The following is a 144179-nucleotide window of genomic DNA, read 5'->3' on the forward strand; positions in this document are numbered from 1 at the left end:
AGCACCTCATCTTTCAATTAGTCACTTTACAGCCTTCTGGACTCCAGATTGCCTCCAAAACTTTCAGAACAAAACCTCTGGTCCTAATTTGTTTCCTCTTTCTTTTGCAGGTTTTGTTCTTACTCTCCTTTGCCTCTTGTTTTTTTTGCTATTCATCATGCACACCTCCTCTAGACACATCTTTTATTCCTTTACTTGTCCCATTGTCACTCTCTCTGGCCCTTTACCACCAACACTTTGGTCACTTAATCTCTCTTGTCTTTCACCCTGTAACAGAGTTTTCTTTTCTTCTTTTTCCAAATTATTAAATCTCTAACCTCCTAGTTCTGCTAAAGGATCATTGACTGGAAATGTTAACTTGATTTTGCTCTCTACAGGTACTGCCTGGCCTTTTGAGTATTTGCAGGACTTTCATTTTTTTGTTGCAGTATAACTTCTGTTATTGGTGGTTAGTTTGATCGATGCAAATGTAGGGCTGTATAAGACCCAAGGCATCCTGTTAGTCGGAGGTTAGTGACCAGAAAAGGTTAATGTTTGATGAATTCTTCCACAATTTTGCAATATATAGAAACTTTTATTGCCTGTTACTTAACACTTATCCAACCACCAGTGATTGCATCACAATAATTAACTTTCCAGACTAGATACCATCATATATCAACCACATGATGTCCGCTGGCTGCCACCTCACCTGTTAGCAGTAAAATAGGTTAAATAGGAAATAAAATGCAAGTGTCCTCTCAAACATCACAACATGGGCTCTAAAAGAATCACAGTTTTTCCGTGGTAACTACAAGACAGAACAAATTGCTTGTCTCAGTTGGTGCCTATAACCTATTTGATTTTTGATTTCATAGATTATGCCCTTTCAATTTCCAATTAAGATTGAAGCTTCAAAACCACTTATTTCTTTTTCTTTTTCTAATCAGATATGAGGCATGTTTTGATATCAAAATGATCATGTGATTCATAAAAATGTATTGTAAAGCTGTTTCATTACACAATATATTGGGTTAATGGTACTCATTTTATACAACTATAGGGAGTGCACAATAAATGGGAATATACTAAGAGGCATAGGTGAAGCAAGAGATCTTGGCGTACACAAGTCCCTAAAGGCAGCAATTCAAATGGACAAGGATGTAAAGAAGGCATAAGGAATTCTCTCCTTCATTGGCAGAGGTATAGAATATAAAAGTAAGGACATAATGTTATAATTGTATAAACACTGGTGAGGCAACAACTAGAGTATTGTGTGCAGTTATGGTCACCACGTTACAGGAAGAATGTAATTGCTCTGGAGAGAGTGCAGAGAGGGTTTATAAGAATGTTGCTCGGGCTAGAAAAGTGTAGTTACAAAGAGAGATTGGATAGGTTGGGGTTATTTGCCTTAGACCAAAAAAGGCTGAGGGGTGGCTTGATAGAGGTATACAAAATCATGAGGGGAAGAGATAGAGTGGATGGGATAAAATTGTTTTCTTTGGTGGAGAATTTTAGAACCAGGGGACATAGATTCAAGATGTGGCAGAAGAGGTATGGGGGACATGAGGAAGAACTTTTAATGCAGAGGGTGGTGGGTGTCTGAAATTCACTGCCCGAGTTGGTGGTGGAGGCAAAGACCCTAAACTCCTTTAAAAAATACCTGGATCTGCACCTGAAGTGATATTATCTACGGGGCTATAGACTGGGTGCAGGAAGGTGGGATTAGAAAGGGCACCTGGGTATTCTTGGGCTGAGAGGAACAAGATAGACCAAATGGCCTCCTTCAATGCTGTAATTTTTCTACGGTTCTAACTAATAATTGAAATTTTAGTAGTTAATGGCTTCTACACAATGTATACAATGTAGGCTAACATAATTATTTGTCATTCAACATTTATGCGGAATCTTTCAGTAATGAAACACTTCACGGTACTTTTGAGGGGAACCGAAGAAGGAATAGGGGGAAAATAGGGGAGCTCACTGAAATCTAGTCCTTCATCTAAGGACTTTTGCTTTTACAACTTCAACCGATTAATCCCATTGAAGGATATACCCAGTGTGAAAAGCATCTTCCCACACAGATGAAAAACATTTAATCTGACTCAATTTGTTTCTCATTTTGAAACTTTTTAGGTATGTATTATTCACGAATAAGGGTGGCCACATTAGTCAATGCATGGGCTTTCATCATAAAAGCACAAAGTGTTAATTTATGGTTCTGCATACATAATAAAAGAATGACTAAAAGTTTTTTCCACACAAGTAGCAGTGGTAAACATACTTCAAAATCATAACTGTTTCCAGTTTGAAAGGAGGGGGTGAGGGGAAGGGTTCTCTACTCTGGTCAAAGAATGAGCAGTTTCAGTAGAGTGCCCACAAAGCGAATCCCCTCACATGGATACTGTGTAAAAATCCAATTCAAAATATTTTAATTTCTTCACAAAGGAAAAACATCACTCAGTCTCCTTGAGGCTGATTTCCAGTAGGTCCCACGTGTATAGATGCACATTTCTCGAACCATGAGTCAATGTATGGAATTCTATACCACAATTTCAGTAAGGCATTTGACAAAGTCCCTCATGGTAGGTTGGTTGAAAAGGTTAAGGCTCATGGAATACAAGGACAGGTATCTAGATGGATTGATAACTGGCTTGGTTAAAGGAGACAGAGAGTAGTAGTGGAAGGGTCTTTTTCGAGCTGGAAGTCTGTCACTAGTGGTGTGCCGCAGGGTTCAGTACTGGGACCTCTTCTATTTGTAATATATATAAATGACTTGGAAGAGGGAGTACGTGGTGTGATCAGCAAGTTTGCAGATGACACAAAGATGGCTGGACTTGCAGACAGTGAGGAGCAGTGTCAGGCAATACAGTAGGATATAGATAGGCTGGTATATTGGGCAGATAAATGGCAGATGGAATTTAATCCTGATAAATACGAGGTGATGCATTTTGAAAGAAATAATTTAAGGTGAGTTATATGATAACGGGTAGACCTATTAAGAGCATAGAAACGCAGAGGGACCTAGGGGTGCAAGTGCACAAGTCTTTGAAGGTGGTAGTACAGGTGGAGAAGATTGCGAAGGAAGCTTATGGTATGCTAGCCTTTATAGGAAGGGGTATAGAGTACAAGAGCTGGTGGCTAATGTTGCAGTTGTATAGAACGTTGGTTAGACCACGTTTGGAGTACTGCGTCCAGTTCTGGTCGCCTTACTACCGGAAGGACCCTGGAGAGAGTGCAGAGGAGGTTTACCAGGATGCTGCCTGGTATGGAAGGACTGGATTATGAGGAAAGATTGGGCAAATTGGGGCTGTTTTCCTTAGAAAGACGGAGAATGAGGGGAGATCTAATAGAGGTGTATAAGATTATGAAGGGTATAGATAGAGTAAACAGTGGTAAGCTTTTTCCTAGATTGGGAACAATTATTACGAGGGGCCACGGGCTTAGGGTGGGGGGGGGCGAGGTATAATTCGGATGTTAAAGGGAGGTTTTTCACACAGAGGGTAGTGGGGGTATGGAATGCACTGCCAAATAAGGTGGTGGAGACAGGGATACTTAGATAGGCACATGAGTGGAATAGAGATGGAGGGATATAGGAGACTGTTTTAAATAAGGATCAAGAGCCGTGGGATGTTCCTGGGAATCTATCGATTCCTATGGACCTTCCAACATATTTTCTGGCTCACTTGTTTTACTTTTGAGCTTCTGGGGATTCCCTTGAATGTTTGCATAAGAAGTGCATGTTATTGATGTTTTTCTCTTTTAATCCACAGGTGCTTCGGTCTGCCTTGTTGTCTAACAAGGGGCATATACACGGTGGGTCGTGCGAGGGCTGCTCTTGGATGTTTTAAGAGTAGCCTAGTGCTTCCGGTCGTTAGTGTACGCTTAAACTGGACCAGATGCTGGGCAACATGACAGCTCAGTGACTATCACTGTTTGCTGTGCAAATATATGGATTTAGGCCGGTGTCTGTGGGCGTTTGCGCATTCTCCCCATGCTTGCGTGGGTTTTCGCTGGGGGTCCCGTTTCCTCCCACACCCCAAAGATGTGCTCTCAGGCTGATAGGCGTAAAAAATTGTCTCTAAATTAGTCTCCCCTCAATCTGGTTTCCAATTTGGAATAAGCGCAGACAAGGGTCATGGGTGGAAGAGGGGACTCACAATGTTGAAATGGCGACACGGGCTCGTTGGGCTTAAGGGCCTGTTTCCCATGCTGTGTTGTTCTTTGTTCTTTGTTCTAATGAGTAATCGGATAGGGAAATTTAGCTCATAATCTGTACCTCTTTCAAGGAGAAAACTAGGAAAGTAAGAATTGTAAATTGATAACTGAGAGGAATATGATAGGTTTACATTGAACATTAAAATATTTTGGTGATTTACATAAGGTAAGACTTAGGAGCAGGAATATACCATGTGGTTTCTCAAGCCTGTTCCACTACTCAATACAATTATGGCTGATCTTCTATCTCATCTCCACTCTGTTTTTCCCTCTGCTTCCATGAGAGATCAAACGTCCATCCATCACAACATTGAATATACTCAATGATGGAGCATCCACAACCATCTGGGGTAAATAAGCAGGATTTTCCATTTTTGCGACTCAGTACCGTGGCAGGTAAGTTCCATTAGGTGGTGTGTTGGGAAATCACACCCAATTTTGTGCTCGGAAACTTATTAATTATGCATCGGTGCATTTCTCTTCAATTCATGTGACGGGTCAGGAACTGTTTCATTCACCCCACTGTCATGGGCTCTATAAATGCCACCCTCACTGTCTTCAGTCCAGCTTTGAGAAGACGATGTTCCCATGTCAGAGAAGTGAGCTCCCAATAGTTCAATTATGAATCTGTAGAGGCCTTCAACATAGGGATCTCCACTAACCCAGTTCAAAAAGCCAACCAACCTCACCTCTCCAGCCTGAGAGGCCATTGTAAGGGCAGTCAGCACATTAGGCTTCTGATCTTAAAATGCATTCCACTGCAGGAAGAAGAAGAATGGTCTCATCTGCTCCTTCAGGTAAGTCAACCTTCAACTCTCTCCAATCACACACACTTGTAATGGCATTAGCTCTTAAAGAGTTACACTGTTCAGTGATCTTACACAATATTAGCAGAAAACACATCACCACTGATTGTCTCAAAGGCACTTTAACAACCCCAGCATCTCATCTATCATGCTGCACAAACTCCATCCTCACTGCTTAGACACAGTTGGCGTGTATGCTTCCCAATCTCTACGCCATCTCGTCTCATCGCATTCCATCCATTTCTCTTCACCCAGGACAAGAGGGAGAGATCCCAGACTGGAGCTGGCAGGGCCGACATCATGTAGCTAACCAAATTTGAGGAGGACGCTGTTTGGGTTGGCGAGCGAGGCCAGGGACCATTCATGTGGGGAAGGTGAGATAACCAAGCTGGGAGAGATGAGGAGATGAGCCCTCCGAAGTCCATCACAGTCTGACATTCTCAGTGGATGGACTTGCAATGGTTGTATTGAGTCTGTTCATGAAGTTAGTTTGTCTACTCTCTTACAGATAGCAGCAGATTCCAGACACACCTCTCAACCCAACATAAATCCCAGGCCATCACAGAGGTGCAAGCTGAGGAGCTCTTACCAGAAGACCCGTTACTGAATTCACCTGCACTCTTCACCAGGAGGAAGTGGTAGACAATCAAAGTGTGGTAGAAAGCAGGATGTTGAGGCTGCACCAAGATGTACAGGCAAGCTTAGAAAGTTAAGAAGCTCTAGTTGCACAGCATGGATATAGGTTCTAAGCATAATGTTCACTTCAGTAAATAAACTCTCAATTGTTCAAGGTTGTCAGGATATTAGTTGTGTCCCTCACAGTGATGAAGCACATCAGTCATGCTTTTTTTCTCATAAGGAATGACTATATCCCCACAATGTACAGAGCTAGCGTCACTCATTCGAGTCATTGTCCATGCGTGCTCTCTGCTGGCATAATACCTGACATAAGAGTTAGGAGGCAGTGGCCAAAGCTGTGGCCACTCATTCAAAAGGTGTGGGGCAAGGGTGGTGTGGGGCCTTGCCAATGCAGAATGCAAACTAAGGACTAGGCAGCAATGTGGTGACAAGAGCATGAATCAATGAGCTTTGAGAGGTAGCTTCTAACAATGAAGGGGCAAAGAGTGGTCCTAAGGAGGCAAATGATAACCGGCCAACTTCTCTCTCTGATACTGCAGTGTGGAGAATGTGCAAACCATGAAGCCTGGTGATGTCATTGTCATTCTACTTACTCATAGGCAGGAGAGGAGAAGAAGATGGCAACAGAGGCATTTGGTTCACCAAAAGCAGGAGCAGAAACGTGAAGTGGAAGGAGTAACAGGACCTACCCCACGCACACAGGATGGACCATTGATAGCCATCGCTTTGGGGGTTCATCTCTGAGAGCAGCTCAGAAGTTGGGCACACTGTCTGGGAATCAGGCACACACCAGGGAGAAGCATTTGGTGTCATCACAGATGAGCTGAACATTCAGTGAGTCGGTGCCCTTGTGGTTCGTATAGTTCAGTGCGTGATGCTCCAAAGATTGGAGTGCCACACGAGTGCAATCAATGGCACCCTCCATCTGGGGAGAGTCAGAGATTTGCACATGGCTGGATTGCCTTTGCATCCTGACATGTCCAATCCTGGTCAAAATTGATGAAATTGTGTGCCCTCGCGAAGATTGCATCCATCACTTCCTGGATGCAGTTGTGTGACGAGGCTTGTGAAATCCTGCAGAGGTCATCTGTAGCACCCAGAAAGGAGCCACTGGTGTAAAAATTGAACGCTACTGTCCTCCAAGTTCTCATGTATCAAAACCTGTGGAGAATGGGAGATGTATCCAACCAGTCTTCGGGAATGCATATTCTTGGTGACATTGGTCCTTGGACATCTTAGGGTATGTTAGGCACTACTTGCAAACCATGGGTCTGGTGAGGCACCTCTGAGCGATGGCTATCAATGGTCCATCCTGTGTGCATGGGGTAGGTCCTGCTACTCCTTCCACTTCACGTTTCTGCTCCTGCCTTTGGTGAGTCAAATGCCTCTGTTGCCATCTTCTTCTCCTCTCCTGCCTATGAGTAAGTAGAATGACAATGACATCACCAGGCTTCATGGTTTGCACATTCTCCACACTACAGTATCAGAGAGAGAAGTTGGCCGGTTATCATTTGCCCCCTAAGGACCACTCTTTGCCCCTTCATTGTTAGAAGCTACCTCTCAAAGCTCATTGATTCATGTTCTTATCACCGCATTGCTGCCTAGTCCTTAGTTTGCATTCTGCATTGGCAAGGCCCCACACCACCCTTGCCCCATACCTTTTGAATGAGTGGCCACAGCTTTGGCCACTGCCTCCTAACTCTTATGTCAGGTATAGACATTATCCAAAACTTACTCCAAGGCCTTGCACTCAACCTGGAGGCACTTGTATAATTGCAGGTCTGCACACAGCCAAGGATTAGGAGTGCTTTCCTCAAGCAGTGTGCCATTTCCAACTCTCTAAGGGGATGTAATAGCTTACCCAATCAGTCAAGGCATCACATGGCAGACAATAGGTTTGGAAGTCAATGTGCCAAAGGTTAATGCTGAGCAGCAATCAGTGACTCTCACACACAAAACAGTGGGCATAATTGTGTGATGAGTTTGACTCCAGGTGTATCAATTGATTTACAGCTGAACAGTCTCAGCTACAAGGGGGCACTGATCTCCGACATGTCTTTCTATTTGTCTTGCCCTTGTCAAGATCCCATCTCCAGAAGCCCCCCGTCCCTAGATTTTAGTGGAACTACCAGTCTGGGATAACTCCCCAACCACCCTCTGCATTGCCCCATACTTCCCTTCCCTCTGTGAGGCCCTTCCAAGAAGCTCATACCCTTCAGGGTTCACTTCCCTCTGTGGAGCCCATGGCTCAGTAGCAGAAGGCATCCTCAGAAAGGATGCTTTTCACTTGACAATCTTGCTTCACTTGACAATCTTGACAAAGCTAGTCACCCCGAGTCAAGTCTGGTCACCCACCCCAAGTCACAACTGAATCAAAGACTGATCACCTAACTCAGAGCAGGTACCCCTGAGTCTGCCCCCTGGCCACATCCCTTAGAGGGGTTTTCACTAGGTACATGCCTTTGCACTGTTCTGACATCACATCACTACCGATAAAAAAGTCTATCAGTGAGATATGATTTTGGTGTATGGGCCTGATAATGAGATTACAAATGCATTATAACGATGCTTCTAATATTAAACAGTGGGAAAGCTGACCCACACCTGATGGGTTTTTTCTACTCTCCTCACCAAACCCACCCAACACTAACGAGAGTGGAAAATCCCAGCCTCTATCCCTAAGACATTATTTACGTTAGCACTCTCCTTCTTACAGACCTGTAAAACCTCTTACAATTTATTTTTATATGCCTGGCTAATGTATTCTTCTGTTTTTTAATTGTTTTGGTTGCCTTTTGTTGGTTTCTAAAACTCTCCCAACTGTTCCAGGCTTGATATTACTCTTTGCAATATTGTAACACTCTTCTATTAGTGTAAGCCACAAGTGGATCATGTTTTCTAATGGGACACATTTTAATTCAACATTTGGAATAATTTCCAACTGTTTATTTTGTGCTCTAACCAGCTAGCCTATTTACTAAATCAAACTTAGTCAACAATCTCCTCTATATAATTGGCATGGTTTAAGTTTATGATTCTTGATTTGCACTCAAAGCTGTCCCTCAAACTTAATATGGAATCCAATTGTATTAAGATCACTCTTTCCCAAAGGATATTTTACTATGAAATTTCTGATTAACCCTGTATTATTATACAATAATAGATCTAGAATAACTGTGTCCCAAGTTGATTTCACAGAGTTTTGTTCTGAGAAGTTGTCGTGAAAGCATGCCACAGATTCATCTACATTAAAATTCCTCCATAAATATTACATTTGCTACAAGTTCCAGTCATTTCTTGCCGAATGATCTATCCAATGTTATAACTATTGTTGGGAAGCTTATCAGCTATGCCCACCAGCATTTTCTCACCCTTGTTATACCCAATGTCCACCCATCATCCATGCACGGATTCTACTTCCTCATCATCTAAACAAAGATTCTTTCTTACTACTGTGATAATGTCATCCTTTATTATCAAGGATACATAAGAACATAAGAACATAAGAAATAGGAGCAGGAGTAGGCCATCTAGCCCTTCGAGCCTGCCCTGCCATTCAATAAGATCATGGCTGATCTGTCGTGGCTCAGTTCCACCTTCCCGCCCTCTCCCCATAACCCTTAATCCCCTCTCTTATCAAAAACCCATCAACCCGCGTCTTAAAAATATTTAGCGAGGCAGCCTCCACCACTTCAACGGGCAGAGAATTCCAGAGATTCACCACCCTTTGAGTGAAGAAGTTCCTCCTCAACTCCGTTCTAAACCGCCCCCCCTTTATCTTGAGGCTGTGCCCCCTAGTCCTACTGTCTTTTTTGAGCGGGAAGAGTCTCTCCACCTCTATCCTATCCATCCCATTCATCATCTTATACATCTCAATGAGATCTCCCCTCATTCTTCTAAACTCCAACGAGTACAAGCCTAGTTTATTCAGCCTCTCCTCATAGCTCAACCCCCTCAACTCAGGTATCAGCCGAGTAAACCTCCTCTGCACTCCCTCCAAGGCCAAAATATCTTTGCGCAGGTGCGGCGCCCAAAACTGCACACAGTACTCCAGCTGCGGCCTCACCAATGCCCTATACAGCTGCAGCAAGACCTCCCTACTTTTATATTCAATCCCCCTCGCTATGAAGGCCAGCATCCCATTCGCCTTCCTGACCACCTGCTACACCTGCAAGCTGGGTTTTTGCGACTCATGCACAAGGACCCCGAGGTCCCTCTGCACCGTCGCCTGCTGCAGTTTTTTGCCACGTAAGTAATAATCCTTCCTACCATTATTCCTACCACAGTGGACCACCTCGCACTTGCCAACATTAAATTCCATTTGCCATTTCCTGGCCCATTCGCCCAGCCTATCTAGATCCTTCTGCAGACTCTCCACACCCTCCGCACAATTTGCCGTTCCCCCAATCTTGGTGTCATCAGCAAATTTTGACACCCTACACTCGGTTCCCTCCTCCAGATCATCTATATAAATGGTAAATAGCTGAGGCCCCAGCACCGACCCCTGGGGCACTCCACTAGTCACCATCCGCCAATCCAAATAGCACCCGTTGACCCCCACTCTCTGCCTCCTATTTGACAACCAATCCTCTATCCACGCTAACACCCTACCCCCAACTCCATGTCCCTCGACCTTCTGCAATAACCTCTTGTGAGGTACTTTGTCAAATGCCTTCTGAAAATCCAGAAAGACCACATCCACCGGCTGTCCTCTATCCACCGCCCCAGACACATCCTCATAGATATATCTATGATGTGTCATAGACCCTCATACTTCTCCTCCTTCTCCATTCTGACTTGTCAAAATATTGTGTATTCTGCAATATATATTTATTTACTACCTTGATTACCTTATAATCATGTTTCTATAATAATGATAATATCAAATCTATGTTTCTCTAAACGTGTCGGTAGTTTGTCTATCATGTTAATAATGCCTTGTGCATTTAGAAAAGGATCCTTTAACTTTTTTTATGACTAACATACAAACAAGCACACAAAATAAGAACAGGAGTAAGCCATTCAGTTTGTCAAGCCTGCTCCGCCATTCAATAAGATCATGGCAGACCTGCTTCAGTTCCACATTCCCATCCACCCTGTTAACCTTTAATTCTGTTACCTAACAAGATCTCTGCCTTAAAATATTCAATGACCCCAGCTCCACTGCCTTCTGAGGCAGTGAGTTCCAAAGACCCACAACCCTCTGAGAAAAAAAATTCTCCTCATCTCTATCCTAAAAGGGCAGCCTCTAATTTTAAAACAGTGTCGTCCAGTTCTGGACTCTCTCACCAGATGAAACATTCTTTCCATATCCATTTTGACAAGACCATTCAGGATCTTATGTACTTCAATCAAGTCACTCCTTACTTTTCTCAATTGCACTGAAAACAGGCCCAATCTGTCCAACCTTTCCTCATAAGCTCTCTGCTCATTCCTGGTACCAATCTAGTAAACCTGTCCTGAACCCTCCAACACGTTTACATCCTTCCTTAATTAAAGAGACCAAAGCTGTACATAGGGTTTGAGATGTGGTCTCGCTAATGCTTTGTACAACTGAAGCATAACAGCCTTCCTTTTTTTGTTCAATTTCTCTCATAATAAAGTGTAGCATTCTATTAGCCTTCTTAATTATTTGCTGTACCTTTATACTAACCTTTTGTGATTCATACACTAGAACACTGAGATCCCCAAGTACCTTGGAATTATACAATCATTCTCTGTTTAAGTAATGCTCTGCTTTTTCATTCTTCCTGCCAAAATGATTAGCTTCACAATCTCCCACATTGTACTCCATCTGAAATTTTTGCCCACTTAACCAACATATCTACAGCTGTCTGAAAACTTACGTTTCACAATGTGCTTTCCTACCTCTTTGTGTCACCCACAAATTTAACTACCATGCCTTCACTCCCCTCATCTCAGTCGATTATGTTACTATGCATGGATCTCATTGATCGATGCATTATAAAGGTTAAGCTCAGTCCCTTTCTTCCAACTGTTTGTCCTTACTCAAATTGTTAATTTTTCTATTACCTCACTTTTCTGTTTAAATTTCTAAATCTCCCTTCATCTGATGCCTCACCTGATCTCAAGCAATAGTTCTACAAATCACCATTACTGTGTGTGCATAATAGACCTCAATCCAAAACACAACTTAAAACTAACCAAACTGGAGGGAAAAAATTGACATTTTGTCATTTTACAGACTTTTATGTAAGCAATATCAGATAATTATACTACACTCATGAAAGTACCTCTGTCCTAAAAATAAGATATACTTGGTGTAAAATCAGATCAGTAATGAGACCAGGCAAACATCTACAACTCTCATTACTCATAAGACTGAGCTTTCATGAAAGTGACTCCATTAGTTACTAGTCACCTGGTTTCTTACAGAAGAGTGTTTCTGCATGAGCTGGCTACATAGTCTGTAGGTTTACAGAGGGGAAAGTTTCACCTAATGACAGTATCTGGGGGAGCCCACAGGTGGAAGCAGTTTTAAGCTTTGCTGTTAGTATTTTATGAAGATGTTTTGGTTTGCTGCAGGTGCAGCTCTGATGCTCCTAATGTAACCATTGAGATCTAAATTAAAAGCTAGCACTTTTAATGATGTTACAGTCTTACCCTTACCTTAACCATTTGTCTACTTGGCACAGGAGAACGCCAAATCCAGAAAGAAGTTGTTTGCTCTGTGGACTACCAATCTAGGTTACAAGGTTCAATCAGTGCAGTTGCAGATTTTGTGGAACTGCTAACAGTAAGTACTGTAGAGTTGTACCAGCTTGAGGATTATCTGTTTTTCCACTCATTTTCTCCAGTCTGTTTGTCTCACCATAGATCAAGTAATTCACAAATCAGAGTTTCATATTAGTAAGAGTTATTTTGTGGCGTAGAGGAATGTATGGCCAATCCTTGAACAAATTTGCAGATTTGTTTTCCTTATGTGAAAATAAGTTTAATTATTATTATCAGTGTCACAAGTAGGTTTATATTAACACTACAATGAAGTTACTATGTAAATACCCTAGTCGCCACTCTCTGGCACCTGTGCAGATATACCAAGGGAGAATTTAGCATTGCCAATGTACCTAACACATCTTTTGGACTCTGGGACTGAACCGGAGCACCTGGAGGAAACCCATGCAGACATGGGGAGAATGTGCAAACTCCACACAGACAGTGATCCAAGCCGGAAATCAAACCTGGATCCCTGACGCGGTGAAGCAGCAGTGCTAACCATTGTGCCACCATACCATCCCATCTCCTGCCCAATTGTGTCTGTAGCATAGCACCAATGTTCATCGTTCAAAGGGGAGTTATCCACTTGGCTACAAATAGCAAAGGGAATGACATTAGTTTCAATAAAATGCAGCAGGTCACTATTAAAATAAGAAACCAAACGCAACAAGGCACATTTGTTCTTAGTCAAGGTTTTCAATGACCTATTTATTTATAAATGGTGGTAGATTTATGTCTGCATGGAAGTAATTTGGCAGAGCAGATCAGTCGTCTGATTTTCATCCCATTGAAATAAACAGGATGAAAACTGGGCAGTTCTATCATAGACAGGTGACATACTCCACCAGATTATGACACAGGCACTGAAGAGGAAAATCCACCTCATTGTGCACAATTCCACATACAAAAGGCTTCCATTTATAACACATCACATCCTAAGAAATGCCTCAGTGTTTCACACACAATGAATTACTGAGGTGCAGTGACTCGTCAGCAAAAGTACACAGACTGAATTGAAACATTTTCTGCCAAGATCTAATTAAAAAAATGTAGAATTCTTCATGTTTATAAGCTGCAAGTAAAATTTGTGGGCAAATCCTAAAGCGTTTATCATGTCATTGCTTACCTCTAGTACATTTTGTAGGAAGCTGCTGAATGTTAAAAGGTTGTTTTGCAGATCTGACTTTTTACAGCTTTAATGTGCAATCTGCCTAGGCCAGCGCAAGCCATACTGTTGCTTTCTCACATTTAGTATGCAGTGACATAGCTGTACATATTGAAGTTAGAAGCATAACTTGAGAAGGGAAAATTAAGCAGCTTGCAAGTCAATTAATCATCAAATTGTCAGCATTAATGATCAGAACAAATGCAAATACTTCAAAATAATTCACTATTTTTAGTTTATTTGTGCCACTGATTCAACCCAGAACTAGATTTATTAAAATAAAATATGCATTTAAAAAAACATCAAATTTCACCTGCGAATACTTTTGGAAATGTTATCACGGGTGTTAGCGTGAAAGCTTAGACTTCACATGGAGGTGTTATTTAAGTGTAAATTTATCACTCAGAACAGACTGAACACTCCATGCAGCTGCCATAGATTGCAAAATTACTGTTGGGCTTTTAAGTCATCCCCAGTTCTACCAGATATGTGGCTTTGTAGCTTTTACACATATTGGACATGTCAACTTTAAATTTGATGCACTTTGTATTTGATTGCAAAACCCTCTTTTAAAATGTGATTTTGGTGGCAAAAACAAATTGTCTTTTTGTGGTCTGTGACCTTCCTCACCCCTAAGCCTAAACTCAGATCAACTTCAGAAGAAAAGTAGCTTTCCCATGGGTACACCATTTAATGCCTTCAGGATGGAGGAGGCGCTGCAGCAGCATGTGTTAAAGCTATGTCCTACATTCCTATGCTAGGAAGAATCAGCCATTTGGGGAGAGTACAGCTAACAAGTAGGTATGACACCACAGCAAGCTTCATTTGTTCAATAGGCCCTCTTCATGGAGCATCGGCCAAGTTAAATAAGTGCTCCCTTTCCTGAAAGTCTATTATGAGCATGTGAAACAATGCACAAGACAGTTGAACAGTGCATTTCAAACAAATCATTTTTTATTTAAAAATCAAAAAAAAATGACTTTCTACATTTTCTTAAAAGGACTTCCCCCTCATGTGTAAGTCTGCCTTCAAAACCCTAATGCTAGGTTCTATCGAAGTGTTCTGAGTCCTGGTGATGTAAAAGGTAGAGGCTGCTCAGGTTGTACGAAGGATGGGACTGAGGTGGGCCTCAGCTCAGGACAACTGACTTTATTAAGGGATTTGCTGCAGGAGATCCTATGTAGCCACCTTCCAATCCCATATGCCAATGGGCATTTTGAGTGGGACAGCCCATGTTCTAATATGTACTTGAGCTGTTGCCATTCCACTGAATCCTTGATGCACCACCGTTACTCTATACCTCACCCCAAAGCAATATTGGAAAGACGGAGCAAGTAATACCAATCATAATCTTGGGTTGTAAATAGTTTTGGGGCATAGGTGAATTACAAGCCATTGGTTCTATGGCCCAGTTGTTGTTCCTCATCCCTTATTTCCATTTCATCCTCTATTAGAGGTATGCCCACAAGACCTCCTCCTTTGTGTCCTCAATGTGGTATCACCTCATTGGAGGCTTCTGTTCCAGTAATGGGTCTGCAGGGTAGGATTGCTGAAGATAGAAAAAAGCTAAAAGGGTGGAAGGTTAAAAGTTGAGGTGCATATGGTAATTGTCATGGGAGAGGTGCAGTGAGCTCGTGGGGGTGAGGATGTTACAATGGAGGAAAGTGGCACATGTTAGGAGAGTTGCAGATGCCCTGTGTGGAAAAGTAGATTGTGTCATCTTAAGAGGGCAAAACAGCAAATTAGTGTCTAGTGTCACTGTCTTCCACCTTCACCCATTGGGAAAAAGTCTGAGGACACATGCCAACCAACTCAAAAACACCTTCTTCCCTGTTGCCATCAGATTTTTAAATCAACCTACCTCACATTAAGCAGATCTTTCTCTACACTCTAGCTATGACTGTGACACTATATTCTCCACTCTTTCCTTTCCTTCTCTGTGAATGGTATGCTTTGTCTATATAGTGTGCACGAAACAATACTTTTGAGTGTACACTAATACATACGACAATAAATCAAATCAGGGAGGAAAAGTTGGTGATGTGATACCATCACATGTCATGAACTGTGATGGAGTTAAATTGCATATAATGAAGTTAATGCCAACCTTTCTTCTGTTAACACAATTGATGGCAAGGTCCAATTTGATAAAAGGAAAATCCAGGAATATGACATACCTGTTTTGTACCTCTTGTACTGCTATCTGATAGTTGCCGTTGTTCCCAGTGGGCATTGCTTTCACCTAACCATGCATGATGGTGCCAGTCTGGACTGATGCTGTGGGTGAGAGGTACCTTCAAATGATTTGGTGGAAGTTATCATCAAAACAACATATCCACCGCTCACTTTGTTGAACAGTGTATAACTGCTGGGTGTCTGTAGAAGTTTTTTTTAAAAAAAACACGTCTTTGTGTGGACATTTCCAGGAGGGGCCTGCCAACAACTGACAGTATCTAATTCAAGTTGCACCAGAACTGCAACCACATTACTTAACTTACCTCAGGAATAATGTGTACACTTCTCTATGATAGTAGATAATATAACTTTATGGCTCAACTACAGTGCATTCGCACTCAAGAAATTCCAGGGCCAAATAATACACTGTGTTCCCCCCGCCCTCCAGAATAAGATCAAACTCTTAACTCAAAAGTATAACAAAAAAATAAAGTATCGATGGCACAACAGGATCATGATGTGGAGATGCCGGCGTTGGACGGGAGTAAACACAGTAAAAAGTCTGACAACAGCAGGTTTAAGTCCAACCGATTTATTTGATAGTAAAACAGGATCAGCCAGTATCAATGACCCTTTATCAGAAAAGGAGTAGGCAGCTTTAAATCCAATTTAATGGTTTACTTCTCTCTCAGGTGCTGCTTGGAGCGTTCATGGACATTAAAGTTAGCTGGCTGAGCAGATGTTGTACCAACATTGAGTATTATGAAGTCAGCTTGCTATGGCTCTCAATGTGGCAAAATCTCAATTTCAAAAACAACTGAAGGAAGTATTCCCACAAGAAAGATAAACATCAGGGGAAAAGTGAATGAGACACTCATATGAGCAACAGTAACATGGCAGTATGGACAAAGCTTTGGTAAAGAAAAGGCATCCAATAGCTGGCTGCATTTTTGCTTATATCACTGTTTAAAAATTAAGGTGTTTGCTTGTGCGTTCATAAAACTATATAAACACCCCACATTTTGCCTTGGAGCTTATGGTATTAGTATTACTGACTGGATTGCATTGCTCCAATCTTTTATTTTTGTGTGGCAGTTTGAGATCTGAGACAGTAATCCAAGCTGCCATACACAGTAGTAACATTTCATTCTCATCCAAACCCCATTAGATTTTTAAAGCAAATATATTTCAACAGACTGGGCTATCTGGTCAAAGTCATATTTACGTCAGAAAAGACGTTTGTAATAATTTTCAAAACAAATTTTAGCCCTAGCAACACTGTGTTAAAAAGCACATTCAACTGGACTTTGATAATGATGTGATGCAAGTACATTTACAACCTAACTTCCATGTGAATTGTGACCAATGTTTGGTTAATTCAGGGAATCACAAAATTGCCATTTTGTGGACAAAATTGAAAACTGCACTGCCAAGAGCACTTTTCCAAAGAACAGCAATCAATTCAGTAGTTGTAGCCAGAGGATTCTCATGTACCTTCTGTTCACAATGCTGCCACGCTATCAATTCCCAACTTGATTCAAGGTTTAAAAAATTCACTAACTAAAAACAACCAGTCCAGAAGTTAAAAGTGTTTTTCATTGATTGGATCAATAAAGATATATTTTATTCTGCAGCATAATTGAATAATCCATTGAATAACAGATTCAGATATTTAACTAGAAGAATCACATGCCTAAGTGTATAATCAGGGGATCCTGCATGTAAGAATCAAAATGAAATTAGTGTGAGACTTCCACTGTATAAAATCTGAAAAAGCACTGATATTTTAAACAGTAACAGGTTCTATTCCACAATTTACAATATGTACAAAAAAATCAATCTGGTTTAAAGTAGCAATTAAATGAGATTGTAAATTGTGTTCTTCAAACATGATGAATCACTCTTCATGAATATCAGGTTTCATGTACATGTTCCCCCTGTCAGTTCTCATTTCTTGAACTGGCACTAGGCTACATGCTGCTGGATATTTTCTGCTGTCTTTTCTTAGAAGGAATGCCAGTTTGACGGAATTCTTCCCTCTCCTTCAAGTATTCCTGTTTACATTCTTCATATAATGCTGAATCTTTATAACTTAAAAGAAAAGGCAAACAACAGTAATTTAGTGCCAGTCTAATTTATAGTCAAATATAATAGAAAATTAAACATTTGAAACACATTATGAACAAGAATTACCCTTTTAAAAGCATTTCATATTCTCCATTTTATCTATTTTATTGAAAATAACATTTTCCAGACATTTTGGAAATTGCCACACAACTAAAAACACCAGCAATCTGAAAAGCGGATAAGACTGCTGCGTCAGAATTCAGTGGTCAAAATTTTAGGAAACATCTTTTCCTTTTAACAGCTTACATGTCGTGTATGTTAATAATTAAAATCAAACGATTATAACACTCATAGATGCATGCTTGTATATGCCACTACACGGTATTGTGCTTTACCCTGAATGGATGCTATGGATGGGATTTTACGGCCTCGCTCGGGCGAGACCGAAAGTTCTTGCCTGAAGTCAAGAGATTTCCGTAGTCAGACCCATGCACGCACCAATTCTGTGGCGGGCGAAGTGAAAGAGATCTGGCCAATGGCAATAAATGGTTATTTTAAATATCAGGGCATATTACTTCTGAATTTCTGCAAATTAGTCATAAACATTCATGATTAACAACTGTATTTTGACTCAATGTTGCATGCACCAATAATGGCCAGGATTTTGATTTAAAATAGAATGAAGCCAATGGCACTTGCTGTTATTTATGAGTAAACGGTTATGAGCTATTTTGGATGACCATAAAGAAATAGGAACAGGAGTAGGCCATTTGGCCTCTCAAACCTGTTCCACTGTTCAATAGGATCATGGCTGATCCAACATTCTACATATCCACTTTCCTGCCCTTTCCCCATAATCCTACCTACCTCAGCCTTAAATATACAGAAGGACTCTGCCCCCATAGCTCTCTGTAGCAAGCAGTTCCAAAGATTCACCCTCAGAAGAAATTTCTCATCTCAATCTCAGATTGGCGCATCTTTATTTTGAGTCTATGCCCTCTGTTTTTAGTCTTTCCCATGAGGGCCAAACATCTTCTCAGCATTTACACTGTCAAGCCCCTTAAGAATCCTTTACGTTTCAATGAGATCAGCTCTCATTCTAAATTCCAATGAGTAGAGTCCCAACCCTGTTTAACCTTTCTTCATAAGACGATCTTTCCATACCTGGGATCATCTTAGTGAACCTTCTCTGAACTGCCTCCAACAAAATAGCTTTCTTTAAATAAGAGGACCAAAACTGCTCCTGGTACTCCAGATCTGATCTCACCAGTACCTTGTACAGTTGCAGCAAGGCTTCCCTACTCTTCTACTCCAACTCCCAATATTCCATTAGACTTCCTGATTACCTCCTGAACCTGTGTGTTAGCTTGTGCGCACAAGTATCCCTAAAGTCCCTTTATATTGCAGCTTTCTGAACTTTTTCTCCTTTTAAATAATACTGTTCTTTTGAGCTCCTACCAACATGAACAACTTCAAATTTTCACACATTATACTCCATTTGCCAACTTTTTGCCCACTTACTTAACCTATCAATATCTGTGTAAATTGTTTGTACCCCTCTCACAACTTGCCTTTCCTCCTATTTTCGTGTTGTCTGCAAATATGGATACAGTACATTTGCTTTCTTTCTCCAAGTCATTTATATTGCAAACAGTTATGGTCCCAGCACTGATCCCTATAATGTCAACTTGTTAAAAAACCCCTTATCTTCACTTATTGTTTCCTGCCCATTGTCAATTTTCTATCCAAGCCAACATACTAAAGGTGTCTTGTCGAATGCCTTGAAGTCCAAATACAACACATCTACTGGTTTCCCTCTATCTACTGGTATGGGGGTATGGAATGCTCTGCCAAGCAAGGTGGTGGAGGCAGGCACGCTGGAGTTGTTTAAGAGTTACTTAGTTAGGCACATGAGCGGGATGGAAATGGAGGGATATAGGAGACTGTTTTAAATAAGGTTCAGGAGCCTTGGGACGTCCCTGGGAATCAACTGATTCTTATGGACCTTCCAACATATTTTCTGGCTCACTTGTTTTACTTTTGAGCTTCTGGAGATTCCCTTGAATGTTTGTATAAGGATGTGCATAGTATTGATGTTTTTCTCTTTTAATCCACAGGTGCTTTGGTCCGCCTTGTTGTCCAACAAGGGGCATACACACGATGGGTCGTACGAGGGCTGTTCTTGGATGTTTTGAGAGTAGCCTAGTACTTCACGTCGTTAGTGTACACTTAGACTGGACCAGATCCTGGGCAGCACGACAGCTCAGTGACCATCACTGTTTGCTGTGCAGATACATGGATTTGGGCCAGTGTCTGCGGGAGTTTGCGCATTCTCCCCGTGCTTGCATGGGTTTTCTCCGGGTGCTCCGGTTTCCTCCCACACCCCAAAGATGTGCTGTTAGGCTGACTGGTGTAACAAATTGTCCCTAAATTATCTTCCCTCAATGTGGAATGCCATAAGCATAGACAAGGGTCATGGGTGGAGAGAGGACTCAATGTTAAAATGGCAGTGTGGGCTCGTTGGGCCGAAGGGCCTGTTTCCTGTGCTGTGTTGTTCTTTGTCCTTTACTCTGGTTGAGACTTCCTCAAAAAACTCCAATAAATTAGTCAGACATGATTTCCCTTTCATGAAGCCATGCTGGCTCTGCTTGATTAAATTATAATTATGAGGTTACTTTGAATGAGGATGTAATTAAACCAGATATCAAATAGTCATTGTCTGAGTTGCACTGTTACATTGTTAGCCTCTGAAAACAGCATCTTGCTTTCTGCCTCGACATCAACATGCACTGAGTGGCATCGAGTGGCCACGGTAGAGCAACAGGTGCAAACTAAACTCGCCACAGTAAATTAACTCTTGTCATTTCAAGTGCAAGCACCATTTTAATTGCACTGGAAGTGTTAACTCCAGCCAATTAACCTCCAAGGCATTGAAAATTAACTATTATAGGAATTCTCATCCATTTATGTTTAATTGTTAGAGAAAAATATTCATTTTTAATTTTTAAAATTTTCTCCCGTCTTTCTTTCCTCCTATTTTTCTTGATTTAACATTGTATTCACCTATTCTAATTTACACACCTTTCTCATTCATTGCATTCCTCCTTGCTCTAATTGGTTAAGGAGATGCACAGTTATGTTCATCTGGGTCCCAGGTGCTTTAACTGCCATTATTAGCTCACACTTCCAACATTCCATGGGAAATTATTTAAGACCTAAACGTCCATGGGAACGTAGAACTGATGGATGGCACCATTACATATCCTGTAGCAGCAAAATGTAGTCCTTACATTACACCTCCTTATTCACATATCCATATTTATAATGTGCAATGCATCACATATTTAATACCTATTATTGAAGTATTAAATATGTTATTGAACTGTCAAGAACTTACACTTTTAGCATGGTGGGGGCTAGGCCGTAAAATGCAGTGAGACATTCAAAAGTCTGACTTAGGTGGGACTGGAAAATTCTGCTAGTGGGAGGCGCTGTAAAATTCCACAATTAGTCTGATTGCATACACCATTAAAAATGAAAACAAATTACTACAAATGCTGGAATCTGAAACCAAACGAGAAAATGCTGTAAAATTTCAGCCGATCTGGCAGCATCTGTAAGGAGGGAAAAGAGCTATGTTTTGAGTCCCGATGACCTAGATGATCAAAGCTTTGACAAAGGATCATCTAGACTCGAAACGTCAATTCTTTTCTCTCCTTACAGATGCTATCAGACCTGCTGAGATTTTCCAGCATTTAGATTAAAAATTTAAACCTTGTTTAATGAGGTGTAAGGTGATTATTAATGGAATACTAAGTTCATAATTACTGCCAAACAGCTTCATTACACCTGAAAAATTATATATTTAATGAATGTCAATTACCTCCATTAATTTTTAAAATGTGGATTTTCTTATAAAAAGTTATTTTACTTTGCATCTTAATCCCACGTGCATGCACTAAATTATTTATTTCACTATCAGTATAATTTAAAAAGTGAAAGTAAGGGATTTAGTGTTTTTCAGTTCCTGGTTGGATCTTAGTGTGGATGCTTTAATGCATTTGACTGTTTACCTTGCATGATGAGATCGCTGCTGCTGGATGCTTGGTGGATACCTTGGCACCCAGGTTCAAACTGACGTCGGGAAAGGAGAAGTGTGTGTCAGAGATTGTTAGATCCTTATGGGCAGCCCTCTTCAAGGTCAGCAGCAAGCACCATTGCTTCACCACTGAATGCAAAATCCAATCCTGTCTTTATGGCTTTTGAACGAGACTTGAATTTTGTCCAGATGCTCCACCTCATTGTAAAGGTCCAATTTACCATGATCCTAATCAGATTATAGGTAGGAGAAGGGGGAAACAAGACTAGAGGACAAAATAGCTGCTGTGCACTTGGTGTGTGTGAACAAGAAAAATTCTCTGATGTAATTTGCCACACAGAAGAGAGAGCATTGTTCCGCATTTTGCTATATTTCAATTTGGACACTGAGTCCTTAATGTGTAAGATGCACTTTTCAATCCCAATTTTGCTGTCCTTCACTTAAAATGCATCCAAGCCTTCAGGATTGGAGAGAACAAAGCCAATATTCAAAAGGTTTATATTGAAAACCAGTAATAAATATGTAATTATATATTAATAATGAAAATATTCTTCTCAAAAACAAAGATTGATTGTAAGTATGAAAATCTTGATTTTGATAGAAACAGAGGTTTGACCAGACTAAGAAAAAACACACGTCTGGTTTCACACCATATCAAAGTTGCATCACACTCTTGACATTTTTTTGACACTGGCAATACTGCTTTACTAGGCTTTGTACTCGAAGCGAAAGTTATTCTTTTCCGGCCATTTGCAGACAATAGAAATTTCATACATTTTCTATTTAATGTCTCACACCTGGTTAACCTTTTTACAAGCCTTTGCCGTTCTCATCATTAAAAGCAGTTACATTTCTCACACCTTTTTCTTTAAAAAATCTTCACATAAAATTTTGGAACAACCCAGGATTTACAAGTTCAATATTTTTAACTGTTAGGCTGCTGGATTGAATACACAGAAATATGTATTTAGCTGATTGTACATTATGTGAATTTGTAATCCTTTCAGTGAAATAGCAGAATAGAAATCAGGCACAAAGTGAATGTGGAAACAAAAAGTTCAAATAATTTTGGGCAGTGAAGACAAGAATCCTAATGAGGAACATCATCTCTCTGTGCTTCAAATTTTTTTTAAAACTATAATACTCGCTGTCTCAATCATTCTCTTTGGCAAAGCATCCCATACTCCAATAGTGAATCTCCCATTCTTGCTTGCTCTTGGTGATAATTTTAAATCGCTGATTCTAATATCAGATGAAATATTCTTTCTGTGCTCACTCCATCAAACTCAAGCATAATTTTAGAAACGGCTAATAAATCTGTTAAATTTTCCAATAGAAATAGCCCCAGTATTCTCATTTATTCTGTGGAAATGAAAAGAGTCTCCTCAGCTTTTATTAAAAAAAAAACACCTGCTTGTATTTTTCAGACAATGGTGAATGAATGGTGCTCACTCTTCATTATGCTCACAATTCACAGAATTTCAGGACTTTTGCACTTCAATGTATAGTCATCAGCAGCTTCAAAGGTTTGGAACCTTCTACAGGGTTCCTTGGAGCCAAGTGGGCAGGGCAAGCAATGGTGTGTCTCATCAATTAATCAGATTGAAGAATCTTTACAACAGTACTTACAGTCAGGAAACGAAAGTTAGAATATTTCATGCAAAGTCACGTACATAAAGCAAAAAGAGGTAAACAAAAGTTGGGATTAGAGATAATAAGAGAAAAAGCAAAAAGAAATGTTTTACATCTCTCAACAACAATTAATATTTGAAAGAATGAGACACTACAGATTATAAAAGCTAATTTTCAGTGCTGAAACAGTTTTGTTTTGGCTATAGAATTGGCACATGGTTACTCCTTCGAAATACTTGAATCATGAATGCCAACATTAGAAATGTGAAATACACTTCACCATCAAAAAAAATTAATTTTGTTTTGGCAATAATTAAGATTATTCACACTGTTAAAAAATCATTTACACTTGAATAAACAAGTTCTAACTTTCTTTGGCATGTTTCGTGTGGACAACTTCATGGCTTTGTGTATTTCAATGATGAGTCCCTTGGTAAAATACTGTTATAACATAGTCTATGGTGGAATCAGAGCATCTGGGGCAGCTTCTTCCCGATTTCCACATTTAACTGCATTTGTGGGTACTAGAAATTGTTGTCTAATTTGCTGCCTATTAATGGTGAGCACTGATGGCCTCACCATTGTCCTCATGACAAAATCTAGGCCAATTTGTTCACTCTTATCACTGCTAATTTGTACTGTTACATTTGAAATAAACTTCTTAGTTGACTGTGACTAAATCCTCAGTGAACAGCTCTCATGGTAGTAGCAGTATGCGGACATGGCCAGATTCTGGGAATTAATTTTGGTGCAGTTAACCAGAACTGAAATTTTTAATTGCTGAGATTGTCAAATCAGAACACTTACTGTCAATATCAAGAAAATTTCCACACTCCACAGCCAAGTAAATACAGAAGCATTACAATTTTCATTTGTCAGAATTTTAAATGAATATTTCAATGATAAGCATGCTCATGTTAGTCAATATTTAGAAATACCACAGCTCGCTTGGGTTGGCAGCATTGGAATCCCAGTAATGGACATCATCTATCTTAATCAGGTTGGATGAGAAGCATGGGGAGACGGAGTTATTTCTCACACTTAGGGAATTGCCTGAGTAGCCCTGTACAGGTCTTTGTTGAGCATGTGAGAGAAACAATGGAATAATACCCCCTGAATATTATATTTCTTATTTCAGATTCTTGATGTAAAATAAAATTTATTTTCTAATTGGCATTTGAAGAAAGGTTGATATTATTTAAATCCATCCTTCATGAGGACTGGGCGTATCCCTCAAAAAGAACAGTCCCTTTACCTGTGGGACATGAATATGAGTCAATTAAAATCTTCATAGATTGCCTACCTGGAAAGTCTATCTTTGATGCAACATGTTTGCAGGTAGGGAGCTCCAGAGCTCTGCCATCCCCTGCGCAACTTGCACTTGGGTACCTGGGTGCTCCTTACCCACCTGGTCTATGCACCCAACTTTCTTGTCCTAACCTGCACCCCACTCCTAGTCCCAAGCTACCTGTTTCCTGGCTTTTCTTTGTCAGAGACTGGATTCAGTCCCAACAGCAGCCATATATGCGTGTGGGACTGAAAGGTTGCCAATAATTTGGCCAGTAGCTCTCAAAAGGCAGGATTCCCTCCCTAAATGGGGCAGGACACTCGCCCCTAACCAATCAATGCTCCACAGACCATTAATTAGTTGCCTGTCACAATCATTTTTTTGGTGATAGGGCAGGAAATTCTAATACCTTAAAAATTCTGCCGTGAGGTTCACCAAAGAACTAACAGCTTCTGACTTGCCCTCGTGGTGTGCGGTTGGTCCAAATAAATTTTGAGTCAATATGTGGATAATGTGAAATTCATTAATGACAATGCTATTGTGTCTCAGTGGAATTTAGGTAGATTGTCCCTTGTTAGAATTGGTGTGGCACACATTATTTGCCACTTATCTCTCCCCAGTTGGAAGATCTGAATTTACTGGGTCTGGGATATCCTTTAGCTTTGGACATGTTTCTTACTTTGGAAGTTGCAAGCGCTTCTGCATTCTATTCCAGCAGAACCAAGAGATGCAACAATCCAGATCTTAGGACTCCTGGACTATCAATCCAGAAATCAAATTATTTTGCAAGATTCTAACTAGATAACAATGTAATTTCTAACTAAAGTTCTGTTTGGCCAAATTCCCCTTCAACTCAATTTTCAAGTTTGCTGACAACACCACCATAGCGGGTCAGATCTCAAACAACGGTGAGACAGAATACAGGAATGAGATAGAGAATCTGGTGAACTGGAGCAGTGACAATAATCTCTCCCTCAATGTCAACAAAATGAAGGAGATTTGTCATCAACTTCAGGAAGTGTAGTGGAGAACATGCCATTGTCTACATCAATGGGGGCAAAATATAAACAGTTGAAAGCTTCAAGTTTCTAGGTGTCCACATCACCAACAACCTGTCCTGGTTGCCCCATGGTGACATTATAGTCAAGAAAGCCCACCAATGCCTCTACTTCCTCAGAAGATTAAGGAAATTTGGCAGGTCTCTCACCAACTTTTAAAGATGCACCATAGAAAACATTCTTTCTGATCGTATCACAGCTTGTTACGGCTCCTGCTCTGCCCAAGACTGCATGGAACTACAAAAGGTCATGAATGTAGTCCAATCCATCATGCAAACCAGCTTCCCATCCATTGGCTCTGTCTAAACTTCCCGCTGCCTCGGCAAAGCAGCTAATATAATTAAGGACCCCATATACCCCAGGCATTCACTCTTCCGTCAGGAAAAAGATACAAAAGTCTGAGGTCACGCACCAACCGACTCAAGAACAGATTCTTCCCTGCTGCCATCAGACTTTTGAATGGACCTACTTTGCATTAAATTGATCTTTATCTACACTCTAGCTATAAGCGTAACACTATATTCTGCACTCTCTTGTTTCCTTCTCTAGTAACAGTATGCTTTGTCTGTACAGCATGCAAGAAACTATTTTCACCGAACGCTAATACATGTGACAATAATAAATCAAATCAAATGTTCTGCAACATTGTTTTGAAAAAAGCTTATTTTTGAAAAAATAAATTTCCTGATAGCATTACAAGCAGAGTGACTTCTGGAGCGGGATGTGTTCAGCAACATAATTCCTGAGGAATTTGGTGCAGTCACTGCACCAAAAACTCTCAACTCCAGGAATGATTTGGTATACATCCAGTTAGTGATACTCCAGACCATATTGTACTCTACAGGTTAGAACATAATATCAACTTCAGAATACAGGATATCTGGATTTATTTCAACTTGACATAAAATCCTTCCGGAGGAATGGTTTCTCAAGCTAATGAGACATGCATCAGTGTGCTATCCTATCTTTCACTGAATTATTTCATGGTCTGAAATTGAACTTCTATGGCAAAAAGTCAAATTTAAACTCTTCTAGTGGAACTGTCCCACTGGGAGCTGGTAAGTATTGCGCAGCTCTGCTTAATCCACCACACCATTGGTAGAAGTGCAATTTTAGCTATCAGTGCCATATTTGATGCTTTTGAGATGCTCATCTCCCTTCCAACCTTCAATCAAAATATAGCAGCTGGTTAAAATTTACTATCACCAGATGTAGTTAAGATGAACATGTTTGGAAATTTTGATATTTAGATCAACTCCACTGTATACTATACTATAAAACTGCACTATATTGTCTTGTCTGTTCTCATGATATGGAGATGCAGGCGTTGGGCTGGGGTAAACACAGTAAGGAGTCTCACAACACCAGGTTGAAGTCCAACAGGTTTATTTGGGAGCAAAAGCCACTAGTTTTCGGAGCGTTGTTCATTGTTCAGATATGCGGGAATTCTGCTTACAAACAGGGCATATAAAGACTCAAACTCAATTTACAAAATAATGGTTGGAATGCGAGTCTTTACAGGTAATCAAGTCTTAAAGGTACAGACAATATGAATGGAGAGAGGGCTAAGCACAGGTTAAAGAGATGTGAATTGTCTCATGTGAGAACACCATCCACCAGGTACACGGTACATACTCTTGCGATTCAGCCAACGTTGTCTACCTAATACGCTGCAGAAAAGGATGTCCTGAGGCATGGTACATTGGGGAGACCATGCAAACGCTACGACCATGGATGAATGAACACCGATCGACAATCACCAGGCAAGGGTGTTCTCTTGCTGTTGGGGAACGTTTCAGTGGTCTCAGGCATTTGGCCTCTGATCTTCGGGTAAGCGTTCACCAAGGTGGTTTTCATGACACACGACTACGCAGAGTCACTGAGCAGAGACTGATAGCCAAGTTCTGCACATGAGGATGGCCTCAACTGGGATCTTGGGTTCAAATTACACTATCTGTAACCCTCATAACTTGCCTGGGCTTGCAAAATCTCACTAACTGTCCAGGCTGGAGACAATATACATCTCTTTAACCTGTGTTTAACCCTCTCTCCACTCACATTGTCTGTACCTTTGGGACTTGATTACCTGTAAAGACTCACATTCCAACCATTATTTTGTAAATTGAGTTTCTGTCTTTATATACCCTGTTTGTGAACAGAACTCCCACTTACCTGACAAAGGAGCAGTGCTCCAAAAGCTAGTGGCTTTTGCTACCAAATGAACCTGTTGGATTTAACCTGGTGTTGTGAGACTTCTTGTCTGTTCTCCCCAGAGAACAATGTAGAATGGGTTCAAACAGCAATACTGACTTGAATGCAAGTGCTTAAACTGCAACATATATATTGGTTATGATGGTAACTCACATTGAGCTAGAGCTCTTGATGTACTGTTTAACATTAATCCTTCATGCTGTAGTATAATACTCACTGGGAAGTAAGACATTCCTTCAGTGCAGCATTTTCTTTTCTGCATTTTACAACCATTAAAAAACCTTCTTCTTGGCAGCATTTGGTAAAGGCTGTAATGAAACAAAGTTTAAACTATTAATATATTAGTTCTTGTGAATATTATTGAAGACATGAATCAAGATGTTAATTTTACATGGACATATTTGAGATTATGGTTGGATCGCTTAAAAGGGGTTGATTGATCAAATGACTAACAAAAAAAAAAGAAAGGAGGACATATTAAGACATGATATAGTGCTTTACCATCTAAACGAACCCAGAAAGAATTAAGTACTGATTTGGAACAGTAAATTATTCAAGAAAAATAACTGTTTGGTTTAGCTATTTTACAACACAATTTCCTAAGTTAACGTAGGGTTATATATAATGCCACCACGTTGTGGCCAAGTGCCTCAAGACCTAAACAGCTAGGCCAGATACAGAATTGGACAATCTAAATTGAACAGCAGCCAACAGCCTTTGATGGAAATTTGGACAGGCCAAGTTGAAACACAAAGGTCAGAGCTGAGCAAGGACAACTCTGAACTTGCCAAGGAGGCTGGAGGTGCTAAGCCCTGACCAAATAAGGACAGTTGTGTATTCCGAGTTTCAGCCAGATTCTCCGGCACCTTGAGTTCCCACCATTACCTTATGTGGAAAAGGGCTACGTGCATCTTCCATACATGGTATCACAATCTCACTGGTTGCTGCCCAGTAACCTCATTGGTTGGGATCTAAAGAACCTTCCAGAATGACACAAAGAGGGGGATAAGTGACCTGGAGGCCACCTCCAGTGAAGACTCCAGTGTTGGCAGCAGAGATGCAGCGAGGAAGCAGCAAAGACTTGACACCAGCTTTCACCATGTGGAAGCTCCTGAGTTCTGAACTTAGTGAAGATCCAAGACTAAGACTCTTCCTAGTGGAGTAAGCCTGGCTAGTTCAAGCTCCTGGGCAGTATCTAGGTCTTGCATAAATTAAGACAGAATTGTTTATTTGAGTTAAAAGAGTGTTAGAATTTTGTTACCCAAAGTATTTTAATAAAGATGAATTTATTCAAGTATAATCGTGGATCAATTGTCTTTTGTTTGTCTTATAGCCACCTTGGTAAATGAGCTTTAGTGCAAACTGGTCAAAGTGTCTAATTTTCAGACAACATTTTTCATTCAGCACCAATAAACAATACCTTACCTGGAGATGTGGTTTCAAAGAACTTCACCAAAGCATTAGCTGTCATGGCGGTCGTCAGAGCTGAAAATCATCATAATTGGACATAACAATTCACTTCAGTAGTACATTATCTGTCATTTGTTAGTGTTGACTGCTCAGACATATCTGTTTCAATGCAATGAAACCAGAACCTACACAATGCCTAACACTGAAATTACTTTATAACCTGTATTGTCATATGGTCATTTAAGGGAGAAAATTAAGAAAATGGTAAAAAGAGAAAAGAAATAAACAATGAGAAGCAATACAAGAAAAAAAATGGAAAAGATAAAGAAGTACAATATTTTAAATTCTGAGTAGTGACAGTCATCAACATAGTAACATTCACTCAGCATTAGACTAATCAAATCCTAGTAACAACCCAGGCTGTAGTCAATAAAATAACCTTTTTCACTTTGGAACTGCAGCATCAAAGCAATTATTAAACCAAATTACTGTTAGGAATGAAATTCTGTAGCAGTGTTCTGTGTATCACATAACTTTGGAGTTTTCAATTCTCTCGTTGACTAAGATCTTGCAGGCAAAGTAGTTAAAAACGTGATCTTCTCAAATGGGCTCTACCTCCCTGGAATACAGTCAACATCACCAGCTCTATTTCAAGAATTCCTATTTTGTCTTCTACCTTAATCAATCAAGCTACCTAAATAAACTTGTGAACTGCCTAACATTTTACACACAAATGAAATAGGAACAGGAGTAAGGCTTTGATCTCTTGAGTCTGCTTTGCCTTCAATAAGGTCATGGCCAGTCTGATTGACTTTCAGCCTCACATTCCTGCCTATCCCCGATAACTATTTTCAAATTCTGGAACTTGTATTGCAAGCAACTACAGTAGCTATTCAAGCTAGATCTGACAATTTATAAAAGCAAATTATTGCGGATGCTGGAATCTAAACCAAAGGAGAAAATGCTGGAAAATTTCAGCAAGTCCAGCAGCATCTGTAAGGAGAGTTATTCTGTAAGTGCATTGAGTTATGTCCAATTCCGACAATTTGTTGGCAAATTCCTCAATCGAATAAATGAAGTCATTTTCATTCCCAGTGAAACAAGATACTGCACCAATTCTACAACTGGCTTTTTGCAATGAGATTTCTTAAAGCGATTAAAATAATCTTACTGCTGCAGTTATATCTCCTATTCTTGAAAGGAGGAGGAAATTTAAGAATTCTGATATGATTTAATTGAAATTTTTGGGGGCACAAAAGGTGCATTTAAAACAAAACTATCCAAGTGCTTATAGAAAATACTAGATTTAAAATAGAAACCACTAGATTCAAAATAATATTGCCTACCCAACTGTTACTGTTTAACTCAGGCTGCAAAACCTATTAAAGTGGAGTCCATTGAGCACCAAATTGCCAAATTAAGGAATTCAAATATAACAAGAGTCGCATACTGAAATATTACCCAGATTGCCTACTCCAAAATGGTAATAGTTGCATTAACTCAGTTTCCAAATATGTCAACATTCTTATTACGAATGCAAAAGGTTGCTGAAGTTGCTGAATCTATGATGTCATAAAACTGGGAGAAAGTTTTATCACATAAACTTGATAAGCTCACTTGACAGCTGAAATCTTCCATCCTGATTTGTGGCTGGGATTTTTCGGTGCTGCTGAGACGTCAAATTTTCCGTTCTCACTCATGATGGGTCCCACCACAGACGAGACTGGAGAATCCCCCCAATATCTTCTGCCCACAAGCCAATGTGTTTGATGGGTGATTAATAACAATTTGCATACAATTTCATTTTCAAAATCCCAACTCTCCAGGTTTTGGTTCTTCATCCATTGCAACACTTCTACAGTTACTGATCTGCTCAAAAACATACTCACCTCCACCTCTGATGTCCTAATTCATGTTTAAACTATTACCCTTTCTCACCATTCCGCGAGGTTTAGCTTTCATCTTCACTCCCATAGGTTTAAGGGCTGGAGATTTGAATAGGAATTTCGGACAACTGATTTCACCCTTCACTCCCTGGGCCACAAAAATTGCTACTGATCTTGTTCATCAGCCAAAACTATTCCATTTTCATCCAGGAATACAAAGGTAACCCCAGCCTTTTCTCCCAACTGTAACCCATATTTTAAACATCTCCTCAAAACTTACTTCGAATAAGTGTGAGGAGCTTTGTTACCAAGATTAAGATCATCCAATGAATTGCCATTTCCACATTCCCTCCCCTCTGCACTTCTCCAAGCTCACTGGCCAAACATCTTCTAAGGTTCTCTCTGCATCTTTCTCTTGTTTCTCCATCTCCTAAATGCCCACCCTCACTCCTCCTCATTTTGCCCATGGGACCTAACTCCTGCATAGCCCAACTTCCCTTCTTAGCTTCCAAATTAACTGATATTGTTAATGATTCTCTCTCCCTCCTCAAACACTCTCACTCCTTAACATCTGTCATCATCACCCGGCACCTAACCAAAATGGTTGAGCCCACTGTCCCTATAAGCTACAATTCATTATTGATCACCCTTCTCTCTCCAAAGTCTTTGGGTGGGATTTTCTGGCGCATCCATGGCAAATTTTGCAGCACTGGAAGGGGCTTGTTATTGGCCACCGGCTGGATCTTCTGATCTCAGCGATATACAAAAACATTCTGCATAGCTTGCCCGCTCTACCTCCGGGGAACTCGCCTTTGGATGGGGTAAGGGGACTCTTTGACAACATGTGACACTAGGTATGTAGGAACTACATCCCAAAAATTGGTGGATATCAAAAGGAATGTCCCTTCCGTGGGGCCATGATCAATTGGTGCAATGTCCATGGTAACGCCTCTATTGACCAGAGTCCACAAGCCAACCAATCAGCACTCTTTCTCATACAGTCTAAACTTGTCGTCTCCCTTGGACTTATATTCTTGTAAAATGCCATCTTGTTTTCAGCAATACAGAATTTATTAATGCAGTCAAATAGAATAATTATTTTCTGTATCTCTTACAGTGTACACAGCAAATTTTGGACCAAGTTTTTTGGAGCCTGTAGGAGAGGGATAAGGGGACTGAAAAATTGAGAGGGATTAAGGAAATGAAGTGCTCTTTGTCTTCCTGTTGCAACGGCATTCTGCCAGCAACCTACCCAGAGATCAATAGTGCCACTTAAGTGACCACAGAGTATCTTCTCACTACCGCTGGTCATTTAACAGCAATTGGGAGTGGGGGGGCTCGACCAGAAGAGATCTCCTTTTAATCATTGACAGCCTACCTATGAGCTTGCAGGGAGGAGATCCTTCTAATCGGGCATGCTGTGGCTCATGGAGGGACCCCCGGAATAATGGCCTTCCCCATGGCAGCACCCCCTACAACTCTCACCAACTTCCCCACTCAAAGATTCCGCTACATCTTTGTATGTTTTAATAAATGAAAATACATACATTCATTTTAATGTTAATTCAATCAAATACAAAACTTGCATTAAGCTTTATATTTGAGGTATTATTAATTATTTTACTGGGAGATGCATTAAGTCAATTTAGGTGGTCAGTTAGAAAGTCATGAGTCACAGCACAGAATTTACATAATTTGAATTATCTGTTAACTGAAATTGGGATTGTGTAAAAAAAACCCTCCTGCACTGTTTTATCAACATTGCCTGACTTGAACTACTGAATAATTCAAATGATATTCAAGCAAAAACAACTTTGAATTAACAAGAGTAATTATATAAATGTACTTTTATTATTATTGCTTTAGCATATTATTCCAGTGCAATATTTGTACATGTTCACCGTCATTGATTTACCAGTCTGATTCAATTTTCATACTCAAGACAACAATATTGAACATTTTTAATGACCTATTTAATACTACTCTACTTTGCATATGCCAACTGTAGATTTTAAGCCTTAAATTAGCTATTATCAATGTTTTGTCACTTGTTTAACAAGAACGTTTTAATTAGATTTTTTTTCAGTAATCTGATAATTTGTTTGCTGGGAAGATGCAGCAAAACTGCAAACCAATTACCAAGATTACGCACTGCATGCTAATCCAATTTAAACTCTAGCAAATTAATTGCTGCCAATCCTGATTGATAAAGAACTTGAACAAATCCTGTAGTTTCCATGTCATTTACTAAATTATTCATCTTGCTTCCTTCCTTATGCTTCTCCTACTCTCATTCAAAGTTACCTGCACAAGATACTCAACCTACTCCCGGTTTCTGGCACTAAAATAGATGGAGGAGTAACAAACAGAGCACGCCAAATTGCTTACCAATTCTTTTGAGTTTCTTGTGTTCAGCGCCTCCCTTCGGTTACCGTACCACACAAGAAATTATGGGACAAAGGAGTCCTTTGAGCAATCAAAACTTTCCTCTCAAATAATCCATAGAATTCATCCCATCAGGAGAAAAGAATGCCCAACTATAATTAAAATCCACATTCTGCCAAGATACGTATATGAAGAATGGCAACTTGGAGATACCAAAGAGTCACCCACCACCTAAAGAAAGCATATCTCAGCAAGATTTGCGTTTTTCTTTTTCATTTTCAATGGGATGGAGGAAAACAAATATTGGCAGACAATACAAGTTTGATAATACTGTAGTTTTCTACCAAAATTATGCACAAAAAGGAACTCAGTTCAGTAAATACACCAAAGGATAGAGTTCTCACACTTAGAGATGAGGAATATTCTTCAATTTTATTGCCCCCTAGTGTCATCTACTGTTATTTACAGGCCTGTTAATTATGAAAAATAGTGAAACTATGTCATAGCTCTTGGAATAAATGCCCCATTTTTTACTTTAGGCCTCATTTGAACCAGCTGAATTACTCACTAAAAGTGAAGGCTGCAAGCACATCAATTGAGCCATTTGATTTTTACAAGTTCTCAAATTTAATAACAAAAATCTAATAATCCCTAATTTAAAACACAATACTTAACATTCATGGGCCAGAAAAGAACACAATTTACACATTACTTCAAATGTATGAATTGTGATATTCAGTTCATATGCAAGGTAACAATTTGATGAGAATTAATTTCCTGCCTGTCTAAGGCAGTTTAAAACTGTCAGCAAGTAAATTATTTACAATGGCAGGGGAGGGGAAAGAACACTTCCTTCATAAGGTAAAACGTCATTCTATTTCTTGCATTAAGGTGGAACTGGATACTCCAGGAAATGCACTATTTGTCGGTTTACTAAAATAATCTGGCAGAGTATGGACGTGAATAAAAAATGCAAACTAAAGTTTTGAATCCACATGTAGCAGAACTGCTAAAAGTTCAGGTCCCTCACTATTATAGGGACTGCATTTCCTTTGATCCTAAATTATAGTGCTGCATGAGTGAAAAGAGGAAGATGTAATGGAACAGTAAACACATATTACTTAGTACTGATCATGTAAATTCACAGATTTGCTTTCACAAGGGGGAAAGAGGTGAACATCAACTATTATGTAAAGGGATTTAAGAGAAGGTAATAAGCACAACCAAAAAACAATTTTTAATATGTTTTTAAAGAAAGAGTAGGAGAAATATTGTGTGGCTGAAAAAGATTTTTCAAATGAGACAGAGTGGAGAGATTTGAAAACCATAACCTGGAAATTGATGTGGCGATGCCGGTGTTGGGCCGGGTGGGCACAATAGGAAGTCTTGCAACACCAGGTTAAAGTCCAACGGGTTTATTTGGTAGCACGAGCTTTGGAGTGCTGCTTCATCATCAGAGCTCACCTGATGAAGGAGCAGTTCTGCGAAAGCTTCCAAATAAACTGCTGGACTTTAACCTGGTGTTGTGAGACTTCTTACTGGAAATTGATTCACTGGGGTACACGATTGAGTAGAAGAAATAGACAAGGCTGTGTGTGCTGGACTTTAGGCAACAAAGAGAGCACAAGAATTTTATGCATGTGAAGGATAGAGATCAACAAGAGTACATTTGGATTCTCAAGGTTAACGCAGAGTAATGATTTCAGCAACAGAAAAGGTTAGGAAGGGCATTAAGTGAATAATTTTCCAGATGTGGCAACTGGCAATCTTGATGGTGAATTGCCAAGGTAGAAAGCTTAGCTCAGCATTAAACACTCCAAGCCACTGGGATAAGCCTGAATACGTAGGCAAGAAGGTTGATGGAGTTGTTGCCTGAGACAGAAGTTTGCTAGCAATTGCTTCAGTTTTGAACTATTGACAAAAATACTCAGCTAAGTTTAGGTATGATGATTCAATTGTAGTGTTTCATTGATTTGAAAAGAAAAGGCAATTCTTGCCCATTTAAGCTCTTCAGCCTAAATAGAAGAAATACTTAAAATAATTTCAAGACAGTGGGCAACAGACAATGGACTCTTAACAGCACTAGAGCTTCCTGGAAACAGAACAATTCTTAAAATTATGTCCTTGCCCAGAGTCATAACTTGGGTACTAAGTATTTGCAAACCTAAACATTAGTTTTAGCAAAATAAAAGTAAAGTAAAAGGTTTATTAGTCACAAATAAGGCTGACATTAACGCTGCAATGCAGTTATTGTGAAATTCCCCTAGCCATCACACTTCGCACCTGTTCAGGTCAATGTACCTAACCAGCACGTCTTTCAGGTAAGTTACTGCAGTACAAAAAAGACCACCACTCACTTGCTTCCTTCCTGTACATTGGAGCTGCAGCTTCTGCTTCCATGATTGTAAATTTTAAAAAGTTATGATTACAGACAGAATCAAAAAAATCTTGATGCATGCCAGAATTTGTGCATTTGATGCACAGTATGCATTAACATCCATTAGGCAATTCAATTTAACATAGAAGAGTGGCAACACAAACAAACCAGGATGAAAGGTCAAGACAAACTTGGAACTAAAGCAACAAAGTCAAAGACAGTTATTAAAAAGATTTCTCTAGAATCATTACAGTTTTGATATCAAAACTGTTATTTCACAAAGAAGCAAAAGGAAAAAGAACACTAAACCAAGAATAGAAGCTATCTAGTGATTGACCATAAGCTTGACTAAGGAGGTGTGTTTTGACGAAGGTTTTAAATAAACGGGAGTGAATTACAAACAACTGCATCCAGGTTTCAGAAGAGTCTGTCACCAATGATGGGGCAAAGTGGGGGGAATGAAACATCTGCAGGAGTCAGAAGAACAGTATTTGAGGGCAGTACTCATGGCCAGTGAAAAATGAGGCTATAAATGGATTTATAAGGTAGTGCAGTGGTTAGCACTGCTGCCTCACAGAGCCGGGGACCCAGGTACAATTCCAGTCTCGGGTCACTATCTGTGTGGATTTTGCATGTTCTCCCCATTGTCTGAGTGGGTTTCCTCCGGGTGTTCCTGTTTTCTCCCACAGTCCAAAGATGTGCGGATTAGGTTGATTGGCCATGGAAAATTGTCCCTTAGTGTCAGGGGGACTAGCAGGGTAGATATATGGGGATAGGGTCTGGGTGGAATTGTGATCGAAGCAGGCTCGATGGGTCAGATGACCTCCTTCTGAACTGTAGGGATTCTACAATCCTATAAAAATAAGAATGTAGCTTTTAAAGTGACAGGGTATTGATCAGTAAGCCAGGGAGTAACAGATGAAAGACAAGACACACGTGACAAAGTTTTAGTCAAATAGCACAAGGAAAGATAGGAGTGAAACTGGAGAAAGAAGTTGAAGCAGGATGTTTGGCTTCTGGTTAAGAGGAAGGGGCATGAAGAGGAGTTGGACACACAGTTGGTCTCAATTTTAGCAACAAAGTTGCAAAAAAAGAAATCCTTGAGCTTGCACTTGTTGATGAAGGTATGGGAGAGGGCAGGGTAATTTAAAGAGATAGTTTGCAACTGAGGAAATAAACCAGTGGTTACCTTTGTATTAAGGATGGTACTAGAGTACTGAATGATTTTAGCAGAGTCCTACAATGTTCATCAGATAGAGCGATGGATGGCTAAGCCAGTTTTGTGGCAGATGTGTTTAATCTGTGCCTCTTGAACAGGTTGGTATGAAAAGGCAAGGCCACATTAGAGCTACAACCAAAGTGAAAGACAGAAAGAATTTTGCTGGGTACAAAGGCATCAAACATGAATTGAGATAAATGTTTATGGAAAATGAAGGACCAAATGCTAGACATTTGGTAACCTGCAAGTAACTTGGGGAAAGTGCATTGAAGTGAAGTTGGAAGGGGAAGGGGTGTAGAAATACAAAAGTGATGAGAACTTGTGATCAAGTTGATGGGAGTTGAGAGGATGCATGAAATATCAAGATCAACGGGTGACTGCATATGGGTAGGGGAATTAATCTCACCGAATCATAGAACGGTCGCCGCATAGAAGGCCATTTGGCCTGTTGTATCTTTGCCGGCTTTCTGAAGGACCAATTAATGAAGGAAGTGGTTAAGAGAGGGCAGTAAATTTGGTAGGTGAATTGAGATGGATATTGAAAACAAGGAAGTTGAGAGTTTGGTCAGAAGAGGAGGTAGGAGGAAGCGAGGAGTGACAACATCTGTGCTAGAAACTGGTGTTGGTGGGGTGTAAGAGAACAAAGATTTTAAAGGAGAAGCAAGAGACTTGGAACAAAGGAAAGTATTTGAAGGAAAAGAACAATAGTAGAGAAACTGCTGACAGACTAAGTTGTGCTTTCATGCTAAAGGCCACAACCTCCACCTCAGCATTTTCAGTGAGGAAGTGCAGGGAGGCTTCATTAAAACAAAGACATCATCACCCATAAGCCAAATTTCATTCAGTGACAGGATGTTAATAAGATCACCCACAGTCATAAAGGCATTGCTCACAAGTGGATGGACATACGAGGAAGCTGCTGGAACAAGATTGTCTATTGAGCAACAATCAAAACCCAAAAGCAGCAGCAGGGATAGGTTTAGTGAGATAGGAGGAAAGTTAGAAGAGCACATTAGATGGGAAAATCAACAAGAGAGGAGGATTGGGCAGTTTGGGTAACATTCACACAGAACAGAAATGACTTGCTGAATGGGCGCTACAGTTTCCGTGATCAGTAGCCTCACATATCTGGAAATAAACTCTTAGATTAAGTTATTCTATTTGCTAACCACAAGAACATGGGAAAAAAGAAATGCTGATCATAGTAGCAATCTAATAACAAAGAGCTCAAGCACACATAATTTGCACTTTAAAAATAAAGGGCATACGTTGGTATAATTAATGAAATATGCTGGCCTCAAAAATCTCACCTACAGCAGTGCCAAGCTTAAAAATATTTCATTTTGATGCTGAAATTTTCCAACATAAATTACTTACTTTACTGAAATGAATTCATCGGGAGTAAAAGAATTGGGGTTAACAATTGTGTTGTACTGCTACATTATACTGAGTACACTCCAGAAGTATTTAATTTGTTGTAAAGCACTGAGGCATTGAGGCTATCAAAGCTCCTCTCTAAAGCAAAGCTTTCTTTCTTCCATTTGAAATCTTATCTATATCAGCAAATGGAGCCAAATATACAGTGCATTTAAAAAGAGAAACTGCATAAAGCTGCCTTTTGAGTGATTTCTAAATGCCCAAGAAACCAGACACACTTTATATTTCGCTTTTCCCCTCCACCATAAACTACTGCATTGCCAAGGCAGAGACTGCAATAAAACATGGTTGCTGCCAGCAATTTATTGGCAGCCTTGCTTAGCCAATTTACACCAATGTTATGATTTTGCTGTGGATTGATATTTTGTCTGCTCTAAGGGTCTGTTTGTAAGTTAAAAAAAAGACTGATCTCCATTTTCGCATTTAGGGATAGGACACTGTATTAGTACATAACTATAAGAAGGTAAAGTTGCCACTGTTCCATTAACTGGGGAGAGCTGACTGGTGGTGATTTAAGCTGAGGATCACCACACCTCAAGCAAAGGACAAGGTTGAGAAGGCGGGCTTTCATGAATAACCTCAGTTGGTATGAGAGTTGAACCCCTGCTGTCGGCATTCCTCTTCATCAATAACCAGCTGTCCAGTCAACTGAGCTAAAGTGACTATATCTGACTGACTATAACTAACTATATCTGTTGCACACTGTTTGGGAGCGAGTACTAAATAGCTTTGTATATCAGCCTGGCAGTATCCACATTGTTCTTCTACACTCCCTGCTGATTAAGCTATCCACCATAATGGGATGGTTTGTCAGAAAGGAAATAGATATGCCAAAAATGCAGACTCTTGGAAATATAACGTCATGTTTGATATATTTTGCTGCACAAGTCCTTAAAATGATGTACCAGTTTTAAACTAAATTACGTTACTTCAAACATGAGGTAGGTAAATCTCAAAATGCAGTCTGTTCTTGAACTAACAACTTAATTCTTATTCCCATCAGTGACACTAGACTGCTGTGAAACCTGCAGTAATGATCCTGTCTTTTGAAAGCTCTTTATAGCGAAACCTCCACGCAACAGGAGGTCCCTTTTGCTTGTTAAGTGGAACTGGACCTCCTCCCCAGTTTTGATTGTAGGAGCCATGCTTGCATCACCAAACAAGGCTCAAGACACAATGCATTCACTCTTCGGCTCCAGAAGGCACTGCCTGTTGGTACACAACCAAAACTGTAGAGAAGCTGGTCACCCAATGAGCTTCAGATCATTAAAACATGATAAAATGGCTCCAAGCTAAAAAAGGAAAATAATAATCAATGTCTCCTTAAAAGAGGATGCATGCTGCAGCATATAAACACCCTGCTGCTTTAATTACTCATTTCACTTCTTCTCTATTATGGGTCTGCTTAATCCATCAGATGGTGGCTTAGGAACAATCATTGTAAAACAAGCTCATTAACAAATGGTAATCAGTAGTCAAGAGGTTGGGGCATCTCAATGAAATATCACATGGCAGAAGAGGTTTATTTTTATTTAGAATATTTTGTACAATTTCTCAATAAACAAAGTCAAAACTGCTCACAATTAGAAATCTGAATTTCAATGACACGGGGGGCGGGGGGGGAGAGAAGTATACCAAATAAGACTTCATTCAAAATATCAAATTCTGCAAATAATTTAGGTACTGGTTTGATGTAAAATGTTTTAATTTGATGCTCTCTAGATAAAGCACTTTGATGCTCAATTCACCAAAATATGAATTGCAATGATAAATGAATAAATGTAGTTCATAACATGGGCTTCCATCAAGTTACATATTTTAACATCTTATCTGAGAAAATTTGTACTGCTACAGTCAATGCTATCAAATAGCATTTAAACAGGTCACAAAAATTGTCAACAGAATATTCCTATCACAATACTAAAACCTTGGGAGTCGCTTGATAACGAAGCAGGAAACAAGTCAATAGCAGTGGAAATGTACTTACAGCTAAATAAATAGGGAGTTATTAATTTACAACTATATACCATTTATTTGGAGATCACCTGTTAACCACTATATTGTAGCTAGTTAAAGATTGAAAACTAAAAGTTTTAAAATAAAAGTTTGTTGTATTCACAAGTCTCCAAGAGCCAGATGTTTTAGTGAAAAGATTCAAATTAACAATAAATTGCAATTAAGCTTCAGACTATTTCTGAAAGAAAAGTTTCCGTTAATTTAAAAGTAACTTGGCCCTTACTGAAGAAACATAATCAAAAAATTGTGCTGACCTGAATGGTAGTAACACATGGACGATTATTACATGCTGCACAGCAGAATCTATTTGACATTTACAATGCCACAACAATCATAGCTTCTATGATTGATCAAGGTTCAGTTAACATCACTGAATATCTAATACTCCAAATGTATTAATTTTCACCTGATGAAGAACAAGAAGATATTCAAACTAAATCAGCTCTCCAGTCAAGCAGAAAAGGATATTTCTGATCTTGCTTTTAAATTAACAAATAATAATGTCTGCCTGTTTGGTATGGGTTGAATGGTGTTTTCTATTTTAACTTATCATAGCACGCATAAGTCTTCTTATTACAAGACTGAAGACTAATTTGAAATAGAATGAAAGACCAGAACAGATTAATTTGATTTAATACAAAAACAGAATTAAGTTACTACATTCATCATACAAAGAGCCAATGCAGAAAATTAATAATGAATCCAGTGCTTATGAGAAACACATTTCATGTAAATAAGGCAACTTCATGGTTACCAACCACTCTAACTTCCTAAAAACCTAATTAATATTCTATGGATAATGGTAGAAATTGCACCAATTTCCTTTTCAGAAACACTGGTTTCTACAGTGCATTCAAAGGAGAATTTCAAAACTAAAAAACAAAGTCAGTGGTGGGAATGTTGAAAAAAATGATGTATGAAGCTGAAATCTTTCAACTAAATTTATCCAGAGAGAGGGTACTGATCAGTTTGGGTGGGAATCATTTTACAGCTCAATTTAAATATCTTTTAAAAATACAAGTGCTTACTTACCCTTTTTCACAGCCAGGTAGCAGCAGTTCCACCCTACTATTTAAGAAGTTGCAAATTGGAGGCAGTTTATGCATTGTTCCTCAACCAGAGTTGATAAGGAAGGGGTAAGAAATACATCAAGGCAGGTTGGAATGTTAATGGTTACACTCTAAAATATTTTATAAGTGGCAAAATCCCTGGTATGTTTTGCATTTATATTTTTATTTTAAGTGCCTATCTGGATAAATTTACCAGTTTAAATTCAATTGGAACTTACAGAAACCATCTGATAGATCTTCCTAAAGTATGCACCATCATACCATATTGAATGATTAAAAGTTGCAGTGTGCACATATACTGATTGTGGTTTAAACTACTTTTGACCTAAACCGAGTCAAGATTGACACTCATTTCACAAGTGCAAATTCACATATAAATTGTGTCAGAAATCAGTTTAATATTGAAACATAAGTGAAAATAATATGTTTCATCAGGATGTAATTTTTGCAACTCCATACAGTGCAAGAGTGGGGATAATACAGCAAGTACTAATCTGTGTGAGTTTACCAGTTTGAGATTTTTACACCAATCTGTAGACATTATAAAACATCTTTAGTTTACTTCAGCCCAAGCAAAGAGGGCAAGTGGTCTCACTCGAGCTTCTTTTTTTGGCAATCATTCAAGATGTGTGCAAGGCCTGCACTGGCCAGAGTTGGCCTCAGTTTTTAAAGGAAACTACCTGTCCTCTATATATTCCTCCATTCCGAAAACAAAAGTTCAGTCAAAGTTAGAAATTAGTCATGTAAAATAACCTGGGCTGTCCCACTACTTCGTTTCCTTACATAAAATATTTTCCCTTCTTATACTTTTTCACCTTGTTTAAGATAATTTAACTATTTTCTATTGTATTTTCAGATTTTTTTTATCCTTTGACAGCCTTCAACATTTTCAGAACCTTCAATAAATCAGGGCATAACCTGATGAACCTCTGTATTTAACATGCTTGATCTAAGGGCACAAAAAATGGATTACAATTAAAAGACATTTGTATCTTTATCATTGTATCTTTAACGCTTATGCGAGATCTCTCAAATGTTTTGTTTTGGCTAAGATCAAGCGTAGTATTGACATGCTGTGCTTGGTTGAAGTCATTAGGTTATGTTTCAGCTTCATTTGAAGCAATTTTTAAAAGCGGCATCTCGGCCTTTTGGTTAAGATGCAAATGAGATCAAGCCTTGGAGGAGGAACCATAACTACTCCAATTAGCTTGGATCATGTATATCAAGCCCAAGACAGGAGGTGAGAGCCCTGTCTTTCAGTTTGGACCGGGAATGTCTCAATTTGTTGAGACTCTGAATTGGACTTGATTTGATTGAATTGGAATAAAAACAAATAAAAGGATAAGCAGTAACAGGTGGCTACAGGGGCCACAGTGTTTCATTTGGTGTTGCCTGGTTGCAAGTATAAAACTATTAAAAAAGTACTATTGAAACAGCTGGTACTGCACATTACATTGCATCTAGCTTTGGTCACCACACATGGTGAAAGATATCAAGGTTTGGAGATGGTTGAGGATTGTAAAAGAGAATTCTTATTTGTGTGGATAGGCTTCAGCAGTTAGAGGTTATTTATCAGTAAGAAACATAGCCTTAGAGAAGCTATAATTTCAGGGTTTAATGTTATAGAATAGAATATTTGAAACTACTGTCTGGTCGAGCGCGACTCTACCAGCACTGTCCCCCAACACCCCAGCCCCCACTGTCACCTTAGATTTAGACGTACCTATTTGATTGCAGCTAGATCTCCAACAATGACATTTAATTTAACCTTTCAACCAAACAATGCAACACTTCTCAACCACTGCACTCAAATCTGTCAACTTAATTACACCTATATGAACAAGGAGGAGTAGGCCACTCGCCCCCTCAGCCTGCTCTGCCATTCAATTAGACTACGGCGAATGGGCCAGGAAATGGCAAATGGAATTTAATGTTGGCAAGTGTGAGGTGGTCCACTTTGGTAGGAAGAATGGTAGGAAGGACTATTACTTACGGGGCGAAAAACTGCAGCAGGCGACGGTGCAGAGGGACCTTGGGGTCCTTGTGCATGAGTCGCAAAAACCCAGCTTGCAGGTGCAGCAGGTGGTCAGGAAGGCGAATGGGATGCTGGCCTTCATAGCGAGGGGGATTGAATATAAAAGTAGGGAGGTCTTGCTGCAGCTGTATAGGGCATTGGTGAGGCCGCAGCTGGAGTACTGTGTGCAGTTTTGGGCGCCGCACCTGCGCAAAGATATTTTGGCCTTGGAGGGAGTGCAGAGGAGGTTTACTAGGCTGATACCGGAGTTGAGGGGGTTGAGCTATGAGGAGAGGCTGAATAAACTGGGCTTGTACTCGTTAGAGTTTAGAAGAATGAGGGGAGATCTCATTGAGACGTATAAGATGATGAATGGGATGGATAGGATAGAGGTGGAGAGACTCTTCCCGCTCAAAAAAGACAGTAGGACTAGGGGGCACAGCCTCAAGATAAAAGGGGGGCGGTTTAGAACGGAGTTGAGGAGGAACTTCTTGGTGAATCTCTGGAATTCTCTGCCCGTTGAAGTGGTGGAGGCTGCCTCGCTCAATATTTTTAAGATGCGGGTTGATGGGTTTTTGGTAAGAGAGGGGATTAAGGGTTATGGGGAGAAAGCGGGAAAGTGGAACTGAGCAGTGACAGATCAGCCATGATCTTATTGAATGGCGGGGCAGGCTCGAAGGGCTAGATGGCCTACTCCTGCTCCTATTTCTTACGTTCTTATGATTTGAACTTCAAACCCACATTCCTCCCTATTCCTGATAACAGTTCATTGAGGGCGGCACGGTGGCACAGTGATTAGCACTGCTGCTTCACAGTGCCAGGGACCCAGGTTTGATTTCTGGCTTGGATCACGATCTATGTCGAGTCTGTACAATCTCCCTGATTCTGTGTGGGTTTCCTCCAGGTGCTCTGGTTTCCTCCCAGTCTGAAAGACATGCTGGTTAGGTGTATTGGCCATGCTAAATTCTCCCTCAGTGTATCCAAATGGGCGCTGGAATGTGGCAACTAGAGTATTTTTATAGCAACTTCATTGCAGTGTTAATGTAAACTTACTTGTGACATTAGTAAACAGACTTTAAACTTCTTTAAAAAATCTCTCACATTCTGCCTTAAATGCTAATGTCAATAGACAATCTGAAAAACACACCTTTCTCAAGACTGATCAATTTTTCAACATGAGCAAGTAACAGGGATTCTGATCATTAATTGTACAAATCATAGAACCATTACAGTGCAGAATGAAGTCATTCAGCCCACTGAACATGCACTGAAAACAAACCTACCCAGACCCTATCCCCACAACCCCATGGATTTACTCTGCTAATCCCCTGACACTAAAGGCCAATCAACCTTTCCACATATCTGAACTGTGGAAAAAAAGAGGAGTACCCAGAGGAACCTACACAGTCACCTGAGGCTGGAACAGAACCTGGATCCCTGGCTCTGTGAGGCAGCAGTGCTAACCATTCTGCTGCCCCTTAAATCCTTAACTGATAACTGCCCTGATGATCCAAAGAGTCTAATTTCAGCAAGTGGTGGCCACCCATTACAACACCTAATCTATAACACAAATGAACAATTATTTATGTTACATTATCAACAGCAATTTGGGAAGAGCTTAAGCATTCAATCTCCTTTCTCTTACACACATTCACAGAATCATAGGATGCTACCTCAGCACTTGGATCGCCATGTCTGGGTGAATGATTTTCTCTCTATGGCTTCCCAGTCACTTGCTCACATTTTTCTGTGCAGCAAAAGATAACTATTTGTCTCATATTCAGCATAAATGGAAGAAGAGAGGAGTCACTTCCCTATTGGGAGAAAGGTCATTCACATCAATATTTTAGTGCCCTGAAACAGATAAATATTAATTATGTAATATGATCTGAAAGGGACTAAATGGGGAAAACCTCAAATTCTTCATTACCACTAATGTTCATACCTTTCTCTGACAAGGGTTCTTTTTAAGCTGTGTGGAAATCATTTTTAAATTTATGCACATAAATTTACTTTGTTCATTGAAGGTGCTGCTCTGTTCAAACAGCTGGATGAGGAACCAAATGCAATGGGCCCAGAACCTGGAGACTAAAACATATTAAGAATAAGACTCTCAGCTACTGACTTTTGGGCGGCATGGTGGCACAGTGGTTAGCACTGCTGCCTCGCAGCGCTAGGGACCCAGGTTCGATTCCCGGCTTGGGTCACTATCTGTGTGGAGTTTGCATGTTCTCCCCTTGTCTGCTCGGGTTTCTTCCGGGTGCACAACTTGAAAGATGTGCTGGTTAAACGCACTGATCCAAACAGGCACCGGAGGGTGGCAATTAGAGGAATTTCACAGTAGCTTCATTGTAGTGTTATGGTAAGCTTTATTTGTGACTAATAAATAAAACTTTAACTTTTTGACAATGAAAGCATAGAAACCCTCTCAGCAAAACTACTAACAGTTCAAAACAAGTTCAAGTATAATCTCTTGAACATGTGATAAGGTGGCACAGTGGCATAATGGTAAGCACTGCTACCTTGTGATGTCAGGGACCCAAGTTCAATTCCAACTTTGGATGACTACCTGCATGGAGTGTGGCATTCTTCCCATGTCTGTGTGGGTTTCCTCCAGCTTCCTCCGACATTCCAAAGATTTGCAGAATTGGTCTGCTAAATTGTCGCTTTAGAGTCCTAAGATGTGTAGGTTAGGCAGTTTAGCTATGGTAAATGCACAGGGTTATGGGGATAGGGCAGAGGTGTGGGCCTGAGTAAGATGTTCTTCGGAGTCAGTGCAGACCTAATAGGTCAAATGGTTTCCTGATTGTAGGAGTTCTATGGTCTCAGCATAAAGAATATCCTCCACATTAGAAATGGCAAAGGAAAATACCCAAAACTAAAATGGATTTCTTTATACTACACATTCCCCACGATATTGACCACCTCATAAGGAGCCTTTTCATTGTTTTTGGTCTCAGCTAGTCATACAAATATAAAGGATGTTTTAATTTTATGGTGTAAGGTTGAATGTTTACACGAACCAGTTAAGGGAAGCTGCCTGATAAAACATGAGCCAATATGGAGGGGAAGATTTCTGTTGATTGTGAACCTGACATGATCTAAAAGCTGTTTGAACAATTCATAACTTTTAGCAAAAGAACGTGACTGAGTAGCCAATGCAACTAGTAATGATGACAAATTGTAATAAATCAAAAGCCATATACAAAACACCCGCATACAGTAAGGTAGGGAAAAACGCCTATCAAAGTCTCTTGAAAACTTCTAGCATCCCTAGAATTTTTTTTTCTGGCTGAATAAAAATTACTCATGGACCATGAAGACAGAAGATTTGAAATTTAAATAGAAAATGTGGTTTTAAAATATATTTTTTATCTTTAAACTGAATCACTATTTTATAGTAAGGGCTTTTTCAAATAAAGGAATTTTAATAGTTTGGAATAAATATGCATAATCTTTATACATAAAAATGCAATCTCACATACTTTGTAGAGGTGGGGAAATCAATTATATATTGCACATCAGAAAGAATAAAAGTTATGTTAATGTCCCTTCTAAGATTATATCAAATTTTAAAAAATCTCCAAAGAAAATCACATCCTGTAATGTTTATTGGGAACTAAATAAAATTTAGTACCTTTCCACTTTGTGTTTTTATAAAATGGCAATATTCTAACACCAATGAATTCTCATCATTACTTCCTGACAACACAAATGTTTTCTTCTGAGGTAAAGGGTGGAGATTTCCTGTATATCATAAATGCATATGTCACAGACTGCACAATACATACATCAGTGCAAACCAGGTTCTAGATACAATGTTTTTTTCTTATTGAACAGTTAGTTTTGTCTTTTTGTTCTGCACTCTGTGACAAGCATAAATACAGCAACAGACCATAAACTTCTGGTTATGTTTTCCTACCCACCATTGTCTAATCAAGAAGTCAAGGAGTCAATCTCTGTTGAGACCTCTTTCAACTTTTTTCTGGCTGACATTTCAGAAGGGTATGAAAGAAGAAAGGTTTAACCCATCCCTCAATCACCTTTTCTATCTGGAAAAACACCTGGAAACCACTTGCCACCTTCCCAAACTTTCTCTCTTTTTTCTAAAATACCAAGGCGAAAATTACAATTTTTGTATGTGCATTTTAAAAAAGTGCTGTGCAAAGACTAATCTCAGCTCACCAGAGATATATAACCATTCTTGATGTCTGAGTGCTAGATAATCACCTATCTTTACGCTTTTTAATTTAATTTGTTCTCGCAAAACAAGTTTTAAGCTCATTTAACACTTACTTCTTTTAAAAAGCAACGATGATGCACTAGTTATTAATCTCAAATATACCTATACTTTGGCATAGCAACTGCTATTGTGCCTCCAGTTGCATGTGTTCTTCAGTTTTCCAAATTCTGGTTCTGAACTGAGTCTTGCATTCAGCAATTAAATACTATGATTTACTGAAATTAACATTCAAAATGCAAATTCATGTACATCATTAAAATTATATACATTTGACAGAAAGGTGGTATATGATTCTTTGCAGTCACCGTTTAAATAATATTCTACCTATTACACACAGCCACACATTTGTCTCAATCCTAGAATCCCTACAGTGCAGAAAGAGGTCATTAACCCATTGAGTCTGCACTCACAACAATCCCACTCAGGCCCTATCCCTGCAACCCCTGCTAATCTCCCTGACATCAAGTGACAATTGAACATGGCCAATAACCCTAACCCACACATTTTTGGACTGTTGGAGGAAACTGGAGCACCCATAGGAAACCAACACAGACACAAGGTGAAAACAGGTCCTCCATTACACACCCAAAAACCAAGGACTCTGCCAACCAGCTCCCCCCGTAGTTAAGATCAATAGCAAGATCCTGGAAAATGTGGACCATTTTTATTGTCTTGGGAGCTTCGTATTGACAAAGACAGACATGGTTAACAAAATTTATTCTTGCATTTGTTTAGCCTTTAGGCGACTGAGGAAAAGAGTATTTGAGGACCCAGATTTCAGACCTGAGAACAAAGTTGTGGTTTACTAGGTAGCAGTGATCCCTATGCTCCTTGGACTTGCACAACTACAGCAGGCACTTCAGCAATGGAAAAGTGCCACCTGTATTGTCTTCACAAAATCCTCAAATCTAGGATCAAAAAATTAAGAGAAGTGGTCCCACATCAGCAGCATTCTTTCCCAAGACAACATGCCCAGCATTGATGCTCAAATCACTCAAAATCAGCACCGCTGGGCAAGGCACGTCCTTCTTATGCTTGATATCAGTTTCATGAATCAACTGCTGTACTTAGAACTCAATTGTGAAAGGAGACTTCCAGGACGACTAGAAACACTTTAGGAATGTCCTCAAATCTTCTCTGAAGTGGACAAACATTATCACCAACTAATGGGAGTCCTTGGCTTGTGACCAATCAACATGAAGAATGTTCATTCTGGAAGACACCACAAGGAGAGACTTCATCACAAACCAACAGAGGTAAAGTTGAGGCAACAGAGAGAGTGTGAGTGAAACCTCTAAACACCTCATCTACTTGATTTTCTAAACATCACCTGTTCCATATACAGGCAGCACTGTGACATAGTGGTAGCACTGCTGCCTCACAGCGGATTCAATTCCGGCCTCAGGTGACTGGGTGCTATTCAATGGGTGCTATTCGGATTGGCGGTTGGTGACTAGTGGAGTGCCCCAGGGGTCGGTGCTGGGGCCTCAGCTATTTACCATTTATATAGATGATCTGGAGGAGGGAACCGAGTGTATGGTGTCGAAATTTGCTGATGACACCAAGATTGGTGGAACGGCAAATTGCGCGGAGGGTGTGGAGAGTCTGCAGAAGGATCTAGATAGGCTGGGCGAATGGGCCAGGAACTGGCAAATGGAATTTAATGTTGGCAAGTGCGAGGTGGTCCACTTTGGTAGGAATAATGGTAGGAAGGACTATTACTTACGGGGCGAAAAACTGCAGCAGGCGACGGTGCAGAGGGACCTCGGGGTCCTTGTGCATGAGTCGCAAAAACCCAGCCTGCAGGTGCAGCAGGTGGTCAGGAAGGCTAATGGGATGCTGGCCTTCATAGCGAGGGGGATTGAATATAAAAGTAGAGGGGTCTTGCTGCAGCTGTATAGGGCACTGGTGAGGCCGCAGCTGGAGTACTGTGTGCAGTTTTGGTTGCCGCACTTACGCAAGGATATTTTGGCCTTGGAGGGAGTGCAGAGGAGGTTTACTAGGCTGATGCCGGAGTTGAGGGGGTTGAGCTATGAGGAGAGGCTGAATAAACTAGGCTTGTACTCGTTAGAGTTTAGAAGAATGAGGGGAGATCTCATTGAGACGTATAAGATGATGAATGGGATGGATAGGATAGAGGTGGAGAGACTCTTCCCGCTCAGAAAGGACAGTAGGACTAGGGGGCACAGCCTCAAGATAAAGGAGGGGCGGTTTAGAACGGAGTTGAGGAGGAACTTCTTCACTCAAAGGGTGGTGAATCTCTGGAATTCTCTGCCCGTGGAAGTGGTGGAGGCTGCCTCGCTAAATATTTTTAAGATGCGGGTTGATGGGTTTTTGATAAGAGAGGGGATTAAGGGTTATGGGGAGAGGGCGGGAAAGTGGAACTGAGCCACAACAGATCAGCCATGATCTTATTGAATGGCGGGGCAGGCTCGAAGGGCTAGATGGCCTACTCCTGCTCCTATTTCTTATGTTCTTATGTGACTGGTCTGTGCAGATTTTGCATATTCTTCTTATGTCTATGTGGGTTCCTCTGGGTGGTCCAGTTTCCTACCACACTCCAAAGATGTGCAGTTTAGGTTGGCTGGCTATGCTAAATTGCCCCTTAGAGTCAGGGGAATTATCAGGGTAAATATGTGGGAGGTTACAGGAATAGGGCTTGGGTGGTATTGTTGTCGGTGCAGGCTCAATGGGCAGAAAGGCCTTCTTCTGCATATAGGGATTCCATGATTCAATCTGGCAATTCCGCAGATAGTGCATTGGCCATCTCAGAAAGCACTGAACTGGAGTGGAAGCAAGTCACCCCTGATCTTGAGGGTCTGCCTAAGAGAAGAAGGGATAGTTTGCTGTATAGGAGAAACGAGAGAAACATTCCTAAGAGGAGGAAGAATAAGACACATAGGTTGGAGAGCTGAAATTTCCAGCGGATGTAGGGACTCCAATTTTGAGACCAGTTATAGATTCCAAGCCTGGCTATGTGTCCAGTGTACCTGAGTGCCTTCTAACACGCTGCTTCTGCGCTCTGCATCATGTTAATGATGGTGAGTGGCTTCCTGATGCAAGCCCAGAGGGCATGTGATGATGCCCAACTGGCAGCATTACCACAAGAAGTGGACCCTGTTGAGGCAGGCAAATGAATGCAAGTGTGCCTAAATATGAGGTAGCCTGAACATATACATGATGAAGTAAAGAGTTTTGAATAGCCATCTTACTTGAGGGGAAACTCCTCCATAGGCCTATGGACAGATCTTTTATCTTCACCGGTCTGTCATTGGGCATGCAGCCATCGAGTCTAATGGCCTGCCACTGGGAGGCCACCTCAACTGTGCTTGCTGTGCTGCACGTGGCTTGAGCCGATTACAATGTCGATAAAACACCTGCACCACACAAAATGATGCCCAAGTTGGATCTTATTTTCACTAACTGGCTGCCAGACTCTCTGAAGCAAGTAGCCAACCCAATTCCTCCCTGGGAAATTTCCTTGGGCGCAGGGATTTGATGCACAACAAACTAACATGGGTTCCCACTATTTTCCCAGCCCCATGTACCCCACCCCATTCAACCCATGTCCATGGGGCCTGGAAGATTCAGTCCTGAGGCTTCCAGATATTGAGGCTCTGGCCTTAACATCGGATGGATTTTCAGGTGTAGAAAAGCTGAAGGTGAATAAACTTATGGATCATCTGCCCTGCCCTTTTTGATTTTGAAGATAATGAAATTTCTTGCCTTCCAAAATCCATCCACCCTATCAGTGAAATGATACTTTCTTACATTCTACCTGAATCTCCTGCTTTCTAATATACTCAAGTCTCCTTGCTCTGTTGTTGTGAGGCAAATCAAATATCCGTCTGATCGCTTCATCCCTGAACCTTAGTATTTAAATACTTCCATTGCATAATCCTCATTTTTAACACGTCCACTAGGAGTTGTCATATCTCTGTGATTGTTTTTCATTTTATCTGATAGTCCATTAGTCGTTCAGTGGTCATCTGCACAAATATTCAGGATCCTAGATTTTTTTTGAAAGAACGATATAGGTACAAAAGTGAATATGCAATGCAAAATCTATACAAACCATTGTTTTGGTTAAGTTTAGAATCGTACAACCAGGACAGAGCCTTCAACAGAAAAAGGGGAGTAAAACATTTACACTTCAGCTATCTCTCTACTTCGCAATTTTCCAATAAACACAGAAACAAGTTATCAAATATACACAGAATCAAGACTGACAGAAGCCTACTGCTCCTTCTTAATACTGTAGTAAAGCATAAAACAGACCGAATACTGCAATACGCACATCTGCCATTTGGTAAGATAGTTAAATCAATAAACTGGAGCAACTGAATGCATGCACAGGGATACACCCCAGACAACTAAATTTGCAGTTGACTCCAAGATAGGTAGGGAGTATGCAAAGGGATATAAATAGTGGGCTAAAATTTGGCAGATGGACTATAGTGTAGGAAAACGTGAACTTGTCCACTTTGGCAGGAAGAATGGAAAAGCAGTATGTTATTTAAATGGAGAGATTGCAGAACTCAAACGGTATGGAAGTGTCCGAGTCCTGTTAATCAAAAAGTTAATATGCAGGTTCAACAAATGATTATGAATGCAAATAGAATCTAGGCAAGTATTGCAAGGGGAATGGAATATAAAAATAGATACGTTTACTGCAGTTATACAGGGCCTTGATTTTAAAAAGGATATAATTGCATTAGAAGCAGTACAGAAGAGGTTCGCTTGACTCATTCCTGGGATGAGGGGTTTATCGTATGGAGAAAGATTGAATCGGTAGAAGAATGAGAGGTGATCTTATTAAATATAAGATCTTAGGCAGGATAGATACCATTAAAATGTTTCCACTCGTGGAGGTCTAGAACTTGGGGATACAGTTTAAGAGATCTCCCTTTTAAAACTGAATGAGGAGAACAACATATTTCTCTGAGGGTTATTAGTGTGAGGAATTATTTTTCCCAGACAGCAATGGAGGATGGGTCATTAAATTTAGTCAAGGGAGAGTTGGATAGATTTTTGATTGACAAGGGATCAAGTGCTACGGAAGGCAGGCAGGAAAGTGGAGATGAAACCTCGATCAGATAAGCCATGATCTTATTGAATGGCAGAGCAGGCTGAAAAGGGCTAAATAGCCTACTCCTGCTCCTTGGTCACATGTTCATATCCTTTCCCAGCTTGAGAGTTATTTTTTCTCACTATAACAAACACCCCTTGATTCTGGGGGTTACCATTGACCAAAAACTTAACCGTACTAGCCACATAAATATCATAGCTCAAAGAGCTGGTCAGAGGCTAGGAATCCTGCAAGTAACTCACCCCACAACTCCCTGAAGCATATCCACCATCTACAAGGTACAAGCCAGGAGTACGATGGAACATTCCCCCCTTCACTACATAAGTACAGCTCCAGCATCACTCAAAAAGCCTGATGCTATCCTGGGCAAAGCAGCCCATTTACCTGACATCCCATCCACTAACATTCACTCCTTCTACCACCAATGAAGAGTAGCAACAGTGTGTATTATCTACAAAATGTAATGCAGGACCTCACAAAGGCTCTTTCAACAGAACCTTTCAAACACAAAATCGCTTCCACCTAGAAAAGCAAAGGCAGCAGACACATGGGAAGACCCCACCTAGAGGTTCCTCTCCAAGCCACCCGCCATCCTGATTTGGAAATATACCACCATTCCTTCGCTTTTGCTGGGTCAAAATCCTGGAACTCCCAGCCTTTGAGCATTGAGCGTTTACCTATACCAATTGGACTGCAGTAATTTACAAAGGCAGCTCATCATCACTTTCTCAAGGGCAATCAGGGATGGGAAATAAATGTGGCCTAGCTAGTGAAGCCCACATCTTCTGAATGATTAAAAACAGGTGCAGGAACATCTAGCTACTTGGGTACACCCGTGATAACATGTGCATAATTCACAGTTTCAGGCAGTTGGATGCATTTCTGGGGAGCAACCTGCTCTCCCCACATGGCTCACAGTCTATTACTACTACTTGGCTATCAACAGTAGTTAAGAAAAAGCACGTTCTTCTTTTCTTTCTGGTAAGGAATAGAGAAATGAATAGAATTAAATGAAGTGAAGTTTAATATTTTGAAGTCACATGAAACAGAAAAATACATTCTACAGAAACAACTTGTAATGAGTGAAAGCATCTACTATATTACACCCGTACTGCTATGAATTCTCCTACACTAGGAAAATACAGTCTTTTAATTTATTGTATAGCCAAGTCCAGCCCTTGTACTTTCACACTGAATGAGAAAATTAAAGCAAAAAGCTTATTAGAAAAATCAAGAATGTGGTAAACACAATGATGCCAGCATGTAAATTTGGAATTCCATTTAAAATTTCTATAATTTGTTCTTTCCTTTGATCTCATCAACCATCCCCATTTGAAATCGCACAGCTGACTTTCATGAATTTGCTATAGCTAGGAATTTAGATAGAAGATTTACTTTCAGGTCTCCGACAATGGATCACCTAATAACTGGCCAGGAAGTATCAAAGAGTTGGTCTGCCTCTCAGTGACAGTGCACCGGCTTGGCACCATTTCACTGCAATGCACTTACGTAAACTTACTCACGTAGGGAACTGATTGTATGAATGCCTTACCACTCAAAAACACAGAGTGTCAATGTTCTAATAATGCATTACACCACGATACCACTATTGCAACATTATTGTCTAGTTTTATGCACAAGTATAGCAGCTTCTTTTATCTGATAACTGTATTAAAGTACAATTATTTTTCAAGTCCATTTCTTAAAAAAAACATAAAATCTTGTAACCAATATTAATCTTTTATTTAATAATATAACAGGGCTAAATGAGAAAAATGAATCACATTACAAAGCAAGCAGCTTGTTAAAGTGCAGCTAAAATCCACTGATATGTATTCATTAGGGCTCTCTCAATATGAAAGGGCTGCATATGGTCTTTTTGGACTTTACCAGCTGGGGTTCTGTGAAGGAGTAAAGGTTAACACTTTACCTAGTTTTGTCCTCCTTTCTCAATCTTAATTAGGCTACCCAGCTATGACAGTGAACACCAACTGTCTGCATTAGAAAGAAACTAATTAATTCTAACAAATTAGATCAAGTAAAAATCAACATCAGCCAGAGTTAAATGTTCCTTAGTAACTGAAGATCTTTGATACCGTAATTGCTGCTGAATGCAATAATAGTCTTCTTCCTTTGAATAAAAAAGTCATTTTATTTACCTTTCCTGGTAAGTCTCTAAACCCCATTGTAGCCTCTTTATCAATGCAACATGGCAACAGATATTGATAGTTTTGTAATGTCTTGGTTGAGAACATATCCAAAGTAAACATAATGAAAGCTATGGAAGAGAGGAGGCACTCTTTGGGGTGCAGATGAGGAATCACACAAATCCCTCAGGTTGTTGCGGGGTGGGGGGAAGGTGGGAAATGGTTGGACGGTGTGGAGGGCAATCCTGTGATTGGAGGAGGAGTGGGGAATAGGGTCTTAGTGCTCAGGGTGAGATAGTGATTAGGTGGACAGAGGGTAAAGTGCAAGTGAGGAACAGTACTAGTTTGTATTATTCTAAGAGATCTCTACAAACAAAACCTCCAACCCCTCCCTTAATTTTGGTTTCACTGTCCCAAATTATAGACATTAGATTCTGATAAAATACTACCATAGAAGAACAACCAATGCAGCAAAATAAATGCAGGCATTTCAAATATTATAAATATATTACTCCATGCAAAGCATATATTATAATGGGTTGGAATTTTATTCAATTCAGATGCTGAAAGAGGTTAACTTACAAATTTTAATTTACATGCTTTCAAAGTTGATTCCTATTGTCTCCTGAAGGGTTGTATATTCAGCAAAGAATAATGACATTAAGATATGGAGAAATGGAAAACCAAAGCTTATTTTAACATAAATATATTACAATTTCCTCTCACTGAAGACAAAAAATGCTTAAGATCATGCCCAATACAGAGAGCTCCCATTTCAACACCTCAATTAACGTGTACTGTTCGACCAGAATTTTAAAAAGTGGATCTCTGTCTATAGCAGCATGTGATGGATGGTACACACGGGTTTACGAAATACATTTTTTAGTTTTGAATGTCAAAGTATAGATAAAGATCAAATACACTGTCATAGTTAACCTTCACCACATTTTCAAAACGCACGCTCTTAAAATAAAGTTTCTGTTCCTTGTGTACACAAGAACACATATCACGCGATACATGCTCTCAGCATGTGCTAGGAGCAGGCGCAGCGTGCCTTATCCTTGTTTTTTTTATATATAGTCTATACTATACTTAATCCTCATTCACATATCATAGAAACTAAAAGGCAATTTAACATGACCAATCCACCTAATCAGCATGTCTTGGACTGTGGGGGGAAACTGAAACACCCAGAGGAAACCCATGCAGACACAGGGAGAATGTGTAAGCTCCACACAATCACCCTAGATCAGAATTGAACCCGGGTCCCTGGCGTCGTGAGGAAACATTGCCAACCACTGTGCCACCCTTTATCTTCTTCAGTTTTACGACAATTTATCGGGATTATAATGAAGCATTATTAATACACACAAGAAACGTCTAATATTTTAATACATGGATAATTGAGAACGATTAAAGATGCACGAATTGAAGTATCTCCGCCAATTGATTGAACCCAGAATCTGATTGAAGTGCCTCTTATTTTTAAATATTAACCCTCCTTAATGGATAATAAATGAAAAAGCAAAATATTGCAAATGCTGCAAATCTGAAATAAAAACAGGAAAAGCTCCAAGCATTCAGTAGGTTTGGCAGCATCTGTCACGAGAGAAGCAGAGTAAGTTTTCAGGTCTGTAACCTTTCATTAGAAGATATATCCAAAAGGTTGCAGTGTGCATTAATGTGCTAAAGATTTACTTGAAAGAAATACTACCTGACACCTAGGAACTGAAAGCTGCATATGATGTACCCAATTATAAAATTGCTACCAGTCCAAAAATGAAACAATGGATGCCAGCAGTTGTGCAAGAATGATGTTTAGTAAACCAGTTCATAACTGCAGAATTATAGTCCTACAAACACTTCCGACAAGGATTACTAATGTTCAAGAATGCAAATTCTGTCTGATTTCACTCCTCACCCCCTCCCACCCACCTAGAACAGTGAGTTGAATGATAAAATGTTCCAACTGCCACTCTGGTTGAGAGCAGCTAGCACCACACATCAGGGACTGGATCCGGATGGCTCAGCATCACTTCGCAGCATGCATTTATAAACTTGGTCAGGCAACTTTTTAATGTTGTTGCTGAATAATGTAGTGTTGAATTGCAGTAATATAATGAATATTACACCTTTCTTCACAAGTGTTACTGTTTGAATACACTGCATACATCTAACACAACTGCAGAAATACTGCCAAAGGATAAATCATTAGGGCATCTGGTTAGCTCAGTTGGTTGAATGGCTAGCTTGGGTTTGATTCCTGTACCAGCAAAGATTGACTTAGGAGCTGTCTCCTTGTCCTGCTGGAGACTGTCAACTGAAAAAAAATTACCAAGAAAATGGCTCAGGATAAAGCATCTGCAAACAATGAGCCAAGGGCATGCTTTCTGGCACAGCACACAATATTACATGATAAGTCATTACCTTCCACCTTATTTGAACAGAGTTCTTTGGCCTTCTCTCTCACCATTTTGGGGATAAGAACATCTTTCTCCACATGCCGAAGGTGATTCGTGCCTGGAAGAAATAAAAGTGGTAATTTTAAATGTTAGCTTAGTAGATAGCAGAGAGTGGATGAATGCTGGGATTTCCCCTAACATGTAGATTTGCTGATTAGGATATCGCAAGTTTGTGTTTGCTGGCTTACACCCCATTTTGAACAAGGGTGTAACATTTGCAATTCTCCAGTCATCTGACATCCTTGTATCTAAAGAAGCCTGGAAGGTTAGCACTAGTTCTTCTGCAAAGTTCCACTTTCACTTCCCTCAGTAATCTTGGATGCATCTCATCCATTCCTGGTACTTTACTGATTTTAAATCAAGGTATCTTTCTCAAACCTCATTCTCAATTGTAAATTAGCCTTCTGTACCAGTTACCTCCACTCTCACCTCAGCCAGTGTAGCATCTTCTTCCTTTGTAGAGACAGATGTTGCACTCATTTAATACCTCTGTTATTTTTCCTGCCGATATATCTTTCTTTTATTCCTAATCAACCCTATTTCTTTCGCTCCTGTATTATTATTTATATGCTTATAAACCTTGTGATTCCCTTTAGCTGTCAGTCTCTTTTCATGCTCTCTCCTTGCTTTTCTTCTCCTCAGGTCCTTCTATATTCAGCCTGATTCTTCATTGATAATATTCAACCTTACATTTATCATATGTGCACTTCTTTCTTTTTCTCTTCATGCCTATCACTCTTGTCATTCAGGGTGCTTTGGATTTATTTGTCCTACCTTTACCCTTTCCCTTTGAAGGTTGCTCGTTGTTCAGCCACCAACTTTTCTGCCAACATTGACAACCAATGACAAAGATAAGAAGTTTAAGATGCAGCAAACATATTTCAAAGGAGTTAAATTCTAGATTAAGAACTGAAAACTCCAGGGTACCAATACACAATGTAGATCAGACAGTAAGTTAAAAGTTAGGATTGTCAATGAATGACTCGAAGGAGTGGAAAGGAGGGTTTTAGATTCCTGACACATTGTGGTAATTTTTAGGGTGAAGAGAAGGCTATATAAATGGGATGGCCTTCACCTGAACTGGAGGTGTCCCTGTGGGAAGGATATATAGGGCAGTGGTGAAAGATTTAAACAAGTTAAAGGTGTGGGAGCAAGGGGTGGGGAAATCCATACTATGTCAAAATGTGAGAGAAAAAGAGCAGGACAACTGGGCAGGATGAGGTCAGTTACCCAGATAAGAATTCTGAAATGGAATCTGTAGCAAAACAGTAGTACAAATTCAGTTATATGTATGTGGTAGTAGTTTTTACAGGGACCTGACTGAAAACTAAGAATGATTGGGAACTAAACATTTCAAGCTATAGGATCTTTAGAAAGAACAGGAGAATCAGGAAGGGAGGAGTAAAACAATATTGATAAGTGGAAAGAAGGAATCTCAATAATGGTGGCCAGACAGTAACATTTTAGGCTAGAAATTAAGGAACAATGAAGGATGCAAGAATCTGCTGATCTACAGATATCCTGATAGTAATGATATAGTGGGTGGAGGGAAAACACCTCCACCCACTATATACGTGAAACTTAGCAACAAAGATGCAGGTATAATAGGACATTTTAATTTTCATAGACTGAGGAAACCAGTTAAAGCAATGTAAAGGCATTTTATAAAATAATGTTTTGGGCACAGTTTACTAAACAACAGGCCAGATCTTGTAGTAGAAATAATAAGGCTGTCAGCATTCAGGCTCCGTGATACTCAATAATAATTTTTCAATTTGATTAACAAAAAACAGTTACTTTCTCATTCACAGGTCCCAGAAGCTCTGTGGAGGGTGTTGCACTTTTTGGGTAGTTGTTTAACAGAACCTCTGCGAAAAGCTCATAAAGTTTATAGGAAATGCAAATGTAAAATTCACTGCCGATCATAACCACTGGCCAAATATGCTTTGGAGTCAATAAGGAAATAGGTCATACAAAAATTAATAGCACATAAAGAACCTGAATTTGTGGACAATCTGACAACTAGGGCAGAGTGACCATAATATTATTGAATTGGATCTTATATTTGAGAGGAAGAAAAGAGAGCCATAACCAAAGGTTTAAATTTAAGTTAAGCTTCTTCGAATTGCAGAATGAATTGACCACAGTAAACTGGGTAGAGCTGCTATTTGAAAATATTCAGGTAATAGAAAATCAGAAAATACCATTAAAAGTAGTTAAGTAATCATGGTCAACAAATGAGGTAAGCCACCATAATAAACTAAAACAAGAGGCTTATACAATTGCTTCAAAAAGGGTATACACAAAGAAATGGGAAGAGATATCAAAGTCAACAGCAAAAGTTTTTATATACATATTAAGATAAAATAAATAGTAAAAGAAGTAGCCCATTAAATATTAGTGCAGGCAAGACTGTAATAAGCGATAAAGGAACAGCAGACTTGTTAATTGAATATTCAATCTGTTTTCACAATGAAACTATCAACAGTATAAAGAAATCCAAAATAAATTAATTGGTGAATTCACCAATTATACTGAATTCATGTGGTGCCTAAAACTGGTTGCAGTACTCCAGATGGCGTTTAACCAAGGCTTTGCACAAACTAAGTAGTACTTCCTGCTTTTGTATTCCTGTTCCCTTGAGATAGTGGTCAACATTATCAAGTGAATTTAATATAAGTAACTAAAATGCTAATGTGAGCAATAATGGAAATTAAGATAGACAAATCTTTAAGACCTGATGGTTTTCATTCCAGGAAAGTAAAATAAATAGATAAATAAATTGCAGATACATTAGTCATAAATTTTCAAAGCGCTTTAGCTTCAGGAGTTGTGCTCTTCAATTAGAAGGTGGCAAAAGTTACACCATTATTTAAGAAGATGGGGAGGAGAAATATGGTAACTAACTACAGATCTAACAATTTAAAATTAACTGTAGTGAGTTACTAGGCACCATCAGAAACATTTAACGATCTCTTGGACAAATATTAGCTGATCAAAGAGTTATTGTGGATTTTTGAAAGTAGGTCATGTCTGACTAGTTGAATATTTTTGAGGATAGAGGATTGTATATAGATAGCGTCTACATGAACTGCCAGAAGGCATTTGGTCAGGATCCACACAAAAGATCATTAGCAAAAATGAGAGTGCACTAAACTGAAGATAACTTTGTGATCAGGTTGGGAGGTAGGAAGCAAGAGGGTAGGGTTAGAGGGTCCATATTCTGATTTGATTGGTTGTGACACGTGGTGATCCCCAGGGTTCTGTACTGTGGCTGCAGCATTTTTTTAAAACTATATCTATGAATGAATTGAACAAAAAGAGGGATAATAGTATATCCAATTTTAGATGCCACAAAAATTAATTAGGTATTGGCAGGCAAAAGGCCTAAGTGTGGGGGGAAAAATTATGGCAGAGTTCAATGTGGGGAAATGTGAGTTTATTCACTTTGGGTCAGAGAAAGACAAATATTTTCTTAACGGTGAGAGACTAGAAGCTTTGAAAGAGCAAAAGGGATTTAGGTGTTCTTGTACATAGATCACTAAAAGCTTGTGTATGCTACAAAAAGTAATCACAAAAGGCTAATGGAATGTTGACCACTATCTCAAGGGAACAGGGATACAAAAGCAGGAAGTAATACTTAGTTTGTGCAAAGCCTTGGTTAAACTCCACCTGGAGCACTGCAACCAGTTTTAGGCACCACATTTCAAGAATGATATAATGATCTTAGAAAAAGTAAGTATAGCACAGATTCTTCAGAATGATACTAGGGCTGAAAGAGTTAAATTGTGAGGGCAGGTTGCATAAACTTGGCACGCATTCCCTTGAAATTAGAATATTTGGAGTGATCTAAGCTATTTCAAACGACAATAATTCAATTGGGTAGATATAGAGAAATTACTTTGGTGGGAAAGAAGGCATGATCTACAACCACAGCGCCAGGGACCCAGTTTCAATTCCAGTCTCGGGTGACTGTGTGGAGTTTGCATGTTCTCACCGTGTCTGTGTGGGTTTCCTCTCTATGCCCCGGTTTCCTCCCACACTCCAAAGATGTGCAGGTTAGGTTGATTGGCCATGCTAAATTGCCCCCTAGCGTCAGGGGATTAGTAGTATGTGGAGTTATGGTTTTAAGGCCAGGCTGGGATTGTTGTTGGTGCAGCCTCAATGGGCCAAATAGCCCCCTTCTGCACTGTAGGGATTCTATGATGCTATGATCTTAAAATTAGACCGAGGAGCAAAATCAGCAAGAAATTTCTCCACAAAAAGGGTTGCAGAAACCTGGAATTTGCTCCATTAAAAGGCAGTGGGTCAACTGAAATTTTCAAGACTGAGATCAGTAGATTTTTGTTGGATGACAGTGTCAAAGCAGGTAAATAGAGTTGAGATACAAAATCAATCAAAAAACAAAACAGGCTCAAGTGATTATATAACCTAGATTTAGTCCTATTCTTGTCCACACATGAAAACTAGTACACTGCTTAAAAACAGCATCTTTTCATTGCACATCCACATGCACACAAGTTTATTTTTCCTTCCTATTGCTGTTGTGGCTTTATAATACTTAAAAAACTAAATAATTCAAGCCTTGTTTACTGCACTTAAACTTACAATCACTTTCAACATTTTATTAAAATCTTGAGTAATAACATTAAATGCACTTGTAATTCCAAAACTAGTTGTTACTAACTAGAATTACTAATCTTGAAAATGTAAAAGTTAAAAGAATTAACAAGATAACAAGCACTCCTTTCAAAATAATGATAGCCAATTTTGTCAACTGAGCTAGATGTGTGTGTATGGCACTATTGTACTGACAGCCTTCAAGTTTGTATATTTCTGATTATGCCAGTTGATTAATACAGAAATTCTAGTCCTTTATGTACAAAATGATTCTAGGTGTAGGATACTTTAAAGAATAAAACACTTGAAATCAATTACAAATTCCTGACATATTCAGCCAAATCTTCCTGGGAAAATAATGGTGATTAAAAAAAAACACAATTATTAATGGAATCAAGTGGCCAGCAAGCTTAGGTGAAGAAGAGGTACATAGTGGATTGTGAATTTTCAGAAGTTGTTGGTTAATTAAGCACATGCACTACACAAATGACATCTCAATGACAACTTATCTTCATTTGGTGCCTTTAAATAGAATAAAATGTCTCAAGGCACTTCACAGAAACATAAAACAAAATATAAAATCAAGCCCCATAAGGAGACAGCAAAGAATGAAGTGTGGTCAAAGAAGTTAGGTTTTAAGGAGTTTATTAAAGGAGAGTGAGAGATAGCAGGGAGGGAATTCTAAAGCTTAGGGCCTAAGTACTTTAAGGCAAGGTCACCAACAGTGGGGCAATTAAAATCAGGGATGCACCAAAGGCCAGATTTAGAGGGGCACAGATATCTCAGGCTGGAGGAGATAACACAGAGAGAAGAGCAAGACCACAGAGGAATTTGAAAATAAGGATGAGAATTTTAAAATTAAGAGATTGCCTGGTTAGGACTTAATGTAGTTCAGCAAGCATAGGTGTGGTAGGTCAAAGCAACTAAGTGTGATTTAAAACAAGGGCAGTGTTTTGGGTGATCTCAAATCTACAGAGGATAGGATATAGGAGAACAATAGTCAAAGTTCGTGATAACTGGTGACCTTAGTGATGGCGTGAATATATAGTTGACATCTTACATAACATCATTGTGTAAGTGACAATAATCTTGCAGATAGACAGATTTACTCTTGGACTTGCTAAAGCAAGGAATGGAATCGGTAGCTGGGGAATGACATTTGGAATAGGGCCTAAAAACAATAGCTTCAATCCTCCAAATATTTATTTGGAGGAATCACAGAATCCCTACAGTGCAGCAGGCCACCATTCAGCCCATCAAGTTGTACTTACAACAATCCCATCCAGGCCCTATTCCAGTAACCCCATATATTTACCCCACTAATCCCCCTGACACTAATGGACAATTTGGCATGGCCAATCCACCTAACTCGCACATCTTTGGATGGTGGGAGGAAACCGGAGCACCTGGAGGAAACCCAGGGATGCAGATGCAGATGCAGGGAGAATGTGCAAACTGCACACAGACAGTGACCCAAACTGGGAATCAATGCTGTGAAGCAGCAGTGCTAACCACTGTGCCACCATGACGCCCCATCTGCTAATCTAGTACTGAATATCAGCTAAGCAAAAGTGAATGAATTGAGAGAGGTGATGATGAGGTAAAGTAGGATATCGTCAACATGTGAAAACGAACACTGTTTTCAGATGATGTCGCTGAGGAGCAAACAGAATAAGAAGGAGGAGGATGAATAGTTTACCTATGCCACAGTCACATAGGATGTCACATTTGATTTGATTTATTATTGTCACATGTATTAACATATAGTGAAAAGTATTGTTTTTTGCACACTATATAGACAAAACATACCATTCATAGAGAAGGAAACAAGAGAGTGCAGAATGTAGTGTTATAGTCACAGCTAGGGTACAGAGAAAGATCAACTTAGTGCAAGGTAAGTCCATTCAAAAGGCTGACAGCAGCAGGGAAGAAGCTGTTCTCGAGTTGGTTGGAACGTGACCTCAGAATTTTGTATCTTTTCCCCAAAGGAAGAAGATGGAAGAGAGAATGTCTGTTGAGGGTGGAGTCCTTAATTATGCTGGCTGCTTTGCCTAGGCAGCAGGAAGCGTAGACAGAGTCAATGGATGGGAGGCTGGTTTGCGTGGTGGATTGGGCTACATTCATGACCTTTGGTAGTTCCTTGCGGTCTTGGGCAGAGCAGGAGCCATACCAAGCTGTGGTACAACCAGAAAGAATGCTTTCTACGGTGCATCTGTAAAAGTTGATGAGAATTGTAGCTGACGTGCCAAATTTCCTCAGTCTTCTGAGAAAGTAGAGGTGTTTGTGGGCTTTCTTAACTAGCGTGCAGCATGGGGGGACCAGGGCAGGTTGGTGATGATCTAGACACCCAAAACTGAAGCTCTCAACCCCGTCTACTTCATCCCCATTGATGTAGACAGGGGCATATTCTCCTTTATGCTTCCTGAAGTCAATGGCAATCTCCTTCATTTTATTGACATTGAGGGAGAGATTATTGTTGCAGCATCAGTTCACCAGATTCTGTCTCATCATTGTTTACGATCCTACCCACTACGGTAGTGTTGTCAGCAAACTTGAAAATCGAATTGGAGGGGAATTTGGCCGCACAGTCATGGATGTCTAACGAGTATAGTAGGTGACTGAGAACACAGCCTTGTAGGACACCAGTGTTGAGGATGATTGTGGAGGTGGTGTTGCCTATCCTTACTGATTGTAGTCTGTGAGTTAGGAAGTTCAGGACCCAGTTGCAGAATGAGGTGCTGAGGCCTAGGACATGGAATTTGGAGATGAATTTCGTGGGAATAATAGCGTTGAAGGCTGCACTGTAGTCAAGAAGTGAGCCTGACATAGATGTCCTTGTTAACTAAGTGTTCCAGGATTGAGTGCAGAGCCAAGGAAATGGCGTCCGCTGTGGACCTGTTGCTGCGGTAGGCAAACTGTAGTGGATCCAGCTAGTCCGGGAGGTTGGAATTGATTTGTACCATGACTAGCCTTTTGAAGCACATCAAAATGATGGATGTCAGAGCCGCCGGCCAATAGTCATTAAGGTACACTGTTTGGTTTTTCTTAGGTACCAGGATGATGGCCATCTTCTTGAAGTAGATAGGGACCTCAGATTGTTGTAAAGAGATGTTGAAGATGAGAGTGAATACCTCCACCAGCTGAACTGCGCAGGATCTGAGTGCACGTCCGGATACCCCATCTGGATCAATTGCCTTCCATGGATGACGTTCAAGAAAGCTGCTCTGACATCTGCAGTGGTGACCCCAAATACAGGTTCATCCAGGGCGGTGGGCATGCTTTTGCTGACCTCTTGTTCAAAATGAGCGTAGAATGCATTGAGCTCATCAGGGGTCTGCTGGAGCCAGCGATTTGCCTAATAACTGCCGTTTCAGAGCTGTTGCAGAGGCAGAACCCATACACAATTTTAGGAAAGACAGGCACAGATTTGAAAGATAAAAGCAATACATTCAAGGGCTTTGGAGAGAAAAGGAATGTTGAAGAGGGTGTGGTGGTTTGTAAGGATGCTGAGGTCAAGGATTGCTTTTCCTTTCTGTCTCTCAATTCATGTTTTTCTTTCCCTGATTGTATTTCTCTTTCTATACCTGATTAAAATTTTAATTTATTCTTCTTCCTTCTTTCTGTGTCTTTCAATCTCAATGATTAAGGAATCTGTTTCACCAGGGTCCCAGATGTTTTATTATCCTCACCACATCACTTTCAGTTCACACTTCTAGCAGGTTATAGCACAAATTATACATTCCAATTGAAGAGCGCAACAAAAGCACACTCAAAGATGCTTTGACTCTTGCAAGATCTGGTTCATTATCTTAAGTTACTGACACAATACTCAAACCAATGTTTTACTCCCCACACTAATATTATGCATTTTTATATTGTTCCTGGGCATTTTGTGATAGAATATACTTTGTCCACCCAATTTTCTCCCCATTTTGCTTAAGACACGGATGATGGAATGATTCATATCCATAACTACCCTTTGACATTGCAACCAAGAATTCATTAAGTATTAACTGCAAGGTACATCATAGCCAATCTGATCCTGTGCTCATCCAGCAAGCACCTGCCTGCACTTTCTAAAGGAGAAAGCAATTAAGAATAGGGAATAGCCGGTTTTCTATTCCCAAACTCTGGTTGCGGATGCTAATCAGCATTTCAACTGCCATGATGAGATCAGGTAACAAGATTAGACCAAGATCTTTCCTGTATAGCTGACCAATGGCCTGGGCAAGGATCATTATAAGGGAAGGTACAATTTAAGAAGCATCCCTAATAAAACTGTAATGAGGTTTGTCAACAAATTGATACATTGGCATACTTCAAGAACCAGATCTTAACAAAGCATCAGTTCATTTGAGGAATAAAAAATGTACTGAATTAACTCAAACGTAAGAAATAAGAGTGTCATGTATCCAATTTAGAAACCGGGAAAGAGGAGAAAAAATTCTGAATTACTGATTGTAATGCTGTATATCCGATAGTTGAGGTCACCAAAAACTGGAATAAAACAACAGAGCAGCTATTAAATTAATCCATAATCAATGGCAGCTTTGATTCACCTATTGTTTACAAAATTCTATATTCAAGCAAAATAGTGGTATGCTATTAGCAAGCACACAAAATGATGTACATAATGTTGATCCATGCATGTGGCAATATAATAATCTCTGAACGTTTTTTGAAAAATAGGAAATTAAACAAAAATGAATGTGGCAAAAAAAAACAAAACTCTGCTTTGAGTAAAAGGCTTCATCTATTACTTTCCTACAAATAGGAATAGTTTCCTCCGCTGTAGTAGCTCCATCTCCTGCTAAACTATGGCTTTGGTCATCTAACTTTTCTCCTCCGTGTGTGCAGTTTTTGTTTCGCTGAAGCATTCTGCAATGGTTTACTACATCAAACATGTAAATAAGAAATTAACAGAGAAAAAAAGGACAGGAGGAAATTTAACTTACATTTATTTTAACGTCTTAATATCTCTCTCAGGATGTAGCTTTAGACTTGAAATCAAAGGAATAATTTGAAATAAATCTCTGTTGAGTCGTCAAGTACATAAATTCAAGCGGTTATTCTACGTGGAAAAAAAGTTGTAAAAGGAACTTTCTGGATTTTGTTTGTGTACAACTTACATTGATTGGTTTTAAGTAACAGAAGTGGTATAGGGTGCAGTTACAACGTGAAGACTCAAGAGCAAAGGGTTTGTGTTTGTATTGATGTTGCTTATAGTTCATTTTCAACATTTATAGCAAGAGTAAATATATTTTTAATTCAGACTGCTAACATATGCTTAAAGTCTAATAGATATGCCAGACAACTCGATCTTTACTTCATTTAACAGAATGCAAATAGGTTAAATGCTGGGATTGTTTACTGGGGTTTCAAAAACAGAACACTTTCACAAACAGAGAAGTAACTGTTTACTGCAGACAAAACTTTGAAACTGTCAATGTGTTTGTCACTAGAACATGATCATGTTAAAAGGAACAACTTGGTGTCTTGTCACTCAATGTAGAACTAAAGGTTCTACTGATAACCCACAGCCTCTTACCCTCCTTTTAAAGCAACTGACCAATTAGAATCAATAAGCAATTAAGAGATTAATTGAAAATGGAAATCCGAAAAACAAAAAATGCTAGAAATGCAAAAGGAGGTTGGTAAATATCTGAAAGATGAAGATACATAAACATTTCATCAGGTGAGCATTGAATTTGATTCAAGATCCAGTTCATTAGCCTTTCTCTTGCTGTGCATTTCAAGAGCACTTTAAAAACGCACAATTAAATGTAATCCATTTTTTAAAATTCAGTGAGCATTCATTATAACTGCAGTTCCAGTACTATCAAACTTACTTGATGAATGTTAAAACAAAAATCCATAAGCATTAATTTATTATATAACAGTCTATATCATTTTCAATGTTCTGGAATTAATTTAAACTTGATCCAAACAATGCCCATGACAAAAACATACTATCATAATTGATTGTGTTTCTTGATGGATGCTCATTAACATTTTAAAGAATGAACTAATTTTGCAAAATCTTTATGACATATGCTATATTGTGCACCATGCCATAATTTTTCTATAATTACAAAAGTTAAAGGAAAGATCAGTGCCCTGTAGAAATAGTTCATAGAACTTCAGTTTCTTGCCACTTAATCATCGCTTTTAATCAAATTTTCACCTTTCTCAGTACTGAATTTCTTGCACATTTTGTTCTGAAACAGATCCACAATTTGGTTAAAAATAAATTTTGACAATCCCCAACGAAGCTAAATGTTCAGCTTCGTGCAAGACATTTTCAGAATATGATTTAAAAAGCAATTTAAAGGATCAAAGTAATTTTACAAGGATAATTATTTAAGTTGCAACTTGGCTGGTTTAATATTTATGAGAAAGAGAAGTCCAATCATGGTAATTACGGAGGAGCCTCCTTGCCATCGGCCATAGGGAAGATCACTGCTAGAATCTTTCTGAATTGCTTCTTTCCAGTGGCTGAAGAGCCTGTGAAGTTTTTGCCCATCAAGGAACACCACAAACTTGATCTTAACTGGATGGAAAATCTGAGAAAAATGCATAAAAACAGCCCAAATGCTGACTTTTTCCAACTTTCTAAAAGCCTTTAACTCTGTCAATCACAAAGGTTAATGAAGGATCCTCCTCAAATTCGGTTGCCCTCAGAAATTTCTCCCCATCTTCTGCCTACTCCATGATGACGTGCATGTTATGATCCTCACCAATGAGACCACTAGAGTCCCTCTGAGGGAAGACTGGAGTCAAACAAGGCTCCATCACTGCACTAACTTTCTTCACCATATCCAATATTACAAAAATATTGTACCTCACCTCCAGCAAATTATCCACAAGCATAGGCAATTTATATAACATATAGCAAACTATTTGACCTACATCACCTTCAATCCAAAAAATAAGCCATTCCACCCTCAGTCATTGAGCTCCAGTAAGCAGATGACATTTATGAGCTCACTCAGAAACTCAATTCCAAAGCACATGAGAAAATGGGCTTTTCCCTATAAACCCAAAAAACAATGGTCCATTTATAACTAGCTCCCACAGCACACCTTCCTATTGATTACGATCAATGGTAAGATCCTGGAAAATATGGAGTATTTTCCATATCCTCAGAGCCTCTTCTCAATGAAGGCAGACATTGACAACAAAATTTAATATGCCGGGCTCAGTCTTTTGGATGAAGAATAGAGTATTTGATGACTAGGACCTCAAACCCAAGATTACAGGTCATGGTATACCAGGCAGCAGCTATCTCCACACTTCTATATGCTATGGAGACTTGGACAATCTACAGCAGGCACCTCAAGGCACTAGAGAAGTATCACCAGCAGTGTCCTTGGAAGATCCTCTAATTCTGTTGGCAAGAAAACATCGTCCAATAGCAGAATCGTCTCCAAGACCAACTTGCCCTGCATCAAAGGCGCTAATCAGACAAAACCAACTCCACTAGGCAGGGCTGTTGTTCCCATGCCTGACATCAGATGACCGAATCAACTGTTCTCAACTCAAAACTAGGTCGCAGCAGGAGACACCCAGGGAACTCATGGGATTCCCTAACCCGTGACCAAACAAGATGGAGAAGGTTCATTTGGGAAGGCACCAAATGCAGCGAGAGGCAGCAGCAAAGTGGAGGCATTGGAAAGAGCATACAATCTTCAAACAACTCATCAACTCGACTATCTGAGCACCACCTGTCCTGCCTATAACAGAGCGTGCAGACTGTGCACTGGATTTATCACTTATCTCAGATCCCTCAGACCGGAATTGAAGCAAGTCATCCTTCAGCCCGAGAGACAGTCTAAGAAAAGAACATGTTCAGATTTCCTTGCAAATGCAATAAGTTAGTAGTTAAGGAAAAAATAAAGTGCAAGGGAATGGAGACAAGCAACACATTGCTATATTTACCAATCAGAATTAAATGCAAATAACAAAAAAGGAACTTTACCCCTCGCAAAAATTCAGGCCTGCAAGAGTTCTGGTGAATACAGATAACAGGTTGGGTAATACAAAAGGCAAACTTTCACTTGCATATTGCTTGTTCCCTTATCAGGGTAGCACTGCACTTCCAAAAAACATGTTTCGAAGTGCAGCTACCATTGTTAAGTAGCAGTCAATTTATGCACAGCATGATTCCACAAACTATAAGATAAATTAACAATATTGTTTTATTTGTCCATTTTTTTGCACTGTGCTAATTACTGCAGAACTACGTATTCAAACAGAGTAAAATAAATGCAAAATAATGGAGATTTCAGACAATAACTACATTTAGTTTTGAACACCAACTCATCAGTCATCATGAGATCTTGTTACAATGACATCAAGAATACACAGGCCAATGTTCTTAATCACAATATCATTCAATCACAATAACCCAGTTATTGCCAGGGGCTGCTCACAAAATCATAGAATCGTTACAACACGGGAGGAGGCTATTAAGCCCATTGTGTCTGCACTGTTTTTTTGAATGAGTATTTTATAGAATCATAGAAACTCTAGTGCAGGAGGCCGCCATTTGGCCCATTGAATCTGCACCGACCACAATTCCACCCAGGCCTTACCCCTATAACCCTACATACTTAGCCGCTAATCCCTCTAACCTATGCATCTCACCACTCTAAGGGGTAAATTCACCTCGTGCCATTCTTCTGCCTTCTCCCCATCTCATTCAAATTGTATTTTTTCATTCTCAGGCAGTGCATTCCAGCTCCTAGCCACTTACCAAAACAGAACCCAGACATTCTAGCACTTCTAATGCATTTAATGCTGTATTATTAAAAAATCTTCGCAAAAATATGTATTTGTTGTTCAAAGGCTATGTCAGTAACTGTAATGATATGGTGATAAGATTTTTGCCAAATCAACCAAAGTAGAATGCTCTATTAACCACTGTATCATAAAGCCATTACAATATTAGCTTTATATTCTGGAGCAATCCTGGCCTACAATCAATTCCCAAAGGTGACAAAGATCAATGTCAGAGGCTGCAGCAATCTACTAAAGGGAACAGCTCACAAATGTGCTAAGTGCTACTTTCAAAGCATCAACATGGGAACACAACAGGTTAGTAATTTTATCACAGATTTTAAGACTGCACCAAAAAAAGTTTTAAATATAGACAGAGCTTCCTGTGGCTTTTCTTGACACTAGTGATCTGACTTCACAGCAAACTGTCACTAACCCAGAAAGCACCAGGTCTTATCAAAAAGCCTATTCACCCTTTTGCTCTATGTTAGTCACACACACAGCTTTCTATGAATCTTCTCAGAACACTGCTTCCCTGGAGAGAAGGTGCAAAGATAAGACTGAACAACTGATTTGTGCTCTGCATCAAATATGTATCTAGCGCAAGCTACTGAAATGAAAAAGATTCAATTTATTCAAATGTATCCTTGCACATAATATATTTATAATGAAAATGTCTAACTCAGTAGAACACCTGCTTTAAAACATGTTAATAGCTGAAGAGAAAAAGTTGTTTCTTATTGCAGCACTACAATATGAACTTACATTAAATCTTTCAGATTTACTATTTGTAACGTTTAAGCAATTATGACATTCTCAATAGAAAATATTAAAAGTGGTGCTTAAAAAGCCAACTACGTTCCTAAACTTAATTTACTAATAGCAAGCAGTTTACTTTAAAAGATAATGGATCTTGATTAAGATGCACGTTCAGAAATTTTAAACTCTTAGCCGGCAGATACATTAATCCCCTCACTTCCAATGGATTGATTCACCGACAAAGCTATCGGCTGAATTGTAAACATACTCTTCATGTTCTGAAGCTGTTACCACAAATTTTGAATAGAACATGGAGAAACTGTGGATGCTCCAAGGGGATTTGACAGCATGTGACATTCTCTTCCTATTTACCTATAAACTATTTTGTTTGACTGTGTTAATATTGGCAGTGATTAAAGGATGGAATACAAGAACATAAGAATTAAGGTTCAAGGTGCAAGAACTGAATTTAATCTTTGAAGTGTAAATAAAGCTTTATGACTTACTTTCTGTAATTTAAATGTTGGCTCTTGCATAAAAGATATCACAAAAAAAGTTGCAATTTGATTTAACAAATGTGTGTGACAAGCTACATTGATTGGTAACAGGATAATTAATTATGTGGATAGGTGAGGATGTGGGCCAGGGGTTATCACATCTGAACCACTCCTGTTCATAGCAGATACACCAAAATATCCTGAATGCCGCACTTAAACACGATAAGTTAACACCCTGAATGCAGCACTTAAACAAGATAATTTAACACAATCAAGTTTTCTGATATGGTACAATTTAAAACATTTACTAATGTAAATGTAAATTGGGATGAAATGTGAAACAATTTTTTGTCCCTTTCATGAGAAACTACATGGAAGCAATGTGTAAGATTATTCTATGAAAAAGCGATCTACAAAAATGCTATCATTTTCATTGTAAAACTTCATGGTTTAGTTCTAGATTTAATTAAAGGACAACTTGCAAGAGAGCCAAAATTTCCTTCAACAGCACGCTGAACAAATGCAGCCAATTTTGTGCTACTGACCCCCATGACCTGGTGTGTCCTAGATTCAAATCCTGCTCTGTGCTGAGTGCAGTAAAAAGTCTGACAACACCAGGTTTTAGTCCAACCGATTTATTTGATAATACTCACAAGCTTTCGAGGGGACTGCCTCTTCGTCAGGTGAATGGAGAGTTCTGGCCTCAGACAGGGCATATAAAGCACAGACAGTTTAGAGATTACTGATTAGAATGCGAATCTTTACACCTAACCTGCTGTTCAAGACCTGAAGTGGCTGACAATGTGAGTGGAAGGAGCACTGATCACAGGTTACAGAGATGTGTATTGTCTCCAGACAGTACAGTAAGTGAGGTTTTGCAAACCCAGGCAAGTCACGGGGGTTACACATAGTGCGACATGAACCCAAGATCCCTGTTGAGACTGTCCTCATGTGTGCGGAACTTGGCTATCAGTCTCTGTTCAATGACTCTGCGCTGTCGTGTGTCGTGAAGGCCGCCTTGGAGAATGCTTACCCGAAGGTCAGAGGCTGAATGCCCGTGACCACTGAAGTGTTCGCCTAAAACCTGGTGTTGTCAGACTTTTTACTGTGTTTACGCCAGTCCAACACCGGCATTCCCACATCTGTGCTGAGTGAACAGGAGACAGTCCAACTGGCCTGAGTTTTCATGGGGTTGGGGAGAGGGGGAGAAACAATGTTCGCTATCCACTCACTCCTAAAAATACTAATGTGTGGACATCAGGAAAGCACAAGTTAGGGTCAGCAGTGATCCTGTCCATGACTAAAAATATCACAAACACCACTATTTAGTTTAACTCATAAATGAAGATCATTTAAGTAAGGTACAAAAAAAAACTAATAGTTCTATAGGGACCATCTCCCTGCATACATACCTTCAATGGAGTGGCCCAATGAAGGCAAAGTATGTATACAGTTCTCATTACTTTAAAATATGTTTGACAGAATGAGACCTGTTTAAAAGTATATTAATGTTTGAATTGTGGTAAATGAACAGTTGAGTAATGAAGGTCACAGAAGAATACTGAAGGTGCTTTTTGATAAAGAAACCACAGTAGAAAATACATGGATCACCCAGGATAAATCAGAGGATATATAATGTAATGCACAATATATTGTCAGGGTTTCCAACTTAAGGTGATTATGTAGCAGGAGATTGTGCAGCAGGGCATTCGCATTTGGAAACACAGAAGTGAGCCCCACGATCTGATAGGGCTGATAACAGACTGCTAGGTTATGTCAACACTAAAGCAGAAAGGAAGAGAGTAATTTTTGGGTATGGAACAAATGGGAACGAATTCCGAAGGGAGAGAAGGATGCAGGCTGTGGCAATGTAAAAAGGGTAAACACAGCATAGAAGCATTGGGATAACAATGGCATGGTAGAGGAGCACAAGGGAGTAGAATTTTTGGATGAGAAAAGAAATCAGGAAGGGAAGCTACAATGCACAGTGATGAAACATAATGATGTGCGATTCCTCAGATGTATAAAAGTCATAAGAGTTAAAAAAAACACTTTGAGCAGTATAAGAGTGGTGTAAAACAGGAGAGTGTAGAAGAAGTCGGGGCAAGAGAGGTACAGGTATCAATGCAAGGAGAGACAAAGATGGCTTTATGGACAAGTGATTAGTGGTGGAAACTTTGGTGGTGCATTCATTCTCATCTCAGCACTACTGGACCATTGTGTTTTCTATTTTAATTTCAGATTGGATTAACTACTTGTTCTGCTCATCAATGGATCTAAGTATTGCCCAGCCACCACCATCCACATCCTGGGGATCGTTTTGATCAAAAAAACCCAAATCAACACTGAACCATCTTAAAGAAAGGAACTAAGGTAGAGAGGGAGAGAGCTTTATGAAGGGAATTCCAGAGCTTAGGGCCAAGACAGCCGAAAGTATATCCACCAATGATGGAACATTGAAAAATCAGGGATGCTTAAGAGGCCAGAATTAGGGGAGTTGTTTGACTGATGGAGATTAGAAATGATCAAGGCTAGACCATGGAGGGGCGTGAAATGAGGAGGATAAGAATTTTAAAATCAATTGCTAACTGGGATCCAATATAGGTCAGCGAACACAAGGGTGATGAATAAATGGGACTTGGTGCAAATAAGGACATTAGCGGCAAAGATTTAGATGATTTCTAGTTTACGGAGATGGAACATTGGGGGTGGGGGGGGGGCGGGAAGGAGGGTATCCAGAAATGAATTGTAGTGGTCAAATCTAGAGGTGACAAAGACATGGTCAAAGATTTCAGCGGTAGATGAACTGAGCTGAGCTGAGGCAGTGGTGGAATCAGGTGATGTTACAGAGGTGCAGATAACGTGATAGCACAGATATGTGGCCAGACACTCATCTGCACCAACTCTTAGAAAATTAGATATCAAGAAAAAAATCACAGCAAATTCTGGTTTACTGTATAACACTGAATCATCTGTGTTTGTTAACTTTTGCTGCCCTTTGCAAGCATACACATTACTGTAATTAAGTCACTCAGACAATCATTCACATTTTACCAATATGCAGTAGTCCAATTTATTCTATGACCGATATAAACTGTATTCTTATCACGGATAAGTTTGGAGATAATTTTTTAAAAAATCAATTGAAAGTTTTCATATTTAAGAATATGCTTCTCATCAATCTTTGATAAACTGGCCATTTCCCTCATACCTATGGAAGCACCTACAATCAACACAAGCACATTAGGTAGCTTTAATTTAGAACCATAGAAAATTACAGCTCAGAAACAGGCCTTTTGGCCCTTCTTGTCTGTGCCGAACCATTTTTTGCTTAGTCCCACTGACCTGAACCATATCCCTCCACACCCCTCTCATCCATGAACCCATCCAAGTTTTTCTTAAATGTTAAAAGTGACCCCGCATTTACCACTTTACCCGGCAGCTCATTCCATACTCCTACCACTCTGTGTGAAGAAGCCCCCCCACTAATATTCCTTTTAAACATTTCTCCTTTCACCCTTAATGCACGCCCTCTGGTTTCTTCCTTCCTTAGCATCAGTGGAAAAAGCCTGCTTGCATTCACTCTATCTATACCCATCAAACTCTTATACACCTCTATCAAATCTCCCCTCATTCTCCTATGCTCCAGGGAGTAAAGGCCTAGCCTATTCAATCTCTCTCTGTAACTTAGCTTCTCAAGTCCCAGCAACATCCTTGTGAACCTTCTCTGCACTTTTTCAACCTTATTTACATCCTTCCTGTAACTAGGTGTCCAAAACTGTAAACAATACTCTAAATTCAGCCTCACCAATAATAACCTTACCATAACACTCCAACTTTTATATTCGATTTATAAAGGCCAATGTACCAAAAGCACTCTTTACGACCCTATCCACCTGTGATGTCACTTTTAGGGAATTCTGTACCTGTATTCCCAGATCCCTTTATTCAACAGCACTCTTCAGAGTCCGACCATTTAACCTGTATGTTCTACTTTGGTTTGTCCTTCCAAAGTGCAATACCTCACACTTGTCTGCGTTAAATTCCATTTGCCATTTTTCTAGTTGGTCTAAGTCCCTTTGCAACTTTGAAAACTTTCCTCACTGTCTGCTACACCTCCAATCTTTGTGTCATCAGCAAATTTGCTGATCCAATTTACCACATTATCATCCAGATCATTGGTATAGATGACAAACAGCAATGGACCCAATAACCATCCCTGCGGCACACCACTAGTCACAGGCCTCCACTCAGAGGAGCAATCTTCCACAACCACTCACTGGCTTCTTCCATTGAGCCAGTGTCTAATCCAATTTACAACCTTCCCATCTATACCCAGCGACTGAACCTTCCTAACTAACCTCCCATGAGGGACCTTGTCAAAGGCTTTGCTGAAATCCAGGTAGACAACATCCACCACCTTCCTTTCATCCACTTTCCTGGTGACCTCCTCGAAAAACTCTAAGATTGGTCAAACATGATCTACCATGCACAAAGCCATGTTGACTCTCCCTAATAAGTCCCTGTCTATCCAAATATTTGTAGGTCCTATCCCTTATCACACCTTCCAATAACTGGCCTACCACTGACGTCAAACGTCCTGGCCTGTAATTTCCTGGATTTCTTTTGGAACTTTTTTCAAACAACGGAACAACATGAGCCACCCTCCAACCATCCGGCACCTCCCACGTGAATATTGACATTTTAAATATGTCTGCCAGGGCCCCTGCAAGTTCAACACTAGCCTCCCTCAAGGTCTGTGGGAATACCCTGTCCGGTCCTGGGGATTTATTCACTCTGATTTGCCTCAAGACTGCCAGCATCTCCTCCTCTTTAATCTGTAAAGGTTCCATGACCTCCCTACCTGTTTGCTCAATTTCCGTAGACTCTATGCCCGTTTCCTCAGTAAATATGGATGCAAAAAACCCATTTAGTATCTCCCCCACCTCTTTTGGTTCCATACAGTCTTCCACTGTAGTCTTCAAGAGGACCAATTTTATCCCTCACTATCCTTTTGCTCCAAACATGTCTATAGAAGCTCTTTGAATTTTCCTTCACTCTGTCTGCCAAAGCAACCTCATGCTTTCTTTTCGCCCTCCTGATTTCCCTCTTAAGTAGCTTCTTGCATTTTTTATACTCCTCGACCATCTGATCTGTTCCTTGCTGCTTGTACATTTCATACAACTCTCTCTTCTTCATAATCAGTGTTACAATCTCCCTCAAGAACCAAGGTTTCTTATCCCTATTTACTTTGCCTTTAATCCTGACAGGAACATACAAACTCTGCACTCACAAAATTTCTCCTTTGAAGGCCTCCCACTATCCATTTACACCCTTATCAGAGAACAGCCTGTGCCAATCCACACTTCCCAGATCCTTTCTCATTTCATCAAATTTGGCCTTTTTCCAGTTCAGAACTTCAACCCGAGGACCAGATCTATCCTTATCCATGATCAGGTTGAAACTAATGGCATTATGATCACTGGATCCAAAGTGTTCCCTCACACTCACTTCCATCACCTGCCCTAATTCATTTCCCAATAGGAGATCCAGTATCGCATCCTCTCTAGTTGGCACCTCTATATACTGATGTAGAAAATTCTCCTGAACACGTTTAACAAACTCTACCCCATCTAAACCTTCAACAGTGTGCGAGTCCCAATCTATATGTGGAAAATTAAAATCCCCTACTATCACAACTTTCTGTTTCTTGCAGTTGTCAGCTATCTCTCTGCTGATTCGCTCTTCCAATTCTCACTGACCGTTGGGTGGTCTATAATACAACCTCATTAATGTGGACATACCCTTAATTTATGAACATTAATTATAACATTGTTCTCTTAAAATGTTGTTCCCATTTAACATCATAAAATTCAAAAAGCTGCACAGGCCAACCTGTGGCAGTATCATGGAATGGCAAATCATAGATTCATGTGAGCTATTCTTCAAGGCATGACTTCTGGGGTAACACCTAGTGTAGATAAGGCACATATTTCCTCAAAGTGGGGATAAATGAAATAAGGAATGTGCTTTTGTATAGGGCCTTCTGTATCTTCAGATTATCCCAAAGTGCTTCACAGTCACAATGTTTTTGATGTGGAGCCACTTTGGTTACATAATAAAACTCAGCAGTCTACTTGCAAATGAGTAAATTTGTACAAGTCTCTTTAAGTGACTAACATGATTTCTATGAACATCTCACAAGCAGGTCTCTCAGCTATTTTCTCAGCCAAAATGGATGTTTTATATGCCGAAACTATTAGATCAAAATAAAAGCTTCAACCCTGCTCCTCACCAATTTCAATATGACAAGAATAGTGAATCAACTAAAGGTTAGAATGATCAAAACTGTTAGAACTACTATTGGAAGGCAGAGAGTTTGTGAGCTGCTGAAGTAATGTACTTTCTCTTTACCTCTAGTAAAGAAAAAGATCTAATTTCTTCATTGGCTCCATAGATCATGGGGATACTCAGCAAGGTCCGAGGTTCAATCAATGGACTTTACTGCTCGTTGAGCTCAGTCAAAGTAATTACAGGAGCATTTTCATTGGTTTTAGTATCCCTGGATTAGAGGCTTGTTGTGGTTGGGATAACAGAGAGGGAGTGTGCATAGGGAGTTGGAATACCCTGGGATTTCCTTCTCAAATACTATCTAGCTACCGCTATTGGAAAGTGAATTTGGATAAATGTTATACAAGGGGAGACTGGGATTCTACCGCAATATGAGAGAAAAAGAAAACAGAAAACACTGAGGCTTGCACAACAATGGTCAAGTACCTGAGGTGTGCTCATGCACATGAAAATGGTAACCAACCTGAGCCATTCCATTAGTATATAGGTCTGGCACATATAGGGTTGATGTGGAGATGCCAGCATTGGACTGGGGTAAAAACAGAAAGAAGTCTCACAACACCAGCTTAAAGTCCAACAGGTTTATTTGTAGCAAACGCCACAAGCATTTGGAACAGGCTGTCCCTTTGTCAGGTAGGTGGGAGTTCTGATCACAAACAGGACATAAAGACACAAACTCAATTTACATGAATAATGATTGGAATGCGAGTCTTTACAGCTAATCAAGTCTTAAAAGGTACAGACAGTGTGAGTGGAGAGAGCATTAAGCACAGGTCAAAAGGATGTGTATTGTTTCCAGACACGAAAGTTAGTGAGATTTTTGCAAGTCCAGACAAGTTGTGGAGGTTACAGATAGTGTGACATGAACCCAAGATCCCAGTTGAGGCTGTCCTCATGTGTGCGGAAGTTGGCTATCAGTCTCTGCACTGTTGTGGGTTGTGAAGGCTGCCTTGGAGAACGCTTACCTGAAGATCAAAGGCCGAATGCCCGTGACCGCTGAAGTGCTCCCCAACAGGAAGAGAACAGTCTTGCCTGGTGATTGTCGAGAGGTGTTCATTCATCTGTTGTCATAGCGTCTGCAATGGTCTCTCCACTGTACCAAGCTTCGGGACATTCTTTCCTGCAGCGTATCAGGCAGACAACATTGACAGTGTTGCAAGAGTATATACCGTGTACCTGGTGGATGGTGTTCTCACGTGAGATGACGATCCGTGTCGTGGTCACTATTCTCCTAAAGGCTGGATAGTTTGCTGCTGACAATGGTCTGCTTGATGTTGTGCAGTTGTTTGAAGGCAATGGGGGTGTGGAGAGGGGTCTTGGCGAAATGTTCGTCTTCATCAATGACATGTTGAAGGCTCCGGAGAAGATGTTGTCGCCTCTCCACTCCAGGGAAGCACTGGGCGACGAAGGATACTCTGTCCACCATGTCCCGTGTTTGTCTTCTGAGGAGGTTGGTGTGGTTTTTGGCTGTGGCGTGTTGGAACTGTCGATCAATGAGTCAAGTGTCATATCCTGTTCTTACAAGGGCATCTTTCAGCATCTGGAGATGTCCGTTGCAATCCTCCTCATCTGAGCAGATTCTATGTAAACGGAGAGCTTATCCGTAGGGGATGGTTTCTTTAACATGTTTAAGGTGGAAGCTGTAGAAGTGGAACATCGTGAGGTTATCCGTGGGTTTGCGATATAGTGAGGTGCTGAGGTGATCGTCCTTAATGGAGATGCGTGTGTCCAAGAATGTAACCGATTCCGGAGAGTAGTCCATGTTGAGTCTGATGATGGAATGGAACTTGTTGATGTCATCATATAGTTGTTTCAGTTATTGTTCACCATGAGTCCAAAGGAAGAAAATGTCATCGATGTATTTAGTATATAGCATGGGTTGAAGTCCTGTGCGGTGAAGAAGTCTTGTTCGAACCTGTGCATGAAGATGTTGGCATATTGAGGTGCGAATTTGGTCCCCGTATATGCATGGCGTATACACAGGATCTGCTCAGATGAGGAAGATCACAACAGACACCTCCAGACACTAAAGTATGCCCTCATAAGAACAGGGTATGACACTTGACTCATTGATCGACAGTTCCGACATGCCACAGCCAAAAACCGCACCAACCTCCTCAGAAGACAAACACGGAACACGGTGGACAGAGTACCCTTCGTCGTCCAGTACTTCCCCGGAGTGGAGAGGCTACAGCATCTTCTCCGGAGCCTTCAACATGTCACTGATAAAAACGAACATCTCGCCAAGGTCATCCCCACACCCCCACTTCTTGCCTTCAAACAACCACACAACCTCAAACAGACCATTGTCTGCAGCAAACTACCCAGCCGTCAAGAGAATAGTGACCACGACACCACACAACCCTGTCACAGCAACCTCTGTAAGATGTGCCAGATCATTGACGTGGATAACATCATCTCACGTGAGAACACCATCCACCAGGTACACAGTGCACACTCTTGCAACTCGGCCAACGTTGTTTACCTGATACACTGCGGGAAAGGATGTCCCGAGGCATGGTACATTGGGAGGCCATGCAGACGCTATGACAACGGATGAATGAACACTGCTTGACAATCACCAGGCAAGACTGTTCTCTTCCTGTTGGGGAACACTTCAGCAGTCTTGGGCATTCGACCTCTGATCTTCGGGTAAGCATTCTCCAAGGCGGCCTTCAAGACACACGACAGCGCAGTCACTCAGTAGAGACTGATAGCCAAGTTCCGCACATGAGGACAGCCTCAACCGGGATCTTGGGTTCATGTCATACTATCTATAACCCCCACAACTTGCCTGAACTTGCAAAATCTCACTAATTTTCCTGTCTGGAAACAGTACACATCTTTTTAACCTGCGCTTAATGCTCTCTCCACACACTGTCTGTACCTTTGGGACTTGATTAGCTGTAAAGACTCACATTCCAATCATTATTCGTGTAAATTGAGTTTGTGTCTTTGTGCCCTATTTGTGATTAGATCTCCCACCCATCTGACGAAGGGACAGCCTGTTCCAAAAGTTTGTGGCGTTTACTACAAATAAACATATAGCGTTAACATGAGACTGAGCAGAGTACTGTCCACACAGTGATGTAAGAGAACACATGATCTGTACCCAGGGGTCAGTCTAGTGTTGGACAGAGGTTTGTGCACAAGTAAGCATGGGAAAAGTTCCTAATTTGAACACTTTACTCAATATATGTATGTGGTTCTTGAAGTTAATGAATACACATAGTTAATCTACCAAAGACCACATTAAAAGTGGTGTCCTACATTGTATAATTACAACATGGTGGGAGAGGATGGACAAACCTCAAAAAATGCAAAGAAAAACAAAAATTCTGCAAAACAAATTTGAAGAATCATTCTGATGGGAAGAAAACTTCAAGAAGCAGATGTGCTGAGGAAACTTGCCAGGGAAAAGCTTCAAAGAAAGGTTTGGAAGCTGAAGGCAGAAATTTAAAATTCCTCACTGCAGCAGAAGACTCCAAGAACACCCCATTCACAAACATTCACTCCCTCCACCACAGATGCAGCATGTACTATCTGAAAGATGCATTGCAGAAATTCATCAAGATAGCACTTTCCAAACCCACCACCACTACCATCTAAAAGAACATGGGCAACAGATGCATGGGAAAACCACCCGTAAGTTCCCATCTGTGCCACACAGTATCCTTGGAAATGTATCACCACTCTTTCCCTGTTGCTGGGTTAAAATTTACAAATAAAATTAAGACATTAAAGTCCCCTCACTCACCAAAATACAAGTCTGCATTCAGTTTGATGCACAAGCCTATGAACTCAGAGAATAGGATGGGGGAGATGGTGTAGTAATACCAATGAAAATATGTGGAGTAAATTAGAATAACTTGAAATACATTTGACAAAGACTTAAGGGGGAGATGTAGTACAAGGGTTTAGGATCAATATGGGAGTGAGCATAGTACCACTCTTACATGATGTAATGAACACATGACACACCTTGGGGTCAATCTAGGATTGGATAGAGTCATATGCACAAACAAGCATTGAAACAACTCCTAGCTTGAACCTATTACTGTATTTTTGTACCTAATTCCTGTAGTTGATAAATACATGATTAACATACTTAAGACTACGAAGATATCATGAAGACTTATTGATACCAAATTCAATAAAATTGACCAGTTAAAAAAGTTAACTCAGGAAAACCTAGTTTCAACAAGCTGATGACACTAAAGTCGGAGGAGTTGTAGACAGTGAGGATGGATGTTACAGTTTGCAGAGGGACATAGATAAGCTGCAGAGCTGGGCTGAGAGGTGGCAAATGGAGTTTAATGCAGAAAAGTGTGAGATGATTCACTTTGGAAGGAGTAACAGAATTACAGAGTATTGGGCTAACTGAAAGACTCTTGGTTGAGTAGATGAGCAGAGAGATCTCGCTGTACATGTGCATAGATCCCTGAAAGTTGGCACCCAGGGTGATAGGGTTGTTAAGAAGGCATACGGTGTGTTAGCTTTTATTGGTAGAGGGATTGAACTTTGGAGCCGTGAGATCATGTTGCAGCTGTACAAAACTCTGGTGCTGCTGCACTTGGGGTATTGCGTACAGTCCTGGTTGCCGCATAAGAAAGATGTGGAAGCATTGGAAAGGGTGCAGAGGAGATTTACTAGGATGTTGCCTGGTATGGTGGGAAGCTCTTATGAGGAAAGGCTGAGGGACTTGAGGTTGTTTTCGTTAGAAGATTAAGAGGTGACCTAATTGAGGCATACAAGATGATCAGAGGATTAAATAGGGTGGATAGTGAGAGCATTTTTCCTTGGATAGTGATGGCTAACACGATGGGACATAGCTTTAAATTGAGGGGTGATAAATATAGGATGGATGTCAGAGGTAAGTTCTTTACTCAGAGGGTAGTAAGGGTGTGGAATGCCCTGCCTGCAGCAGTAGTGGACTTGCCAACTTTAAGGGCATTCAAACGGTCATTGGATAGGCATATGGATAATATTGGAATAGTTTAGGTTAGAGGGTCATTAGATTGATTCCACTGGTCGGCGCAACATCGAAGGCCAAAGGGCCTGTACTGCGCTGTAATGTTCTATGTTTTATGTTCTATGATACTGTCATAAATGAGGAACAATATAATACACCTTTAGTTGAGAGTAAATCAGAGAATATTAATGTTGTACTTAACAGTTTAAATTAAAAATGTTAGATCAAAGAATCAAAGAATGGTACACCACAGGGGGACATTCAGCCTATCTTGTCCGTGTGAGTTCTCTGCAAGAACAGCTCACCAATCCCACTTCTCCACATTTTTCTCATAATCCCGCAATCCTTTTCTTTTTAAATAATTATCCAATTTCCTTTTGAATGTCACCATTGAATCTACCTCTACCACATTCTCAGGCAGTTGATTTTAGGTGTTAAGCAGATCAGTCATGATCATGTTGAATGGCAGAGCAGACTTGAAGGGCTGAATAACCTACTGCTAAGATGTACGTTCATTGGATGTAAAGGTTTTTCTTTATAGTGCCTCTAGTTTGTTTGCCAGTCAGCTTTAACGGGGGCCTCAGACTCTCCACTCCCATCAATGGGAATGTTTCTCCCTATTAACTCTGTCCAGACCCTCATAATTTTGACACCTATATCAAATCTCATGATGGCACAATGGTTAACACTGCTGTCTCACAGTGCCAGGGACCCAGGTCCAATTCTGGCCTTGGGCGACTGTGTGGAGGTTTCACATTCTCCCCGTGTCTGTGTGGGTTTCTTCCGGGTGTTCCAGTTTCCTCCCACAGCCTAGGTTAGGTGGATTAGCCATGATAAATGTGAGGGGTTACAGGGATAGGCCAGGGTAGAGGGCCTGGGTAAAATACTGTGTCAGAGTTAGTGCAGACTCGATGGGCCAAATGGGTCAATGCAGACTTGATTTTGGGGTGGGGTGGGGTGGGGTGGGGTGGGGTGCAGCCCAAGGGAGGAGGAGGAAGGGGAGGGGAGGCATAGCGGAGGGGGAGGGGGGTGCAGGATGGTGGTGGGTGGGGAAAACAGAGCAGCAGCTGGGGGTGGGAGGGGGCAGCAGAGGAGGTGGGGGCATGGGGGGTTCAGAAGAGCAGCTGGGGGGACAGGGATGTTGGGGGAGGGATGTGGGGGGAGGGATGTGGGGGGAGGGATGTGGATGCAACAGAGGATCTTGTTGGGGGGGGTGTCAGATGGGGTTGCAGCATCACAGGAGCAGGGAGTGGGGGTTCGCATGTCACAGCGGAGCTGGATGGGTTTAGTACAGACTTGTCAGGGAACAAGGGACAGAAGTGCAGGGAGGTGAGGGACAGGGAATGAGTCAAGGGGTGGGACGAGAAACAAGTTACCGCCGGGGGGGCGGGGGGGGGGGTGGTGTGGCAAGGAGCAAGGTGTCTCAACAGGCAAAATGGGCTGAGTGGAGGGAATGAGTAATCCAGGGTGAAGTGAGACAGTTTGAGTCAAGAGCTGGGCATAGCCTAGGTGCTGTGTTCCTGAGCAGTGTATACATTTGATGCCATGAGATTAAAAAAAGCAGAAAATGCTGGAAAAAACTCTGCAGGTCTGGCAACATCTGTGGAGAGAGAAAAATCCCAGTTCGCTTTTCAAGTCCAACATGACTCTGGTTTGGGACTGATGCCATGTCCTGTCTGGATTGACGTTCAGAAATCCGGACTACACTTTCCCTCAGTGGTGTAACCAGAACACGGTTAGCCCCCTGCCCCTGTTGGAATGAAGGTCACTGAGGGGGAGGGGGGGGGGGGGCGCCCTCACTCTGAGGGAGGGGACAAGAGGCCCGCCGCTTTCACCCTGCCTTTACCTTGACTGCCGGCCTCCATTGCTGCTTCCCGTGACAACAGGCCCCGCCCCTTCACCTCTCACCCTGACAACCGTGGCGCGCACTTCCGGTGTCGCTGTGAACCGTGCAGGGCTGTGTTTATAAAGATGTTGCAGTGAGTTCGGATGGCTGGAGGTGACACAAGTTTTCATTTAATTCATTTGGTTTTTTTCCTGTGTGAGTGCCCGCGGTTCCAGCTGTCCTTTACCCTGCAGCACAGTTCAGCCTGTGAGAAATACGGTTACCGTCCAGCCAAACACCGCAGGTGCTGGAAACCTCAAATAACAACTGAAAAGACTGGAAATGTTCAGCAGCATCAGTGCAGCAAGAAACAAAAGGAACATTTCAGGTCAATGACCTATAACCACTTGTAAACAAGAGAAAGTCAGTGGGGAAAGTAATAAAAAGGAAGCTCAATAATTTCTCAATTCCTAGCCCAATCTATGTCCTACTCACCTATCTATAAATACCTTCATCCCTCACCGGGACAGGCTGAGGAGCTCTAACATTCTTTGTTGAACAGAGGCCTGATCAATGTCCAGCATCCTCCATCTGGCTGAACTTTGCACAACTTCACTTGCATCCTCCAAATACAAGGTATTGCTGTGGTACCTGCATGAGTCCTAGCACTGCCTGCCTTTTTGCAGGCTAGGTGAAGCATTTCATGATACGTTCTGATGCAGGCCCTTCCCCCACTTCCTTTTTTCAGAACACATTAAGAAATCTCACAACTTTATTTGGATCACAAGTTTTCAGTGTTGCTCCTTCCTCAGGTGAATCGCTCTTTTTTTCTGTGAAACAGTTGCCAAGGTGAAAGGGTGCAGCCTGTTTGTATGGGATGACTGTATTGGTATTGTTTCATTGCGATAAACTGGAAAATTTCAATAACTGCTCTATGGTCTGTCTCCAACTCATTCCTTCCTTGATTTCTCTGTCTTCATTTCTAGTGCTAAGCTATCAATGTTTATTTATTAGAAGCTCATGAACTCCCACAGTTATCTCAACTACACTTCCTTGCATCCTGAAAGGGCACCATTTTATTCTCCCAGTTTCACCATCTCTATTATATTTACTCTGATAATGCAACCTTCCATACCAGTGCTTTCAATATGTTGTCCATTTTCTTAAATTGAAGGTTCCCCTCCAACGTGGTTGACAGGACCCTCAAATGCCCCATTTCCCACCACTTTGCACAGCTCTTCATCTTGCTCCATGAACCTTAGTAGGGTTCCCCTTGTCCTCACCTTCCACCCCAACAGTTTCTGTATTCAATCAATCATCCTCTACAGTGGAAGGCCAGGAAGCAGATATGCTGTCCAATCCGAGGTGGCAGATAGCCTCCCACATGGAAGGGACCCGAAAGACCCCCCCCCACGGAAGGGCATCCAGCACTCAGATCAGCGAACTACCAGACAAGATGGGAGCTGCTGATCTGAAATGGACAGAAGGAGAATTTTAATGTTTTTAAACACCACAGCTACCTGACCATGATCCTGCCACAGGCCACAGCTATGGCCATGCAGCCATTAAGGGACTGATGTGTGATCCCTTATGTGATCCATTACCTTCTCCCTCTGAGCCCACCATATTGACCTGGACATGGTCTAGGTAGACATTGGTCACTCATTTTGCTGACTGAAAATCACAGCATGCAAATGAGGTCTTAATTATCCACAATTGGCTTGGATTGATTGCCTGCCCAGAATTGACAGAGCCAATCTGACTGAGCTACCCGATTTAATAGATAGTGCAGGGACAGCATCACGGAAGCAATCTTAAACGAAGGCTGGTGGCACCGAGTTGTGTGTATGTACCTCCGATCTGAACACTCTAAAAATCCTGGCCATTTACTGTGACTCCCTCTCCATAAATGCTGCTAGACCTACTAAGTCCAGCATTTTCTGGCTTTTTTCAGGTTTCCAATATGCACAGTATCTTTTTAAAAAAGATTATGGACACCCTTGTGAGTAATGCTCCTGGCTTTGAACCTGTACCTCCAGTTTCAAATTCCAGCCACAACTGGATGGCGTATTCATAATGCAACCAAGCAAGTACATAAGAACATAAGAAATAGGAGCAGGAGTAGGCCATCTGGCTCTTCGAGCCTGCCTCGCCATTCAGTAAGATCATGGCTGATCTGTCGTGGCTCAGTTCCACATTCCCGCCCTCTCCCCATAACCCTTAATCCCCTCTCTTATCAAAAACCTATCAACCCGCGTCTTAAAAATATTTAGCGAGGTAGCCTCCACCACTTCAACGGGCAGAGAATTCCAGAGATTCACCACCCTTTGAGTGAAGAAGTTCTTCTTCAACTCCGTTCTAAACCGTCCCCCCCCTTTATCTTGAGGCTGTGCCTCCTAGTCCTACTGTCCTTTCTGAGCGGGAAGAGTCTCTCCACCTCTATCCTATCCATCCCATTCATCATCTTATACGTCTCAATGAGATCTCCCCTCATCCTCCTAAACTCTAACAAGTACAAGCCTAGTTTATTCAGCCTCTCCTCATAGCTCAACCCCCTCAACTCCGGCATCAGCCTAGTAAACCTCCTCTGCACTCCCTCCAAGGCCAAAATATCCTTGCATAAGTACAGCGCCCAAAACTGCACACAGTACTCCAGCTGCGGCCTCACCAATGCCCTATACAGCCGCAGCAAGACCTCCCTACTTTTATATTCAATCCCCCTCGCTATGAAGGCCAGCATCCCATTAGCCTTCCTGACCACCTGCTGCACCTGCAAGCTGGGTTTTTGCGACTCATGCACAAGGACCCCGAGGTCCCTCTGCACCGTCGCCTGCTGCAGTTTTTTGCCACGTAAGTAATAATCCTTCCTATCATTATTCCTACCAAAGTGGACCACCTTGCACTTGCCAACATTAAATTCCATTTGCCAGTTCCTGGCCCATTCACCCAGCCTATCTAGATCCTTCTGCAGACTCTCCACACCCTCCGCGCAATTTGCCGTTCCCCCAATCTTGGTGTCATCAGCAAATTTCGACACCATACACTCGGTTCCCTCCTCCAGATCATCTATATAAATGGTAAATAGCTGAGGCCCCAGCACCGACCGCTGGGGCACTCCACTAGTCACCAACCGCCAATCCGAATAGCACCCATTGACCCCCCACTCTCTGCCTCCTATTTGACAACCAGTCCTCTATCCACGCTAACACCCTACCCCCAACTCCATGTCCCCTGACCTTCTGCAATAACCTCTTGTGAGGTACCTTGTCAAACGCCTTCTGAAAATCAAGAGAGACCACATCCATCGGCTCTCCTCTATCCACCGCCCTAGACATATCCTCATAGAAGTCCAGTAAATTTGTCAGACACGACTTCCCCTTAACGAAACCGTGCTGCATCTGCTCAATCAAACAATTCCCCTCAAGATGCCTCGCTATTTCCTCCTTGATGACGGATTCTAACATTTTACCTACAACAGACGTTAAACTAACCGGCCTATAATTCCCCGCCTTTTGCCTGGCACCCTTCTTAAACAACGGCGTAACATTAGCCGCTTTCCAATCTTCCGGCACTTCCCTGGAATCTAGCGACGTCTGGAAAATAACCACCAAGGCATCCACTATCACCTCCGCCATTTCTTTCAGAATGCTCGGATGCATTCCATCCGGTCCTGGGGACTTGTCCACAATCAGTCCCTCCAGTCTGTCGAGCACCGCCTCTCTAGTAACAGTAATGTCATCGAGACCCTCCAGTCCTACCACCTTTCCATCTCTAACACCCGGCAAATTATTCACGTCCTCCTCCGTGAAGACAGAAACAAAAAAGTTATTCAGAGTATCAACTTGTAAATCCTTCCATAAGACAATGGCAGATGGTAAGAGCGAGAGAGATTCCTGGTCACTCATGTGATGGAAAGAAAATTGGAATTTCTACCATCACCATCTACTACAAAATGCATGTAAAAGTGTATGTTGCCACAGCAATTTGGATTCCTTGGAGGACCAGTTGTCTCAGTTGGCTGGGTGGCAGGTGTGGATTCATCATATAGCAGTTCACTTGGATAAACATTCTGATCACAGGAAGGAATGAGGAGGAGCACCTCAGCAACCTGGATCAATGTTAAAGAGATTTTCAGAGGCAGGGCTCTACTTGAAGCACAGCAAGTGTATCTTCCAGGCACAGAGTCTGGAATATCTGGGTCGCAAAATTATTGTGCAGCATCTGTTCCCAGTGGAAGGCAAAATCAGAGCTATCAAGGAAGCTTGAAATCCCAGAACTGCGTCCGAGCTCAAGTCATTTCTGGACATGGTAAATTGCTATGGAAATTTCTGCCAGATCTTTCAATGTTGCCGGCCACGGTATCTATTACTTCACAAAGAAACAAAATGGATGTGGGGGCCTGCACAAAGAAAGCTTTCAAGGATGTGAAAGCACTGCTACAATAAGCTAATCTGCTTGTTCACTTTGATTAAAACAGAGGACTTGTTCTGCCATGCGACCCTATAATTTACCGAGTTGGGGCAGTACTGTCTCATCTGATGGAGGACAGGTCAGAAAAACCCATTGGTTTGCATCATGCATGCTGACGGCAGCTGAGAAGGGATATTCACAGTTAGACAAGAAAGGTCTAGCCATTGTCTTTGCTATGAAGTAATTTCATCAGTACCTTTATGGTTATTAATTTACTATATGTACTGACCGCAAGCCTTTGCTGAGCCTTCGGTGAATGCAAGTGTATTTCTCCCATGTCCTTGGCAAGAATACAGTGCTGCACTGTCACATTGTCAGCCTACCAATATAACATCATGTACAGGGCAGAGAAAGACAACACAACCACAGATGTGCTGAGTTATCTCCCTTTACCAGACATGCCCACCAAGACATTATTTCCTCCAGAGAATTTTTTTTTGCTTGAGAATCTTCCACATTCTTCAGTGAATGATAAACAGATTAACCAGTGGATAGACCAATATCCTGTTCTATCCCATCTGAAGAGATTCTTTAGGCACGGATGGCGTACAATTCTTAGGGGATGATGAATTGAGATCATATGCACAGCAGAAAGATGACCTGAATGTGCAGGACAGTTGTATCCTTTGGAGTTCCAGAGTGGTTACCCCATCCCCTTTCACAAATCTTGGATGAAATTCATGAGGTTCATCCAGGTGCCTCCCGAATTAAAAGTTTAACCAAGTAGTATGTTTGGTGACCTAAAACAGATCAGGACTTGAAGAATAAGGTGAAATCCTATTCTGTGTGCCAGATTACCTAGTTGATGGCACTACATGTAGTGTTAATATAAGCCTACTTGTGACACTAATAAATAAACTTTTAAACTTTAATCCATGGAAGTGGCATGATTGTCCATGGTCTAGACTTCATGTGAACTTTGCAGGGCCTTTTATGCGTCATATGTTTCTAGTCATGGTGAACGTACATTCTACGTGTTTAGAAATACACATCACGATCAATATCATAACTCTCATTATGATAGAGAAGATACACCACGTTATTGCAACTCATGGTTTACTAAATTCTCTTGTTTCTGATAATAGCACAATGTTTACAAGTGATTTGTCCTCAGAATTTATGCAAAGGAATGGAAAAAGCCATGTGCTTACTGCGCCTTTTCATCCAGCAGAGCAAGATGTTCAGACACTGAAAGAAGGACAGAAAATGGCAGATGATACTTTTGGGAACCAAGCTTTCACAGTTCTTATTCCAGTTTTGTAACACGCCACAAACAACAAGAGGACTTTCACCAGCTGAATTTCTGATGAGTAGGAAGTCAAAATCTCAGCTGGATCTGGTGCATCCAGATGTCAAAGTGAGGGTGGGAAGGAAACAGGAAAAGCAGAAGGAGAGACATGTCTTCCATGCTAAGGAGAGACATTTCAACCCAAATGACTGTGTCAATATGAGGAATTTTGGCAGTAACCAACAATGGCTGCCCAGAGTTATTCCAATTGAAGTTGTCCAGTATCTTTGGTAGTGAAACTGACCAATGGAAGAGTTGTTGCAGAGACCAGGATGACATTCATTGATGCCATGATTCGGAGACAGCAAAAGTTCCAGATAACACAGTAGAAGGAAATACTGCTGTGGTCATACAACCTGTTGTACAAAGATTCCCAGTGGACTCTACTCCAGAAGAGGATGAGGGACATTCATGCACAGATACTCAACCTACTCCTGCTTCCACAAATCCAGCTCAAGTGAAACAAACCTCACCATGCCTAACAAACCTAACAGAGTTACCACTGGTACTGTGCAGATTGCAGCATGGTCGCAAAGCTCCTGAAAGACTGACATATAATTGAGATATAAGTTTCATTCATATTTCTTTCCTTAAGGCAGTTTGAAATTAAAGAGGGGAGAAATGTTAAAGTAAGCATCTTCTTATTTGAATGCATATACTGGATATGAGCATGTCTGAGTGATGTTTTCAGTAGTGGGGGTTTTCGCGGGTTTAGTCTTACGAGGGACCTGTGTAACTAGTTGCTTCTAGTTCTGAGGCTGTGCTGTACTATTTTTCAGTATTTTTATAGGTAAAGATTGAATATCGCAACACTTTCAACCACTTTTGTGGCCAAGTTACCACAGCTCCTATCTCTATTGTGTTCTCAGACAAACCACCATCTTCCAGATTTCTGTTCCTGTCCAGTCGCCCTATTGCTCTAGCTCTGGTGTTTTGTCTGCCACCTTTTCTTTTTGTCCTGCACATCTTTGTCCAATGATTGGCCTTTTCCCAAGTTCTACTGCTTGATTTTATATGCAGGACATTTCCTTATGTCTGTGAATTCATGTGGTTGTCCACAACTTCTGCACGTCGTTCTCTCCTTTTGTTGCACATTTTTTCATTGCTGCTGCGCTGCATTAATATTGCTGTCTTTCTCTTGGCTTAACTAAAAGCTGGTTTGGGTAGTTAGTGTCCTCATCTGTCTGCCCATGGCTTCATGTGCTCTAGCAGCCTATGATATTGTGAGTTTGTCCCCCACGATGAGCATTTGCTGTACTTCAAGTTGTACAGAACCCCAAATCAGTTGATCAATCAGCCTTTTGTCTGTGTCTTTAAACTTACATTTTTCTGTATATTTTTTAATCTTGTTATAAAGTTATCAATAGGCTTGCCTAATTCCCATCTGAGGTCATGAAAATCATATTGGTAGATCTGATGATTTAATTTTGGTTGGAGATGGATGTTGAGAGAAGTCTCTGTTTTGAAGTTGTTGAAGCAAATACTACTTTGCTAAAACGTGTAATTTCAGACAAATATCATTACCTTAATTCATAGGAAAGTAAAAGAAAAATAATTTGAAGCAGTGGAAGATACAGAGCTCTGGTAAGACAGCAAAGCAGTGGGTTTTGTTTTGAATTGCTGCAGCAAAGAACCAGCACTGACACAATGGGCGAAAATGCTTCATTCACTGCCATAAAGCACTTGCATTGTCTGAAGTGACAAGTGTGACATTCTTAACACTGACTCAAGTAGGTCTCACTCCAAATGGATGAAAGTTTAACAGGTCTATTATATTTCAACTGACAAATCAAATATACTGTTGCAGTAACAATTGTATCTTTGCTCCACTGTAAAATACATATTTCACTCTTTCTCTTGTTTTGGAGGGCTTGTTGGAGATTATTGGAGGAGAGGATCATGACTGGTCAGTCTCTGCTTGTCTGCTACAGGAGGTGTTGCTTGTGAACAAACTTTGCATCTACCCAATCACAGGCAGCTTTCCTGCAAAGAGGCTGCATGGGAAGGGGATAAAACAGAAACAGGAGTAAGTTTTTTTAAGTTTTTAAAAATAAAACAGTAGATTTAAATGGATGTACAATCAATGTTCCAGTATAACTTACAGGACACATGGCCAGTGCACTTAAAAAGCATGTCTTTTGGACTGTGGGAGAAAATTGGAGCACCCGGAGGAAACCTACGCAAACATGGGGAGAACGTGCAGACTCCACACAGACAGTGACCCAAGTCAGGAATCAAATCCGAGTCCCTGGCACTCTCACGCTGGCACTCTGTACCACCGTGCCATCCCTGCCGTCCTAAAGGGTTGTTTCCACCTAAACCCCTGAGGTCTCTGGGGACTCCTCCACTCATCAATTACCCCCCCCCCACATGACTCCCCAGTACCCCAGAGGAATGCCCCCAACCACTGACTACCACCAACCAAGTATCATCTAGCCTCCCTGACTCCCCATGTGATTTCCTCTGCCCTAACTGACCCCCACTCTGCAGGCCTGACCCAACTCTTCCCCCCCCCCCCCCCCAAGACCTCAACGTTCTCCTTTGCAGGCCCAACATGCACCGCAACTCCCCCCGCCCCGAATGACCCATGTACCCAAAGTCCAACTCCCCCCATCAGCACCCCGAAATCCAACTCCTAATAGTCAAACAGATGTCCGACCTGCCACAAAGTACAACCTTCCTCCATTGATGTCTATCTTCCTCCTTGATACCCGAACAACCCCCCCACTCCCTGACATCATTTTCTCCTCACCCCTTAAAACTATGACTTACTTTCTCCATATGGGCCTGTCAATTTCAGTGTATATCTAAACTTACCTGGTTTACGGCAGCTAGTGTCACCAAAAAGAGAGCATGTCATCCTTCAATCCAGCTCTGCCAGACTGTGATTCTGAGCCTCAAAGACAGATGCGCTGCCTGGATCTCACCCAGCCTGAGTTGGAAGATCAGGCAAGACAGGCATGGAAGAAATTTCATCTAAGTAATTAGGCACAGAGTGGCAATCCGATGCTGATTGCGACTTCGAGGAAGTTACAGCTCAAAGATTAATTTTTTCTGGAGCTTGGAAATCTTTAATCCGTTGCACTCACCTGTACCATTAATTAGATTATGTAACAGTGAGCCATCAAGTTGATGTTTGGATAATCTTTCTGGCTGAACTGCTGCAAAAGAACTGGGGCCCAACCCTCCAAAGTTGGCCACTATCACAAAGTATTCTAAGTTAATTATCTTGAATTTGAAGTGACATGCATACCTGTAACAGAGAAATGGTGTCCTTTGATTCGACTTGATTTATTATTGTCACATGTATTAACATGTAGTGAAAAGTATTTTTTCTTGCGCATTACACAGACAAAGTATATCACTCATAGAGAGGGAAACGAGAGAGTCCAGAATGTAGTGTTACAATCATAGCTAGAGTGTAGAGAAAGATGAACTTAATTCAAGGTAAGTTCGTTCAAAAGTCTGACAGCAGCAGGGAAGGAGCTGTTCTTGAGTCGGTTGGTATGTGACCTCAGACTTTTGTATCTTTTTCCCGACAGAAGAAAGTGGAAGAGAGAATGTCCAGGGTGCATGGGGTCCTTAATTATGCTGGCTGCTTTGCCAAGGCAGCGGGAAGTGTAGACAGAGTCAATGGATGGGAGGCTGGTTTGTGTAATGGATTGAACTACATTCACGACCGTTTGTAGCTTCTTGCGGTCTTGGGCAGGAGCTATACCAAGCTGTGATACAACCAGAAAGAATGCTTTCTATGGTGCATCTTTAAAGGTTGGCGAGAGTTGTAGCTGACATGCCAAATTTCCTTAGTCTTCTGAGAAAGTAGAGGCGTTGGTGGGCTTTCTTAACTATAGTGTTAATATGATGGAATCAGGACTGGTTGTTGGTGATCTGAACACCTAAAAACCTGAAACTCTTAACCCTTTCTACTTTGTCCTCGTTGATGTAGTTGATGTAGACAGAGGCATGTTCTCCTTTACGCTTCCTGAAGCTGACGACAATCTCCTTTGTTTTGTTGACATTGAGGGAGAGGTTATTGTTGCCGCACCAGTTCACCAGATTCTCTACCTCATTCCTATACTCTTTGCATCATTGTTTGAGATCCAACCCACTATGGCGATGTTGTCAGCAAACTTGGAGGGGAATTTGGCTGCACAGTCATGGGGTATAAGGAGTATAGTAGAGAGCTGCAAACACAGCCTTGTGGGTCACCGGTGTTGAGGATAATCGTAGAGGAGGTATTGTTGCCTATCCTTACTGATTATGGTCTGTGAGTGAGGAAGTTCAGGATCCAGTCGCAGAGAGAGGTGCCGAGGCCCAGGCCACGGAGTTAGATGAGTTTCGTGGGAATAATAGTGTTGAAAGCTGAGCTATAGTAAATAAATAGGAGTCTGACATAGGTGCCCTTGTTATCTAGGTGTTCCAGGGTTGAGTGCAGGGCCAGGCAGATGGCATCTGCTGTGGACCTGTTGCGGCAGTAGGCAAACTGTAGTGGATCCAGGTTGCCTGGGAGGCTGGAATTGATTTGTGCCATGACTAGCCTTTCGAAACATGTCATAAGTGCTTCAAAAGGCTGGTCAGTCTAGTGATACTATTAGTAATCCAGGGCCCTGGCTAATGCTTTGAGAGCAATGGTTCAAATCCATCAAGGCAGCTATTAGAACTTATATTCAATTAAGGAATCAGTAATTATTACCATTAAACTACCATCGATTGTTGTAAAAGCACATTTGGTTCACTAATGTACTTCAGTGAAGGAAATCTGCTGTCCTATATGGTCTGGTCTACATGTGACTCCAGACACACAGCAATATGGTTGAAATGGCCTCACAAGCCATTCAGTTCAAGGGCAGTTCGGAAGGAGTAACAAATGCTAGCTTTGCCAGTGATGCCCACATCCTAAGAAAGAATTTAAGAAAAACTGTCTCAAAGCATGCCACCTCCTAAATCAATCCACACAGAGTCCGAACAATTTGGTTCCAAGTAAATAATAGAAAACATTGTGCATGTGTCAGTCTACAATTCTTTTCAAGAGTGTTCACAATTGGTGCTCTAGCTGTTAGCTAGAAAGCCTCAAAGTTCCCAAGATTAGCTGCCTAGCACATCGGATAAAAAATACAAATCTGTGTAGCTGACAGACATGGACTAACTCATGCTGGATAGCTTAGCTACCAGGCACAAATGTTCAGATAATCACTGACTACTTCACAAAGAACACTTGGCATTACCAATATAATTGCAGCTAATGACCAGTGGTCACATTTCTTTCAACCATATGGTCGCCCAGTGCGGCTGAATTCTAACTGGCAGAAAATTGAAATTGAAGCCCATCAATTATTCCTCCTGGCTGTACTGTAAAAGGAAACTAAAATACACACATCCACTATCAATTACAGCATACAATTGATTTTTGAAGCTCCAAAACTCCTTCCAAAAACAGGGGTCGACTTATAAGTTAAGTATAAAATGTGAACCACCCGCCTTCAGTGTGGATGGATGCCATTTTGAAGTGTGAAAAAATGACACTGGTAATGCTTATTAAATCAATGTGGCACAATTTATTAAATGTACAAAGATGCCTTTAACCATAATGAAAGTATTGGAAACTGTCAAATTCATTGGCATCTAATAGAAAGGGTTCATTCTAAGTCACTTTGACTATGACATCATCAGAAATATCCCACTTTGGATCAGATTTGGCGTTTTCACTTTCAGACTCATCCCTGCCATATTCTGAATTTTCTGGACAATCTGATGAAATTTTCTGTACTAATGACATCCTATGATTTGATGATAGAACCACACAAAACATCAAGCAGGGCAGCATGCATATTTCCACTCTTTGTGAAGGTTTTTTTTCTCCGCCAACCATCTACCTATTCCATTCGGCATAAAAATGATCCTTGAATGGTTTATTGAGGCACAAATCCAAAGGTTGAACTATAGATATTACACCCCCTGGTATAACTGCAATGTGAGCATTTCTTCACAGGCCTCTTGATTTTGTTGATTATACGGAATATAAATTTAGTCCCCACTAATAAGCTGTATTCTAATACTAATGCAAGATGGCAGAGGGCTGGAGATCCATGGAGATGCCTTCACAATGTACTGCTATGCTTGACAATAACAGGCCAACAGCGGCTCAGGGTAATCAAAACAGTTAGTTGGTGTGAGTGCTTTATGGAATGAAACAGCTTGGTGTTCCAACACAGGGTCAAGATTGCTTAGAGGCTACAAAGAGACCTTGATGCCAGAATTACCAGTTTCTAGCGATTCCATCAGCAAACAGCAAAAACATGAGTACCCATTAAGTTACAACAGCAACATAGATGAAGCACTCATGATCAAATTTCAATACGTCCAGCAGTCAAACTGTGAAAGGATTGGAAACAGTAGTGAAAATGATAGAACATAAGAAGACAAGATTCACGTGGTACTAGCCTGCATGGGTGATGGAACAATATCAAACGAAAAGATGCGGAGAAATTTTGTCTAGATTTATTAATGCAGTCAAGCAAAGCTCCAGAACACTTGGTGGACTATAACTTCTCATATTGACTCTCTGGCTACTTTCTGCAGATCTTCATCTCACCATGTGTAGTGACTAAAACTCAAACTAGTATTGTGCATTTACCAAAGTTTTATACAGCCTAACCAGCAGTCTTTGCTCTGTAACCAATGTTCCTAATAATGCAACCAAAACCCTATATGCTTTTGCTTTAGGCAATTCATACTACTTATGTACCTTTGGTGAGTGATCAAATATTCTGTAATGTGCTATGGGATGCCCAGAAATTGTTTTATAAGTGTAAACTTGCTCTTGATCCTTAACCCATACATGTATCCCTGCATGGTTTTCCAGCCAGATATTCATTATATGCTTTGTTCATGTTAAAAGCTTAGCTGTAGATTTACTCCCCTAAATTGTTTCCTCATTGGTGTGCATATTTTCATGAACTATTCCAGTTATGCCCACATTTAAATAGTTAATGAAAATGAGAAACAGCAACAATCCAGAACCTGTGAAAAGCCATTCATGACCAGGTCCTATTTAGATTCATTCACTTTAATGACTTCTGCCTGTGAGATATCAGTGAGCTAACTGGTGAGTATATTATCTATCCGATAATCAAATGTGATCTGAATTCACCTGAAAGCCTATGTCTGCTTTTTTTTCTTGATTCACTTTCATGCTGTGAGCATCACTGGCAAGGTCAGCATTTATTGGCCATCCCTAATTTCTCATGAAACTGAGTGGCTTGCTTGGCCATGTCAGAGCAGTTAAGCTCATTGCTGTGGATCTGGAGTCACGTGAAGGCCAGACTAGGTAAGAATGGTAGACTTATTTCATTAAAGAATATTAATGAATCAGATGAGTTTTTAATGACAAAATAGTTGTCAATTTTTTTGATGGGGTTACAATTACTGAGACTGGCTTGATAACCCAATGTTGTTAATCATGTTTAAATTCCACCAGCTGCCTTGGTGGGATTTTGAACCTGTGTTCCCAGAGCAATTGTCTGGATTTCTAGCCCAGTGACATTGCCACGATGTCACCATCTTCCCACTATTGACTTTATTGAATTCATTGTGGGAATCAAGGTAAAAACATTAAAGACACTTGCAGCATTCACAATACTTAACTCAGAGATCAATCAGATTAGTGAGACAGGAGCAACAGTCCCTGAAGTCAAGCTGATAATTCCTTATAAGTGACAACAAGTGTTCCTAAATAATGTTCCATATAATGCAATAGTCTTCCCTGAAGTGATGTCAAACTCACTGGTCTACAAATTCCGAGATTTTTGTTACTCATTTTAAATAATGGAAGCACATGAGCTTCCCTTCAATAAATGGGATTGTGGGCCTCTCTCACCAATTTCTGGTCATGCAACAAAAGTGAATTCAGATTCTTTGTGTGATGCATGTGTAAAGAAAAGGATTAATCAGACTGTCAACAGTTTGCTAAAGTTAAAGTGCTATTGATTTCTCTTTATATTGTATTAATAGTGAACTTTAGCTGTTGCCTGTTGAGCATGGAAATGAAGTCAATTTAAAGCTCCAGCCAGGGCTATCCTTAAAGCAATGGTTAGTTTAATCGTTTCACTAAACCTAATTTAAAGTTATTCCAGTACATACCACAGAGAACTTTAATTAGTTTTAACAAGTGCAGGATAAGCAATTAGATATGCAAAGAGAAACATCTGGATTCACTGGTAGGAAATGTACTGAATAAAAAATAGATTTATAAGTAACGGGGAACAATTTGTTCACAGAACACAGCTTCGAGCAACATTGCACAGATTATGTCAATTCCCTGAGGTCAGAATGTGCTGGTGATCATTAACCATACAACGAACATAGATTTTCCCACTAGATCAGTGAGATAGAGCCCTATGTTGCTGTCTTGACCCTGAGGAATCAACATTATCAGCGCTACACAAATGATTTTTTTTCCCTCTAAAAGTTTCACTCACTGGAATAACAATTACAAATAATGAACAGAACTTTCAATAAGATAACAAAGGTACAGAAAAATAACTCATTGAAATTAACTTCATTGATAAGGAATAAGTCAATTAAATTCTCCCTTAATGGAAATCCATTTAAATTTTTAGAAAATTATGCTATGCCAAACGTTGGTGCATTGCCATGTGGAATGAGTAAGCGAAATGTATAAACGTTTGCTGTTTATAATGAGCATTTGAATTTGTAAGGGCTTAAGATGCTGAGTTCAGAACTGTAACATATTTGAATCTATCAACCATTATTAGGTTATGTTTGTAAGTAGTACCTTTTAAGTGTATGTTTATATTCAATTACATGCACAGCATATTTAATAAAACTGTGGCAACTGCAATCAAGCTTGGCTGAGAGCCCCAAAAAGGTTATCTTACTGGAATTCTGTTTTGACAGCTGGAGATAAATGTTGACTTTGCTTAATTGATATCTTTAAGTGGTTATAGAGTCATAGAGGTTTACAGCATGGGAACATGCCCTTCGGCCCAAATTGTCCATGCCTTCTCACTTTAAGTTCCCGTACCCTGGGAAAAAGACTTTGTGTGTTCATCCTACCTATACCCCTCGTGACTTTATACAGCACAATAAGGTCACCCCTCATTCTCCTACGTTCCAAGGAATAGAGCCCTCGCCTGGCTAACCACTCCCTATAATTCAAGCTCACTAGTCATAGCAACATCCTCATAAATCTTTTTTGCACTTTTTCCTGTTAATCAATGTTTTTCCTATAATATGGTGATCAAAATTGTACACAATACTCCAAAGGCCTTATTAAGCGTCTTACCCAATTAAAAGGCAGTTAAGGGCCTGATTATACCTCTATCACCATAATATGTTGGGCAGGAAAAGCAAAATGAAGAAACCTGTTTTGAGGGGTGTAAGTCCCACTCTCAGTTTGTTAAGGTTGCTCTCAGTGTAGTATTGCTGTAGGACAGGCTATTTTAAAGTCAGTTGGCTGAAGACTAATTACTGCCAGGAGGGGTGACCAATTCTCACCATCTGCCCCCATCCTAAAATTCATACCAAGAGCTACAAAATCCCGCAAACTCAATGTTGGCTGCAAATTGTCGTAAATGCACCTAACCTTCAAAGTGGGAATTTGCATGTGACTTTTTAATGAGCCTTTACATACTTCTTCATGCATAACAGCATCAGTCAAAGAAATGATGTGCATGAAGTTGTAAATTTATCTTTGATTAGTCCCTGAAGCTTTCCTCTGCCTATTAAAGAAATTATTGGTAGAAATTGCAATAAACAAATAAATATAAGTTAGGATTTTCTACATAGGTGATCAACAATACCGTATATTTACAATACAATAACTAAAGGACGATTCAGGCCTATTTAAAACGGTATGTCATTTTACAAACAGGACCTGTAAAACCTTAGACAACAACGAAAACATGATTACACCTTTAATAGTGAACCATTGCAAGGCGCTTCACATGACCCTCATCAATCAGATTTTAATAACGAGCGTCATAATGAGATAGATAACTTCAACAAAGAGCTAGGATTTAAGGAGCCCCCTAAATGAGGTGAGAGCATTGGGATGTGGAGGAGTCTTAGGAAGAAAAACCAGAGCTTACTGCTCAGATGAAGATGCAGCAACCATTGTGAACAAAAAACAAAGAACAATACAGCACGGGAACAGGCCCTTTTGTCCTCCAAGCCTGAACAGATCATGATGCCTGCTAAACTAAAACCGTATGCACTTACAGAGTTCGTATCTTTCCATTCCCATCCTATTCATGTATTCATCCAGATGCCCCTTAAACGATGCTATTGTACCTGCTCCCTCCACCTCCCAGAGCAGCGTGTTCCAGACATTCACCACGCTCTGTGTAAAAAAAAACCTGCCTCACACATCTCCTCTAAACTTTTTCTCTATGCGTTTTAAACCAATGTTCCCTAGCACTTGACTTTTCTACCCCAGGAAAGAGCATCTGACTATCCACTCTATCCATGCCACTCATAATCTTGTAAACCCTATCAGGTTGCAGCTCAACCTCCATCATTCCAGTGAGAACAAACTGAGTTTATCAAACCTCTCCTCAAAGCTAATATCCTCCAGACCAGGCAACATCCTGGTAAACCTCTTCTGTACCCTCTCCAAAGCATCCACATCCTTTTGGTAGTGTGGCGACCAGAATTGTGCACAATATTCCAAATGAGGCTTGACTAAGGTTCTGTACAGATGAAGCAAGACCTGCCAATTTTTCATAAGTTCATACGATATAGGAGCAGAATTAAGCCATTCTGCCAATTAAGTCCATTCTGCCATTCGATCATGGCTGATATGTTCCTCATCTGCACTTTCTTGCCTTCTTCCCATAATCTTTCAATCCATTACCAATTAAAAATCTGTCAAACTCCTCTTTAAATTTACTCACTGTCCCAACATCCACTGCACTTTGGGGTAGCCCTGACTCAATGCCCAACTGATGAAGGCAACATGCTGTATGCTTTCTTGACTACCTTATCCTTATGTGTAGCAACAAAAACTGAGGGTGTGCAAGAGGTCAGAGTTGGAGGTCGAGAACAAAATGTTTGTAGGGCTGCAGGAAGCAGCAGAGATGGGGAGGGATGGGGTGGATACGGAGCGTTGACTGAACCTGGAGTCAATGCAGGTCAGCTGCACAAGCATGATGGCTGAACAAGATAAGCACTAAAGCATTAGTGAGTACTTACATCTAGGCATAGGAACATAGGAATTAGGAGCAGAAGTAGGCAAATTCAGCCCTTTGAACCTGCATCATATTGCATTACCTAGTTGCTACCACACAATGGGGACTAAATTGGGTTGTCTTGCACCATTTTACTAGACACCTAAGGACACATTCAGGCAGATCATCAAAACTTTTGGTCAAAGAGATGGGTTTTAAGGAACATCTTATAGGAAGGAATTCCAGAATTTAAGGGCTTGACAGCTGCAGCCACATTTACCATTGTTGGTGCAATTAGAATCAGGGGTGTGCAGGAGGCCAGAATTAGATGAGTGCAGGTATTACAGAGGGTTCTGGGGTTGGAGTAGATTACAGTGATAGGGAGGGCCAGAGGCCAAGAAGAGATTTGAAAACGAGGAAAATTTTAAAATGAAGAGGTTGCTTAACCAGGAGCCAATGTAGATCAGCAAAATGAGTATTGGTACAAATTATGAAATGGATAGCAGAGTTTTGTTTGACCTTAATTTTAGAGAAGGTGGATGATTAGACCATAAGATGTAGGAGCAGAAGGAGGCCATTTGGCCAAATGAGTCTGTTCTGCCATTCAATGAAATCATGACTGATCTGAAATGATAATCCTCAACTCCATTTTCTCACCTTGTCCCAACAATCCTTGATTTCTTTATTGAATAAAAACCTGTCTATCTCAGCCTCAAACCTATCTAAAGACCCAGGCTCAACAGCCCCCTGTGGTAAAGAATTCCATAGATTAATTATCCTCTGAGAAAAGAAATTACTCCTCATCTCTGTCTTAAATGGATGAACACAGTAAAAAGTCTGACAACACCAGGTTTTAGTCCAACTGATTTATTTGATAGTAAACGCACAAGCTTTCGGGTTAGTCCCTTCGTCAGGTGAATGGAGAGTTCTGGCCTCAGACAGAGCATATAAAGCACAGACAGTTTACAGATTACTGATTAGAATGCGAATCTTTACACCTAACCTGCTGTTCAAGTCTTGAAGTGGCTGACAATGTGAGTGGAAGGAGCACTGATCACAGGTTAAAGAGATGTGTATTGTCTCCAGACAGCACAGTGAATGAGGTTTTGCAAACCCAGGCAAGTGTTGGGGGTTACAGATAGTGCGACGTGAACCCAAGATCCTTGTTGAGACCGTCCTCGTGTGTGGAACTTGGCTATCAGTCTCTGCTCAGATCGTGACAGACACCTCCAGATGCTGAAAGATGCCCTCTTAAGAACAGGATATGGCGCTCGACTCATAGATCGACAGTTCCGATGTGCCACAGCGAAAAACCGCACCAATCTCCTCAGAAGACAAACACGGGACACAGTGGACAGAGTACCCTTCGTCGTCCAGTACTTCCCTGGAGCGGAGAAGCTACGACATCTTCTCCGGAGTCTTCAACATATCATTGATGAAGATGAACATCTCGCCAGGGCCATCCCCACACCCCCACTTCTTGCCTTCAGACAACCACACAACCTCAAACAGACCATTGTTCGCAGCAAACTACCCAGTCTTCAGGAGAACAGTGACCACAACACCACACAACCTTGCCACAGCAACCTCTGCAAGACATGCCGGATCATCGACACGGATACCATCATCACACGTGAAAGTACCATCCACCAGGTACACGGTAAATACTCTTGCAACTCGGCCAACATTGTCTACCTGATACGTTGCAAGAAAGGATGTCCCGAAGCATGGTACATTGGGGAGACCATGCAGACGCTACGACAACGGATGAATGAACATCGCTCAACAATCACCAGGCAAGACTGTTCCCTTCCTGTTGCCGAACACTTCAGTGGTCATGGGCATTCAGCCTCTGACCTTCGGGTAAGCATTCTCCAAGGCGGCCTTCACGACACACGACAGCGCAGAGTCGCTGAGCAGAGACTGATAGCCAAGTTCCACACACGTGAGGACGGTCTCAACAGGGATCTTGGGTTCATGTCGCACTATCTGTAACCCCCAACACTTGCCTGGGTTTGCAAAACCTCACTCACTGTACTGTCTGGAGACAATACACATCTCTTTAACCTGTGATCAGTGCTCCTTCCACTCACATTGTCGGCCACTTCAAGACCTGAACAGCAGGTTAGGTGTAAAGATTCGCATTCTAATCAGTAATCTGTAAACTGTCTGTGCTTTATATGCTCTGTCTGAGGCCAGAACTCTCCATTCACCTGACGAAGGGACTAACCCGAAAGCTTGTGCGTTTACTATCAAATAAATCGGTTGGACTAAAACCTGGTGTTGTCAGACTTTTTACTGTGTTTACCCCAGTCCAACGCCGGCACATCCACATCATTAAATGGATGACCCCTTACTCTGAGATTATGCCCTTTGGTCCTAAACTCTCCCACAATGGGAAACAATCTCTCAGCATCTGGAGATATGTTTTTATGAGGAGAGCATTGGAATAGTCAAGTTTAGGGGTAACATGCATGGATGAGGGTTTCATCAGCAAATGACTTGGGGTGGTGTGTTGAATTGTTCTGTATTTGGTTATATATGTCTGTTCACTCCTCACTGGGTTTGACTACTTAGGAAGAGAGACTAAACTCAGGCTAGCTGCTATAAGCATGAGAACAGGCATTATGAAGTATTGTTGCTGCATTGTTGCTGCACCCTTTAAAAACTGGTTTGAACATAAGAACATAAGAAATAGGAGCAGGAGTAGGCCATCTCGCCCTTCGAGCCTGCCCCGCCATTCAATAAGATCATGGCTGATCTGTCGTGGCTCAGTTCCACATTCCCGCCCTCTCCCCATAACCCTTAATCCCCTCGCTTATCAAAAACCCATCAACCCGCGTCTTAAAAATATTTAGCGAGGCAGCCTCCACCACTTCAACGGGCAAAGAATTCCAGAGATTCACCACCCTTTGAGTGAAGAAGTTCTTCTTCAACTCCGTTCTAAACCGCACCCCCCTTTATCTTGAGGCTGTGCCCCCTAGTCCTACTGTCCTTTCTGAGCGGGAAGAGTCTCTCCACCTCTATCCTATCCATCCCATTCATCATCTTATACGTCTCAATGAGATCTCCCCTCATTCTTCTAAACTCTAACAAGTACAAGCCTAGTTTATTCAGCCTCTCCTCATAGCTCAACCCCCTCAACTCCGGCATCAGCCTAGTAAACCTCCTCTGCACTCCCTCCAAGGCCAAAATATCCTTGCGTAAGTACGGCGCCCAAAACTGCACACAGTACTCCAGCTGCGGCCTCACCAATGCCCTATACAGCCGCAGCAAGACCTCCCTACTTTTATATTCAATCCCCCTCGCTACGAAGGCCAGCATCCCATTCGCCTTCCTGACCACCTGCTGCACCTGCAAGCTGGGTTTTTGCGACTCATGCACAAGGACCCCGAGGTCCCTCTGCACTGTCGCCTGCTGCAGTTTTTCTCCACGTAAGTAATAGTCCTTCCTACCATTATTCCTACCAAAGTGGACCACCTTGCACTTGCCAACATTAAATTCCATTTGCCAGTTCCTGGCCCATTCACCCAGCCTATCTAGATCCTTCTGTAGGCTCTCCACACCCTCTGCGCAATTTGCCGTTCCACCAATCTTGGTGTCATCAGCAAATTTCGACACCATACACTTGGTTCCCTCCTCCAGATCATCTATATAAATGGTAAATAGCTGAGGCCCCAGCACCGACCCCTGGGGCACTCCACTAGTCACCAACTGCCAATCCAAATAGCACCCATTGACCCCCACTCTCTGCCTCCTATTTGACAACCAGTCCTCTATCCACGCTAACACCCTACCCCCAACTCCATGTCCCCTGACCTTCTGCAATAACCTCTTGTGAGGTACCTTGTCAAACACCTTCTGAAAATCAAGAAAGACCACATCCACCGGCTCTCCTCTATCCACCGCCCTAGACACATCCTCATTGAACTCCAGTAAATTTGTCAGACACGACTTCCCCTTAACGAAACTGCGCTGCGTCTGCTCTATCAAACAATTCCCCTCAAGATGCCTCGCTATTTCCTCCTTGATGACGGATTCTAACATTTTACCTACAACAGACGTTAAACTAACCGGCCTATAATTCCCTGCCTTTTGCCTGGCACCCTTCTTAAACAACGGCGTAACATTAGCCGTTTTCCAATCTTCCGGCACTTCCCCGGAATCCAGCGATGTTTGGAAAATAACCACCAAGGCATCCACTATCACCTCCGCCATTTCTTTCAGAATGCTCAGATGCATTCCATCCGGTCCTGGGGACTTGTCCACAATCAGTCCCTCCAGTCTGTCGAGCACCGCCTCTCTAGTAACAATAATGTCATTGAGACCCTCCAGTCCTACCACCTTTCCATCTCTAACACCCGGCAAATTATTCACGTCCTCCTCCGTGAAGACCAAAACAAAAAAGTTATTCAAGACCTCAGCCATATCCCCATCCCCTACCACTAAGTCCCCCTTCTCATCCTCTAAGGGTCCAACGTTCACCCTAGCCAGCCTCTTCCTTTTTATATATTTATAAAAACTCTTGCTATCCTTTTTTATATTAAGCGCTAGCCCAGCTTCATAGTTTCTCCTACCCTTCTTTATCAAATTCTTTGTCAATCTTTGTTGACATTTAAACGTCTCCCAATCCTCTTCTCGCCCACTACTCTTAGCTTCTCTAAACGCCTCCGCTTTTAATTTAACACTTTCCTTCACCTCCTTCGTTATCCACGGCTTATTACCTCTCCTCCTACGGTCCTTTTTGACCATCGGAATAAATTTCTGCTGAGCACCAAGAAAGATCTCCTTAAAGATCCTCCACTGCTCCTCAGCAGACCTACCTTCCAACGCGCTCCCCCAGTCCACATTCGCCAATTCTTCTCTCATCCTATCGTACTCCCCTCTGTTCAAACAAAGGACGCGTGTCCGGGAACCCACTTTCTCCTCCTCTATTTGCACCAGAAACTCCACCATACAATGATCACTCTCCCCAAGAGGATCCTTCACCGCAAGGTCCCTAATTCTACCCGCCTCGTTACATAACACCAGATCCAAGATAGCTCGCTCCCTCGTCGGCTCCAACACACACTGTTCAAGGAAACTATCCGGCAGCATTCCAAGAACTCCTCCTCGAGCCCACCGCGTCCAACATGGGTCGACCAATCAATATGCAGATTGAAATCCCTCATAATTACGGCCATCCCATTCCTGCACGCCGCACTTATTTGCGCGTTAACAGCCTGCCCCACCTCCAGATCATTATACGGGGGCCTATAGACGACACCCACCAGCGTCTTCCTCCCTTTGCTGTTCCTAATCTCCACCCACAACGATTCCACTTTCTGCTCTTTGGCTCCAATATCATCCCTTGCTACCACCCTGATGCTATCCTTAATCAGCAGAGCTACGCCCCCCCTCCCTTTTTCCTCCCGCCTATCCTTCCTAAACACTTGATACCCCTGGACATTCAGCTCCCAGTCCCTGTCGCCTTGCAGCCACGTCTCTGTAATGGCCACCAGATCATATTCATTTGTGCCGATCTGCACCACCAGCTCATCCACTTTATTCCGAATGCTTCACGCATTCAGATAAAGTGCCTTCATCCCAGCCTTCACCTGGACCCTATTTGCCGGAACACCACCAACCATACTCACGCCCCCTACTCCCTTTATTATTGGGACATCCTCAGCCTCTTCCCTTACCTGTACCATCTCCTTAACTTTAGGCCTCGTAATGTCACCTACCCTCGCACCCTCCCCCCCCCAATTAGTTTAAAGCCCTGTCTACAGTCCTCTTTACACGAATCGCCAGGACTCTGGTCCCAGCACGGTTCAGACCAACCCCATCCTGCCCAAACACGTTCCACCTACCCCAATACTGATGCCAATGCCCCATAAATTCAAACCCATTCCTCCCACACCAATCCCTGGGCCACCCATTCACTTCCTTAATCCTATCAACCCTATGCCCGTCTGAACTCGGTTCAGGCAGTAGCCCAGAGATAACCACCTTGTTGGTTCTACTTTTTAATTCCATTCCCAGCTTTTCATACTCCCTCCCCAGATCCTCAGTTTGCATTTTGCCTACGTCGTTGGTACCCACATGTACGACAACGACCGGATTCTCACCCTCCCACTCCAGGTTCCTCTGCAGCCCAGATGCGACATCCTGGACCCGAGCACCAGGCAGACAACACACCCTTCTGTGCACTTTGTCATTGTGACAAAGGACAGTGTCAATACCCTTCACCCCACTATCCCCAATTACTACTATGTTCCTTTTCACCTTCTCCTTGCCTATATCCTGCTGCATCACTGTACTGTGTGCAGTTTGCTCACCGACCTCACCTCCCTCGTCCTCGTCCACACTGGAAGCAAGAACCTCAAACCTGTTATGCAGATTGAGAAGCTGAGGCCTCCTCTCCCCACCCCCCTTCCTCCTCTCCCCACCCCCCTTCCTCCTCTCAGCAGCCCCCTCTTGTTCCTGACCCTTAGAGTTAGCCAGTCCAGGGGGGGTGGATGTCACTTGCACCCCATTGACAATGGCACCCTCTCTCCCCCTGATGAGCCTCAGTGTCTGTAGCTCAGAGGCCAGCTCATCTACCTTGAGCTGGAGCTCCTCCAGCAACCTGCACTTACTGCAGACATGGTCACTGGGAAGGACCCTGGGGTCCACCAGTTCCCACATCATACAGAAACAACACATCACATGCCCCTCCATTATTCACTGTAGTAATAATGAAAATTTCCACACGAGCTTACCTGGCCCTTTTTCTCCCCAGCCCTTTTGATCTTAAGCCCTAATAGCTCACTCTGCTTCCCTCTCACTCTGCTGCCCGCTCTGACGCTGCCTGCTGTCTACACCAGGCCTCCTTTTAAACCTGGCGCTGTTTTAAAGCCTGCTCCCCCACAACTCCTTGCTAACCACTCCCTTAGAATTCTTAAAGCGGTAAATACAAAAAGCCCGCAAAAATGCTTTTAAATGATTTAAACAGTTCTACAAGGTAAGTTCGTACTACAAAGTGCTTTAAACTTATTTAAACAGGTTTTTAACAGGTAATTTCTTATCTGTCTCTCTGCTCTTTCACTCATCTGCTCCAGTCATCTCTGCATTCACTGAGGCACAAAACAAAATGGTGCAGGATGGAGTCAAGAAATGTTATAGAAATATTTGATTTATTATTGTCACATGTATTGGGTATAGCAAAAAATATTGTTTCTTTCACGCTATACAGACAAAACATACTGTTTATAGAGTATATGGGGAGAAGGAAAGGAGTGGGCGCAAAAGTGTTGCAGTTACAGATAGGGTGAAGAGAAAGATCAGCTTAATATATGATAGGTCTATTCAAAAGTCTGATGGCAGCAGGGAAGAAGCTGTTCTTGTAAAAGATTTGAAAAGAATATTATTAGACAGTTTAAAGGAGTTAAGTTCTGAAAGCATAGAATGCAAGAAAAAGATAGAATTAGAGGGTATGCTGGGGACAGCTCACAAGAATTCACCTTGCTCTGGCATCATTTTTTTAGATAGAAGTAGACAGTCTTAGTAAGGGCATGAATATGAAGGTGGAAGCTTATCATGGGGTCAAATATGACATCAACGGTGCAGAGGGTGTGGTTCAGTTGCCAGGTAGTTGTTGGGAATCGTTCCCACTTGACATAGATAAACAGACTGAAGAACAAAGGTTTGCAGACTTCCCCATTGGGCTAAGTCCTATTGATTGCATACACATTGCTTAGTGTGAATCACATGAACTTGACTATTTCCATAAACTGAAAGGAGTTACAGTCCCTCTATGTGCAGTTGACATGTGACCACACACAACACATCATGCAGGTGAATGCCTCTTATCCTGGAAATAGCCATGATTCCCTTATTTCATGGCAGTTGTCTGTGTCACTTGTATTTGAAGCATCATAGTAAGTCAAAGGCTGTTGTGTGACAATGATTATCCACTCATAATGACAGGGATCTTGAATGTGTTCTGGAATCCATGAGACAAATGCACAGCATGCCAATGAGAATTGTGCTGCCACACAGAATAGCATAAAGCACACTACTGGCTTCTTCCATCAACTCTTCTGCTCATTGGACTACTCTGGGTGAGCCCTGCTTAGTAGAGTGAGCATTACAATTTGTAGTAGTATGCTACATAACCTCACCATTATTAGGGAACAGTTCTTGCCACCACCTATAGGGATGGGGAGTAGGAACATAGGAGGCGGAAGGGAGGCTGCAACATCGACAGCTCCTTTCTGCCTAGGCACTGCAAAATCAGATAATTGATGAATGATAGCAGTAACTTTTACAGATGCAACGTAGAAAGCATTTTTCCTGGTTGCATCACAGCTTGAATGGCTCCTGCTCTGCCCAACACCACAAGAAACTACAAAACGGCCGTAAATGAAGCCCAGTCCCTCACTCAAACCAGCCTCCCATCCATTGACACTGTCCACACTTACCACTGCCTCAGAAAAGCAAGCAGCATAATTGAAGTCACCACGCACCCCAGATATACTCTCTTCCACCTTTTTCCGTCAGAAAAAAGATACAAAAGTCTGAGGTCACATACCAACTGACTTAAGAATAACTTCTTCCATGCTGTCATCAGACTTTTGAAAGGAGCTACCTCCACGAGGTTGATCTTTCTCTACCTCCTAGCTATGATTGTAACACTACATTCTGCACCCTCTCCTTTCCCTTTCTATGGATGGTATTCTTAGTCTGTATAGCATGCAAGAAACAATACTTTTCACTATATTAACATACTAATGCATGTGACAATAATAAATCAAATCAAATAATGTAAACCTCCAAATTCACCATCAATCCCACACTCCTCTTTCCTCTTTCACTGATCATCATATTCGCAATCGGAACAGTAAATACACACTCCAATCCAATTTTCTAATTTCAATCATTACGTAACATATATATATCCCTTAGTGTCTGCTTTTTTATGTGCTTTTGTCTCTAGTGATGTGCCTCCCCAGTGGCTGCAGCATGGGAGGTGGAACATTGCTGAACATCAAATGAGGAGACCACAGATGCCAAGAGGAATGACCTCAAGACGTTCTGGCTTGAGTGGGAGAAGGCTGTTTGGGCTGGCCGACAGGAAACGAGGGCCTGGCAGAGTGGTAAGGATGCGAATAGGAGTGCTGTCATCCTACGATAGGTCAGCAGAATTGTGCTCCATTGGGTCATTGCCATTCTTACAGGATAGTGTCTGAGCAATCCCAGTAGTGGTTGAGAATAGATTGATACACTTCTGATGACCTCAAAGACTCTTTGAACAGTGGTGGCCATGGTGACAGCAGTTTGAGCTAGCAAGGCAGAATTCTGAATGTCCACTATGGCTGGCCGACCTTTAATGGGACCTTCTTGTACTGCAATGGAATCATAGAGTCATAAAATCTACAGTGCAGAAAGACGCCATTTGGCCGATCGAATCTGCACCAACCACAATCCAACCCAAGCTCTACCCCCATATCCCTACATACTTACCCACTAATCCCTCTAATCTGTGCATCCCAGGATGCTAAGAGACAATTTAGAATGGCCAATCAAACTAGCCTGCACATCTTTGGACTTTGGGAGGAAACCGGAGCACCCAGAGGAAACCCATGCAGACACAGGGAGAATGTGCAAACTCCACACAGACAGTGACCTGAGCCAGATTTCAACCCGGGTCCCTGGTGCTGTGAAGCAGCAGTGCTAACCACTGTGACATTGACAATTTAGTGCTGCATCATGGATGGTTCCACGGGTGTGCGAATAGAGGTAACCACTTGGTCCATGCTGAAAAGGATGGGGTCCAAACACTGCAAAAATCTCTGTATCAAGTTGGTGCTGAACACCTCCATGCTCCCTGAGTGCAGTATTTCTAGTAGGTTTCCCACTCCACCAAGGATTTGGTTATGCACATTAGAACATAAGAACTAGGAGCAGGAATAGGCCATCTGGCCCCTCGAGCCTGCTCCGTCATTCAATAAGATCATGACTGATCTTTTCATAGACTCAGCTCCACTTATCTGCCCACTCACCATAACCCTTAATTCCTTTACTGTTCAAAAATGTATCTATCCTTGCCTTAAAAGCATTCAATGAGGCAGCCTCAACTGCTTCACTGGGCAGGGAATTCCAGAGTTTCATAACCTTTTGTATGAAGAAGTTCCTCCTCAACTCAATCATAAATTTGCTTCCCCTTATTTTGATGCCATACCCCCTAGTCCTAGTTTAACCTGCCAGTGGAAACAACTTCCCTGCTTCTATCTTATCTATTCCCTTCATAGTCTTATATGCTTCTATAAGATCTCCCCTTATTCTCCTGAATTCCAATGAGTATAGCCCCAGTCTACTCAGTCTCTCCTCATAAGCCAACCCTCTCAACTCCAGAATCAACTTCGTGAATCTCCTCTGGTGCCAGTATATCCTTTCTCAAGTAAGGAGACCAAAACTGTACACAGTGCTCCAGGTGTGGCCTCACCAGCATCTTATACAGCTGCAACATAACCTCGCTGTTTTTAAACTCCATCCCTCTAGCAATAAAGGACAAAATTTCACTTGCCTTCTTAATTACCTACGGCACTTGCAAAGCAACTCCTTGAGATTTCTGCACAAGGACAGCCAGGTCCCTCTGCACAGCAGCATGCTGCAATTTTTTACTGTTTAAATAATAGTCCGTTTTGCTGTTATTCCTACTAAAATGAATGACCCCTCATTTACCAGTTTGCCAGACCCTCACCCATTCGCTTAGACTATCTATATCCCTTTGCAGATTTTCAATGTCCTTTGCACACTTTGGTCTGCTACTCATCTTAGTGTCATCTGCGAATTTTGACACACTACACTTGATCCCCAACTCCAAATCATCTGTGTAAATTGTAAACAATTGTGGTTACAACACAGACCCCTGAGGCACAGCACTAGTCACTGATCGCCAACAAGAAAAACACCCATTTACTTCCACTCCTGGCTTTCTATTAGTTAACCAATCCCCTATCCATGCTAATACATTACCCATAACACCATGCACCTTTATCTTACATAACAGTCTTTGGTGCTGCACCTTGTCAAATACCTTCTGGAAATCCAGATATACCACACCCACAGATTCCCCATTGTCTACTGCACATGTAATGTTCTCAAAGGATTCCACCAAATTCGTCAAACATGATCTTCCCTTCATGAACCCATGCTGCGTCTTACCAATGGGACAATTTATATCCAGATGACACGCTATTTCTTCCTTGATGATAGATTCAAGCATTTTCCCTACCACAGAAGTTCAACTAACTAGCCTATAGTTACCCACCTTTTGTCTACCTCCTTTTTTTAAACAGTGGTGTCACATTTGCTGTTTTCCAATTTATGGGAACTACCCCAGAATCCAACGAATTATGATAAATTACCACTAGTGAATTTGCTATTACTCTCTCCATCTCTTTTAGTATCCTGGATGCATTTCATCAGGACCAGGAGACTTGTCTACCTTTAGCCCAACATTACCTCTTTCTGTTAATGATAGTTTCTAGGTTCTCACCTGCCGTAGCCTTCCTCTCATCAATTTTTGGCATGTTATTTGTGTCTTCCACTGTGAAGAACAACACAAAATACCCGTTCTATGCTTCAGCTATTTTCTCATTTCCAGTTATTACATCCTCCTTCTCATCCTCTAAAGGACCAATGTTTACTTCAGCCATTCTTTTTCGTTTTATATATTTGTAGAAACCTTTGCTATCTGTTTTTATATCCTGAGCTAGTTTACTTTCATAATCCATCTAAGTTTTCTTTATAGCTTTTTTTCATGGCTTTCTGCTGATCTTTAAAGATTTCCCAACCCTCTAGGTTCCCACTAATCTTTGCCACTTTGTATGCATTTTCTTGATACCTTCCTTTATTTCCTTAGATATCCATGGATAATTATCTTTTTTTCTACAATCCTTCCTTATCACTGGTGTATATTTTACTGAGCACTGTGAAAGATTGCTTTGAAAGTCCTCCACTGTTCCTCAATTGTCTCACCATAAAGATTTTGGTCCCAGTCTATCTTAGGCAACTCACCCTTTTGTAGTCTCCTTTGTTTAAGCATAAAACACTGGTATTGAATTTTACCTTCTCATGCCCACCTGTATTTTAAATTCAACCATACTGTGATTGCCACTTCCAAGAGGATCCCTAACTGCAAGATCATTAATGATTCCCCATCTCATTACACAGGACCAGATCTAGGATAGCTTGCTCTCTTGTAGGTTCCATTACATACTGTTGAAGGAAGCTATCGCGGGTACATTCTGTGAACTCCTCCTCAAGGCTGCCTTGACCAACCTGATTTGACCAATTGATATGTAGATTAAATTCCCCCATGATAATTGCTGTACCATTTTTACATGCATCGATTATTTCTTTGTTTATTTCTCACCCCACCATGATGTCATCATTTGGTGACCTATTGACTACGCCTATCAGTGACTTTTTCTCCTTACTATTTCTAATTTCCACCCAAATGGATTCAACCATTTTTTCCATAGAACCTATATAATCTCTCACTACCTTAAATATCTGAGCTACACCACTTCTCTTACCTTCCTGTTGGTTCTTCCGAATAGTCCGATACCCCTGGATATTTAACTCCTAGTTGTGACCATCCTGCAACCATATCTCTGTAATGGCCACCAAATCATGTCATTCGCAATGATTTGTGCTGTCAACTCATTTACCTTGTTTTGAATGCTACGAGCATTTAGATAAAGTGCCCTTTTGCTAGTTTTTGTACCTTTTTGAATTCTAACACTTCCATTAATAACATCTCCTGAGTTCTCCTTTCTTTTAACATTTTTCCTGATTTTTGATGTAGTTGGAACATTCTGTCAACATTTTATCCTTGCTCCCTTCTTCTTGGACTCCTTACATAGGTTCCCATCTTCTTGGCATATTAGGTTAAACCCTTTCCAACCACTCTAACAAACACTCAGTGACATCAGTCTCAGTCCTGCCCAGGTGTAACTCGTCCAATTTTTACAGGTCTCACCCCCCCAGAACCGGTCCGAATGTCCCAAGAATCTGAAACCCTTCCCTTGACACCATGTCTTCAGCCATGTATTTACCTGATATATCCTCTCATTTCCACTCTGACTAGCACGTGGTGCCGGTAGTAATCCTGAGATCACTACTTTTGAGATCTGATTTCTTAACTATCTTTTTAGCTCCCTGTATTCTACTTTTAAGACCTTATCCCTTTCTCACTTACGTTGCTTTGTACCAATGTGTACTACAACCACTGGCTGCTGGCTCTCCTCCTTCAGAATGCCACTCCGAGACATCCTTGACACTAGCACCAGGGAGGCAACATATCATCCTGGAGTCTCGTTTGTGGCCACAGAAATGCCTGTCTATTCCCCTTACAATTGAATCCCCTATAACTATTGCACTGACACACTTTTTACCCTTCCCCTCTGCAGCAGAACCAACCATGGTGCAACGAGTTTGGCTGCTGCTGCTTTACCAAGAGAGGTCATTCCTCTCAATAGTATCCAAAGCAGTATATCTGTTCTGCAGGGGAATGGTCACAGGAGATTCCTGCACTACCTGCCCATCTCTCTCGCTCTGCCTGGTAGGCACCCATTCCCTTCCTGCCTGCGAAGTCTGAGCCTGTGGTGTGACCACCCCTCTATACGCACTATCCACGATACTCTCTATCATTATTATCATCAGCTGTCTTATGTAACATGGCTGATCGACTCTTCTGTAACAGAATTCGTGTGTAACCTCATCCTCTGGTGTGCTATTCTTTCCCCTGCCTCAGTTCCTGTGCACTGATGCCTAGGGTCTCATCACATGCAGACTCCTCTACTGTGGCTTCTAAACTGCACACTGTGACACTATCTGAGCTGGTGCTGCGGCTGTATGGTTGAGTTTTTTTTATTTTCACTGTCTTTTTCCTCATCCTCCTCTTACTGGAAAGGGCCTTGGGTGTCTGAAAAAAGACAAATGTTGGATTATGAGAGCCGAAAGTAAAAAATATATGCTTATATGACTGGCACTTGAGGGTCAAGAAAGGTTGAAGGATGAGAGAGGAATGGGATATCAAAAGGAAGGTTTCAGATGCTCTCATCACTGATCTCTTTGGCCATGGTCATCAGGTACAGTCTCAGTGAACCCCCTTCCCATAATGGCCACCATTGTATTTTCCAAGATTGTTACAACATGCAATCATGCTTCTCTTCTTCCAATGCTTTGCTTCTGCCTGCTGCTATACACCATCTTTTCCTGCAAGAAAGAGGGAAGTATGTCATTGAGTTCCTGCAATATGATTGGGCAATGTGTCTGTAATGGAGGAATAGCTGTCATTGTGCATGAGTTGTATTGTGAAGTTTGAAGCAATTCTGAAGGTGAAAAGGTGAGTGGAAGATATGAATTAAGTGTAGAGAATTAATTGATAGAGATTGTTGGAACATGCATGATGGAAGTGTATGAATCACAGTGGACAAGGCTACTGGTGCAGGTGGTAAAATATATAATTTGAAGATTGAACTTACTCACTTTCAGAACTCATATCAGATCCTTAAATTCTCCCTGCAGTACGTTTGTAATCTTCGAGCTATACTCTCAACATTGACCTACAACGCTACTTTATCCCATTGTATTCTGACCACGGGCTGAATTTTGTCACGAGCATTGGAAACCCAACAGCAGGATTATTTCCTGATTATGAACCTACTTGAGATGACAGTGCAGCTTCCAGCTGGATTTTATGGGAAGTGACCAATTAATTGATTGCCTCAGTGTTTGTAGTCCAATTAGGGATTTCCAATGGATCCCAGAGGCAGGAGCTGCAGACAGTGCTGGTCACTACAAGGATGGCTGGCAGCCCTTGGTGTACCCAATGGGAGAGCTGCTGAGACTCAAGCAACAGGAGCAGCAGGGAAGCTTTAGAGTCATCATCAGTATCAGGGGAGCTGCTGAGACTTCATTAGGCCTAAAACAATTGGAAATATCCTTCTTCAGGAATTCCACACTCAGTGGCAAGATTGTGAGATGGAAGACAGCAGCTTTGCCATTTTCTGCTGAAAACATTTAGATCTTCTTCAGTTGTAACACAGTCTGAACCTCCCACTGCGCAACCACCTCCTCCTGCTGGGGTGCAGACACAGCAGGGGGCCTGCATGTTACCAACAATATTTGCTGTGTTGCTGCAATTATCATTAAGTGGTTAGAGTCATAGAAGTTTACAGCACGGAAACAGGCCCTTTGGCCCAACTTGTCCATGCTGCTAGTTTTTAAAAACCTCTAATCTAATCCCAATTGCCTGCATTTGGCCCATATCCCTCTATACCCATCTTACCCATACAACTATCTATATGCTTTTTAAAAGACAAAATTGTACCTGCCTCTACTACTACCTCTGGCAGCTTGCTTTAGACACTCACTACCCTCTGTGTGAAAAAATTGTCCCTCTGGACACTTCTGTATCTCTCCCCCTCACCTTAAACCTATGCCCTCTAGTTTTAGACTCCCCTACCTTTGGGAAAAGATATTGACTGTCTAGCTGATTTATGTCCCTCATTATTTTATAGACCTCTATAAGATCACCCCTCAGCTTCCAGAGGAAAAACGTCCCAGTCTACCTAGCCTCTCGTTATAACTCAATCCATCAAGTCCCGGTAGCATCCCAGTAAATCTTTTCTGCACTGTTTCTAGTTTAATAATATCCTTTCTATGATAGGGTGACCAGAAAGGGAAGATCTTAGGCATGTACATAGTGAGCTCCAGAGAAAAAAGTCCCAGTCTATCCAGCCTCTCCTTATAACTCAATCCATCAAGTCCCGGTAGCATCCCAGTAAATCTTTTCTGCACTGTTTCTAGTTTAATAATATCCTTTCTATGATAGGGTGACCAGAAAGGGAAGATCTTAGGCACGTACATAGTGAACAAAGTTGCAGCATCTCAGCGAGGGTATTATAGAATACAGATTCCCTTTAAAGTAGCTGTAGCTGCTTGCAGTATTGGGTTCCCTGCTAATGCATGTAGGCAATGAACAGTGTGCATATGCTGGCTGCACACAACAATTAAAATAGCAAGCAATATAAATTTAATATGTTGTCTGCAACACAATGCATGAGCACCAGTAAATCATGAATTACAATTCCTGTGTTCATTTTCTAAGTTTAGCCAAGTGCTATTATTTTATTCTATTTTTTGGAGTAATTGGTGAACAGCGGTAAATATAGATTGCCTCAGATGTTCCCAGGATAGTCCAATATTAGTATATTTCCTGTCACATGACAATTCTAAATCCTAAATTGTCGAATAATTGCAACAAAGCAGGAGGCCAGCCTGCTAAGTCTATGCTGGCCCTGTGAAGGAGCAATTCCCTGCAGCCTGGCAAATATTTCCATAACAGATAATCAGTGGCAGATTTATATTTTGTGGGGCCCTACACTCACCTTCATTTCTAGGAGCCCCCAATGACATCGCACCCTGCCCCAGTGATTTGACACCCCATTCCCAGTGACATCACACTCTGACCCTAGTGACGTGACACCCCACTCTCAATGACATCACACCCTGACCCCAGTGCCGTGATATCTCACTCCCAATGACATTGCACCCTGCCCCCAGTGATGTGACACCCCGCTCCCAATAACATTACACCCTGTCCCCCCCCCCAGTTATGTCACAGCCCTCCTGATCCCACCCACACTCATCCCCCAGGACGCAAAGGCACAAGCCACAAAAATACACAAATTGATCATTGCTTAACTGCTTTAATGCTTTTTAATTTGCAAAAACATACTTATAATTGCTGAACTGAAATCCAAGCTTACTTCTTGCCTGAATGGCAATAAAGATGGCCAATTTTGTGATCCGTGGAAGTTGCTGATGAACAATGAGATGGAAAATTCATCTGATGACATGACTGCAGCACAGGCCAATGCAGCACAGAATGAGCCAGTCCAGCGTAGGAGCAAATATTCCAATCAACAAGATGTACATGATGCCATTCAGTATATTTCAGTGTGTTAGTTTCGATTACATTAAATTTCTTAAGACCTCTCACAAAATCAAGCAAATTATTGTCATTAATTCATGTGAATGGGAGTGTCTAGTGAGTCTGGTGTGACATTGTCTGGCAGGGTTCTGTTCTTTTGTCCTAGAAGAAACTTTCTGAAGGCCAGTCTTGAGAACGATGGGGAATGGCAGTTCAAGCTATCTGCGTGTGACCAGCAGCCATTATTTCAGATGAGCAAATGGTCCATTTTGAAAAACAGGATTTAAACTAGAGAAAATCGAAGCGGGACAGATTTTTAAGATTTTATTGCTTCGTCCCTTGTTGGCATGGCAATTTAGACAGCTTTTCTTCTACACTTTTTCCTCACTGTCTCACTGCTGGCTCAGGTTGCCTGACTATGGTATGGCCTCACGCTTGCTCTTGCCTGCCCAGCCTCCTCAGCCCTGGCGTGGGAGTCAAATCTTCCCTGCTGCTGCTCTACTTGATGGTCTTGGCTTGCCGTGCCAGGCTACCTGCTTGACTATCTGGCCTTAACTCTCCCTCGGTTGCCCAGTCCTCCTCAGCCCTGATCTGGGGGTTGAGTCACCTTGTTGCTCCCCTCAACAACCACTGGAAATTCTTCCAATTCACCTTCCGCTCTCAATGCCTTTAGACAGTGTTTTCCTGCTCTAGAGGGACTCAACCAATCAGAGCCCAATGTTGTCCTACATTGCCTGCTGAAAGTGTCAAGAAAAACAAATGAGCCTCTCAGCAAATTCAGAGCTATCAGTCTCTGACTGGTGCCCCACAGCCACCAACGTGCATCATATTTCCCATTAGCAAGGCCCTGTGCCTAGGCACAGTGTGCTTCATTGTAAGTACATCTCTGATCAAATTTCCTTTTGAAAGCCTCAATTGACCATGCCTCCACCACATTCTTAAGCATTGCACTCTAAATCTGAACCACTCACTGCATGAAAAAGCTTTTCCTCATGTTACCATTGTTTCTTTATCCATTTACCTTTTATCTGTGCCCTCTGATTGTCAATCATTCAAACCAATGTGGTCAGTGCCAATCCTTAACGGTCCCAACTTCTCCAATAGAAACATAAAGTGCTGGAAATACTCAGCAGGCCAAGCAGCATCTGTGAAGGGAGAAACAGAGTTAACATTTTGAGTCAAATATGATTTTTATTCAGGACATAAATATATATTATAATTTTTGCAAATAATCTGTAACTTTTGAACTGGACAGCAAGGTTAAACCTGACTGCTAGTTAAACTGGTTAGTTGTCATTTTGTACAGATAGTTCACTGCAGTGCAATGATATCAGGTTATAAACTAAAAACAATTACAGTGAAAGTGTAGAGAAGGAGTAAGTAGACTTGTACAGCACATCTTCATTTGTGTTGGTGAAAATAAAACATTAGGAAATAAAAGCCTAAAAGAGGATGTTTATGTTGAAGACAGAAAATTCATTCTTAAAATTGTCATCATTTTATTTGGTACATTTTCCAATATTTTGGAGGATACAGTAATCCGATGTTCTATTTTGAATTTCTTTTTTCAAAAAAACTTCATCAATTTTATTGAATTCTACTTGTTTTCTGCCTTTTGACAATTGATTAATTTTGCTTGCTGATTAGATTGTACTAATTTTCTTTCCTAACAAGGAACTTTGTAACTTTGCACAAAGGGGATGTGCATGCAAGAAAAATGCAGGTGGAAGGTAATGGAATATTCTGCTGTTCCTGTGTACCTAAATTCTGATATGTGATGAAGTTATGTAATGCTCCACTCAAGGGGTATAAATTCATCAAATGTGCTCTTATGTTATAATACATCTTTCCTCCAGTAGCAACAGATAGTCTCGAATTAGGAGAAAGCGTTTATTCTCTTCTGGAAAAATCCTAATAGCAAACTGTTTAATGAAACCTAGTCATAATATTGACATACGATTAGTTCAATGAAGGTTGCAGGCAGCAACTTTAGCATGGTATAGATGCTACCTGAATGCTGTATTCTCCCTGTGGCCCAACCTCTTCTAACCATCTCCACTCGTGTTAACATCTTTATATCTCACAATTGAAATTAACCCTTAATAAAAGACAAAGCAAATAACATTTGGGATTTCTTGCAATCTTCTTTCCACTCCTCCACTCATCAATCCAAGCTGGGATTCATTTTTCAGTCCTCACTTAAGCGTTTTTGTTCCACCTCACCCCATGTTGAGCAGACAGGAAAACGCTTAACTCATTGAACATAGGTAGGGCATAACAATTATTCTCCCCATCACCCACACCAGCTACAAACTGAGCAAATACACTGAGAAATCCCTAGCTGATGCCAAATCTCCAGGCCCATATACAAATGGCAGCTTACACTGACATTAGCTGGGATCTCTGTGGTGAATGTTATTCATACCATTGCTGATGAACCCTTGAATTTTCATGACCATGGGCTACTGATGTTTTACTAATACTCATAAATGCCTCTTCATAAGACCTTCTGGAAAGCACTGCCAAGTGAGGTGGTTGAGGCAGATATGCTATGACTTTCTGGATAGGCATGATGTGGGATGCGGGCATTGGACTGGGGTAAACACAGTAAGAAGTCTCACAACATCAGGTTAAAGTGCAACCAGTTTGTTTGATAGTTTATTTGATATTTCTGGAAAGGCACATGAATAGGTGGAGTATAGAGGGATACAGATGATTTGTCTAAGTAGGACAATGTGATTGACGCAGGTTTGGTGGCCGAAGGGCCTGTTTCATGCTATACTGTTCTTTGTTCTTCTGAATATTTTTACTGTCACCATTTATGCTTGGAGCAGTTACATAGCTCAAATTTTCATGATAAAAATGGATTTAAGCCCTTTGTTGCAGAAGTAAATTATTCAACATTTTTCAATCTAGTATATGACTCAAAGGATCAAAGCACGCCTTGTTAAACAACAGCTTAAGGACACATTAACTTTAGTCTATTCCTCCAGTTTTAACTAGGGGATAAGGGAGATAACTTAGGGCCAGTATAGTGAGCACCAAACTTGCTCCAGGTCACTGATATGGGCTAAAGGGCATTTAACTCCTCGGGTTAGGACCAAGGAGTTAACAATCTGCCTGCTATGCATGCTTTGACGGGAGGCCGTCTACCAAAGTCAACAGTCTTTCATCAGGCGTGCTGCAGCCACTAGGGTAAAGTATAGGACAAGCAAAGATACATGTAAGATGGGCACTAAGGCAATGCACAAAAGTGAATAGTTAAGTTTTGTATGCAATGTAGCACGATTTCATTTATAAATTTGATTTGGAATGTTTGGTTTGTGTTGGGTTTTATTTTTGGTAAGAATGGGAATTGGAAGGAGATGTTGTTTACTGCCTTCAATATTTGCAGTGGTGTGTGTAAGCTCATGGCAGTAGATATTTAAAATTTTTGTCTTAGTTCTTTTAATCCTTAGGTACTGAGCAGTAAAAGAAGATTTACAATAAACAAGACATAAATAATCTAAATAATCTAGACTAAGATATAGCACAATAGGTTGTGTGTCAGGTTGTGTGGTCTGCATGTGGGGATATTGTGTAACTCCTGTGTAAATATATCCACGGTCAATGGCCTGAATTTTCCAGCTGTTCACACCGGCAGATTTTCTCATTTTATATTATAATACATCTTTTCTCCAGTAACAGCAGATAGTCTCAAATTAGGAGAAAGTGTTTATTCTCTTTTGAAAAAATCCTAATAGCAAACTGTTTAATGAAGCCTGGTCACAGTATTGACATAGGATTATTTCACCCATTGCTGCAGGTTTCCCAGCGGTAAGGGGTACTTTCAATGGAAAACCCCATTGACATTGGCAGGACCAAAAATCCTGCCGCAGGCCGATTGCTCCACCCCATGGCAAAACACGTGGTGGGTTGCACAAAAAATCCCGCCTGATATTTCAGTCTCAAATCCATAGTTAGGCCTTACTGAGTTGGACGGTGAGTTGGGGACACTCCAACACGTAAGGGCATGGGGGGCAGGGGGTGGGGGTGGTGGTGGGGGAGGGGGGGAGGGGCACAATATCTGGACAGTTTCCTTCAGACTTCGGTCACGTCTTGGTGAAATCAAGAGGAGAGATTCACAGAAATTGGCCCATCCAACAGATACAGTGTATTTGTTACCAATAAGGATAAAGATGATGACTGATGGAAAGAGAATATGAATATTAGCCATGGCAGCTCGAAGCAAGAGACAGGTTGGCTAGGCTGGGGTTGTGAAACAGCTCTGGATTTATAGATTTCCAGACTGAGAAAGGGAAATATTGGAACTAAATCCTAGGAAGCTAAGAATAATTATGCACTGATTCAAGGGCAGTGATAGGCAGCTTGGGCTAGTGAATGGGCTGCTTAAGTGGGCCTCCTTCACCTCAGTGGCCACATTGAAATCAGGTTTGTTCACTAACCATGACTCCATGAATAAGATTAAACATATTTAATATACACCAGGTATTTCATAACAAGTTATAGAAATTGCTTAATCATTTCAGAATGGCATCTGGGGTGGCACAGTGGTTAGCACTGCTGCTTCACAGTGCCAGGGACCTGGGTTAGATTCCTGCTTGGGTCACAATCTGTGTGGAGTTTGCATGTTCTCCCCATGTCAGCATGGGTTTCCTCTGGGTGCTCCGGTTTCCTCCCATATTCTGAAAGATGTGTTGGTAGGTCCGTTGACCCAAACAGGCGCAAGACTGTGGTAACTAGGGGAATTTCACAGTAACTTCATTTAACATAGCCTTACTTGTGACTAATAAATAAACTTTAAACTTCACTTTACAAATTAATGGAACTATTAATTTCAAATGGTAAAAACAAGAGAAACTGTGTACAATCAGCATGTATCTCATTTCATGTGCCCTTGCATTATGTGCGTTTCACTTTGGTCACACAGTAGGAAAAAGACCACATTGTTAACCGGCATATTTGATTAATTGATGCCTCTCATTCCCAAAGCATGCCAATTAACAAAGGCTTTCCTGGAATCTGAAATGAACCAACATCAATAATTTAGTATTTGTTTTCATGCCTTCTAGTTTTGCACATAAGGCTGTAGGCCAGGCAATTCTCTGACAAGAAAAGTCTGTTACTGACCACAGTGCTAGAATAGTGGTTTAGTGATGACATATCTACATTTTATGTTCTCTTTTCTGAGAAGTGACTTGTATTTATTTTTACAATTAGAAGAAAGATGGTCTAAGTGAAAAAGGAGATTTATAAATAATCTTAGTGAGGAAAAGAGCTAAAATAACTCAATTTTCTGGGTAGACCATGTATTTGATGCGATTGACGTTATTGTACGATATGTTTGGAAACAAGTGAAAAAATTGTCAAGCGGAGCATTTGAATAGAGTAATAAAAAGTTTAATTAAGTAAATGATTTTATTTTATTGAATCTCAACTTAATTAAGTAAATGATTTTATTTTATTGAATCTCAACTTAGTTCATTCATAAAATTTAACTATTTTGTTTTCTCTTTTCCTGCTTCAACGTAAAATGTTTTCACTACATTTTCCTTGCGCCATATAATTTTTGCTGAATGAGTTGGCACTTACTTGTAGTCAAAAGTGGTCAGAAGGACACAGAGATGACTCACCCTACTATTTGATCTGCTGGTGTAGAGCTCATCAGCCTAAATTACTTGGTGAGAAAAAAAAGAAAAGTTACAATTATATTACATTATTTTCTTTCTACTTAAAGGCAAAAGACGCCATATTTGTAGTTTACAATTTTTTTCTTTGTCCAGACACAACAAAAAACGCTGACAAGAAATGTACCAGGGCAACCCCTTTACCCAAAATGCGTAATGAAACCTAAATAAATGCAAATTCATATCACAGTTTGCTGGGTGACACAGTGACACAGTGGTTAGCACAGTTGCCTCACAGCATCAGGGGCCCAGGTTCAATTTTGGCCTCGAGTTTGTGCGGAGTTTTCCCAGTTTCTGAATGGGTTTCCTCCGTGTTCCACTTTCCTCCCACACTCCAAAGCTGGATGGGTTAGGTTGATTGGCCATGCTAAATTGTCCTTTATTGTCAAGGGATTAGCAGGATAAATATATGTGGTTATGGAGATAGAGCCTGACTGGGTTTGTTGTTGATGCATGTTCAATAGGCCAAATGGCCTCGTGCACTGCAGTAGTTCTATGATTAAAATGTAAGAACTGATGGGCCTAGATTTGATGTTCAATGAAGCAGTTAAGGCATTGATTTCAAAGAAAGCCTCACTGACAGGTTCAGTGATCTAAGTGGCAAGATTTTTACTTTCTTTTACTGATTGTAATATTCTTCAATATGGATGCCCAGTGTGGAGCTGCAGCGATGTTATCAAGCTATCGGAGCTGTTAGTCACGTTAAGGAATTCTTGCAGACAGCTAATCAGGATATTATAAGCACTGAAATTAATTTTTTTTTTAAATTACATGAGAAAGATAAAGATTGGGTTTTCCATGTCGGATGAGGGTAAATGCTGAAATTTTGTAAGAAACCTTACTTATTAATATATTGTTTTGAAAAATCTATTAGTTTGGCTTAATGGTGACATTTAACAACTCTCCACAAATATAAAATTATATTTTCAGGTCCAGATTTGTTGTTCATAAATTGTTATTACACACATCACTGTTAAGAACCCAGTTATATCATTCATACCTGATAGAAGGATAGCTTCCAATATCCCAGTAGACATACCTAAAGCACGCCGTTTGGGCTGGGACCTGAAAAAATAGCCCTCACTTCAGGTTCCTGATCCTAAGCAAAAATCCAGCACGTGTTCTCAAACACATTTGAAACTCTACCTACCTGTGGGGAAAATAACAATTCTGTGGGCCATTCTGTAAATATGGGACCTATTTGACCATTGTTATGATTCAGGTTAGAAACTCCAAAGCATTTTATTAAGTCTGCCTGAATCATAAGTTTTGCACTTTGAATTTTGCTCGGGTAAGCACGGTATGTTTCACTTCAGGTATGATTCAAATGACCCACTGGGGAGCCTTTATCAAACAAAATTTATTTAAGAATATAGTTAACATGTATGGAAAGAAAGTTAGCAATAACTTTTATCAATTCCAAACAAAAACAAAACAACCACAATAATGTATAACCCTTCACAAATATATCTACAATGTTCCAATCAAACAAAACTTCCTGTGGACAAAAAAAACTTTTCCACAGATTTAACACATCAAAGGCTAATGCCCAAGTGATGCTGGAACTGAGTCCTTTGGATGAATGCTGTAGTTCTCTTGAGGCACATATAGACAAGCTTGGAGGCAGAACAACTTCCCAGAACACCAGAAAGAGACTCTAGTCGAGCCACCAACAACAAAGTTTCTATTCCAGGAAGGTAAGAAGACTTGCTTTCAGCTAACCAGCAGAATTTCCAAAACCAGGGAGAGAGAAATACCTCCCTTCAGCTTGGTGTCCCTTCAAACTAAACTGCTCTCAGTCAAGACACATGAGCGAAACGAGGATGGAGGGTTATAGTAGGGGGTATTAAATAGGGTCAGAGCCTTGGGAGACACCGGAAATGCAGACTTATATGTTAACGTTTTTGTCTTTTATTCCGCAGGTGGAGGTCCACCTTGTTGTCAAGCGAGGGGCGTGCACGCGGTGGGTCGTGCGTGGGCTGCTCTTGGAGGTTCCGGGAGTGGCCTGGTGCTTTGTGTCGGTGTGTGTGCTTGATCCTGGACCAGTAGACGGGCGCCGCAACAGCTCAGTGACGAGCGTTGCTGGCTGTGCAGATACATGGATTTGGGCCTGTGTCTGTGGGAGTTTGCGCAGTCTCCCTGTGGTTGTGTGGGTTTCCTCCGGGCGCTCCGGTTTCCTCCCACACCCCAAAGATGTTGTATTAGGCTGATTGGTTTACCAAATTGACACTATTCTCCCTGAATCTGGCTAAGTTAGCGGTTCCACTTGCAGACACGCAGGGCAGGGTAGGTGTAGGAGGATATGGCGGCGCGGGCTCGTTGGGCCGAAGGGCCTGTTTCCCGTGCTGGGTTGTTCTTTGTTCTTTGTTTAAAACAGAAAATGAAACGTTAAATTCACCAGGAAGGAAAAAGAAAGTCCAAAACACATGATCTTCCTCCTAACAATGCAAGGTCATAAAAGATCCCAGATAACAATAAACAAACCCCACTTAAGTAGCAATAAAGGACTTCTACAGACAACTTGGCAACACTGAGAGCACAGTAAGAAGTCTCACAACACCAGGTTAAAGTCGGGTTTATTTGGTAGCAAATGCCACTAGCTTTCGGAGCTCTGCCCCTTCGTCAGGTGAGTGGGGGGTTCTGATCACGAACAGGGCATATGAAGACACGTACACTCAGTTTACAGAATACTGAATAGAATGTGAGTCTTTACAGCTAATCAAGTCTTAAAGGTGCAGACAATGTGAGTGGGTATAGCATAAAGCATAGGTTAAAGAGGTGTGCATTGTCTCCAGACAAGACATAAGTGAGATGTTGCAAGCCCAGGCAAGTCATGGGGTTAAAAATAGTGTGACATGAACCCAAGATCCCAGTTGATGCCATCCTTATATATGCAGAACTTGGCTATCAGTCCCTGCTCAGTGACTCTGCGCCATCATGTGTCGTGAAGGCCGACTTGGAGAACGAGGTCAGAGGTTGAATGCCTATGATCGCTGAAGTGTTCGCCAAGAGGAAGAAAACAGCCTTGCCTAAATGTGATTGTCGAGTAGTGTTCATTCATCCATTGTCATAACGTCTGTATGGCCTCCCCAATGTACCATGCCTTGGGACACCCTTTCCTGCAGCATATCAGGTAGACAACATTGGCTGTAAGAGTATGTACCGTGTACCGGGTGGATGGTGTTCTCACATGAGATGATGGCATCTGTGTCGATGATCTGGCATGTCTTGCTGAGGTTGCTGTGGCAGGGTTGTGTGATGTTGTGGTCACTGTTCTCCTGAAGGCTGGGTAGTTTGCTGCAGACAATGGTCTGTTTGAGGTTGTGCAGTTGTTTGAAGGCAAGAAGTGGGGGTACGGGGATGGCCTTGGCGAGATGTTTGTCTTCATCAATGACATGTTGAAGACTCTGGAGAAGATGTACAATGGGTTTCCGGATGCCCTCGACATAGCCAGAGAGGTTATTGCACAGTGTGCCATTGCCTGATATGACCGGACATTGTACATTGTAACCATTGTACAAAGAACTCCCAGCTTTTGTCACAACGCTACAGACTTCCTACAGAAACTCAGTATACATGGAGCAGTTGAACCAGGAGCACTCCCCGTCACAGTGGATGTCTCGGCACTCTACACCAACATCCCCCACGATGATGGCATTGCTGCAACTGCCTCAGCACTCAATGCCTACAGCTACCAGTTTCCAGATGCAATTTTACAACTCATCCGCTTCAGCCTGGACCACAATGTCTTCACCTTCAACAGCCAGTTCTTCATCCAGACACACGGAACAGTCATGAGGACCAAATTTGCACCTCAATATGCCAACATCTTCATGCACAGAATCGAACAAGACTTATTCACTCCACGGGACCTTCAACTGATGCTATACACTAGAAACATCGATGCCATTTTCTTCCTTTGGACTCATGGCGAACAATCACTGAAACAACTATATGATGACATCAGCAAGTTCCACCCCACCATCAGACTCACTGTGGACTACTCTCCGGAATCGGTTGCATTCTTGGACACACACATCTCCATTAAGGATGGTGACCTCAGCACCTCACTGTACCACAAGCCCACAGATAACCTCATGATGCTCCACTTCCACCCTAAACACATTAAAGAAGCCATCCCCTATGGACAAGCCCTCCATATACACAGAATCTGCTCAGATGAGGATTGCAACAGACACCTCCAGACCCTGAAAGACGCCCTCATAAGAACAGGATTTAGCACTTGACTCATCAATTGACAGTTCCGACGTGCCACAGCAAAAAAGTGCACAGACCCCCTCTTCAGGACATGGCGGACAGAGTACCCTGAGTCATTCAGAACTTCCCCAGAGCAGAGAAGCTATGACATTTTCTCCGGAGCCTTCAACATGTCATCGATGAAGATGAACATTTCACCAAGGCCATCCCCACACCTCCACCACTTGTCTTCAAAACAACTGCGCAATCTCAAACAGACCATTGCCTGCAGCAAACTACCCAGCCTTCAGGAAAAGGTTGTGTTGTGACCACGACACAACACAACCCTGCCACAGCAACCCCTGCAAGACATGCCGGATCATCGACGCAGATGCTATCATCTCACATGAGAACACCATTGACCAGGTACACGGTACATACTCTTGCAATTCGGCCAACGTTGTCTACCTGATACACTGCAGGAAAGGATGTCCCAAGGCATGGTACACTGGGGAGACCATGCAGATGCTACGGCAACAGATGAATGAACACCGCTTGACAATCACCAGCCAAGACTGTTCTCATCCTGTTGGCGAACACTTCGCGGTCACGGGCATTCAGCCTCTGATCTTCGGGTAAGCGTTCTCCAAGGTGGCCTTCAAGACACACGACGACGCAGAGTCACTGTGTGACTGTGTGAGCAGAGACTGATAGCCAAGTTCTGCACACTTGAGGACAGCCTGAACTGGGAACTTGGGTTCATGCACACTATTTGTAACCCCCATGACTTGCCTGGGCTTGCAAAATCTCACTTACTGTCCTGTCTGGAGACAATACACATCTCTTAAACCTATGCTTAATGTTATCTCCACTCACATTGTCTGCATCTTTAAGGCTTGATTAGCTGTAAAGTCTCGCGTTCTAATCAGTATTCTTTAAACTGTGTGTGTGCCTTTATATGCCCTGTTTGTGATCAGAACTCCCACTACCTGACGAAGGGGCAGAGCTCCGAAAGCTAGTGGCATTTGCTACCAAATAAACCTGTTGGATTTTAACCTGGTGTTGCGAGACTTATTACTGTGTTTATTCGAGTCCAATGTCGGCATCTCCACATCAACAATGAGAGCTGCAGAGAACATGATTTCAAAACAAAACATCTCTTAACGGTACACTAACATCACACCATGCAAGTTGTTAATATGTTGACAAAAGAAATTAGTTGGGTTAGGGACTGGGGAAATAAAAATAATTAGGATCAGTTTAATGGAGAAGGTTGAATCATTGTGGATAATATTCCACAGAAAGCAATTCAGAGAGATGTTGAACACAGCAAGTTGTCAACTTTTTTTTAAAGATTACTTATACAAGTTTCTTGCTCCACTTGACGAAGAAACTGTTCTGGTGTAAATCTCCATAACCAATTATTCCGATAGCGCCTTCAGACTGAAATGAAATTGGGCTAACTTGAGGACAAAAGCGTAAGTAACAAAGTAATGTTGCAAAACATCAATATTAAAATGTGTCAATTGCAATGTAGAGGGTTTGGGAACTGAGGAATGGAGGAATTTGAAACAATTGTTTTACAGCAAACTTAGACTTAAATAAGACATAATCGGTGGTAAACTGCACAAGAATGGAAGATAAACATTTTAGGAGGTTAGAAGAGAAAAACACAAACATGAACAGGAAGGGAGAGAGGGTTAGCTTGGTATCTGTATTAGTGAAATGTTATGGACGCAACTCTCTTCCCTTACTGTCCATAATCAGTATGTTTTTGGAGAAAGAAGATGTATGTGTTTCTTAACCCCTGAGTGTGTGAACAATTTGAATAATCAGCAGCAAGCTTTTCATGGGTTTAAATAAAGATGATTATTTATTCACACATTCATACCACAAATCTAACATTTTTGCAGAAATCTTGGTGCCATTCACACTGGCGGGATATTACCACTGGAATTCTACCCCACAGGAATCAAAGCAGGCGAGGGGTGAATAATAATAAGGTCCATTGACATTGGGTGGGATTTTCTGGTCTTGGGTCGAGCAAGCCATTAAATGGACATTGCTGGCCTCAACCACCCCATAGACACTGCTGGCCCCATCGCTGACCTCAATTCCCCATGGACATCACTGGCCCCATTGCTGGCCTCAAGCCCCCTTGGACATTGCTGACTCCATTGCTAGCTTCTCAATCCCCTTCCTCCTCACAGGAAAATCGCTAGCCTCCTGGCCTCCCCATCCCTGCACTAAAAAATCAGCATAGTGGGATGTGAGGAATCGCCCCTATGGACTTTCTATAGATCACAAGCTTAGTTATTTGTGGCCCTGTTACAGGAAAGTCAGTTTTCCTCATTAGTGGGCTTGAAAAGGAAGATGCTTGGAGACCTTACAATATTGCAGACTTGATTTGCAGACAGCACTTAAAGATTAAAAGGGAGACCAACATGGCTGCTTTACCACATGGTTTCTCATATTCCCTTTTCCAAATATGGTGTTGGTCTTCAATGGATTAGCCATGGTCTATTGTTTGCAGATATTCACCTTGAGGTTTTGAAACAATCACTGTCTTGGTTTCAGAATGATCCATTCAAGGCAGGAAACATTTTTTGGATGGTTTCAGGACATGAGTAATGAAACTTCTTAAATGGAATATATCCTTTTGCCTTCTGAGACAATGTAGCTGTTTGAATCCTCAGGCCAAGTCGGGTGACTCATTGTTTGCAGCTTTTCATTGTCTACTCTTAAAGGAAAAGTCAGTTCCAGAAGATTCCACACTGACTATGCTTCATGTTTTAAGTTATGGGTAGGACATGTCTTTACTGGGCATGAGAACAGTTTAGAGTTGCTTTATTTTAATGATGAGCTTACATAATACCTTTATGAGACTTCAGTTAAAATATGATGGCCCTGAACGTCTGATCGCCAGAGAGTGATACCCAGAAGGTTCCTCAAGATGCAATGGAGGACCCTGGAAGTCCCAATGCACAGAATATGTAGGATTTGCCTCAGATATTTGGACACAAAATGGGCAATTCCTTTGTATATGGAAGCCTCTGAAACTGATTTAGAGTCAGAACCTTCAGATGGATTGGAATCACTTAACAGAACTGTAAGCTTAGGAAAAGTTAAAAGGATCAAAACCAGTTCAAGCTCATGGATAACTACATTACTGACACCCTAGATTCCCCACGAGACCACCTGCCTACCTCCTGATACCTTGACTATCCCTTGCCCACCCAGCCCCCGTCTAGCTATCCTGACCACCCAGTCACCCCCAGACTATCTACTGGATGCTCCAACTAAACCCTCCCACCCGATTGGACTTCCAACCCGACAATCTGAATACTCCTAATCCTCCTCCACTAGAACCAGACCATACAACTACTCCCCTCCCCTCCCCCTGTGACCCATCCTACCCCCTCAACCACTTATCTACCACCATATTAACTCATTCACCCCCCTACTCCTTCATCTCCTAAGTTACTTACCTGACGCCCTAACCCCTCATCAATTCATCTACTAATTTTACACACTTCACTCTGTGGCTTTGGGGTCTTTAAACTCTCTACTTAATGGAATACGGAAGCTAGTGCCATAAAAAGTGGATATGGCTTGACTCCTGATGATACTGCACTACAAAGAAGGACTCCCAGAATAGTTATGCTCTACATTTCAGAGCAGACGCTGGTTTGGAAGTTCAGGTGAGAAATGCGGAGCTCCAGTACAAAGTAAGAAATTCAGAGTGGAGTAGCAATCTGACAGGGATTACCACTACATGAAGAATTGGCCTTTCAGCTATAAGAGGAACACTGAGACTTTAACACAAAATCATGTGGATGTTGTTTGACATGAGAAAATATAAATACTGAACAAAGGTGGGCTTGAAAACATTCTTTCATCAGATCTGCAGAGACAATGGAGCCATTTAATTGTAATTTTAAAACGACAGTAGGATGAGACAGGATTGATGAAAAACAGACTAGTTTCTAATAGTTGAATGGATGAAAACTGTGGGCTGTAGATACAAGATTAAATGTAACAGATTTAGAACCCAGGGCAGGAGAAACTTTTTCACACACAGGCTTGTGAGGTTGTGAAATTCACTCCCAGGTTTACTGCTTGAGGCAGGAGCTATGTCAACATTTAAGATTAGAAAAAGCAATGCTCACCAGAGCACCAGCTGTCAATACCCCTATTTGCATTTAGCATCCACGCATGGAGATGGAAGAAAGCAGACTTGTATTTATATAGCGCCTTTCACGACCCTGGGGATTTCTCAAACTGTGTTACAGTCACTGAAGTGCGTTTAAAGTGCAATCACTGTAGTTATGGAAACAATGCAGAAACTGTGCATGAATTAGGTAGTGATTTGGCTTTGGAAACAGAGTGGTGTTGAATACTTGTGTTGGCATGTTGGCTGGTAAAAAGACACCTGAATCACTTTACAAATCTCAGGACGATATAGACCTGAGTAAACCCATTTTGAAATTGAATCTGTCATGACAGTAGGGTCATATGGAAAAGTCAACTGAAAACAAATGACACTGTAGCTGTAACCTGGTATTCAAATTAACGTTGATTCATAAAATATTATTTATTACATCATATTACATGGAACTTTTTAGCACAGGAACAGGTCATTCAACACAACTGAAATATTTCAATATTTATATGTGCCTGGAGCCTCCTTCCATCTTACTTAATCTCACAGTTTTAATATATAGATCTATTCCTTTCTCCTTGAGATATATTTATCTAGCTTCCTTTTAAATGCATTTCTGCTTTTCACATCAACGACTCCACATGTTAGCCAGTGCAACATGCTGAATTCTTTTATGAGTTATTCCTTCTGTCATGAAAACCTACTTTATATCAAATGATGACCTTTGAATCTGCTGGCTCGAAATCCCTAATTGATTTGCTTTTCAGAAAAAGACTAAACCCACATTCCAGTGACTTGAATTCACAGCCAAAGATCACAATTTGCACCGTTGTACCTTCCCCATTCCAATATTATTGCGTTGGAGTCTACAAATCTACAAAAGCCCACCTCAGGGAAATGTAAATGGATCACATCCCCTGATTCATTAGCAAAGCATTGAGACTCTCATCTGGCTACTCAACTGGCTATTAAATATAACCTCTTGGACAATAGGAGCAAGCAGAGAGAGAGTTATCCAGACATGAACGAATCAAGCTAAAATTGTAATATACTGGCTGTGACTTTATTTGAATTCCTGGGCATAGGAGAGGCAAGTCACGTGACAACCCAACCTTTTGTGTGATTTAAGCACCAACTGCAAAACAGAACAAGCAGCCAAGACACTGAAGGAACAAGAATCTGAATTGGTTCTTTCCCCTCTTTTTATCCAATTTGCAAATTGTTAAACCCTGTCTGCTGATTGTGACTAATCTGGGTGCTGCAGACAGAGCTTTTTGAAAAAGTCAACCCAGTACTACTGTTTCCAAAAGAAGGGGATGGGTGGGGGGACGGTGGTGATAAGTGTGTGTGGAAGTATTTCATTATTTTATGTAGACCAGATTGAGCTTAATAAATGCTTCAATAAAATCTTGTCTTTGGTAACACTCAAGGAAACCTGTTTGATTGTGTCTTTTATGATAAACAGTTAAATTGGCATGTATAACCTTTTCAAACACCATGTTGTGGTCAAATGAGAAAGGAGAAAGTGGGGAGCCAATTGACCCCTCCTCACCTGATCGTAACATTTTACACTAGAGGATCAGGTGTTTCAGTGAAGATAGGAATTTTACCAGCTGCATTTGACAGCTCAAGGCCATAATAGGACAGGGACAACTTTAGCATCGTGATTATGTTACTGGACTAGTAATTCAATAGCCTGGATTAATGATCTGGAGATATAAGTTCAAATCCCACCATGGCAGTTGGAGAATTTAAAATTAAATTAATTTGAAATAAAAATCTAGGGCATTATTTTCCAGTGGGCTTCCAAACCCTTGTGTTAGGATCCAATGGAACTCAGGTTAAACTGTGTGGGGAATCGTTTTCCCTGAACAGGCCAGTAAGTGGCCAAAGAGTGAGCTCACTCCTCAGTTAAGAAAAATAATGGGCTCCCAAAACTGGAAGACCAATATAATGCTCTTTAGGTTGAAAGAAGCAGCAGCCAAAGCAGGCAGGTAAGAGAGGGTGCTTTAAAATGGAGGTCCCATTCCACTAACATTTACAAATATGAACTTCAGAAATGCTTTCATTGTCTTTCATTAGATTAATAGGCTCCTTGGCCTCTCTATCATGTGTCTGGGAAAATGGCTTGGGGGTTAGGATGGAGTGAGATAACTGGGCACGTAGATCAGCAATGTGACATTCCACACCTGCCCCCTCCATTCCCATCCTCAGTTGGAACTTACCATCCAGTCTATAGCACCAGACCCCTATTCTACTGGATTTTTAAAAATCTACCTGTTCACCAGGGAAGGAAATCAGTCCTTCTGCCCCACAGCAATGTGGTTATCTCTGAAATAGTCTAGCAGGCCACTCATCTGTATTTCAGTAAGCAGATCACCATCATGTCTTAAGAGTAATTATAGATGAGTGGTAAGTGCTGACCTTGCCAATTATGCCATATCTCGTGATTGAATTTGATAAAAATAATAACAAAATTGCAAATTTTACCGTTGACAGCTTGCCTGAGCGCTAAAGTAAGGACAATACAACCGCTACTGTGGTCAGGGTACCACATCACAAGACATTTCAGTTACTATTGCAATGGTGGTTTCCTGTCCAACCCACTCCATTTCTTTCAATGACCACATTAATTCTACAGGTAGGGTAAAAATACAAATACTTAATTAGATGCAATGATTACAGTTAGACATCACATACAGTTTCATTGTGTACTGCTATGAATGTAAGGCACATACAATGTTAGAGTTGAATAGACTGGAATGTGAAAAATAGACAAGAGTCAAAGTTAGCAGCTGCCAACACAAAATTTTAGAAATGCACATTAATAACTGGAAAATAAAGACTGATTAATGTTTTGGCTGAGAACCTTCATCAGGAATTGTGGTGAAAGGGTTAACATTCAAGTTTTCCAGTTTTTCTTTCCTCCAGAAAGTCTTTTTACACATTTACAATTAGATAGATATATTCATAAACAGACGGGTTCTCTTATGAAATAAATCTTGTATTTTTAAAGCATGCCTTATAAAGTTAGCACACCTATATTTAACAATTAAACTTTAATTGTAGTGAATTGCTTACTGGGGAACTAGTGGAGCACTCACCCTGCCTTTCTGTAACCTCAAAGGGTAAAATAACCACTAGACTTACGTGTATGAGTTAACTTGGCCATGAGTGAAGTCGCGAATAGAACCAAATAAGGCAGATACGGTAGGGAGTGAGATCAAACAAAAGTAACTCTATCACCACTATGGGTATGGCATAAACTTAGAAATCAACCTTAGAAATACTTTGTAGGAGCCTAAAGCAGTTGTCCCCAACTTTTTCAATGTAACAGCACACATCTATAATAGCAAAAGTACTGGGGCACACCTCCTATTTTCGGGGTGTGTTTGCAGGCAAAAAATCCAGAGAGAATCGGGAAGCACGGGTTTCCATGTTTAATTGTGCGTACGTGGATGCCAAAAATCTGATTTCTAGCGCAATATTGCTCAGCACTGATAGTTTGAGTTCTAACTATCGTGAAACCTGGGCCATTGACTTGGAAAACAATACAATATAAATGTAATCTATCTAAAAGGAACCTTGATTTCCTTAAAAACACAGTTAACAAATAATTTATCCAGTTCATACATTTGAAATGGTTATCAGCATGAATATAAACTGTTTCTCCAGAGATGCTGCCTGATTATCTAAGTTTTTTCATCATTTTTTCTTACGTCAGATTTTTGGCGTCTGCAGTATTTTGCTTTTGTATTAATATTTTGAGGACTATTACTTCAGGTGGAAAAATGAAATACAAAAAACGTGGTAACATAAGTAACAAGAAAGAGGAGAAAGGTTAAGTGCAGGACAGAAGTCTCAACATAATGCTAATCTCACATCTTGGCATTAGATGCTAATGACAGAACTGAAGGCAAAGATTAGTTTTAGTTTGATTACATTAATTTTTAATCATTTTGAATCTTTTATAGCAGCACCCTTTTGGGGGGGTGGGGGAGGGGAGTCTTCTTGGCATACCATTGTGCCATGGCACACTAGTTGGGGACCATTGGCCTAAAGAGCAATAAAATCCAGGCCATGCTTTGGCGTAAAGACATAGAAGGTAGCTGTGATGAAGCCACGACCATGGAAACTATCAGAAACAAATAGTTGCAAATAGTAGAGAGTATTTTTCCTGAGGCCATGGAAAATCTACCAGATTTCAGGAGCCAATTTCACAAGAGTCAGAAATTTAGATGTTACTGTTATCATTGTAGCTACCAACCATGTAAATGACCCGATTTCCAGTCAAACTGTCCTGCCTGTGGGAAACTCATATCCAGATGTCGGAGTCAAGGAAACAATAATGCTCCAGGTTGTAGTAAAGCATCAGGTCACAGCAATGCACCAGGTCAAGGTTGCATTAGATCAAAAGCTAGTTCAGGAGTATAGAAATCCTTGAACATACAAATGATAGATATGGAAATAGAACTTGATGTTATCAAAGAGGGAGATCAAGAGTTGTATTCAATTAGAGAACAAGAAAAATAGCACATGGAAGATGGAATTAAGACTGAAGATATAATTTAAGAATGCACAATAAAATTGAAAATATGAGATTCATAACTTACTCCCATCATTGATACAGCTGCAACAATAGTTGTTATCTTGGAAGGAGAGTACAAGAAATTGCTAAGTCACATTCTGTTATGCTAACTGACTAGTTATTCCAATGGCATTATTCCAGTGTTAGACCGAATTAGTGTTAAGATGGAGTATGATGGTACATCCAACTATAATGAACACCATGCAATCATCAGTGTACACTGCCTCTTCTGATCTTATGATGGAGGGAAGGTCATTTATGAAGTACTTTAAGATGGTTGGGACAAGGATACCATGCTGAGGAACTCCTGCTGCAATGTTATTAGATTGAAGTCATCAGCTTTCAACAACCACACTCACCTTCATCTGTGTTAGTTATGTTTCCAACCAGTGGAGATTTTCCCTCTGATTCTCATAGACTTCAATTTTATTGGTCTCCTTGATGCAGTGTTGGAAAGAGAAAACGTTCTACAGGAATCTATAAATAAGTTGGTTGATTAGATTTAAGAATCAATAAAGCTACCAATACAATATTGGGTGTATTTCAAAAGCCAACAACTAATGGGATATAGAGGAGCAAATTTGAATGGAAATTTCAATGATCTGCAAAGCCTGTACAGTGGTGATAACGGGGGCTTTTAATGATCCCGATGTTCACTGGGATAATAATAATGTTATAAAGGACAGAGAGGAGGAAGAATTTCCAAAGTGTGTTCAGGAGAATTTTTTGATCAGCATGTTTGTGGTCCAATGTGAAAGGAGGCAAAGCTGGATTTGATTTTGGGAGATACTTGGTTCAAGTGGATCCAATGAAACTGTGTAACATTTAGGGGGCAATAATTAAAGTATCCTAAAGATTAGATAGTTATCAAAAAGACAAGGAGCAATCTAGAGTAAAAATATTTACTTGAAGGTGGACCAATTTCAGCAGGGTGGGAACAGATGTGGCCAGAGTAAAGAATGCAAGGCAAAACTGTCATTGAACAATGGCAGCCTTTAAAGAGCAGGTGGCACAGACACAATCCAGATAAATTATATGAGGAAGAAAGATAGGGCAACCTAACCAAATCTCCCTGGATGATGGAAAAGATGGAGGGTAAGATAAGCAGAAAAATAGAGAATATGAACATGGTGGCACAGTGGTTAGCACTGCTGCCTCACAGCGCCAGGGACCTGTGTTCAATTCCCAACGTGGGTCACTGTCTGTGTGGAGTCTGCACATTCTCCTCACATCTGTGTGGGTTTTCTTCAGATACTCCGGTTTTGTCCCACAGCCCAAAGATGTGCAGGTTAGGTGAATTGGTCATGCTAAATTGCCCATTACTGTCAAAGGGATTAGTAGGATATAATATGTGGGGTTACTGGGATAGGGTCTGGGTGGGATTGCTGTCAGTGCAGGCTCGATAGGCAGATTTACCTCTTTCTGCACTGTAGGCATTCTGTGAAAGATCAGGTTGATAATATAGGTGAGAAGCAGACGAATATTAAAAAGTAAAGTGAAAAAGGAGGGGTAAGGACAGCATATGAGAATAGTTTGTAGCTGACGTAAAAAAATCCAATGTCTTCGACTGGCTCACAACCAGGAAGTGGTTAGTAAGAGGAGGTATGGGCTGATTAGAAATCATAAAGGAAGCCTTCACACAGCAGCCACCACCTTTACCAAGCAGGAAATACTGCTAAATCTACACTCAGAGAGAAGGTACTTCAACCACCTCCTGGTTGAGATACTGGATGAGCTAAAAATTGATGAAGGCCAGATACTGGGAAGTTTGACTGTACTTAAAGCTAAAAAGTCACCAGGTCTAGATGGAATACATGCTGGATTGCTAAGGGAAGTAAGGATGGAAATTGTGGATATATTCATTCAATTGTGGAGACGCCAGGTGTGGTAGATTCAAGATTGAGTCTGCAGGTCTTGGAGGTTTAACCAAAATGTTGAGTTTTATTCAGATGTTAACACCAGAGGCTGAGATGTTAGACTGCCCGTTTTCCTGCGCAAGTGGCCAATTGCCATTGTTCTCTTAAAGTGCCCCTGTTCAGCTACATGGCTACTTGTGAGGAAACCCCAAAAAACCTTATGAATACATACCATTCCTCCCCCTTTAAATCAAAGACCCTGACACAATAAACAGTATAACATTAACACTAAATTAGTAACACTAACAATCAATCAACAACAACAATGTTTCGGAAGTCATCATTCTTTGCGTAGTTTTCGACGACCTTCAGGCATCTGCTATTTAATACTTACTGCAACCTGTGGCATCTTTGTGTTAGTGTAAGTGTCATCAGTGTTTACCTTAACCGGAGTTGACATAATGATCTAACATTGACTCAGTGTTTGATTCTCAATTATGTTTTCCCCAATTGCTTTGATTAGTATCAGATTCTCTGGAAAGTCCAGGTTATCTCCTGGAACAGCTGGATTTGGACTCTGTTTGTTCTGCCTCTGATGGATTGCTTCTTGTCACCAAAAGTTGATCCACGTGCCTCCTCTACATTACGTGGTCTCGGGTTTGTACAGCGTAGGTGATCAGTTCTGTCTGTGTTAAGGTGGTGGCAGGAACTCACATTTCACCAGTGGTATCATTTCTTGCCAAAACCACTTAATCGTGGAGTAAAACACAATGTTTCGCCTTGTTCTCCCACCGTATGACCTGACCCTGCTGCTTTTTTTCAACAATTTCTTTTGTTGTGGCTGGTTTTAGCAAATTGAATGCAGTGCATAGCTGACATTTAACCATTAATAATGCCAGAGAAATTTGGGTTGTTGAGTGTGCAACTTGTTTGAATTCCTGTAATGAGCAGGAATTGACTTAAACGTTTAGACAATGAACTTTGTTCTCCAGTTACCTTTAACGAATGTTTCATTGTTTGTACAAAATGGCTAGTCTGTTTATGGCAGGGTGACAAGGATTGATCAGATGTGTTGAATTCAATTCTCTTTCAAATAGTTTATGACCTCTTGAGATATGAAATGCAGTCCATTATTACTCACCAGTTATTCAGGGTAACCGAAGCTGCTGATGATTTCACCCAATCACTCAATTGTTTCCTCCGATGATATTGACTTCATGATGGCAACTTGAGGTAGAATGAGAAACAGGTACCCTTCAAACGGTCTGGCGTAATCGCCATTTACCTGTTGCTAGAACATAGAACATAGAACATAGAACACTACAGCGCAGAACAGGCCCTTCGGCCCACGATGTTGCGCCGACCAGTTACAAAAACAATGACCCACTAGCCTATACCAATCCCTTTTCGTCCATAAACCTATCCAGAGATCTCTTAAACGCCCCCAAACTAGACGCATTTACAACTGCAGCAGGCAGGGCATTCCAATCCCTCACCACCCGCTGGGTAAAGAACCTACCCCTGACATCCGTCCTGTAGCTACCCCCCCTTAATTTAAAGCCATGCCCCCTCGTGCTAGCTTTCTCCATCCGAGGAAAAAGGCTATCACTATCCAAGGAAAAAGGCTATCACTATCCAAGGAAAAAGGCTATCACTATCCAAGGAAAAAGGCTAGGCCTCTTCTGGCCATTCCCACATGTGCAACTGGGCAGCAGGTTTTACACTTCTGTGCAAGATGAACGCATTCCCGCCCTCACCTCAATTTTGGCATCTAGCCATGGCCACCAGAAATGGCTCCTGTCTATCTCCTTCACCCTTACAATAGTACAACGACCTTCATGTAATTGATTTATACAAGAATGGTGGAGGGATGACTCTCATTCTCCAGAGGAGACAACATGCCTTCAGTTGGATAACTCAAGTCTTCAAGTGGAATATGGCATTAACTCAGGATTTGCTCCTGAAGCCTTGCCTCGAAGCACCACGTTCATAACCTCTGACAATACTGAATGACTTTTAGAATGCTTCTTCACTTATCCTGCGGTTACAGAAGTGTGATCTATTTCCTAGAATTAGAAAATACTCCCACGCAAACAACTTATTGATGAACTCCTTGGTTAGGGTAGTCAGGAGAGTCCACCTGTATTCCCAAGAGGGTTTGACAGATGGTATTTTCTCATTTGTGTGTGTGCTGACAAAAACAATGCCCACCTCTGCATTCTGCTTGCTGCCAGTGATGGAAGCCTGGCATGAGGTCCAAATATCATTGTTAGTGGATGATGGTCTTTCAATAAAGTGAATTCTCTCCCACGCAGAAATTGGTAGAACCATTTTATTCCAAAAATAATTCCCAGAGTTTGTTTTTCTATCTGCACATAATTGCTTTTGGCTTTATTCAAGGTCTTTCACGGCTTCTCTTCACCTGTGGGCATTATGTGGGAAACCACTGCCCCAACCACATATGCTGATGTGTCACATGCCAGTTGCAAGATTAAATTTGGTTCAAAATGTGTCGAGACTTCTGACTTGAGTAGCGTCTCTTTGGCTTACATAAATGCTCGCTCACATTGATCCACCTATTTCCATTTTTTATTTTGCATAATAGATTGTGCAAAGGTTTTAGAATAGCCATCGGATTTAGCGCTGCTGCCTCACAGCGTCAAAGACCCGGGTTTGATTCCTTGCTTGGGTCACTGTCTATGTAGAGTTTGCATGTTCTCCCCATGTCTGCGTCCCCCGAGCACTCCGGTTTCCTCCCACATTCTGAAAGATGTGCTGGTTGCATGGATTGGCCATGCTAAATTCTCCCTCGGTGTATCCGAACACGTGCCGGCGTATGCTGAACAGGGGTTTTTCATAGCAACTTCATTGCAGTGTTAATGTAAGCCTACTTGTAACACTGATAAATAAACTTTAAACTAAAAGATTCTGGGCAAACATTCCATAGTAATGTAGTAAACCTAAGAAAGATCGAAGTTGGTTGACATTTTCATGTGTGGGTGCTTTGGTCATAGCTTTAATTTTCAAAGGTGACTTGTGCAATCCCTTGGAGTCGATGACATGACCCAGATATTCAAGTGAAGATTGGAAAAAAGTACGTCTTTTCGGACTCTTAATCCATAATATTCTATTATCTGGAGTGTGGCATTGAGGCAACAGAAATGCCTTTCCTCATTCTTCCCAGTAACCAAGATGTCATCTAGGTAATGCTGGACTCCATCTAATCTGTTTAAGATTTGGTCCATGGTTTGTTTAACAATGTTGGTGCTGAAGCTATACCAGATCTTTTGTATTAAAATAACCATTTGTGTTTCACAATCATCAAGAACTGTTGTGAATCCTGATCCATGTTCATTTGAATATATGCTTAACTGAGGTTGATTTTCCTGAAGGGTTGGCGCTCAGCCAACCCAGTGAATAGGTCATCAATCAGCAGTAGAGGGTACTGCTCTGCATACAGTACACGGTTAATAGTGATTTTAAAATTCCACAAATGCATACTTACCTCTTACATTTTTGTGATTATAGGCCATTAAGAAACCAATGGATTTGAACCAGAGAAGGTTATAGGAAGCAAAGAATGAAGCCAGAAAATTGATTAAAAGAGGTACAGCAGGTATCTACTTCACAACCAAAACTACATTTGATATTCTGACCTAATCATGTATTTGAATCTACATCTCCTCTGAAAGACAGCATGTCTGACAGTGCAACAGTCCCTCAGTATTATACCAGGAACATCAACCTTGGGATTTGTGCTCAAGTCCTGGAGCAGGATTTGAAGCTGGAACTGTCTAATTCAGAGGGAAGAGTGCCATCAACTGAGCCACAGGGTTTCTATTTTTCCATCCACCCTTTAGAATGCATGCCAGTGTTTAGAATGCAATTTGCCAGCTCAAAAGGTCACTGAGATTGCTTGTGGAGACCTTCAGTCATACACTTACCTTTAATATGTGTTCTTCAGTTACTGACTCTCCTGCCATCAGAAATAGATCCTTCATATTTACCCAATTAATACCATTCATGTATTTGAATACCTCTACTAAATCCACACTTAATCCTGTTCTTTCCTAATTGTGTTCTATTATGTTTGATTACTTGCCCAGATCACAGATTGTTCTCAAGCATAGTCTCAAAGTCT

General features: G+C 41.1%; 1 protein-coding gene across 1 annotated transcript; it reads right to left on the bottom strand.

Moving 5' to 3' along the window:
- Window positions 1-17309: 17309 nt before the first annotated feature.
- On the bottom strand, window positions 17310-85697 carry cmc1 (C-x(9)-C motif containing 1). The gene is made up of 4 exons (XM_080206261.1): window positions 85654-85697; window positions 57796-57888; window positions 28293-28383; window positions 17310-17811 (listed from the first exon to the last, which is right to left on the bottom strand). Exons 1-4 carry the CDS (start codon window positions 85670-85672, stop codon window positions 17691-17693), a joined length of 324 nt encoding a protein of 107 aa, XP_080062387.1. The 5' UTR covers window positions 85673-85697; the 3' UTR covers window positions 17310-17690.
- Window positions 85698-144179: the final 58482 nt, after the last annotated feature.

The sequence above is a fragment of the Carcharhinus amblyrhynchos genome, chromosome 2 (genome assembly GCF_965287045.1).
Source record: "Carcharhinus amblyrhynchos chromosome 2, sCarAmb.v2.hapA, whole genome shotgun sequence".
NCBI lineage: Eukaryota > Metazoa > Chordata > Chondrichthyes > Carcharhiniformes > Carcharhinidae > Carcharhinus > Carcharhinus amblyrhynchos.

Bases quoted from the DNA above. Each gene is read 5' to 3' on its own strand.
- cmc1 (XM_080206261.1), bottom strand. The intron at 28,384-57,795 runs GTAATGACTTAT...GTTTCATTACAG, and splicing joins CTGTTCAAATAAGGTGGAAG to CCTTTACCAAATGCTGCCAA. The intron at 17,812-28,292 runs GTGAGTATTATA...TTTTCTTTTAAG, and splicing joins AAGGAATGTCTTACTTCCCA to TTATAAAGATTCAGCATTAT.